Below are 144,179 nucleotides of genomic sequence, written 5' to 3' on the forward strand. Positions count from 1 at the left end.
GAGACAGCAGATCAAGGACTCTCTCTCTCATCATTGATGTTTCTATCTCTCTCCCTCATACTTCCTCTCTCTGAAATCAATAAAATCATTTAAAAAGGAGAATAAATATCAACATATACACACACCTATATAGATCATATTCACATTATCACATATTAAAGATTTTTTTTAAATCCCAAAGCAGCTGAAAATAAAAGACACAGTACATCAAAATGAATAATGTTTAAGTCATAAGATAATGAATTAACACTCCATAATGCTGAAACAATAATAGAATCACTGCCATGCCAAATTCTATGTATGCTGAAAATATATTTCACCAAAAATGTAGAAATAGACTTCTTTTCTGACAAACATAGGCTGAGAGGATCCATTATCAAGAGACCAAACAGAAATGTGAATCTCCAAAAACAACCAATAATAAATGGTTAAAATAAAGGGAATATAAAATAAAAATTAAATATTTTAAGGAAAATTAGTACCAATGTGTTATTGTCTGGAATGTATGAAAAGTAAACTGTTTGACAGCAAATAGCACAAAAGATGCAAAGAGACGTTGGGAAATTGGTGTTGTGAGATTTATATATTAATGTGAAGAAGTGTAATGTTAACTTACAGTTAACATTACAGCTATAATTTGATACATTATAGAAATATATTGTAAACCTTCAATAAAGAAACATAAAGATAAGCATAAAACAACCATAAAAAGAGAAAAAGGGAAAAAGGTGGAATAAATAATATACAACTATAAAGATAGATTTTAATCCTACCACTTTAAAAATTTCATTAAGAGGAATATAATGAACAACATAAACTGATGAAAAAAAAAAAAGATCCAGAGACAGAGAAGCATCGATCAATACAACAAAATAACATACATATCAAATTGCATATATGTATGAGAAGCATCGATCAGACTGTCAAACCTCAGAGGGAAGGTAGGGGAGGGTGGGGATAGGGGGAGAGATCCAAAGGACTTATATGCTAGCATATAGGCCTAACCAATGGACACAGACAACAGGGGGGTGAGGGCATGAGTGGGGGGGATGGGGGGTAATGTGAGGATAAGGACACATATGTAATAACTTAATCAATAAAAGAAATTTTCATTAAGAGTAACTGAGCTCTAATTACTTAAGAAAATATAGATCCTGACTCTATTCTGTCTATAAGAATTACACTTTAAATAAACATAAGTATATTGTTCAAAAACTACATTATTAAATATATATATATATTATTCAACAATAATTAAAAGAAAGCTTTAGTGGCTATATTAAATCAGAAAAGCTAGGCTTGAATAAGGAATATTACAAGTGGAAAAAGTCTACTACCTACAAAGAAAATCCCAGGTCCAGTTAGCTTCCCTCAAATATGTAATTACTCTCAAATATGTAAACATGGCACAATACCAGGTGTACTGGTTAATAATGCAGCTTTTTTTTCAATAGATGGAGTTACACACGTTGATATATATGTGATTTGATATGTATGCTATTTTGTTGTATTGACAGCAAGCTTCAAAACTTCATATGTCAAATTTGCTGAAAGTATTAACATCATAGATATTTTTACACTTAAAAATGTCGAATATTGTGCCAAAAAAAGAGCATTTGTGGGAAGTTTTAATTCATTACTTTATTTTGAAGAAAAGTACTGCTGAAAGTTATCGGATACTTCAGGAAGCTTATGGTGAACACGCTCCATCTCAAGATACTTGTGAATGCTGGTCGATGTGAAAGACAAAGAACATCTAGGTCAACCAAAAAAGTTTGAAGACCAACAATTACAAGCATTATTGGATGAAGTTGCGTGTCAAACTCAAAAACAACTTGCAGAAAGATTAAATGTTGCTCAGCAAACAATTTCCGAACCTTTACAAGCAATGGGAAAAATTTTAAAGGAAGGAAAATAGTTGCCACATCAACTGAACAAAAGACAAATGGAAAACCAAAAAGTCATCAGTAAAATGTTGCTTCAACAGCACAAAAGAACGTCTTTTGGGCATCGAATTATGACTGGTGATGAAAAGTGGATTTCTTTTGAGAATCCCAAATGCACAAAATCCTGGGTTGATCCAGGTCAACCATCAACATCGACTGCAAGGCCAAATAGCTTTGGAAAGAAGACAATGCTCTGCGTTTGGTGGGATCAGGAAGGTGTGGTGTATTATGAGCTTCTAAAACCAGCTGAAACCATTAATACTGATCGCTACAGACAACACATAATCAATTTGAACCACACTTTGATCATAAAAGGACCAGAATGTTCCAGAAGACACGGCAAAATTATTTTGCTTCATGATATCACGCCATCACACACTTGAAAACCAGTTAAAGACACGTTAAAAGATCTTGTCTGGGAAGTATTAATCCACCCACTGTATTCACCAGACCTTGCTTCTTCAGATTACCACTTGTTCTGATCGATGGCACACACACTTTCTCAGCAGCACTTCTAAATGTAAGAGGTGGAAAATTGAGTCTCTGAATGATTTGCCTCAAAACAAGAACAGTTCTATTGGGATGGTATCCAAAAATTACCTGAAAGATGGGGGAAATGTGTAGCTAGCGATGGACATTACTTTGAATAAAGCACTTTTGATGTTTCTCTTGAAATTATCGCGTTTTCTTTGATTACAAAATTCGCATTATTATAAGGTACACCTGGTACTTATTGTTAAAAGAAGTTTCAAAAAGAAGAGAATATTTCCCAACTAGTTAGTGACAATAGTATTCTGACACCAGCCAAAGACCTGTCATTCCTCAGAAAACTCATCATGACAATAATGAAGAAAAATCATATGAATATTGGATAGGAAGAAATAAAAGGACCTCTATTCAGAGATCACATGATTGTCTACATAGAAAATCAAATAACCTATTAAAATGTTACTAAATCTAATAAATAAGTTGAGTATTTTCACAGAATAAGATGTCAATATACAAAACCTATTGTGTTTCTATAAATTCAAGACAAATGTAAATTGGAAGTTTAAAAAAATACCATTTACAATAACATCAAATACTTAGACATAAATCAAAATATATATATATATATATATATGATCTCATGGTAAATACTGCAAAAAGAAAATAATACATTTTGCACAGTGTTCCCCTTATATTTTCAGCACCATACATAGTTATTACAATACTATTGATTGTATTTCTTATATCCCCCTGACTATTTTGGAACTACCAATTTGGTTAATTCTTAATCCTATTGTCTAACCACTATGCATCACACATAAAACTAATACACTCTAATTTTGGAAGAAACTGTATTAAAAAATAAAACAAAAAAATGCAAAAACATTAAGTATATAGTAGGCTTATGAATTGATATTTCACATAAATATATGCATATATATGTGTGTATATATACATATTTGTGTGCATATATTAATTTGGGGTTAGAAATAAACTGGATTTATTAACTTAAAAATAAAGTCAAAAAAACTGCAAAACAATTTTGAAATAAATAAAAGAAACATACACAAGATTTATTATGCATCTTCCTAAAAAGCAAAACCAAAAAACCTTTATGTCTATTTCACACTATACACCAAAAATTGTCTTGAAATTTGGCAGGAATTCTGACAGGTATCAAAATGACATGCAATTTAACATCATTAGAAGTTTCCATCAATACGAGTATTGGAATTTATCCTCAGAAGGCTTCAAAATCCTTCAACCATTTTTCTTCTTTCTGAATATGTCCTAATAGAAAACTGCTTATATGTATGCAATGCAATCTCCTCATTCAAAGAAAATTAGCACCCATTGGGAAGAAAAGTAATGCTTCCTAAGATGAATGAGTTTTCCCCTCTAGCATGTGATCAATTCATTTTAGATCAAAACTCAGTGTACATTAAGCTGAATATGTGCATGATATTTCAAAAATTATATACAAATAATAGAGCATGTATGTGCTTTGTCTACTGCCACTCTAATTCCATTTCTTGCACTATAAAATAGAGTTTCAATGAAAGAAAAAATATGTTTCATTCATATTTAAATGCACAGTAATTATCCAACAGGCTGAAAAGTCATGGCTCTCACAATGCTTTGCATTCACTCAATTTTATAAGTTATATCAAAGGCCTGTTTCCTAGAAAAGATTCTTCTTTTAATTTTGTACACGTTCCATCTATTTTGTTAAATGCTTAACCTGTTTATATTTTTAACTCCCACTGTTCAGAGGTTGATGTTCTCATTTTCCCCATAACTTCAAAATTAGCTATACTATTTTCTTTTTTCCCCTTTTAATTGTTTTCACCTAATTTTGCAGCTCTTTATAACTGTTTTGTGTGCATACTTCTTATGATCTATTGAATCTTTACTACCAATCTATATATTTAAACTATGTATTTTCACTTAATGTTTCTGTAACTTGTATCCTAGCTGATTGCATTGAGAATATCTGCATATTTAATTTGACACTTTGATCCATTTTTTATTCCTTAAAAGTTGCTCAGCTATTTCTTTTTTTTTTTTTAATTCTCATCCAAGTATATATTTTTATTGCTTTTGGAGAGAGAAAGAAAAACATATTTGTGAGAGATATGTCAATGGATTGCCTCTCATATATGACTCCACCAGGAATAGAAGCCACAACTCAAGCCTGTGCCCTGACCAGGAATCAAACCTTCAATCATTTTGGTGGACCATATGACGCTCCCACCAACTGAGCCACCCAATCAGGGCCTGACTATTTCTAACATAAGCTTTGGTTGTGAAAAGAAAATAAGATACTAATGTACTATAAAGCTATAAATAGCCACGATACAACATGAGGAGTGTTAAACTAAATGCTCAAAGTCACATGGAAGCTCTTGAAAAAAGATGCTAATTTGAAGTTAGTAGAATTTTACAATGTATAGCTCTGTGAAAAACTTTTAATCAATGGTAGGATTGTAAAAATCTTACAATTTCAGTAAAAGCCTGAAATTACTTTGCTAAATAGTTGTTTACTTTTAAGCCAAATTAGGTATTGAGTCTTAATTTAAATGTGATTGGGATTATTTTGTAATCTTCTTTAAAATTAAATTTATTGGGGTGACATTGGTTAATAAGATAATATAGGTTTCACGTGTACCTTTCTATGATGCATGATTAGTATATTGCATATATTGCATTATGTGGCCACCATCCAAAATGTGATAACATTATTTTTAATACTTTCCCTACTGTTAAAGTTATGCCACAAACTTTGATTTTTCAAAAATAAAGAACTTGGTTATACTGACAAAGTACACTATAGTGCAAGCTGCTAAAACATGCAAGACCCCTCCCCTTAATCACAAGAAGGCATCTTACATTGGAAGAGATGTGCATTAATTTTTAGAAATAATTTCTCATGTAACTCCAATTGCTAAAAGGTATTTGAAATAAATGTTAAATTATAAAAAATAAACATGTGTTAAAAGATGTTACATAGTATCAAAATATAATACTGTTAATTAGTTTTAAGAAAATATTTTCTCCAGACATAAGAGAAACACATAAGCTGTTAAGTAGGCAGATAGGTCATGTATCACTGGGGAGAAAGGAGAGCAATCTTCAATGTTTAGTATTCCACAAGTTTGGGGTAAATGAAGCTACTAAATGTAACCAGACTTTGCCTTTTCTACTGCCCAGAATATACCTGGGAATTGGGAATTATGCTTGGTAATGAGCTCTTAAGCACATTTGTAGTGTGGGATAAAGTTCTTACTTGGATGAGTGATGTTCATTCAACCAGGGCCGATTTTAAAGGGATAGAATATAGACCAGCAGATTTCTGTGACACATGTATAACCTTTTTGTAAATGTACTGCCTTTATTTTTATATCAAATGAATGCTGGGGTTTCAAAAGGTATTATTCATAAATAAGATATAGTTTCTCAAAGGGGAAAAAAAACCTAGCCCATAACATGCTGAGCCCTGGGAAATAAAACACCAAATCATTTCTTCTTTAACTCCAAAGGAAGCCTATATGTTTTATCAGTCACTTTTGTAGAGAAAGAAGTCACTAGAGTTTCGCCATCTATCTCTGTTTCTATTAGATTGTCAATTTGGTTTGAGTTTTCATCAGAGTTGGATTAACAGCTGGGAGAAAAAGTTGTCTTATCCAAACATTCACCAGGGGGCACTGAGAAAAATCTATTAAATTTGATACAGGACAATGGTACTTATTCAAAAAGACACTTGGAACATTTGTAAAGAAAGGCAACTTTTTGAAAAAGTTTAGATAATTCTCACAAATTTAAGATTCTATTGAATGGAAAAAGCAATCTAATTCAACAAAGGAGAAATAAAGAGCCATATCTGTATGTATTATTAATTAAGGAAGTATTTCAAATTAAGACATTTATTTTGGAGTACAAATACAGTAAGATTTCAAAAACTATCAGTGCCAGAATCTAATGCAAAAGAATAATTCTACATAATAAAAGATATATATTACTTCTAGTTTTGTTGCAGGGAATGAAAAGGATTTAAAGATTGCTCTAGTTACAGTTCAAGTGGCATATGTTTTTAAAAGAAATAGTTGAAGTAAACGTGATAAATATTACTGTTTTCTAATTTGGCTGATGGCATCAAAAGAGTCTAATACATTCATTTCTTGGCTTTTCTATATATTTTAAATATTTGTATCTTTCTTTCATATAAAAAAATTCCTACGAGACAGCAGGTATCTATTTGTTAATAAATTCATGGGAAATAAATTTGATTAAAAAAAGCCATAATATTTATGTGGTGAAATGTAGATTATAAAATATGATCTAAGAAAAACACCCTATCTAATAAAGAGGAAATATGCAAATTGACTGTCACATCATCACAAAGATGGCAGCACCAATAGCCACACGATGGTGGCACCCAGTCCCCTCATCCCTGCTGGAGTTCCCCAGTCCTTTCAGCCCTGCTGGGGGTGTGGCAGGCGCGTGGTGTGGCCAGACCCGCCCTCAGCCTCACAGCTCCCCAGGGCCAGCCTGAGGTGCATGCAAGCCTCGGATGTCAGCTTCCCAGCCACCCAGTGCCGGCTCGAGGCACAGGCAAGCCTCAGATATTGGTGGCCCAGCCACCCAGGGCGGGCCCAAGGCACAGGTAAGCCTTGGATGGTGGCTGCCCATGGCTCAGGTATCCAGGGCTGGCCAAGGCTTGCACTGCCGGCAGTGGCAGCAGCAGAGGTGTGATGAGGGCATTGACTTACCCTGATTGCTGGGTTGCCACCCACTCCTAAGGGCTCCTGGACTGTGAGAGGGGGCATGCCTGGCTGAGGGACAACTCCTCCAGTGCATGAATTTTCATGCACCGGGCCTCTAGTCTATAAAAAAAAATCATAATATGAAAATCAATTGTACCACAGAACGACTGGTTGGCTATGACACGTACTGACCACCAGGGGCCAGACGCTCAACACAGGAGCTACCCCCAGCCCACAGGCTCTGATCACCCAATGGGGAACTGGGAACCGGGGGTGGGTGGCGGTGGACACGCAGCCCTGATCACAGGCCAGGCCTAGGGACCCTACCCGTGCAGGAATTCTAGTAATAAAATAATATACCACCACCAATGAGGAAATAATATATCTAGTTTAGAGTTAGAACAAGGAACTACCCCTATATGAAGAGTTACCAGAAAAAAACAATCTGTTCTATTGATTTTCAATGAGTGTAGCATATTTACAGATTAAAAATCTTAAGTCAAATGGTACAGCAGTTAATGTATTAGTTAGATAAAGCATAATTTTTAAGATTACCTATATTTTATTACAACAGTTCCATGTTGCTTTGGGAAAAAAAGAGTTCCCATGTATGAGTTCTACATTGCTATTGACTTCCCATGGATCCTTGAGCTATAGCGCTCTTTACTCATCATTCATGAATTATTCATTGAATATTAAAGGAAGAATCATTTCATCTCTTATCACACAAGCTATCATGAAATTTAAAACAGCAAGTTATGCAATATACAACTTTCTTCTTTAATAAAGGAGATATTCTTAGGTATGTTTTCTTCTAAGTGCATGCCCTTCACAACCCCTAAGGCAATTTGACCTCCAGACTGCTACTCCAGTTGTAAATATTCCTTCTGTCAATTGGTGTTAGCATCATATCACATGGTAACTAAATACGGTCCTCACTCTCACATCCACCAAGCATTAGGTGTAGAAATCAAATATTTCTGTGGCCCTATTTTAGCAGTTGGAGCTGCACTTCTTGATAGAGATGTCCCCATTACTTTTCCTTTGTGACTATCCCTCAAAATTTAAATTCACTTCCCTACCCTGATGCATCTACAGAGATTTGAAACATGTTCATGAAATATTCTGAACAGTTACACATAATAACCTATCAACTGCTATAATGTTTCCTCTCATAGACCTTTCTCTCAGCAATATTTCATCTTATTGGAAAGATCTTATTCTTTTGCAACCTATACAGTGTCTCAAAAAATATATACATAATTAAATAGCTAATAATTCACTTAATTTTGAATACTAAATGTATGTTAATAAACACTGGCTTTATAATTATTAAAAATCTATATACATTTTTTGGCACAAAGCATACATATACATATCTCTTACAAAAATGTGTCTCAAGCAATGTTTACAATACAGAAATAATAATAACTATTATTACTTGGCATTTTTTTGTGTCTTCATATGTAAACAATATAATCAAAGCACATTGTATTTTCAAAGTAAAATATAGCATTTCAAATTATAAAATATAAAATAATGAATATAATTGGATTACTCAATTATTTTTTTAACATATATGTAGTGTTTTCATTATAGACCTGCAGGAGGAGTAATCAGGGAGGGTGACTATTCCAACTAATGAAAATGGTTGGAGATTAATATTCACAGTACTATTTCACATTCAGGAACATTAGGTCAAGTGTGACTAATTGTAGCCCAACCTTTTGTGAGTTGCTGTTGTTTTGGATGTACATTACTAATATTCGGGCTTCAATCATATGTAATACCAGAAGCCTTGTCCAAATTATATTTTTAATTTTCAGGATTCTGTTAACTTTAATGATCCAAAGACATAATCTAATCTTTTCCTCCATCAATATTTCTGTTATAGATCATAACTTTCCCTGGACCTCCTCCTGCAAATGCATACAAATACACAATATTTAAGGTGAGTCTCATTTTTCTAACAAGGGCCCTTCTTCTTTCTAGCATGGACCCTAACATCATTATGCAAATGAGACTATCTCTTGAATTTATGTGTCTCTAAAATGCTTCTGTCTATGGCAGGGAAGACATACCAGTATCTATGCCAGACATTTCTGCTTGTTTAGTTCAAAATCTAGGGTAAGCTTATTTAGTTTACTAAGATGAATGATCCAACCCAAAACCTTTATGTGAAGAGGCGTTATGATTGATATCCTCAGCTTTATGTCACAGTTTTCTGTACATGTAATTCCTGAACAATATATGCACTGCTAAAATGAGTGGACTTAGGAGCCTCAGAGGACCTTGTAGTTTATAATCAAGATACTTGTAATGACCCACCCAAAAGGTTCATTCCCAAGAAGTTTGCTTTCATCTATTTTTAGGATTTTCTGTCTTATATACCATATATTCAACACTGAAGTCTACTTAGCTGATGATATATTTTTATAATAATCTAAACTGTCTTCTCTCCCTTTACATAAAATATGCTATATTTAAGCAACTCCAAGTTATCTATGACTGTAATTTTTGGTAATATGCCATGTACAAGATAGGATTATAATTATAAACTGTTGATTGCAAGACATTTCTAAATTTCTGATAAGTAAATTTTTGAAAAAAAATATGCAACTTAAGATAAGTGTAATACCCTTTATCTTTAGAAAGGCTAAGTATAAAATATTTTGAGCAACCAATCAGAGAAGCTCCTTGTTGTTGTTTTTTTAATAAAACAACAAAAATGTTTAATCTTGCAGATAGTTTTTCAATTGTTAATTTATTATGAATATGATGTGAAATCTAAGTTATATTTCCACCTGCATAAAGTAATGTATCATTCAGGTGAGACCCAGGGTAAAACCCCATGAGATTGGGTCCTGGCCGCTGCGTGTCGACAGGTAGTCGCAAGTAGTCACGAGCACCGTTGAAACTGCAAACCCCATGAGATCGGGTCCTAACCGCCATGTAGATGGCGAGCACCTTTCAAACTGATCGGGTAAAACCCCCTGAGAACGGCTCCTGACCTCTACGGGCCGTGAGCACCTTTCAAATTGCACGAGTAAAACCCGTGAGACCGGGTCCTGGCCGCTATGTGCCTCCAGGTAGATCACGAGCACCGCTCAAACTGCAAACCCCATGAGACCGGATCGTGGCCTCTACATGCTGCCATGTAGATCTCCGGCGGCCAGAAGCTGCCTCTTTCCTGCCCCCCCTCCCCCCCCCTCCCGCTGGTGATGGGAGAAGTACCTGTATTTTTTTTTCAAAGTACCTGTATTTTTAATAATTTCTTGACATGGTAAAATAATTTTACATTACGATCCAAAGGTGGTGGGGTGAGAAGGAGCAGCATAACAATCCAACAAACAAAAAGGGAAACAGAAATGCATGGTGGAAGGGATTTGAAGGGTGGGTAGGGGCATTGCCCAACTAAAATGCAATTGGTTTGTGACTGAGTTACTGAGTACTATTCATGGGAAGACAGCATCCTGACTCCTACTCTATACAGCATATTTGGAGTAAATATGATGCATCCAGGTGGAAATATGATTAGGGGTTGGAAGATAGACAGGGAAAGAAGTCAGAAATAGACACCGAGAGAGTTACTGGCTGGCTGGCTGTAAATACTGACTCTCCAATAGTGATAGAATAAAAAAGTGGGGGATATCTCTGGAAGATTCAAGACATAGGGGGCAACTCTTCTATGGTTTTGACTTGCCCAGCAGATTTCCACATACAAACATGTACACGCCTATGTTTCCATGCACACACATATACACATAACTGACTGCCCTCCCTGGGAGCACAGAAGAAGAAGAAGCCACCAGAAGAAGAAGCCACCCACCTTTGGTCCAGGTGCCAGCGCCTGCGGCTGGCTGCAGCCCAGGAGACGGACAAGCCACCCGCCCGAGGTCCCAGGCTGCAGCCACCCGGAGAAGCTTCCAGCCCTGTGGTCCAGGGCACCAGTGCCTGTGGCCAGGGAAATAGGTTCCCTCTTCTCCTACTGCAGTCATTACTTCAATATTCCCCTTCTGAATTTCTCTCCTGTGCTGCAACCCAACTCCACTTTTCATAAGAAGGATATGGAACAAAGAGAGCAGTGTTAAAAGCTTACATTTTTAAGCTGGTAAGGTTGGTACTTAAACTTATAAATGGAAAACTAGAGTCCTTAACACATTGTTTGCGGGTAGTTTTTATCGCGCTAACAGGTGGCGCGGGCCATTTTTGCTAATTTTTTGCGCAAATGACAACGTTCAGTAAAATTATGATAACTTTAGTTTACGTATTAATACGTTACCCGCATTCTACCGCTAGTCTATAAAAAACGTATTAATATGTGTCCCGTGCTCTACTACACTGGTAGAACGTATAAATACGTAAAACGTATAAATACGTTTCCCGCATACAACGTGTTAAGGTAACAAAGGCTACAAAGGACAGTGACAGCGCATGACCTATTATATCCAGCAATCCATATGGGGACCGAAAACTTTGCAATGATGACAATTAGTGAAGATATGAATCAACTAAAATAGTTGACAGGGACAATTCTTCCATCTTTGAAAATATCTACATCAAATCTGTTTACATAGATTTTCATCTGCATAATATAACACATTCTGACAAGACCACCACCACCACCAATGTGGTCAGTGTTGTGCCGATAAATATTTAATAACTGAGGGACACCCCCCCCTCCATCCACAAATTTTTGTGCACAGGGCTACTAGTCCTATATTATAAAAGGGTAATATGCAAATCAACCGAACGGTGGAACAACTGAGTGCTGCTCAGCCACAAGCCGGGCTGATGGCTGGTGAGTGCTGTGGCAGTAGTGGGAGCCTCTCCTGCCTCGGCAGCAGTTGGACATCCCCCGAGGTCTCCTGCAAAATGGTGCAGGTCAGGCTGAGCGACAACCCCCCCTGCCCCAGGTGTGTGAATGTCGTGCACTGGGCCTCTAGTCATATGTAATTAACAACTATATAAATTTTTTAAAATGCATGAAATCCAGAATTATGCTGAAGACATTATGGTGCTGTGTAAGGAAATACTGACATTTAAATATTCAAACTTTAGTCAGCTTCCTGAACCTTCTCCTAGACCTGTGTACTTTCTTATAAAATCCAGTTTTAGCAAGAACCCTGCTAAGATATTTTAACTGTAACTCCTCCCATTCTGCCTCAATATCTGATCAACTTCAAAATCTGATCAGGTTCCTCATCCTCCATAATCTCCCAGATGATATCTGATCATTCTGGTATGTCTTGAGCAGTGGTTCTCAACCTTGGCTGCACATTAGAATCACCTGGAATCTTTTTAAAATCCTGACTTCTGGGCCCCATCCTCCAGAAATTCTGTTCCTTTGTTATTACTCTTGTGGCCCCACCCCATAACAAAGAAACAGAATTTCTGGAGGATGAGGCCCAGAAATCAGGATTTTAAAAAGATTCCCAGGTGATTCTAATGTGCAGCCAAGGTTGAGAACTGCTGGTCTAGAACAAAGTGCCAGTTAGATTGGTTTTGCCAGATCCTCCTACCCTTGATGCTTTTCCTCTTAGTAATTTTCCACTGACCTCTACCCTGCTTTTTGGCTATAAATTTTCCCAGTATAAATTCACTGCAGTGGTCTCTATAGCTGTCACAATGGTCCTAAACTAACAAATGTCATGGACTTAATTTTTTTTTTAATAATATCTGCCTCTTTTTTTTCAGAATTGTAGAAAAGATGCATATAAGTACTATAAAAATACCTTGTATAACCCAATAAAGAAAACTAAGCAATTATTTTTACTGCTTAGCAAACTTGATTTAGTTCAACAAGCCCATCTCCAAAGCTTTGAGAAAACCTTGAGAATAAAACTCTGGTTAGATCATGTTGTATTCATCTAGGTGTTTAAAATCTTCCTAATGCTGCGACCCTTTAATACAGTTCCTCATGTTGTGGTGACCCAGAACCATAAAATTATTTTCATTGCTACTTCATAACTGTAATTTTGCTACTGTTATGAATCGTAATGTAAATACCTGATATGCTGTATGTGTTTTCCAATGGTTGCGACCCACAGGTTGAGAAACGCTGAGAGATCTCAGTTACATATACAAAGACTAGAGGCCTGGTGCATGACATTCATGCACTTGTGTGTGTGTGTGGGGGGGGGGGTTCCCTCAGCCCAGCCTGCACCCTTTAGCAGTCTGGGAGCACTTGGGGGATGTCTGACTGCAGCTTAGGCCCACTCTCCCCCCGCCCCCCTCCACCTCCTGGAGCAGGCCTAAGCTGCAGTCAGACTTCCTTACTGCTGCCGCGGAGAGGGAGATGCTCCCGCCACTGCCCTGCACTCACCAGCTGTCAGCCCAGCGTGTGCTGAGCGGCCCTTCCCCTGTGGGAGTGCATTGACCATCAGGGGGCAGCTCTTGCATTGAGCTCATTCATAGCTACTGGTCGATTTGCATATTATCCTTTTATTATATAGGATTCATAACTTAGAAAGTAAAAGGTTTACAGAATTTTATAACCTATAGTTCTTATACCTTAAAAAGCATGTGTTACCGTCTAGTAGACATAACCTCTCCATCTTTCTTAACCTTGAACTACAAATTGAAGCTTTGGGCCTTTCAGAAGAATTGTAAACTGAGCCAAAGTTCAGCCCTATGTGCAAAGCCCACAGTTTACCTTTCAGTTTGTGTGGTCAAGGCACTCTAGCTTCATCCCTGTGCACGTAGACTCTTTGAGAAATAGGAGCCCAAATTCTATTTCATCGTAGACATAAATGCACAGCAGATTCTGGACACATGGTGGATGTTTCAGCCAACAGTTTCACCAATGCATGCAAATTACATAAGTCAAAAGTCACAGTTCATAGCCCTCTCCAATATGAATAGTCATAGAGATCTGTCACATGTTCTCCCTGCTTATTACTGTTATAAAATTGACTGGCAGGATTTCAACCAGTTATTTGGGGTTGTCTTACCAGCAGATAAGCTCCATAAACTGCATACACAGGCCAACTGCAGAGATAAACCAAATGCTCTAGAAAATAGGAACTTGTAAAGGTAGGCTCAGAAAAATTGGTTGAGGCAGTTTTGCAATCTGCCTCAGAAGGTCAGACTGAACAAAAGATAAACATTTGTAAATTGAGCCAAGGTGAGAGAGTAGGTGAGTACCTTGGTAGAGTGACTAACATATTAGAATGCCATTTGGGAATTGAAACCATGGAAAATGCTCTTCCTGGCCATATTTGTCCGTGGCCTCCGCCCCAAAGTTCAAAAGCAATTTTAAATCACTTTAGTGAGCAGAGCTGAGATGCAGAGATTCTGTCCAGACTGAGACAAATGACTGATCACAGTGGAAGCTGCCAGTCAAAAAAATGGGAAAGATTCACAGAGTAAAATTTTATGGCCCTCAATTTAGCATTCCTAAATTGTAAAGTAAAAGATTGTGGGACCATCAGGATCAAGGAAGAAACTGTCAGAAATGAGAAAATGTTTCAATAAAAATGAAATGGCTAATGGGATTTTATTCTTCCTAGACTATAATACTGTAGTAGTCAGAAAAGCCAGCATTGTCATTGACTTTGTAAAGCACCACCAATAGCTCTTTGGGGGTTAGGAGGACTTGGTAGAGTGTCAGGTTGAGTAATCAGAATTCATCTTACACTCACCTCTATTTGTATGTTTAGAACCCAGAGTTCTTTGTTCCTATGTGAAAATGTGTACCAAAGACACTAGGCTAATTAATCTATCATTTGTGGTCCTTCTGTAATTGATTATATTGTCTTTCCAATTACCAGTATTGGGCCCATGTTTCTAAATTCAGAGAGTCAGATAAGGCATATAGAATCAGAGTAAATCCAAATATAATAATGTATTTTTACCAGTTATTTTTCGAGTTATGGGTTATGCATATCCAGAGTGGGAAGGTACATGCATGAAATACTGAAGCCAAATATCATGAAACTAATATATTTCCTTCCCTGTAATAAATCTGTAGCTTTTACATATAAAAACTGAAATTCTTGATTTATTCTCTATGACAAAATAAAACATTTTCACTTGGTATTGTTGTAAGCATAAACAGAAATGTGCTGAAAATGAAGAAAAATGCACTTACTCAGACCCATGTGTGGAAATAGTAACATATCCAAAATAAGGTACTATAATGAAGAAAATACTGAACGGTAAATAAGTAGTATGAGAACAGCATGAATAATTAAACACATTTCACAGAACAATGTTGGATATTCTGAAGAGAAGTTAATGGTAAAGCTTAACAAAGCATCTTTAATTATTTCTTTCTCCTCAGTATAAAACTACTGTACACTATCAATACATTAAGAACAAAAACATTTGATATTAATATGCATGCTTTTGAAACAAAATTTAGGAAGTAAAATCTAAATAAAATCACCTGTTCAGTATTGTTTAGACAGGATTTTAATACTCTTGTTTAAGCATCATGGGTTTCACACTAGAAAAAAAAGTGATGTTTTCGGGCAGACCAGGGTTTGTTGTAAATCTGCGCCATCACTGCATGAGGTTGTGATGAGCTTTGAGACACTCACTGAATCTCAGGACCACAGCAGTGTTGTCTTCAGAATCTAATTGATTTTCTTTGGGTTCCCAAAGAAGGTTCTAAAATTGAACAGAAATGAATTTGCATCTCTATGCACTAGAACAATATGCACATATATTCAGAAGATCCCTGGCTGGGAGTGAGGATTTATATGCAATCTCTTTTTGTATTCATAGCACTCTGTATTTTAGGAGACATTTCATTTTTTATTTCTGAGTGGCATCCTCTTCTTTAAACAACTTTTCCTTTTCCACTCCTTGTTATCACTAAGAATCAATTGTCTAGCTACCCAACCAACTCCAGGGTCAGAGCTCAACAAGACCTTCATACCTTAGAATTTGAACATTGAATAGATACACTTAAATGTAAAGAAGTGGGATCTGAATTATTATGATGGCAACATCCTTCTGATGAGTTTGCTTTCGGCTTTTGAGTTTCCTAGAGCTTTTTGCTCTCTCTGTGATGATTTGGTGGGATCAGGTTTTTCACAGAATAATTTCTTTGATTAACCAAAGGATACACTATAAAACGCCTGTTTTACTTAATGTTATCAACATTTTACTGGTTTTGATTTCCAAGAAAAAGCAAAGGCATGTAGGAAGCTCAAAGACCAGAGTTTCCACAGACACATTACAAATTTGAGCAAAAACAGTATCAACTATGGCAGAACTATGATAAATAAAGGTTTACAACATAAAAGTATACAGTGAAATTTTAAAGAGAAGGCAACTTAAAAAATAAAGGTAAGTGAGTACATGGTATTTTGTGTGTCTGACCCAAACTCTCCCTGGACTTGTAGCGGTATTGGAGAAAACAGCCCCTATACCCAGTGGTCCTCTGGAGGAAGCAGAGTAGACCTTATTTTCAAAGAATCATGTTTGTCTGTTTCTGTTTGTGGGCTGCTATTCACAAGCCCCATGATCACATTTACACAGAAAATCCTAAAGAAATCACAAAGTATTAGAGCTAAATATAGTTTAGCAAAGTAGAGGGTAAAATAGCAACACAAAAATCAGTTGTGTTTCAATGCACTAGCAATGAATTAGCTGGAAAGAAACCAAGAAAGAGCCTGGCCAACACAGCTCAGTGTTTGAGCGTCGACCTATGAAGCAGGAGGTCACAGTTTGATCCCCAGGTCAGGGCACATGCTTGGGTTGTGGGCTCAGTCTCCAGTGGGGGGGGTGCTGAAGGCAGCTGATCAATGATTCTCTCTCATCACTGATGCTTCTCTCTCTTCTCTCTCTCTCTCTCTCTCTCTCTCTCTCTCTCTCTCTCTCTCTCCCTCTCCCTTCCTCTCTGAAATCAATAAAAAAGAAACTAAGAAAGCAATTTTATTTTAAATTACGTCCCCAAAATTAAAATACCTAGAAATAAATTTAACCAAGGAGGTAAAATATTTGTACATTGAAAACTATAAAGCATTGCTGAAAGAGACTAAAAAATATTTTAGTAAGTGGAAAAACAACCCCATATTCATGAATTGGAAGACAATATTGTTAAGAAGACATTACTACCTGAAGTGACTTACAGATTCAATAAAATCCCTATTAGAATTCTAATGACCTTTTGCTGCAATAGAAAAGCCAATCCCTGAATTCCTATGGAATTTCAAGGAGCCCTTTAGGGCTATTTATAGCTAAAAATGCTAAAAAAGAAAAACAAAGTTAGAGGACTCACGGATCCTAATTTCATAACTTATTACAAGGCTGCCATAATCAAAACATTGTGGTACTAGCATGAGGAGAAACAAATATACTAATGGAATAGAATGAGTCCAGAAATAAATGCATATATGTATGACCAATTCATTTCCAAAAGGAATCCAAGATTACTCAATTAGTAAAAAGTAGTCTCATCAATTAATTTTGCTGGATCCACTGCCAATAAGTGAAGTTGGAACATACCTCACACAATTAAATAAAAATTAGCTGAAATGAGTCAAATATCTCAATGTAAGAGCTTTAAACCGTAACATTCTTAGAAGAAAATCACAACCTCAGATCTTAGCAATGGATTCTTAGGTACAATCACATGCTATAGAAGAAAACACAGACAAACTGACCTTGTTAAAATAAAAACAAACAAAAAAAACCCAAACAACTTTTGTGCATTGGAGGGAATTATCGATAAAGTAAAAAAAGCAATCTATAGAATGGAAAAAAAAGATTTGCCAGTCCTATATCTCATTTACAATAAGGGTCTACTATCTAGAATATATAAAGAATGATTGTTTGAGCATCTGCTTTCATGTGCTGACTGGCCATTTGTATCTTTTTGAAAGACTTTCTACCCAAGACCTTTGCCAATTTTTAAATTAGGTTGTCTTTGGTTATTGAGTTGTAAGAGGGAAATTACTAGCATTGTTTTAAAACTTTTCCCAGCAGGTTCCATTTGTCTTCATAAGACAGAAATGTGAGGAAGCCCCAGCTGGGTAGCTCAGTTGGTTAGCGCATCTTCCCAATATGCCAAAGTTGTGAGTTCGATCCCTGGTCAGGGCACATACAAGAATCAACCAATAAATACATACATAAGTGAAACAATAAATTGATGTTGCTCTCTCTCTCTCTCAAATCAATCAATAAATAAAAACAATGATAAAAAAAAGGCAAATGTGAGGGAAGAAATTATGTGTAGAGTGTATACATTATCTAAATTTAATTCATTCTGAGAGAAAATTTTGGTTTGTGTATTTTTAAGCTAAAAGATATTTCTTTCATATCTATCCATATCTACCTATCTATCCACACCAACCCACCACACATTTATCTAATTAACATTAGTATGATGTAATAAAAACTGATAATTTATATTTAAAATCAGATATTGCCTGCAAATGATAATTACATCTTAAAATGTTTCAGACCATTTAGAATGAAATGTAAAGGTTTAATGAACATAGAGAAAATGTCTTGCTGTAGTTGTATTATTGCATTACCTTATAAATGAATAGCAATGTTTCCCTGAGAAGTGAAGAGAAAAGGATACACTATATATACTAGAATTACTGAGGTCAGGGTAGGGAATGTCAATTTCTAGTACTCAGTGTGATTGATGCTACAACTGATAATATTGATTATGAAATACATAGTTGGTGATTGAAACCCAAATTAAATTCATAGGTATTTGAAACATATAGAGTGAAATACATTGATTTAGTATTATCATGCAATACACATGATTAAATGCTATAGGCAATGATGTCAGAATAGTGAAACTAAAATTGCTACCTGATGTATGTTATTTCCTGAAGCTTCCTGTCTTTGCTAAATTTCACAGCAGTGGCCACTGTCCTTATGCCAAATGTTTGGCAGATAATTTGGAATCAACCTTTGCCTGCATATCATAATTTCTGATCTTGGCAATAATTTAATTTTTCCTTTAAAGCAGACAGCATCCACTAACTGCCTTCTTGCTGAGATTGAGACCATAGATTTTGCTGTTTTAACCTGTAGGATGGACTATCATCATGCCCCTCTTAAATGGCCTTTGAGGGGGAAATGCTATGAAAGCTCAACTTTAGCAAAAATGTTGCTGTCAGAATTTTACTCACACTAAATGGCCTCGGCATGTCTCTTGTTTTCTATGGGAACCACAATGGCTCTCTGTCAAATACCAAATTGATTTTAAAATTGCTTGGATGGCTTCTGAGGCACAGCAGTTGGGAGTGGCGTAGTATTTATCTGAGTTGGTGTCAGTACATGAGTCAGGGTCCCTGCCAGCAGGTGTGAAACATGTTTCCACATGTTCCCAGCACAGGAGAGGTTAGAAGCCCCAAGATCAACAACTTCACTTACACATATGTAGATCACAGCCTTGCTTCTGTTCCACATTTTGAATATTTAGTATATGTGCTGCCAAAGTGAGTACATTTGGAATATTTATATTCTCATATAAAGCACATCACAATTTAAAACTTGTTTTTAAAATGTATGACTTTTTATACTTAGATTGTGACATAGAACAATGTTGTATACACAATAAAGGGTTAGAGAAAAGTATGTTTTCAAAGATAGCTAAGCTTATTTGCATTTAGAATTATGAAAATGTGCAAAGGATAAGTCAACAGGATGTGTGAATTCTCTGAAGATCCAGTAAATTGTAGGCCAATTAACCTTTATTTTCTTTGTGCCAATTAACAGTCAGTTATTTAAAACACACCGTACGATCAATTGCACCCAAGGATGCTTCAAGTGTTCAAGTGCACCTGCAAGGTCTATATCAGTGATGGCGAACCTATGACACGCGTGTCAGAGGTGACACGCGAACTCATTTTTTTGGTTGATTTTTCTTTGTTAAATGGCATTTAAATATATAAAATAAATATCAAAAATATAAGTCTTTGTTTTACTATGGTTGCAAATATCAAAAAATTTCTATATGTGACACGGCACCAGAGTTAAGTTAGGGTTTGTCAAAATGCTGACACGCTGAGCTCAAAAGGTTCACCATCACTGGTCTATATGGTTGTTTAGTTTTAGTTTGTACTATGTCCAGTCTTTAAAAAATAAATGTATTGACTTTGGAAGAGAAAAAGGTTAAAAGTTAATTAGGATATGTAAGAACTCGGGAATATAGCAAAAGACAGGAGAAAATCTTAAAAAGTCCAGCCAATTTGCACCACACAAAAATTGTCATCGTTAATATAGTGAACCTCATCCTTTGTAGGAGGTGTAGCAATTGGCACAGATGCGGGGGGGGGGGGGAGAGAGAGAGAGAGAGAGAGAGAGAGAGAGAGAGAGAGAGAGAGAGAAAGAAATGTATATATACAGTTACCTGTCACCTGGAACACCACAGAAAACCAAGCAAGACATCTACTCTACTTGCTATGGTGCATGAAGCATGGGATAGAATGTCGAGGAAAATTAAAAGGTATTTTGGGTTGGGCAATAAGAGATTAGTAATATTCACAGGGAGTAGCTGGGTTCAATAAGAGAAAGAAGAGGGATACAACCCTGGGAAAATGATGAAGAAAAGATAAAGAGAATTTTGCAAATGTGAGAGACAGTGTTTGGGAGAGAAGAGCGGAAGATGTTAGAGGGTCAAAGAGGCATCAGAGATGGGTCCCACTGAAGTACTGTCTAACAATATGGGTATGCAAATTCATCTGATGATGAGGGCCCAGAGGAGCTTAGACTTCTGTCCTGGCTGAGGTAAGGTGATTGGGAAGGCATGCTAGGCTCAGTCAGGAAGATGTTTCCAAGAGATGTGTGGGTGGCATCAATTTTATCTTCATGAGTTTCTCTTGCCCATCCACCAACCCCAGGTTGCATGTCTAGAGAGTTAAAATAGAGAAGCAGATGGTGTATTAATAGAGAGCGCTCTGCTGGACTTCTCTGATGTCTTTCAGTAGGAGGGAGTCAACTAACCCAGTGCCTGAGACCTATAGGCCTTCAGGAGAGATTCTTCTTACCAGAATGTACCCCTCTTATCACCTATAGCAATGATGGTGAACCTTTTGAGCTCTGCGTGTCAGCATTTTGAAAAACCCTAACTTAACTCTGGTGCCGTGTCACATATAGAAATTTTTTGATATTTGCAACCATAGTAAAACAAAGACTTATATTTTTGATATTTATTTTATATATTTAAATACCATTTAAAAAAGAAAAATCAACCAAAAAAATGAGTTCGCGTGTCACCTCTGACACGCGTGTTGTAGGTTCGCCATCACTAACCTATAGTTTACTCTCTTGTGTCCAATATTATCTTAAAGAGTACTTATATTTCTTTACATTTGTTTAATAAAAGAATGTAATAAGGGGTCTGAATCCACTTTTTTGATGTTTGCTGACAGTTTTTAGGCCCCACCCCTCCCTGTTCCTTCTGCTCCACACCTGGACAAGTTGATAGAAAGTCTGGGTTCTCCCTCCTTTGGTGCAGGTGGGAAAATTGAAAAGCAAGTCCCTGTCTGCATTTGGGAACCTTCATCCCCATCCTTCCCCCTAACTCTAATAAAACCCCAGCCAGTGTTCTTTCTTGCTCTCTCACACCATTTTGGACTTGCATTGGTGGCCTGCGCTGTATCTACAACACACCTTTCATGCATTCTTGCTGTGTGTGTGACATCTTCAGTCTTAACCTTAAACCAAACTGTACATAGGGGTTCACCTGCTTTTTCAGGATGAGAATAGCAAGAACGAGGACACAATAAATGCAGTGACTATGGATGGGAAAGAACACATGTATTTTCAACATTTAAAAGAGACATTTTCAAAATTAAAGTGGCTTTAATTCATGTCTTCAATATCTCAAAACAAGATGTTTTGTCATAACTTGTAAAAGTTAATATAATAGGATCTTGAGACTGAATGTTTAGTAATTGGCAAAGGGAACACCTGACTAATTTTAAAAATATATTTTACAATCCTACATCCCAAATTCAGCTGCAAACAGTTGGTGCTAAAATGTCCTCTAAAGGTTATTAACTGGTAGGCCAATAAACTCTGCTACCCTGACCATACCCCAGCTAGATGTTTTTTGCGGAGTCCTTCCCGGGACCCATGTATATATGATCAATTAGTTAGGAGAGGGGAGAGGTTGGATAAATACACAGTGAGAATTCAAAGCATGCATTTTGGAAAGTTGAGAATATTGCAACTATCTCAACCTGTTCAACTGTTGAATAAATGTGGAATATTCCAAAAACCCAGGTTATAATAGAATCACACAGATTTTGAGGTGCTTTTAAAGGAGTATTGTCTACTCATCTCAAGCAAGATGTCTTTTCAGGCGTTGGATCTGATGTCTACTGCACCTTCCCTGGTAGAAGAGACATTGAAGACAGAATGTCATATAGACACCAAAGAATATAATATAATATTTGTATAATATATTTTCTGCTTGATTCTATTCAAATCTTGAAATGGTCAATTCTAAATGAATACAAATGTGCAAGTCTAGACATGATGTAGTGATTCAAGCCATTCAGGATGTTGAATACAATCTTATTAATGAAATAGAGGCCCAGTGCATGAAATTTGTGCAGGGGGGAGGGTGTCCCTCCGCCCAGCTTGCACCCTCTCTTATCTGGGACTCCTTGTGGGATGTCCGACATTGCTCTCACAATCCAGGACTACTGGCTCCCAACCGCTCACCTGTCTGCCTTTCTGATTGCCCCTAACCACTTCGGCCTGCCAGCCTCATCACCCCCTAACCATTCCCCTGCCAGCCTGATCGATGCCTAACTGTTCCCCTAATGGCCTGATCGCCCCCAACTGCCCTCCCCTGCCAGTCTGATCGCTTCCAACTGCCCTCCCCTGCCAGCCCGGTCATCCCCAACTGCCCTCCCCTGCAGGCCTGGTCGCCCCCAACTTTCCTCCCCTGCTGACCTGGTCACCCCTAACTGCCCTTCCCTGCTGGCCTGATCACCCACAACTGCTCTCCCCTGCAGGCCATCTTGTGGTGGCCATCTTGTGGCCACAGGGGGACAGCCATCTTTGACCACATGGTGGTGGCCATCTTCTGTGTTGGAGTGATGGTCAATTTGCATACTGGTTGTGACTAATTAGCATATCAAGGCTAATTAGCATGTCCTTGTTATTGTGTTGGAGGGATGGTCAATTTGCATACTGGTTGTGACTAGTCCAGGGGTGGGCAAACTTTTTGACTCGAGGGCCACAATGGGTTCTTAAATTGGACCGGAGGGCCGGAACAAAAGCATGGATGGAGTGTTTGTGTGGACTAATATAAATTCAAAGTAAACATCATTACATAAAAGGGTACGGTCTTTTTTTTTTTAAATTTTATTCATTTCAAACAGGCCAGATCTGGCCCACGGGCCATAGTTTGCCCACAGCTGGACTAGCCTATCCAGTCATGACTAATTAGCATATCTGGTCATGATTGTGAGAGGGTCCTGACCAATTTGCATATTACTCTTTTATTAGTATAGATCCTTTTCTATGGACTCACTGTGTGAAATGAGAATTCCTACATTTCATATTTAAAAGTCCTTTTAACTTATTATACCCCTCTTTGAATATTTAAGGTAAAGTATATGCTCTTTAGTGCAAACACTGGTATCAGGCATATTTATACTTCAATCCCATACCCCACACCGCATTTTACTAATGAAGCATAGTGGTCCCTCCTTTGGAAAAACTGCTGTTTGAAACTGCTGTTTGAACTACTCTGTTATTCTTAGACAGTCTCTTATTCTGCGGGTCAACTCTATTATTTTTAGACTGTAAAATAACTTTGTTTTTTGCTTGAATAGAAAATATAAACTTAACTGTCTGACCTTGCAAGCTAGCCATCTAACGGGACTGATACACTATATAGTTCACATATTCTGTCAAGTGTTTGTTCATCCAAGGTTACAGGTGTTTGATTAGATATAACTTTGTACTCAAAGTTACAAGTTGTATGTATAGATAGATATTACAGGTGTTGATTAGATACGATATGTATTCAAGGTTACAAGCTGTCTTACACAAAGAACTAGAAGGATATAAAAAGGAAATACTCCCTCTTGTGTTTGTTCAGAATTTGACAGAGGTAATCTGCTCTGAACCTGCGTGCAATAAAGATGACTCCTAAGTAACTGGCTGATTCAGGCATCTTATCCAGATCACTGATTTGCGATACAATACTAAGATGTTAAGTATTTTATTTAAATTATTATTCTTAATGTATTTTGTTAGAAACATTTTATTTAACAAGTTATGTGATGGGATACTTAGACCTACCAAAGTGCTCTAAGCAGGAAAGGCACTGGTATTTATGTTGCTCATTCATATTTATTTTGGAACCTTAATTTCCTATTGTGTAAAATTATGATTTTGTACTAAATCAGAATGATTTGGGGAGATTACATATGGTAGTGTTTAAACCATGGGCTGAAGAGTCAGATTGCTTGGTTTTGAATTGTGACTGTGCCTTTTAATAACTAGATGAATTTGGGTAAGTTATTTAAACTCTCTGTCACATTTATGACTAGGATGCTTGAGTATTAAGTGCTCAATGCTTATGCATAAACTGGGATAAATAAATAAATATATATGCTATAAATGCTAAGTGTCTGACCATTCAACCAGTAGCTATGACACACGATGACCACCAGGGAACAGACACTCAATGCACAGGCATGGAAACATGGAACAGACTGATGAATCTCAGAGATTCATTGCAAGAGGGCGCAGACCAGGCCAAGGGATCCCACCTGTGCATGAATCCATGCACCGGACCTCTAGTCATAAATAATTATTTTAATAATGAGCCCTGACATTTTAGAAGAAATTACCTAGTAGATCACATACCAGGTAAAAATACTTTCCAAATATTTCATGTCAGGAAATACAATGTAGAACTAAACTTATTTATTCAATTATCTGATAAAGTTTCTTTTAAAATAATATAAAGGCACTGAACTTACAAAATTGTTACTAAAAATCTTTGGCTTCTTTATTTTTTCCTTAATAGATGGGTTATATCCTGAAAAACTATCCATTTGGCGAAGTCGATTTCTGTGCATTTTTTAGAAGAATAGACCACATTTCTTCATTTAACAATGTGAGGGAATTAAGGAAGCAGATGAAACATCAAATTGAATTTCAGGAGAGATAAAAGGAACAATTAAAGGAAAATCATTTTGAGGTGGTTTTCTGAGTGAGTCCCTTTAACAGCTTAACAGGAAAATCTTCTTAAGAGAACTATGAAAGAATGTATTGACGAGTCATGGATAAACATGGATACACAATGTGCTAATAATCCAAAACTCCTTAAAAAAGTTTTTTGTTTATGCTTTTCCTAGTGTGAATTTTAATGATATCCCTGCATTACATTTCTCCCCACTGGGGACTGTCAGGACTGCCATTTTTAGTTTATTGGTAAGTATAATACTATATATTTTTATTTCAGTTGCTATGCTGAATACTGCCTTGCATTGTTCACTCTAGGCTAAATGAAACTCTTTATTGTTTTAGTAGCCGTAGTATTCACAGAACATTTTTTTGGATCATAGACAAAATAAAAATGTATGTACATGACCAAGTTTGCATATAGGGATATGGTCCTGTGCTAGAGTTTTATATAATTGATACATGCTGGAGATCAGGCAACCTTCTTATCAAATGCTAACTTCACCCATCAGTCTCAGAATCCAGCTTATGAAACTACTGGTTGACATATAATCATGTATATTTTACTGATTCCTTAAAAATCATTTCATATTGTGGAGATTGTAAACATAAATCATGGTTTTAGGGATCGAGGGACTTACAGTCATGGAATTATAAAACAGTTGCTGCAACCCTGGTTTTATTATGCAAACATAGTCATTTGATAGTATAATTTCACATTCATGGTCAAAAATACAATGATAAAATATAGAATTTGGGGAACAAAAACATCATTCTTCACAAATTTATTTAGGGACTCTGACACATAAAATCATATTTTAGAGTACATGTTTAAAGTGTCAAACTCATAATAAGGTAAATACTAATTTTATGACATGTTTCTAAATAACTCAGAGAATCAGATAATAACTGACTTTCCTTAAACATTATATAATAGAAAAATATTTTAACATTGGACTGAATCCAAAGCATTCCTCTCAAATTAGGTGATAACCAACCAACAGGATTTGGTTGCCTAATGAGAGGCAAAGCAAAATCAGACAAATAAAAGAACAAACAAAAATCAATTGCAAATATTCTTGTTGCCAGCTTTCATTGTTAATTTCATATCATCATTACATTGGCAAGACATTTTTTTCCTATATCCTCATGCTTATATTTTACTCTCCAAGTTATAACTAGAGACAATGCTGAGAAAATCACAATGAGTGAAGATGCATCACTGTATTGCATCCGTTATTGCAAGCACTTCCATTCTCCAATGAATTAAGGAAATAATGCCCTTTCTAAGTGTATCAAATGATCTCCGCATTTAAAGGCAAGCATCTGTTAACAACATAAATAAAATGCAAATAAAACCATAAAATATGTAAGCTTATGGGAACAACTATAAAAGGCATCTCTTTTCATTTTCAATAAATTCTTCATGGCTCAGCTGCAAAGAGAGTATCTACACTGACTCTTGCTGAAAATAAATGCAGTTCATCACATAGCTGCAAAATATTTGAAAATACAATAAACGTAAAGATCTATAAAAATATTTCCATCATTTTATCTGATATAAAATATTTAATTTTAGCTATCATGTGTATGCTGATTGACTCTAGGAAAAAATTGGTGAGCCTGTGTCCGTCTCTATCAATATTTGTCTTGAATTGACTTTATAATCCATAATTCAGTGTCACCACCTTCCCTTTCTACTGTATTTATACAGCAACAATTAGCACATTTAATCTCCAAATAACAAGAAAGATGAGTTCCTTTGAAAGAAACTGAAATTAAAAAATATGATAGTATCGTCCTGTAAAATAATTCTAATGCAGCCAGCTGGCTAAGTTTCTGGGCATCTGCCTCTTTTTTAGGACTAGAGTTAAAAGGACAATGGTTTGTATTCAAAGCCTTATCTGTCCATCTTTCTGGTCCTATTGCCTGTTCTGCTTGATGTTTTGTGGGATTGTATCTCACAATCACTTTTAATTGAAGTTAATGGAAATTTCCACAGTTTTATCAATGTTTCAACATTTCATCAATTTCCAGTGTTCATTCTAGTATGTTAGATGATTTTCTATATTTTCACGAACATTTTCCATGAAGTTTGGAGAGATGGTAGCAGAAACATCTGAGGATTATATTAAGCATTGTCTTGGTTGGGTTCTTCTGGAAAGAGACCTGAAGATGTTGATAAGTAAAAAGTGATTTGTTTTTTTTTTTTTACCTAACTTATGTTTGGTTCTTATTTTAAAGATTAAAGATCTCTATTATATTAAAAAATAAATGTTTTTAGGTTACCACATGAACTAGAGACATAGTGAGTTACCCAACCTATATACTGCCGATAGAGTACACATACATATACAGTGGGGCCTTGACTTATGAGTTTAATTCATTCTGTGACGGAGCTCATAATTCAAATTACTCGTATGTCAAATCTTAAAGTGAACAAGTGAGACACGTGATGCTGGGCTGATGTTGTGGCATACACTGTGAGGTTCGCTGCGTCAACTAGCGGTGGGGTATCTGAAGCTGGCTTGTAACCCGAATTTTAGCTCGCAACTCAAAGCAAAAAATCGGCCGAGAGACGGCTCATATCTCGAAAAACTCGTTAGTCGGGACACTCGTAAGTCAAGGCCCCACTGTATAGATATATACATACACATATACACAAATACAAATATATACACACATACACATAAACATGTACAACTTATAATATTGGATATATAAAAATAGTTACCTAATTAAGCATAGCTTTGTTACTTTAGATATTAATTAACTGGTTACAATTACCTGGTTATCTATATATATAAAACCCTAATATAAAAATAGACCAAACGGCGGAACAACTGAACAGCCAGTCGCTATGACGTGCACTGACCACCAGGGGGCATACGCGGAGCATGGCGAGGATTGGCAGAGCATGGAACATGGTGGGCGTCGGCTGCGGTGGGATGGTGGAGCAGGTGAGCAGGGGCGCCAGACATGGGCGAGGCACCGGGCGCTGTCATTAGGATGAGCCTCTGATGGTTACTGAAAATTTTTTGCTCCCATGCACCGCGGTCCCACCAGGCACTGGCACCTGCTGCCGGCACCGGCCCTGCTTACACCCACTGGAGGTGCTGGAGCTGCTGCTCACACCCACTGCTGGCGCCTGGCACTGGCCCCGATCACTCGGCGCTGTCAGTGGGTGTGATCAGCAGCTTCTGGCCCCAATCGCCCCTGAGGGCACCTCCCCCTGCTCCTGAAGGGCAACTGGAGCAGCAGCCGACACTCGCACCCGCGACACCAGCCCTGCTCGCATCCACTTCTGGTGCAGGCTCCAACTGCTCAGCGCTGTCAGCAGGTGTGAGTGGGGCCAGCGCTGTCAGTGCATAGGAGTGGCAGTGGTGGCAGCAGGGTGCCAGCAGACAGGAGAGTGGGGGCCGCACCGGGGGCATGTGCCTACCACAGCCTCGTGGCCCACAGTTCCTTTCAAGGTGCATGAATTCATGCCATGGGCCCCTAGTTTAGATATAAATGCATATATGTTGTATTGATTTTTATAGCTCAACATATATTTGTTGAGCTCTGATTTATACCTTTCCATACCAAAACTTAGCAAGAATTTTGACCCACCACTCATGAGATAAAATAAGTGGTTCTGATAGGAACAAGTAACCTCCAAGGCATATTTTCAGAAGATAATTATTTCATACTTATTACAGTTGTGGATGCCATCATGATGCACTGTCAAGATTTCTTCTTTAAGACTAAGGCATTTGTTCCTTTGGTGCTAAAAGCAGTGACATCTCAAGGCACTTAGCCAAATCATTCTGTGGGAATTTCTTACTACTTTGTCCACGCTCATGGACAAAGCCTTCTTGAAACAGAGTGCATCTATTGATTAGTCAACATACAGAATACAAAGGCTCATCCACTTTGTGTTTAGGTAGGGGCAATTCTAAAGGTTTTTGCCAGGTCTAGATCTTATGGGATCATCTGAAATCTTGACTGCTACTTCTGGGTTTTTAAAAATTGTTATTTTACTTTCTTCACTTCCCCATACACCATACATGTAGACAATTTTTCATAAACTGTAGTATAACAATTATACCTTATCTTTGCAAGCAGATCTACACTGTTATAATATAGAGCAATGCCACAAAATGTGTTTATTTTCTCTATCAGATTTGTTCTGTCTTCACTGTAGATTTAATTTTAATATTTGAATGGCAGTAACTCTGTTATACTGCAGTAGGTAATCAAAACAGATATGAGCTTTTCAAGAATCTAAAATATTTATGTAGTGGTTCTCAAGGAAAATTATTTAATTCTGTGATATATTTTTATCTATTCTACCACTTGAAATAGCATGATTAATCTCTAACTGCCACTCAATCTTTATAGTAATTATATCCATACTGCCTCCAAACAATAGGCATTATAATTTGACATATTCTATTTTAGAATGTTATCATCCCCATTGAAAACAGGGAGCATCGTTTCACAACAGTATCCCTATTATCACCTATGGCTTACAGAAAGAAGCCACCAGTGACCTGAACAATAAAGTCAGCATGAATTTCATCAGCACAATTTTTATAAGCTCAGAAACAGAGAGCTGTTTGGCTTTTTCAAGGAACAAAGTCATCTTGTAGGTTCTCTTACAACATAGATCCATTCTTGTATGCCCACATTCTGAGTTATTTGATCATATTCTCTGTACTCTGCCAAGGGAGTTCTTAAGTTTTCACTCTATTTTAGATGAGCCATCACAATACCAAGCTTCTAGGATGATCCTAGTAGTGGGTTATGATTAGTTTCTGGTGTTTTAGAGAAAGGAATTTAAATCCTAAATCAAAGAAGAGTCCCCAACACATAACAAATTTTACTTCCTGCTCTCAACTTTTTATTCCTTGTTGTTCTGTAACCCTCATGGTCCTCTCAAATGCATGCTCTTCAAATCTCTAATGATTAATTTAGTGTATTACTATAGTTGCCTTCGTTCACATGCCAATTTTTACACAGCTACATCCATTGTGCCAGCAGAAATTTGACCTCATTTCTGGACTTGTGGCCAGGAGAGGATGTAGGGGTCCAATCTAGAGATGAAAGTATTGTCTTGCAAGCTACACTTCACAGCTTCAGGACAGAAGTGATAGGCTCGTTGAGGAGACCTTGGATAGGAATCAATACTGTTGTGTGTGACCCCACATTTCCCACTGACTCCCACCTATATCACTTTGCAGACATGTGGCCTTTGATCACTTTATAGATCCTCCCGGTCTCAGCTTTTGGATATGAAATGAAATGTGGACATTGTATGTTATGTAATATATATGCGCGAGTATATATTATATACAGAGAGAGAGTTGAAAATTAGTCCATTCTTGGTACTTTAGGTTGCAAATCTGAGTGTTAGACTTCAACATAAATGATGAGCTAACATAGACTATGGCCCAAAGAGTATAAATAGGATTGTAAGGAAAACAAAAGTTCACATATGAAAAATGAATTTGGCTTTTGTAAAGAAAAATTGGGGGGTGGAAGGGATGAGAATTATCTTTAAGGAATTAAAAGGATACTCTCCTAGGAGGAATTGGATGTGTGGTATCTCATCAAACTCCAGATGAGATAATTAAAATTAATGGGTAGAAATTATGGTGAAAAAGATTTTGTATCAACATTATAATAGTCTAAAAATAACTACAGAGAAAATTAACTAAAATTTATCTGGAAAGGGTTTATTCTCATGTCTGTGGATGTGTTTAAGCAAAAGCGGGATAGACACTTGCCCAATGTGTTGCACAAATGTATGCACCTCCAGAAGGCCTGGAATATATGCTCAGCGATTAACTTCTGACCATGAGATCCTAGTATAGTATTTTTACCTAACTGCATTATCCTATCCTATATAATAAAAGGATAATATGCAAATTGACTCTAAGGGCAGACAACCAGTCACTGTGATGTGCACTGACCACCAGGGAGCAGACGCTCAATGCAGGAGCTGCACACTGGTGGTCAGTGCGCTCCCACAGGGGGAGCTCTGCTCAGCCACAAGCCAGGCCGACAGCTGCAGGCACAGAGGCAGTGGCAGGAGCCTCTCCTGCCTCCTCTGCAGCACTAAGAATGTCCGACTGCAGTGTGGGGAGCGGGCCTAAGCCATCAGTCAGACATCCCCTGAGGGCTCCCAGGCTTCCAGAGGGATGTCTGACTGCCAGCATAGGGCCTGATCCCCAGGGAGCGAGCCTAAGCCATCAGCCAGATATCCCCCAAGGGCTCCCGGACTCTGAGAGGGCACAGTAAGGCCTGAGGGACACCCCCTCCCCAGTGCACAAATTTCATGCACCAAGACTCTAGTAAATTGTAATTAATCCATGATTATATTTAATGATATATTCAGGAACAGGAAATATTAATATACTTACTATGCATTTCTTTATTAAAATTATTTGTACCATGATACATATAACACTTTCTTTTAGGAAAAAATAAATAATTACTGACAAATTCAAAACAGCCTAGAAGTACAGATTTATTTATAAAAATAAATGTGAAATGTCACAGTATTTTCTCACATTCAGTACTGCTAAAAGTCATGGTTAAGATATATTGATGTTTTTGTCATTTTACTTTTTATTTATTATAGATTTATTTTTTATGCTGTATTAATCAATGTGAATATAACTGAAATAAACAGCATTTTTTTAAATAAAACTTGCTTTGCTAGGTACAATAGTGATTAAAGTTTTACACAAAGTACCATTTGTGAATTGTCCCTCAAACATGAAGACTTTAAATATTCACTTAAAATTTTCACCCAAGAAGTTTTTATCAACTTTAACATTGTTAATTTGCTGCCATTTGGTAAATATATTAAATTTATATTGGTGAATGTGAACTTCACTGATTTCACAGTATATCTACCTGCATAAGGCCTGGTACATACTAGATACAGAAGTACTAGAAATCTGAAACAATGAACTCTCCTTCTAAACATTTATCTTTCTCTCTTTTTTAGAATTGTTATTAACTTTGCTTTTGAAAATAACATCTTCAATAATTTTCAGAGAAATGGATGAGATTAACAACATTGAAAATGTTACACTATTAGTATATGATGGATAATGTCATGTGTCAACTTTTCTAGGCCATGTTAAACAGCTATGTGGTTAAATATTATTCTAGATATTTCTATTTAGGTATTTTTTCTCTTTTAATATGAGATTAACATTTAAATCAGTAGACTTTATCCTTAAAATCCCCACTATTGCCATTTTAGGGGCATTTCTGAGGTAAGAGAGATAAATCCATATACTCAGCCTAGTGGTTCTATATGAAATGATCATAGAATTTTTAAAAATATATTTTTATTGATTTCAGAGTGGAAGAGAGAAAAAGAGAGAGATAGAAACATCAATGATGAGAGAGAATCATGGATTGGCTGCTTCCTGAACACCCCACACAAGGGATCCAGCCTACAACACAGTCATGTGCCCCCCTGTTGGTTCATAGGTGGATATCCAACCAATGAGCAACACTGGCCAACCTAGCATTTTTCTGTATTTGTATTTTTTTATTATTTTAGAGAGAATAGAAAGTAGAGGGAGGGAGGAAGGGAGAGAGAGAGAAACATCACACTGATTAGCTGTCTCCTGCATGTCCCCAGCCAGGGATCCAGCCCACAATGTAGCCATGTGCCCCCACCAGGAATCGAACTGGTGCCCTCTGAGTACACAGTATGATGCTAAACCAACAGGTCAATCATAGGATTTTGAAGATAACATTTTTATAGTATTGTCTATTTGCCATTTGTCTATATCCTTGAGGTGTTCAATACTAAAAGAGAAAATGTGAAGTGCAATTATGAATGTGGATAGAAAAGTAGAATACTGCTGGAAAGGATATGGTGACATTTCAAATACAACCTACTATGCTTGAAGATGATAATGTAAATTTTAGCTCAATCCAAAAATACTATCAAAGCAAAAAAATCTATACTAATAAAAGAGAAACATACAAATTGGTGTCACTTTGCTACACCCACCAGTCAATCAGAGTGACTATGCAAATTAATCTAACAAAGATGGTGGTTAATATTGCATATGCAGTCCTCGAGTGAAGACTAAAGACAACTGAAGATGGCGGTGGCCACAGAGCTGGAGTAAGCAGGAGGCTTGGATTGCTCATGGCAATGGAGGAAACCAAGCTTCCAGCCTGCCCTGGGCTCCGCTCAAGGAGGGGGTGGGGGCCTGGGTCGCTTCCAGCCCATGCTTGACTCTGCTCGAGGAGCTGGGGGAAAAAACAAGGAGGGGCTGGGAACAGCTGGAGCAGAGAAGCCAAGCATCGCTGCTGTGGCCGGACCAAAGACATGGGTCCCAGGTGCTGGAGGAAAACCAGTGCCGACAGCCAGGGGAAGGGAAGGCCTATTGCGTGAATCTTTGTGCAACGGGCCACTAGTAGCAGAATAAAAGCCCAAAATATTTATGCCGCACCAATTATCTGCTATAGCCAATATGGTCAAAGAAGATTGGTACAGGACTCAAGGACATATATGCACTAAATAAACCTAATTAGAATTGCCTGGTAAGTCTCCAATATATGGACATTGACTTGCCTTGTTTTAAGATAATATTTTAAAGGTGTTTTTTTTCCATACAATCTTTTTTGAAGAGGAGGTATAAAGGTGGAATCTTCAAGAGGCAAAATGTGCCCTTTCAGCAATTAATGTTATAATTTGAAAAGATGTAAGAATGTGTAAGTCCATATACGTTTTATCATTTGGAAGTATTATCTTATTGAATCATGTTAAAATTTGCTTATAAATAATAAACTTCACAACTAAATTTTTTATAATTCGTTACTAATAATATACTTCTCCAGCTTTCCATGTGTTTACTGTGTTTACTGTGTGGGATGCAATCAAGTAGGTGTAGTGAGAAACTAATGTTAGTAATTGCCTGGTAATTTTCATGCAATTAGCAGATTTCTGTTGCTCTGGAGGAGGGAAGATAATATGGTATAAAAGAGAAGGAAATAAATATTGACCTAAGAATCAGGGAAATGAACGTTAGGATTTGGGGTAAAATAAATTAACCAAGTATAGACATAAACACACTATTATATCACCTTCTTACATTATGAGATCATGAATTGAAATATCTGTTCCATGACCTGCAGAAATTGGAAACCCTTATTATTACCACTCAAGGCAAATGGAGCTTCTATTTTTGTCACTGGAATTCAGTATCCAGCTTGAGAAGGAAAGTAAAATTTCATGAAGTTTCCCCTATATGACAGATCAGAAAAGATTAACACGAAAAGAAAAAAACAAACAGAATGAGTTTAATTCGAGGAAGATAAATAGCTCAAATACAAAGCCAGGAGAATGGAGAATGGAGAACTACGGCTTGGAGTAAGAGATGGAGCAGACTCTGGAGTTCTTGAACTTACATTGGACATTGTTGAAATTAAACAAATAGGTCAATCTGGAGAAAAGTTTGGTCCCTTAGATATGTTGAGATCATAACCCTCAAGGTGATGGTATTAGGAGGTGGGGCCTTGTTATTAGTGCTTCTATAAAGGAAGCTCCAGAGGGCTCTTCTGCCCCTTCCACCAAGTGAGGGTATAGTGAAAAGATGGCCTTCTATGAGGGTGTGAGACACTGACTTGGCTGGCACCTTGATTTTGGACTTCCCAGCCTCCAGAACTGTGAGAAATTTCTATCATTTGTAAGCTCACAGTCGATGGTATTTGCTATAGTAGTCTGAATGGACTAAGATACCATCATATATCTTTTCTTTTAATCTTCCTTGAGGATATTTTTCCATTGCTTTTTAGAGATAGTGGAAGGGAGAGGGAAAGACAGAGAGAAATATTGATGTGAGAGAAACACATTGATTGGTTTGCCTCCTGTATGAGCCCTGATTAGGGCCTTGGCCAGGGAGGAGCCTGCAACCGAGGAACATGCCCTTGACTGGAATTGAATCCAGGACCCTTTGGTCCACAGACCAACGCTCTATCCACTGAGCAAACTGGCTAGGGCCCATCATGTATATAACTTTAATTGTTGCAAATTTGAAACCTTAATAGTATTGATCTTTCGAGCCATTAACGAGATGTATATATTTCTTTAAATTATAGAGGTCATCTTTAAATTTTCTCAGCACTATTTGCATTTTTCAGTGTAGAGGTGTTTATTCTTGTCAGAATTTTTTCTGTTCTATTTTTGATAGATAATAAATTATTTTGTTTTATTTTAATTTCTGTTTATTCATTGCTACATAGAGGATATAATTGTTTTTTGCATATTAATCTTGTATTTCTATAGTTTTACTAAACTTATTTAATAGTTCTACCATCTTTTTTTGGTAAATTTCATAATTTTAAATAAACTATTATTCTATTCACAAATCAATTCAGTTTTACTATGACTATCCTCATTTTTACTTTAATATATAATCTATTAAAAAAGAAAACTGGCCGAAACCAGTTTGGCTCAGTGGATAGAGCGTTGGCTTGCGGACTGAAAGGTCCCAGGTTCGATTCCGGTCAAGGGCATGTACCTTGATTGCGGGCACATCCCCAGTGGGAGATGTGCAGGAGGCAGCTGATCGATGTTTCTCTCTCATCTCTATCCCTTCCTCTCTGTAAAAATTCAATAAAATATATTTTTAAAAAAAAAGAAAACTGAAATTTTTCAGAGGACAAGCTTTGTAGAGAGATTAAAATATATATTTAGCAAAATAATATTTTAGAGAAATTAAGAATATTAATATAAATTATTCTAACTCCCACTAAGTATTGCCCTAAAATTAAATATGGCATGTCTTGGGTGTGCTCCCAATAATGGTATACAGCACTTTACTTGATGTAAAGCTCACAGGAAATGCGCAATGAGATCTGACTCAACAGAACTCAAATGATCTTTGCATTCATCTTTGCATCGGAATGAGAAATTTCTTTTTACACCTGTGAGATTAAGCATGTATAATATGTTTAGTTTTACAATACAACTTAGAGAAAGATAATTGTCAATTTTATAGAGTCAGGAAGATGTCTAACACTGGTATGTGAGAATGATTGGAGCTGTTTAATTTGCAGAAAAGAAAAATTGATGTGAAGATAAAGTTTGCACATAATAGCTGATATTTAGCTACATATGTAAAGGACCTAACAAGCAAAAAAAAAAAAAGGACCCATCCCACCTACATGATTTAACGTGCCTTTCAGCAAAGCATATGGCATTGGGTTTTATTAATTCACCAGCCTTCAAAGTTTTAACATGTTGCCATTTGGCCCATTACTACCCTGCTTCTGAAAATTCCTAAATCCAGATTTCACAGGTTGGTCCTGGTGGCAATATCTTGGCTCTATTCTTCACCATTCGAAGAGAAATAATCATTAATATAATTGTTTCTTGAATTTATATTTGGCACAGTTAAAACTTTTCCAACTTTTCAGCATCTTGGCAAAACTCTAAGTTGGCAGTGTGCATACCATGCATTACTTACTAGATTTTATTAGAACTACTTTAATAACACTACCAAAATTTATCATGTTCAGAGAAAAGAGATCTGTGCTTATTTAGACATTATTTTCAAAGCATAACTTAATTAAAATTTTATATAACCTAGATAGTAAATATGATTATTTAAAAAGTTATTCATCATCTTTATTTTGTGATTTTCTACAAGTCTAAGTTCCTAAGAAAGCTTAATATTAAATATGTTATGTAACAGAATGAAATCACTTCAGGATCTAAAAACATACTAGTATTTCATTCCCATGTTTTTCTAGTTCCTTTTTCCCTTATTTATTTGCACACTCTTCACTCTTTTATTTCTTTCTTTTTATTTAATTTATTGTGGTGACATTGATTAATAAGATTATACAGGTTTTAAGCATACATTTCTATGATACATGATCTTCATATTACATCTTTTTAAAATATGTTTGTGTTTATTTCAGAGAGGAAGGGAGAAGGAGAGAGAGAGAAACATCAATGATGCCCCCTACTGGAGGTTGAGCCTGCAACCCAGGCATGTGCCCTGACCAGGAATAGAGCCATGACCTACTGGTTCATAGGTCGATGCTCAACCACTGAACCACACCAGTCGGGCTCATATTGCATATTTACTCAATATTTATTTCTCTAGAAAAGTGATTCTTACTAGTTTTAATGTGGACTTATACATTTTTGGTAAAAATTACAGATGATTAAAGCTGAGTGTTCTTCCAAATTACTAGTCTCTATTAACATGTTGGTTAAATCCATTTAATTGGATATTTGTAAAATAAAATTCATTATTAAATAAATTTGGGATGAATTTTTTCTCTATGTTCAATCAAATAACATGGAAATAAAATAATAATATAGGTGAACTTAAAATAATTCATTTTCAACACCACATCAAAAAACTAACACTCATAAAACATAATTTGCCCCAGGAACTGTTTGAATTGCTTTACATAAACTAAGTCACTAAATGATTGTAGGTTTATTATTAGTGCCATGCTACCTTTGATAAAGCACAGACACAGGGAAGCTAAGAATTGCTCAAGCTGGAACTTTAATTGAGCAGGTTTCACACCCAGGGTATGAAAATATTTTAATTTCCAAATATTTTCTATTATAATAGTTGGTATTAAAATTTAGAAATATGATTGTTGAGTTTGAATTTTATGGAATACATTTTATATAATTAAATTGTGATTATTATTTTTTTAAATATATTTTATTGATTTTTTACAGAGAGGAAGGGAGAGAGATAGAGAGTTAGAAACATCGATGAGAGAGAAACATCGATCAGCTGCCTCCTGCACATCTCCTACTGGGGATATGCCCGCAACCCAGGTACATGCCCTTGACCAGAATCGAACCTGGAACTTTCAGTCCGCAGGCCGACGCTCTATCCACTGAGCCAAACCGGTTTTGGCTAAATTGTGATTCTTATACATAAAGGATTCTCTCTAATGCAGTGATGGCGAACCTTTTGAGCTCGGAGTGTCAACATTTTGAAAAACCTTAACTTATCTCTGGTGCTGAGTCACATATAGAAATTTTTTGATATTTGCAACTATAGTAAAACAAAGACTTATATTTTTGATATTTATTTTATATATTTAAATGCCATTTAACAAAGAAAAATCAACCAAAAAAATGAGTTTGCGTGTTACCTCTGACACGTGTCATAGGTTTGCCATCACTGCTCTAATGTGAGAGATTTATAAAGATCCACTAGAGGCCCAGTGCACAAAAATTTGTGCACTCGGGGGGAAAGAGGGGGTCCCTCAGCCAGGCCTGTGCCCTCTCGCAGTCTGGGACCCCTCCGGAGATAACCCCCTGCTGGCTTAGGCCTGCTCCCGGTTGGCAGAGGCAGGCCCAATCCCTAGGTGCAGCCCCTGGTCGGGCTCAGAGCAGGGCCGATTGGGGAGTTGGGGCGCTGCCCCCTGTCATGCACAGAGCAGGGCGGATTGGGAGGTTGCGATGCCACCCTCAGTCACACTCAGGGTAGGGCCAATTGGGGGGTTGGGGCACAGCCCCCTGTCACACTCAAGGCAGGGTCGATAGGGAGGTTGCGGCGCCACCCCATGTCACACTCAAGGCAGGGTAGATAGGGAGGTTGCAGCGCCACCCCATGTCACGCACAGAGCAGGACCGATCAGGGGGTTGGGGTGCTGCCCCCTGTCACGCACAGAGCAGGGCCAATCAGGGGGTTGAGGTGCCGCACCCTGTCACACACACAGCCGCAGGGCTATCAGGGGGGTTGGGCGCTGCCCCCTGTCACGCTGATCCCGGTGCTGGGAGGCATATTACCCTTTTACTATATAGGATAGAGGCCTGGTGCACGGGTGGGGCTGGCTGGTTTGCCCTGAAGGGTGTCCTGGATCAGGGTGGGGGTCCCCACTAGGGTGCCTGGCCAACCTGGATGAGGGGATGATGGCTGTTTGCAGCTGGTCACACTCCCTTCAGGGTGGGGGTCCCCACTGGGGTGCCTGGCTAGTCTGGGTGAGGGGCTGAGGGCTGTTTTCAGGCTGGCGGGTGACGGAAGCTCCCAACTGCTCCTTTTTTTCTTTTCTTTTTTTTATATTCTGGGCCAGCTTTAGATCTGAGGCTCCAGCTCTTAGGCCTCTTATCTGGTTTGTTTGCATTCTATAATCGAAACAATGTATAAGTCCAGCTCTGAGATCCCTGCTAGCTGAAAGCAGGTTTCTGGGGTTTTGTTTAGCTTCTATATTTGTTACAATGTTTCAAACAGCAGGCTCAGAGGCCAGCAAGGCAGGCCGGGAACGTTGGTTTCCTGCGTCACTGAAGCAAGCAAGCCTCATGTTAGTTTCAAGCTGTCTGGCTGCTGGCCGCCATCTTGGCTGGCAGTTAATTTGCATATCTCGCTGATTAGCCAATGGGAAGGATAGCGGTCGTATGCCAATTACCATGTTTCTCTTTTATTAGATAGGATTGTGCGTTTTAACTGAGGCATTTTTCATTGCACTGCAAATATAGACAACTATTCACTGATGTAAGTAATTTCAATAAATATAGGAGGAATCCTCTAACCCTGCTAAATAATTCAGAATATTTTCATTAAATCAGACCTTTGATTAACTTTGAACTTCAATGAAATGTCCATTTAAATATGAATAGCTAACCATGCTCTTGTACAAACCGAGTACCACTTCTAGAGGGTTTGCAAAGTCAGGCTACTTTCAAAGGCTTTCAGTTATGTCTACAACACTAATACTTAATGAAATATAAAATACCTTTTCAAAAATCAGCACAATAACTTCATATACTTTTTACATTGAAAGGAGCAAACCTAAATTATTGCATTAAAAGGGATAAACTTGTGGTAGTGAAGTTCCTTGATTTATTCACTTACCTAACATTAACTCAGCACCCGTATTTCTGCAAGTTACTTATTTTTTAAAATTTAAGACTAAACTGTAAGACTAATATTTAAGACTAAAATTGAGAGTTTGTATTGGTTTTTTGAGCCTTGATTTCTTCAGCATTCTCAAGGAATTTTAAGGATACTGTCTGACTGTGGTTAGACTGTGCTCCATGTGGAAACATCCCTCAATCTGCCTTATTTTATTTTTAACTCTACTAGTAAGAAGTAGTTGTGTAAGGTGGGGACAACCGAAGAGAAAAGGAAGGCAGTTATTCGTAGTGACAGGCAGATCTATGGGCTTCTGAGGAAGTAATACATTGAAGCTCCTTCATGAGTTATTTTCTTCCTGCAAATTTTCTGTCCTGTGCTATAGGCATGTGTGATTATTGTCATTGTTTTCCTAATTAGGTAACTTTGTGACTTCCTGCAAAAGAAAACTGTCTAGGAAAGGTTCTTTTCAGTGGTTCTCAACCTTCTGGCCCTTTAAATACAGTTCTTCATGTTGTGACCCAACCATAAAATTATTTTCGTTGCTACTTCATAACTGTAATGTTGCTACTGTTATGAATCGTCATGTAAATATCTGATATGCAGGATGGTCTTAGGTGACCCCTATGAAAGGGTTGTTCGACCGCCAAAGGGGTCACACCCACAGGTTGAGAACTGCTGTCCTAGACTTTTGTAAATCAAATCCTATATAATAAAAGGCTAATATGCAAATCGACCAAATTACAGAACAACCGTTTGCTATGAGGTTTGCTATGAGGTGCACGGATAACCAGGGGGCAAATGCTCAATGCAGGAGCTGCCCCCTGGCAGTCAGTGCGCTTCCACAGGGGGAGCACCACTCAGCCAGAAGCTGGGCTTATGGCTGGAGAGCACAGTGGTGGTGGTAGGAGCCTCTCCCGCCTCTGAGGCAGCACTAAGGACCTCTAAGGGGTCCTGGACTGCGAAAGGGCGCAGGCCAGTCTGAGGGACACCCCTTCCTCCACCCCCCAGTTCATGAATGTCATATACCGGGCTTCTAATCTTTCAATAATTTTCATGCATTTAATTCCTTTAATTGCATTATATCTCTTTAACTCAGAGGGACAAAAATCAAAGTTCAATAGCTGCATTACTTGGTCCTGTAAATCATGTTTAGCAATTACAAGATCAAGACATAGAGCAAGAAAATAATACATCTAGATTTAACAACAAACTTGGCAATATTTCTTATATTCTTATGGATACCTATGACTCCTATGAATTCTGTGATAATGTTTTTAAAAAGATATATACATGTTAATGAGAGTTTCTATCTGGAGCTCACTTTAAGATGCAATACTAAAGATCTCTCATAGAAAATGACTGCTGAACCTTAAACTTTCAAAATGTTTGTCCATGACCCCAATTAAAAAGTATGAAAAATGTTATCATATCATCAGATGCAATAAAGCTGAGAGATTGAAAAAATAAATTGTGTACCATTAAAATTTTCCTGTCTTGTGCTTTTAGCCAGTTTATTATTTAAGTTTATTTTGACACTTGTCAAATCAAAAATTTAATTTATGAGAAGTCATGTAGTATAGGATATATTTCACCTGCTTGGCATTTTTCCCATGCTTGAGATAAGACTACATAAAAATAATGTTGGGATATAACACATGATATCATTTGGTCTACAGCCATTCATTAATTCTTACTAACTTGAGATAGAAGGCATCTATGACCCCAAAAGAGCAACCATCTCTTTCAGCCCAGCTTGAACCACTTCTCTTTTGGATAAGTGAATTTTGTGAGGATAATTTATACCTATCCAAAGAACCTAATTTATTATTTAATTGATGACCTATTAAGTACTCAGCTCTGTACAATATCCTATAATTATTAAAGAGATAACTTTTTGGCATGATAAATTGCAATCCATTCAGAAAGTAGTAACTGATATGAATGTAAAAAAATCTAAGCTAACTAGAAATAAAAAGATCAGTAACCACTCTATCTTTCTATGACCTGTAAAGTATTACTATGGGATTTTGCAAATTAAGTGACTTGCACTTAATCCCTTTTCTAAAGGTACTTCTTGAGGCATTTACTAGTTTCTCAAAGAGTGAGTTCAGATGGAGAAAGTGCTCTGAAACTGTTTTAAAATATGCTCTGCTGGGGTTAATTTTGAAATCTAAAAGGCTGATTCACACTGGACTATGTTTCAAAATAAAATTGCCCATAAAAATACTGTAGTTCCAGCCTGATAAATTCATGTTTTAGAAAAGTTTCCATAATTCTTTAGTAAAGCATTAAACCCACTTCACTGTTAAATTATATAGAAAAAAAAATGATCTATAGGCTTTTGTTTTAAAGAAATGACAGGGATGGCCACTACTTAAAGAAGATCTGTATCTTATGAGAAGTACTTATAATGAAAATCACTCTACCAAAAGTGTCCATTCAGAGGAATGGCTGCTTTGGGAGAAATTATGGATGAAATGTGAACTTAGATGCTGAAAATCTAGGTTATTTCAAAGTCATAGAATCCTCTCTGAACCAAGCCAAGTTAAGGCCGAGCCAGCAGACAAAACTATCTATTCCTTTAAGGGGTGAAAATACCAAAGAAAGAGGGATAAAACGTAATGGTTAATCAATTAATCAGTAGACTAAATAGTGTCTTAATTTGTAACTGGACAATTAAGGGATACATGCTGCCTGTCACTGCTTGAGCCAGTTAAGCAGATACAGGGTTGAATCATATGAGCGTTTATTTCAATAATGCCAGTGAAGCGGGATTTTTGGACTGGAACACAGTGTCCCCCTGGGCAGAATGGTTCCCGGGTCATTTGTCCATTGGAGTTGAAGAAGGAATCCATGGAGGGAAGATGGTATAGCAAAGGCAGACATTTATTGAAGAACAAGCCCAGATTCCCATGAGGGGAAAGGAAAGAAATTTCAAAGCACAGACTCCAAGGTGGGGAGGGGGAAAGGGTCCCACCAAGTTCCTGTTCCCACGGTTTATAAAGGCTGTAGATCTTTTTTTGCCTTGATATTCCCTGATGGGTCACTATTCCCTTAGACTGGTTACTATAGTAACTCCTGAGCTCAAAGGTCAAACCTCACATGGGACATGTAAGGTTTCCCTCCCCTCCTTCCGTATTGTTTGCCCATTCCCTTTGGGTTTTCTTCTTCTCCCTTTGAGTGAGGGCTTTCCTTCCCTTTATTTTGTAAATACAGACCTTGGCTGCTTCCAGCTCCCTCATTCTATGGAAACGTACCTGTTGCAGCTTTTCAGCTCCCCTATTCTATGGAGATATACCTTCTGCTGCTCTGTGTTTTTTCCATGGTCCTCTTAATTTCTAAAATTTCCTAAACCTGTCTTTTTCACCCCTAAAAATTCCTGTTTCACCAGCAGTAGGAGAGAGCAGCAGGTTATCCACAAAAATCTGCTCTGTCTCTCCCCATAAGTCAGCTTCTTATATTGGGTAGAAGAACAAAGATTACATGGTGAAGTAGGCAAAGGGGTGTGCCAAATGGGCAGTTAACAGGTGATGTAGGCTAGAGATTTGCAAAGGCCTGCAAGTATGAAAAGGGCTGGAGGTCTTAAAAGGGCTGGTGGCTCTGGTTTCTGCACCCAGATTGTGAATCTTTCCATGATAATAGGCAGCTCCCTGATGGGGAGGATGGGCTGCATTTCCAGGTGAGCTCCCAGATCCCTGGTGCAACTCCCAGTCAGGTTAGAAAGTGCCTTCTTTAATCCAAACAAAACAATCATGATTAACAGGCATGATTAATATTTTTTTATAATTATAGCTGGTCCCCAATATTCTATTTCCTCCCCTATCAAATTCACTTGGATATGTCCAATTAACTTAAATAATATTTACCAGAATATACAAAACAGAATATGTTTATGTGTTATAATTATAAAAATTCTTAATTATCCAGTATTATATCATTTCCAGTAGATTTTCACATAGATTTTCACAATCGACATTTAAAAACAGACCAAATACATAAAGCAGGTGTGTATTCCTACAAAGAACTGTGACGGGCGTAAGAGCGTATTTGTTTTCCTCAACTCCACCTTCCTGGCAGATAGATATTACTATCTTTGATTTTGCACTTGAATTAAGTGAAGTGGGGAATTTGAATCACACATTGATTGAATATAAGCATAATCCAGGCAAACTCCACATCATATTGTTTAACTCTTCAGGACATTTAAAATAAATCATTATTCAAAGCACTAGAGTATTGAAATGTAGCTGTAAGTGTATTGGATTTCCAAAGAACACACTACAACAAGGGCTGGAGAACTATGGCCTGTGGGCAAACTGCCTGGTGTTACAGTGATTTATGGAACAGGAACCTAGTGAACCTTCTACTTAAGGTATCAGCCATGGCTGTTTTATATTATGAAAGCAAACATTGAAAAGTGGCAATGGAAACCAGAGGCAGGGCGCCTAAATATGTCCTGATTCTTTAAGGAAAGATTCGCTGAATTCACAATGGCCATCGACAATTTCAAATTTCAACAAAAAACAGTGAGAAGCTCAATCCCCAATTAGAAGGAACTCAAAACCCAGAGCTTCTCCCAAGGAGAGAAAGGGAGCACCCCCACATGGGCACCCAGATTGTAAAACCTGAACCTGAGAGTTGGACCCCAAAACATTGAACTTCAAAAGCCAAGGGTGCTCTGACCAGGAGACCCCCAGACTGCAGCGAACAGAAACCATTCTAAAAGGCTCCTTGCAGACTCCCTTCCCCCCAGGCTCCCCAGAGAGGATGCCCTTTGAAAAGCTCCCAGAATTTATGTAAAAGCTCTGCTAACCTTAAGCTTCGGCCTGAGGGTCAGGGTCTTGACGGGTTTGCTGCAGGGAGGAAGGCTGGAGGAGTCATCATTTTTCCTTTTTTTCTCCAGCCAGGCCAGCCTTAGCTCCCGTTGGCCCTGCTCCAGCTGCACATGCACTGCAATCATCTTCGGGATCTTCTCACCCCATTGCTCATCTTTGTGGGAGAGACTTCTGGTCCAAGCGACAAAGGGTGGAGAGCTTGGAAGATGTCACCCCATTTCTTAGAAATTAAAAACAAAAACTGTCCAATCTGAAAATCAATGACTGCGTAAACAGGTCTGAGAACTGACAGAGCAGCTCTTAGTTCAGGCCAAACTGCCCCGCTGGCCCCTACAGAGACAGGTGAAGGCAGTGAAGGCTGGATTGCTAACCTGGAGGAAGGATGGGCTTCTAGCGCCTCTTTAACTGGTGATGTGCATGAATGGCTGCAGGCTGTGTGTGCGGCCTAGATTGAGAGGGAGAAACTTCCTGAGGAGTGGGAAAGGAAAAGTAACCATTGTGTAAATGTGCCATAAAGTTCTCTGTGAGTCTCTAGAATAGCATGTCTCCATGGCCCACTTTCCTGTGGAAAAGACCACCCACAGACAGGAACGTATATATGACAGTAACTTCCATTGCACAGCTCTGAGGTGCTTACAATGTGTGTGTCTGTGTCAATGTGTGTACATGTATATCTCTTAGTATGCTAGAAATAAATCATCCTAAAAAATGGAACGTTATAGGGATAACATAGATACTTCAATTAGTAATATTTAATAATATTATTTAAAATGGGTAGTTTGAAGAAAAGAATTGCTGAAGTAACAAAAAAAATCTAAAATTTGCATTTCCACCTCTTGCTACTTTGAGTCATTGAGAGACAGGTTAGGGATATACTGTTTACCAATATGAGATTTAATCTTTTGAAAAGATTAATAATATTTTCCTAAAGAATATCTACTAATGTTTGAGTATCCCAAACCAAGATCCCTTAACTCTTATTTTTAACTAGTGCTGAAATTCAAGGGGCTGGGCCCCCAGCCACCCCGGCTTCATCTGGAAGGTCATCTGGAAGGACGTACAGAGGATGTCTGGTCTAATTAGCATATTACACTTTTATTATTATAGATGCAGAGCAGTAGAGGTATGCTATTTACAAAGTCATTATTATTATGATTTTTTTCATCTGGGGCAATGTCTTAAGGCAGAAGCGAATTGTAAAAGCCACTTATCAGATCATTCCTATCTGAATAAAGGAACTGCCTGAAAGAAGAGACACATTTTTAATTGCTTTATAAAGGTGATGATACTGTTGAGATCCCCAAGTCTCTCAGTGGGGCTGTTGCCCTGTTCAACATATTTAATACATTTAAACATCCTACATTCAGAAAAGCAATTAGAGGTCATAATGAAATAGTCTGGTTTAGTTAATGTTATATACAGTATGAAGATAAATAGAAGTGATTAGGGAAGGGAAATTTGGGGCTGAAATTTGCCTCAGGGAGTAACAAAGTACTGCGTAGAAACTAGCGTTTGGCTTTCAGAATTATAAGGCTTCTAGCAAAACAAGAATCAGCTTGGAAATGAATAGCCCTGTCTCTGTAATGCTCTCTCAGTTCAAATCCCCAGGCTCCACAAGCTTTTGTGCAACAAATTTAATTAGAAAAGAAAACCCATTATAAACTAACAAATGATTTACAAGGACAGAAAACCCTTCTGTAATCTGGAATGTTACACACACTAAGATGATTCACTTTCATTATAGTTATTTCTCTATACATTTCAGTTCTAGTTATATCTCTATACATTTTAATAAATCTCTTAATTTTTACTAACATTGCAAATCAGGAATTTGAAAACTGGACATTATAAGAAATGTAGGATTTTTATGAGATATACATTTCTGGGTCACCTTTACTTTTTCTTGTACATATTCAAATATATTCTCTTCCTCTAAGTTGATAATAGTGAACATTTGCCTTGGCACAAGATGTAGTGGAACCCAGGCTTCCATCTAAGTAAAAATGAGTGGAATGCACCCCCTTGCTGGGGCAGATCATCAAGTTGATGACTGGTCTACCTTTCCTTTGCAGATCAGAGCCAAGGAACCTAATGACCAAAACAAACTAACGAACAAAATAAACTGATGAACAAAATATGTCCAGAGGCCTGGATACATGAAACAAACGGACAGATCTCAAGGGGGAGGCAGGTGGAAGCAACCGGAAGAGATTAACCAAATAATTTATGTGCATATCTGCATAGCCCTGGACACAGACAATAATGTGGTGAAGGCCTGGGAGGGGGAGGGGGGGCGGAGGAGCTGGGTATAAGGGAGGAAAGAGGGGAGGAATGGAGGACATCGTAATAGTGTCTACAATAAAACATTTAAAAAAGAGTTACAGGCATTTTAATGATCTGGTTAGAAATATAGTAAGGATTCAATGCTAATCTATTCTGACTATGTTTTAATATATTTTCTAAAATATTATTATTTTAGTATTTTAGATTTCCTCTGCTTTTCACCAAGTGGAGTAAAAAGAGAAAGAGAATATGGTCACTTAAGAACATTTGCCCTTTGAAAATGTGTTTAGATATGTAGCTAAGAGAGATTTATTCTCTCTTTTGTTTTCACCCTTTCCAGGTTTATTACTAAAAGAAATAGAAATGTGTGAAGGAAGGTTGATTCAGGCCTCGATGAGATGGGACAGGTTAAGAGACTGGTAATCAGATAGGACACTGATTTGTATTTGAAATGTGCTTTGAAGCCCTGGGGACCCATCGTGTTCCAGCAGAATAGCATCAGCCCCGGTGATGATGCTGTGGTTTAATGCTTGTGCTGCTTGTTTGACTGACTCTTCACAACAATCTCGGGTAAAAGGGAGACTGGACCTCATGTCACAGGTTAGAAAGATTGGGCAGTTTTACAAAATTCAGTTTTTCAGATAAAGGTGAATTAATTCAAACTCAGCTCTGTGAGGCTCACGCTTGTGCACATCTATTATTGCTAACTTTTTTTATTTATATAAACAACTAGATATTTTTCTGTCTGAACCAGTAGTAATTTAAGATTCACAACTAATCCTGTGAGTTAACTAAGGGTGGTATTGAAACACTTGGGGATTAATGTGAGGCTGTGCTGTTTTTGTAAATATCTGCATTGATGGAGCCCCTATTAAAATTAAAAATGAGATCTTAATGCCAGGTCTTTAGATTAGAATATAACTGGTATGAAACACAGATGTGACTAGGAAGAGATTGAAATAGTTATTGAGATATTGCCAAGTACAATATCTAGGATATTACAGCTTCTCGAATCAGAAAGAATTTTTAATGCAGTTCAAAAGGATACTTTTTAGACTAGAAAATAGCTATGCAATCAGGTGTGCTCTTACATGTACCCTATGATTGACAATCCCATCATTAACTTAACCAGAACTTATTTTAACACATCTGTTTAATACGCCTGAGCACAAATGTGAAACCTGGTGTGTGTGTGTGTGTGTGTGTGTGTGTGTGTGTGTGTGTGAGAGAGTATTGCACTTTTATAAGGTGTTCATCCAAATTGAGAAGTTTTTATAAGGCTTTCAATGACAGGATCTTCTGCATCACCAGACCATCCTATTTCTATTTTCTAATAATCTCTTTTCCATAGATTGCTTCATCTGTTGTTTATCATTATTTCAAGTTCTTCAACCATCATTACATTGTGTTAATTTTTAAATACAGGGAAGATTTCTGCCTGGAATAACTTAAACAAATTTCCCTAGCTATACTTTTTCAAATTTTATGATAATATGGTAGAAATACAAATATCATCTGTACTCATACATTTTTATTTGCAAGTTTTCACTCTTTAAAATTTTTCTTTTAATATTCTTACTCTCTCCTAAGTACATAATAATATGAATGCATAAGGATTTACTACAGCTTATCTACTTTTTCTTGTCTACTTTCAATGTCTTTCTAAATTGTATTTCAAGTCTGATTTTCTCAGGCTTTTGTAAAGTTGATATCTGTGCACCAACATAACAGTATCTGATTGATGATATTGGTGTGGATGTTTACATGGTGTGGATGTTTACAGCTCAAAGTACAGAGGGGAAATATTGTAGCCATTCAACTACTCTAACTTTAGCTCAAATTATTCAAAATATTTTATTTAAACATATATGCCCGACTTCGTTCAGATCAGTTAAAAGTGAACATATAAACCAATTTTAGAACATTGTTCTCACTACTTTATTTTTGTTTAAACTATGAATTTTTAATTCCACCTTGATTTCAATAGAATAATAAGGATCATTCTTAAAAAGTTGATTAAAATTAAAAGTTTTATTTTATGATTTAATGTTACCATAAAGCTTTATGTGTAGCAGCTTAGCATCTATTCTTCTTAAATTTACAATAAAAATAGCCACTGCACCTAATTCTATATTCCATAATATGCCGGGGTTCATGTCCCAGCATCAAGAAGGTTTCAGGAATCTGGAAAAGGCTGTGCGCAGATGACATAGAAATCCAGAAACTAATAATAAAGAGTACAGAGACAAGTTATAATTTTGAAAGGCATTGGGGGTCAGAGGACCTTCAGCTAAAGGAACTGAAGATTACCTCCTTGTCTAGGACCCTTGCTTTTATTAACACAATTTGTCCTAAGGCAAGGTGGAGATAATACACTTCAATGGGTAAGGTTTCAAAGGGTACAGAGTCCATTGTCAGAATCAGGGAATAGCCCACGGCTGTTCAGGTGTTTGGCCAGTAGGAGGCAATAACATGTAGATTAAGATGCCTTTTAGCTGTCTGTTTCCTATTCAGGTTTGGGGAAATGCCTTTAGCCATTTCCAACAGGTGACTATATGTGTGACTCAACTCTGTTGAGTCCCCAAGTTTCATCAACCTTTTGATGAAACTCTTAAAATTATGACATGCTGGAATTGGTCTTTAGCACCATAATAAAAAAGACATCAAAGAACAAGTTATACTCTAAGTTTTTAATAAAAAGGAAATGTTGATAATTTTATTGCTGTGCATGGTAGGATTCGGTGCAGTTGATCATAATACTTAGAATGAATATTAATTCAAGGTTGAACACAGTTCTTTTATTTGCTTCTCTCATTTTAGTAGCAATAAAAAGTTACTTATATTATTTCACACGTTCCACCATTTTTATAACATTTAAATTTAATGATGAGTAAATGTTGACAAATACTCTGTCATTGCATTGTGACATAATAAAGATGCATTTTGGTTACACAGGAACACAAATTATGAAAAACTTTTAAACAAAGTAAATAAAACTTATATACAAAGCTATAATATCAAATAATACATATATACTATATCTTTGATTAATTACATATACAGATTAGCTGTCAAAATGTGAAATCAGTTTTAAAATGTGGTCTTGACAAAGATTTAAAAATATCAAACTAGAATGAATCATAGCATCCTTTCAATAAACTTGCTTATTTATGTAAATGAAATAGTTTTTCAAGTTTTATACGATTACTCAGATTCTCCTAGGTGTTTAAGTTTATCTGTGTATAGTATCACGAACTTAACACACATGTATACTTTACTCTTACTTGGTAAGATTTAATAAATGCATAAATGAAATAATATTAAGATACTCTAGGTTTAGTGCCTTTCCCACATTAAACATTCAAAAGTGTTGAGAATTTGTATTGGATGGTATGGGGGGGAAATGCTAGGAGAATATGCCAGTGCAGTGCTTAAGGTGCCTTGCACTGGCGTTTTTCTCCATGTCATTATTCAGTGACAATATGTGGCTACCTTGAAATAACCATGAGTATTTGCTCCAAGGAAATCAGAAAACACTATAACTCAGGTCTTATTTTTCTCTCAGAGAAATGAAACCTACAACTCTTTACCAAGAGCCTCCCAGTTTGCCTCAAAACACATTAGCATTCTAAAACTTTTATTTTGATTGAACTTATTGGGGTGACATTGGTGAATAAAACCATTCTGGTTTCAACTGTATAATTGTGTAATACATCATCTGCACACTGTATCATGCGCTTACCACCCAGAGTCAAGACTCTTTCTGCCACCATTTATCCCCCATTCTACCTCACCCACCCTCCTTTTCCCCTGGTAATCATCATACAGTTGTCTCTGTTCCTCCCCTCTTAATGCTTTCACCTTTTACACCCAACCCTCCCCCTGTACCCCCAAGCTCTAATTATTTGACTGCATAGCAGAACCAAACATACATACTCATATTTGAAAGGGAAGTTCCAAATCATGAAAGCAATCAAAATTTTCATTCTCACCAGAGGCTGATGACTCTAAAGAGCTCAGGGATCCAGCTAATGACCCTGTTCCCTCAAAGGCATAGGTCTGGAGGGAGTCAAAAGGATGAGCATAAGTATCAGTGTTAGCTTCTTCTAGCTTTTCTAGGATGAATTCCTTGATTACAGCATCATCTGGGCCAACCTGCCATGACATCCTGCACAAGCTCCTAATCTCTGCAGATCTGGTTTTCCGAGCCCGAGGTTCCCTCATGAAGGTGCTGCATCTCAGCTCTCCAGCGGCAAAGGCCTCCGTATCTTCTCCTGCCCCCCTATCATCATATGTGAATACATTCTCTCTGCAATCTTTACCTTTCTCAGGAAGTAGAGTCTGTTTCCTTCGTTGTTGTAGATGTAGGATCATAAAAATAAACCCTGACAAACAAAGCATACCAAAATATTAACACAATATAGCATAACATAACATGACATATTATGATAAACTTTACAATCTTTGCTTTTGTGACAAGATCAAGACATAAGAATTGATTTTCTTATCTTAAGACAAAAAAGATATATTTGTTGTTGAAGATTTACCAAAGGGGCTTGCAGAAAGACATGGGATGGTTAGCAAACTTCCTGGTTGATGATTTAGAGTAGAAAACCATCATAAAAATATAGTGACATGTTTTTGATGATGATCAATTTAAAACCTCTAAAATTTTATTTTTTTCTTATATATTGGAAATAGAACAAAGCAGAATATGAGAATACTTTCCAATCTATTTGCATTTGTCCATTTAGTAACCAAAGAGTCAGGTTAATAGAAATTAAGCAAAATGGACCAGTTTGATAGTCCCCACTGAGGCAAATGTGGTGGTATAATTATTTTCTAAGTTAATATTTACTGCCTACAAAGTGTGCACTGGGCATTTTTCTAAAAGCTTTTAATCTATTCACTAATTTAATTGTGAGACCCATATGTTATTCTTAATTCCCTATTAAAGTTGAGGAAATGGAAGCCTGGGGATGTTCAATAACACACTCAGTCACACATCAAGGAAACAGAAAGCTGGCACTCAAAATCTAATAGTTAGTTCAGAATCTGCAATTTGTGACACCACATTAATTTTAGAAATTCCAAACTATCAAGTCTTTTAATCATAACGCTGGTATATCCACTATCAATATTTATTAATAAGGTAATTTTAATAACATGTAGAAATGGAACGATTTCAGTACACTCTAGATTTTAAAGAAAATGCGTGTGTGTGTGTGTGTGTGTGTGTGTGTGTGTGTGTGTGTGTAACCAATTCTTACTCAATGTTGGATCTTATGCGGCTGTTCAGAATTTCATAGATAGGACTAGAACAAAAATTGAAGCAATACCATTAACATTGTCACAAAGATAAATACATTAGGTGATATTTATATAAAACTTACTTTTAAAATATTGAAACACTGCTCTTGACAAATAAGGTCATCATGTTTAAATTTAGGTACTGCACTTTAAAACTCACCTGATCCCTGGCCAGGTGGCTCAGTTGGTTGGCACATCATCCTGTACATCACAAGATTTGGGGTTTGGTTCCTGGGCAAGTCATATACCTAGATTGAGAGCCTGACCCCCAGTTCAGGAGCATAGGGGACAACAAATTCAAATTTTGCTCTCACCTCTCTCTCTCTCTCTCTCTCTCTCTCTCTCTCTCTCTCTCTCTCCCTCTCTCTCTTCAAATTAATGAAAAGATATCCTTGGGTGAGAATTAAAAAAACCCTAAACCAACCAACCAACCAAACAAAATCTCACTTGAGATATACTGTTGAAATTGAAAGGAGTCTAGTAAATAATTTCTAAAGTTATGAACTGGAGACAGTCCTTATGAAGCACTCAGAGGAATCTAACATTGGTGGACCCCACTTTCCTTCCTGTAAATATTATGCCTGTGCAGCTGCCCTTGGTTTACCTGCAGAATTTCAAGACTTGGTTTAGGTCTAATAACTCAGTACTTGCCAAAACTACACTGTTTTAACTGCTTCTTGATTCTGATGTCTAGCTATGTAGCTCTAAATTCATTTTTATGATCCAAGATCATTAAACATAACAGGAAACACTGAAGCTATGTATAAGAGAATGTTGGATGGTAAGAGAGGATAGCATGGGTTCTGAAGCCTTGAGAAAGTTGAGGCGAGCAAAGGCAAAGCAAGTCCTGAAACATATTTTATGTCAGTTGAGCCATAAGTTTGGAACAGTGGCTGTTATAATTGCTTTCAAGACTTAGGAAGGTTGTGTTGTTTTAATGTATAGTTATGAGGTATGGAGGAAAAGGGTTTAGATTATAGATACTGATAGATTATGTAAAAGCTTATGCGAAATGAATCATTTGTTGTCTTGAAAGCCTGACTACATAAAACATTTAGGGGCTCATTTGCTTCATCAGTAAAATGAGTATAACTTATCTTCTTTTGAAAACAATAATAACAACAACAACAAGAAATAATGGAGTTATCTGACAGCAATTTCTTTTGTGTTTAGCACATTGATTAAGTAAAAGTCTCTTGTTTACATCCCTCCATGCTAACATTTACTCTCTTTTTAATACTCCAAAGCTGAGAGTGAGTTGCAGTGTAGGATTGAATCGTGGTTGGTTATGGTTATGGAATCTCAAAACATCGATACTTTGAGTTTCACTCTCTGTCTATTCAACACAGGTGATAATAGTTACTACTTCATAAGATTATTCTAAGGATCAAATTGCAATATATATGCAAAGCACTTAAGACACTTCCTGGAGTGTAATAAGCACTCAGCAGAAGCTCATCATTATTGCTACTAATTTTCACATAACTACGTATGTTGCAATGTGTGTGTGTCAAAAACATTCCTAAACAAATGAGCAAATACATACATACTCATATAATTCAAGAATTTTTGATTTTCAGCTTGAAGTGCATATTTATCATTTTTAAAATTTACTTCACTTGATTTAAGAATTATAATACATTCAGAAGAGAAATTAAATATGTGCACACACACAAAGCCACGTTATATTGCTATCATTATAATAAAAATTATCTATTTTCTATATTTATGTTATCTTCAATAAATGAAGATATGTTCAGTTAAGCACTACTTACCAAGTATTATTATCACAGCGCATATCAGAACAGCAGTCATGATCTCTGTCCTGGGTTCCATGAGTAGCATATCTTTACTGTGGCAGATCTGTGTACTGCCACTGTCACCACAGTCACAGACTTGGATGGTAAGGGTGTTTGTACTTGTAAGGGATGGGATACCATTGTCGGCAATTAAGATGGATATGTAGAAGACAGGCTCTTCTTGAAGGCTGAAACCAGTTCTATTAGTCAAAATTACAGCTGTGTTATCTAAAACAAAAATCCACGCGCATAATTTTTTCAACAACACATAAAAAATTCATACCAGGCATATGTACTAGAGGCAATAGGATAGAAATATCTAAATAACTTTTCTTCAGTTCAATTTATTACACCTATATAATATGCATTTTCCTTTCTGTTGTTGTTTTTTGTATTTCTATCTCCCCAAAAAATATTTTCTGTAGCAATCAGACAAACTTTATAAGGTAATCTATAAAACTTAAACAAATGGAAGTCTTTTGAAATGTATGCCTACTTATAATTTTTCTCAAATAATATTTTTAAAACAAATTCTCCATCTTGCTCTTGAAGTCTATAAAACCCTTTTGATTATAGTTACCAGAGAGAAATAATGTGATGTAATTTACACTTTTTCCAATATATAGTTTATTTGTAATCACAAACATTAAACCAAATCAATTATTTTCTTTGTTTCAATATCTATATTTTGCCCCAGTACATTGTTATTATTTCTTATGTTGATATTTGGGCTTTCTATCCTAAGTTCATTTGAGCTCCCTTCACTGGGGAATTTGACCAGGACTAAAAGGAGATAACATGTCTGCATTTATTCTTCTAACAAAAGATCCCCAAGATTAAAGATTAACCTCTGTTTTCTGGAAGAACAGCGGCTGCTATTGGTTATAGATTCTTGAATAATAAAGACTATGGTTCATATCTTTGGGATATAAAGGAGAATTAAAACAGAAATCCATAGGATGATAAAAATGTTTTACTGAAGTTAAAGAAAAAAAAAAACAGAGTGACTCTATAAAGTTAGTCACTTCTATATGGAAGGAAAGGAAATTTTATCTCTCCACATGAAATCTTTTAGAACATTTTGTTCTTAGATTGATATAATCATTTCATTTTGAAGGAAAAAGAATAATATTAAACCTATTTTATATAGTTATAGCCAGAATTAATGACACCAAATATCTTTGAATTAATCGAGCTAACATGAGTACAAGTTAAGTATCTATCACTCTGATCCCCAGGCATAGATTGAAATTTGAGTTACCTGATGACATGAAAGGAACCATTCTGTCAGAACTGCAATTATATTTGCAAAGCTATTCAAACTTTTTAAGGATTTATAGCCACTCATGACTTGAAAAAGTGCTTCTAATTTCAAGAAATCCAGTAGAAAATGGAGATAGTATTTTCAGAACTTGACTTTTGGTTTTCTTTACCATTTTCATTTCCACTTCTTGCTCTATGTCTCAACATTATCAGTATGCAGTTAAAGTATAAAAAGCAATGCTGTAAGTTTGCTTAAAATAAACCACAGTGCTAGGAAAATGGGTCAAAAGCCATCAAAAATGAATGTAATTACCTTGATTATCTATGATTGTAAATTTAGAGTTCTTTGTGTCTTCCACAGATAAATTAAAATAAAAATTTGGACTTTCTATGGAGTCATCTTTATCCACTGCACTGATGGTCTGAATCACCTAGGGGGGAAAAAAGTTTTGTTTTATTGTGTTTTTTATTCAGGAAAAAGATCACTGTCATTGTTGTTATTAGATTTTTTTTGTTAAAATCGCTTTACCAAAATCTTTATGAACATTGCAGAAGATAACTATCAAATGGATAGAGATATTAACATATTTTCTCAGCTTAAAAATATCTTTGCTTGCCCTGATCAAAACAGTGTTTTGCTATCACATAATGAATATATTTTTGTTGATGGGCCAGATGGTTTTCATAAGCTAAGTTTGTTAGAAGATCTCAAAGCACTGCAGCTCTATGTCAAGACTCCCTCCCATTCTCCCAGCCTAGATTTCCCCCTTCCTTCTCTCCTTCTCCCTTCCCCATCTGAATGCCTGCCATTATGATTTGCTGCAATTATACATTCCCTGCTTATACTGAGAGCGTAACTGTGGAGAAGTTATTGTCTTACTAAAGTATTTGCTAACGTAATGAGTTTGTTTAAATTTATTTCAGGAAATAGTGCACTTAAAGCTTAGGGACAATGTGCATGCTTTCCTTTGACCCATAAAGATTATAGGAAAAGTGTTCCACCTCAGATAAGTTCCTCTCTCTTGGATCATAAGAAGTGAAGTAATGCAGCTATGAACCAATCAGATCTCAATTAATTATTTTCTTTAGACAGGGATGTGTCAGTCAAGTGGCTCCTTATTGTCAAAAAAGAAATAAAAAGATATGCTGTCAGGGTCAGATAGTGAGATTGTGATTAATTTTGGAAATCAAAAGTTCATTATATAAATTAACAGTGTGTTTATACTCCTGAACACACAATTTCTGAGTTATTACCTTTTAATATTTTCAGAAATTACTTTTAATTATAATTTACATCTGATATTTACAGCCATATGCTTAATAACTTTGTTGTGTTTGATTTTATGTGTGCAGGTAGGTGTTTAATTATGTCTTCTTTTTTTATGAGTCATTTGAAAAGAATGATACAACCTGTACTCTAAAATTCCTGTCTTATAAGGATTTAGTAAATTTAAATACAATTAGATGAGTACATGGGCAGAATTGGCCTTTGTTAAAAGTAATTTTATTAATATTAGCAGCGATAGTTAAGACTAGTGTTGTGCATTACAAGTGCTTCACATGGGGCCCATTTCCTTCTTAAGAGGTTCTGAATGAGTTATAAGATGTCTGTTATCAGCATTGCAGAGAAACACTGTCAAAGTGTGACACTTTAAAAAAGAAATTTAAGCTATACAGAACCCACAACATAAAAGCATGTGATTAATATGTCAGCAATTTATTATGAGTTCCTACCTGACCAGAGCTTGCATTTTCACAAACATAAATCTTATAAAATTCAGGGAACTCAGGAGCATGATCATTAATATCAAGAACCTCTACATACACAGGGACTTCAGAAGTCTGTTCTTCATTATCTACAACAAACAGAATACAAATAGATAATGCTGTCTTTAGGGGGCAATTTTTTTTAAAAAAAATTAGTATGTTATAATTTCATTTGAATAAAAGCTATCTGAAGACAGGCTGTCTATATCATTCATATATTTATCAATAATACAGAGTGAAAAGAAGGTTATCAACATATTTAACTCAACCAATATTTATCAAGTGCCTTGTACCTGCCATAGATGTAGGAGCTGATGAGAACAAGTAATAGAGAAGATAGTTATATAAACATCTTCCTAAAACCCAGGAAGTTTTTAAAATATTTGTATCAATTCATCTAATCATGATGAATATGTGTTATTATCCTTCCCCCAGCTCTACTGATAAAATCATTGAGAAAATGTTTAATTTTATACATTGTAGATAATTGACTTGCCTAAGCTCATAGCTGAAGTAGAAAAGGCAGGTAAGAAGCCAGCATCCAGTACTCTCAATGAAGAGCATCATTCAGTATAGTTTCAAAAACAAAAACAGGACATGAAATATAATCTAAATACATGGTAAAATAAGATAATTAATATAATATCTAAGTATGCATACATTGAGTTGAGAGGATTTTCTTAAGTGAGCCAAGAAATACAGAAACCATGAAAGACTGGGAAGATATGGTTAAAAAAAATTATTTAATGGCAAAAGAAATGTAAAAAAAGCCAAAACAACAACCAAACAACGGTGATCAGAAAAGGTGTTTGCATCACAAAATGAAATATTAATACCTCACATTTTCAAATCCTGACAAATGATATGAAAAAGACAATTCATTCCCAAACCACAAATTCACAGATGAGAAAATTCAAATGATTCATACCAAGGTTTCTTAACCTCATCACTATTGATATTTTAGACTAGATAATTATTTGTTTTGAGGGGTTATCTGTACATTGTAGGATGCAGAGCTTCATTTTTTAGTTTCTATTAAATGCTAGTCATGATCCCCACATTGGTTGTGATAATTAAAACTATCCTCAGACATTGTCAGATGTCCTAAGAGGAAAAAGAGCCCACAGTTAAGAAATGCTGCTCTCTAATAACAGTATTCACAAAGATTTTTGCTCACCAGAAGTAAGGAGAATGATTATTTGGTCCATGTAATTTATGTTAAATGTGCAAAACAGACCCAGTGATGGGGGAGTAATGAGAAATAATGGGATGTACACATGTTCTAGAATGTAATCTGGCAATAGATAGTGAAAGTTAAATGACACATAATTAGCTTGGGCACTGTCACTGGAAAGGGACTGGGACCAAGGTGGGTCTACCTAAGTTCGATCTGGAATGTGTGGGTCCTTGACTTCATGCAGGACATGAGTGATTTTGAGAGTGCCTTCATTAAAGCTGGGGACTCTGAAATTAAGAAAGGGCTTACGATAGAAGAGGCAAGATCCCAGCAACAGGAGTGAACCTAGGCAGAGCTGCCTTGGCCCTTTGGAAAGGGAGGGAGTCTAGACTAGCCTAGACATGACTGCGTTGGCCCTTTAGAAAGAAAGTCAAAAGGGAAGAAGAAGTGACTCAGCTGGGCTGCATGGATTCAGGAAAAACAAGCTACAGAGGCAAAAGCAGTGCCCTTAGAGACAGCTTCAAGGGGTTAGTCCAGGACAAGCTGCTGCTGCCCACTGCTTCCCTGGTTGCAATTCTCCTGGGAACCTTTACTGCTTAGGAGAAAAAAAAAGCAAAGTTGCCCATCTGAGGAAAGAAGGAGTGGGGGGAGGAAGGCATGGGTATGCTCAAGGGAGAGAGCACGGACTGAGTTCTTTGTCCCAAGAGTTTTTACCTGTTTTTCAAAGGTGGGAATTTTATGGGAGTTCTTAGGGGAGAATCTAAATAAAATATTCATTGACTTTCCAGGTGTGTCTTTTAATATGCTGATTCATCCAGATGAGCATATAGAGGGATCTTGGTCATTCTCTAGTCAGTTTCACCTTCAAAGAATGTCACCAAAGAGGGACCAGATGAGACAGTGTTGCCCCACCAGGGTCTGGAATGTGTAAACCATTTGCTCCTGTGTCCTTGATTAGGGAAGATAAAAGCTTGTGACTTATTATCTGGCTGTAAATTACTCAGCCTCACAGCGGTTCTCAATCTGTGGGTCACGAACAATGAAAATACATCCTGCATATCAGATATTTACATTATGATTCATAACAGTAGCAAAATTACAGTTATGAAGTAGTAACGAAAGTAATTTTATGGTTGGGGGTCACCACAACATGAGGAACTGTATTAAAGGGTCGCGGCATTAGGAACGTTGAGAATCACTGTAAACTATCTGTCTTAGTTTCCCCATTCCACTTGCCAAGGAATTTTTCTAGCTTCTTACTATCCTGCCTCAGCAACAGTACATAAGAATATAAGATTCAATTAATTTATTCCAGAATTGTTTGCATCACACCGAAATAACAAAATAATCTAAATGTATATCAAAAGGGAATTGGCAAAATAAATTATAACCATACTATGAAATTCTGTGTGCTTATTAAAAATGAAAGAGTCATTGTAACAAATGTATTAATATAATGAGCTTTAAAATGGATTTTAATCTTGGTTCTCAACTTGAAAAAAATATTTAAGTACTGTTTATTTCAGTTGATTCTCAGTAAAATGCAAATGATACTAGTAACTACTAACAGAACTTTATTTATTTAATAAGTATTAAATAAATTAATGCATATAAAGCATTTATAAGATCACTTAGCATATAAAGAAGCAATAAATATCAAATATTATGTTATTTATCTACTAACCAGAAGTGATATACATATTTTGTGAAATGCAAGTTGCAGCATAATATGTTCTATATTTGTATAACTTTATTTTAAATCTTTCCTCTTTTTATTTAAAAATGCTGTGGAAAAGGCACATAAACTAAAGAATAGGAGGAGTAAGGTTCCTTTGTTTCTCAATGTTTCTATTTATAACTTACATGCTCATTTGTTCATGGAACAACATTATATTTAAAATTTTAATTTCAATGCATACATTTTTTAATCTTTATTGTTGAGAATATTACAGATGTCTCCCATTTTTCCTCCATTGCCTCCCTCCATCCGGTTCCTGACACACCCCAGGCCTTCACCTCACTCTTGGCTGTGTCCATAGATTATGCATATATGCATATACTTTTTTGGTTAAACTCTGCTCACCCCCTCTCCTCCCTTCCCTTTGAGCTCCATCAGTCTGCTTGTTGTATGCTTCCATGCCTCTGGAACTATTATATTCCTCCGTTTATTTTGTTCTTCAGATTCCACATATGAGTGAGATCATGTGATACTTGTCTTTCTCTGATTGGCTTGTTTTGCTTTGCATAATACTCTTCAGGCCCCTCCATGCTGTCTCAAAGGGTAAGAAATCTTTCTTTTTTTATAACTGCATAGTATTCCGTTGTATAAATGTACCATAGATTTTTTTGAGGAAACTCCATACTATTCTTCCACCAGCAATGTGCCAGGGTTCCCACTTCTCCAAATCCTTGCCAATACTTGTTGATTTATTGATGGTAGACAATGCAAAAGCAACCATCCCTCAAAATGCAAAGGGAACCCACTGTACAGGAGAACATAATTATCAATGAGACATAGGACAAGGTGTTAATTTCCAAAATATATAAAGACCTCATACAACTCAACAAAAGGAAGACAAATAATCTGATTTAAAATGGACAAAGGACATAAATAGACACTTCTCCAAAGAGGATGTACAGATGGCCAATAGTCATATGAAAAAAAAGCTCAAAAGTCACTAATCATCAGAAAGATGCAAAGACAATTTTTTTTAAAGAGACAATTCTCTCTTTTGAAAATAAGGGAAAAGACTGTCCCTCCTTCCTCATAAAACATTTATCCTAGAAAACTTATAATTATAATGTCTCTGCTTCTTTAAAATATATGTAAGCCTTTTAAAAGTTAAAGAGCCATAGCTGGTATGACTCAGTAAATAGAATGTCAGCCTGATTACTTAAGTGCCCCAGGTTCAATTCCAGGCAAGGCCACATACGTGGGTTGCAGGATCCGGGTGCACGCGGAAGGCAACTATCAAGGTGTCTCTCTCACATCAATGTTTCTCTCTCAGTATCTCTCCCCTTCCTTTCAATCTCTCTAAAAATAACGAAAAAAAATATCCTTGGTGAAGATTAAACATACATGCATGTATACATACATATATACAAACATACATAAATAAAAGTTAAAGAAACCTCTTGCCAACTTTCCAATCCAGGTTTGTATTTCTCAAGTATTGGGAGCCAACTCTTTGGAATGTAATCATCAAGCAGGAAGCATTGCTTCCTTCCAGTTTCTGGGAAGGAGGCAAAGTTTAGCAAAGGCCTTGACCCAAGTTGCAAACTACCTCTTGTTATACAGGAATGAGAAGCTTAATTTTCATTTGGATAAAGTAAATTAGCTAACACAGATCGTCACTCTACTTAGAGAATTTTAAATAACTATGTGTGACACCTGATGTGAAGTCCTCCTAATTGTTTATCTTGAGAACTTGCTTGCAATGGGCTATATCTGCCCGGGTGTATAAAGGGTTAGGATTCTTTCTGTCTTGGCAATTAGTGGATTTCCTTTAAGGGACATCACATTCTGGTCAATTATAAGACTGATCAATGACTGTTTTCCCTCTATTCCACTGTTGTAGACCTCTCTTGCTGTGTTAGGATGAGATTATAAAAAACTCATGGCTTTAAGGAAATACATAAACCATTAAGAGTTATTTTAAGGCTCTTGTCTATTGTTTTATAATCATGATAAATGGATAAAATAAAACATTAACATATTTTAAAAGTATTTCTAGAGATTTCAAGATAGAATGATTCAAAATTTAAGGCTCATCTTTTAATGGTTTAAACATATAATATATCACCATAGAATAACTTTTTGCTTAAATAAACTAGAAAAAGTATTGCAGGCACAAATAAATTTAAGAAAAATTAGTAAGGTATTCATTTAAATATTGTATTCTTTGTTTCTGAAAAAAATCTGTTTAAAATTAAGTTCAAATTAAACCTCTGACATGACTATGTAAAACATACATATATCTTCACAGCTTCATTTTAAAGTAATTAGTATTTTTATTCACTTAGCTGGCATGCTGAGAAATAGCTTGTTGCTTCACTTGGGAAGTTTTCCAGGAACCAGACTAAGCACAGTGAACTTCATTTGCTGATAAAAACAAATGTTACAAGGCAACATCTCTTTCCTACAATCAGCAGACCTGTTGTGTTGCAAGCTTCTAGGTAGTGAACACATACAACAGGGTTTTTTATAGCACATTTTATAGGATGCCCTGTTTTCCATGATTCAGGAAGTTTGTTTATATTATTACTGAACTTAAATTGTGAAATGAGTTAAAAGCTATAATAGGAATGAGCAGGCATTGTTAATTGAAAATAATAAAAATATACATGTATGAATTGACATACAAAATATCACTAAACTTTATTCCCAGTAACATTTTAAACTAGTTTTTGTCGCTATGTTCATAAGTTATTGAATGGTTTAAAAAGTATGGTTCTCAAATGAGTACTTACATAGTTCTCTGGCTGTAATGCTGAGGTTGCACCAAGCACTCATCTCTCTGTCAAGAGGGTAAGTTGTGATGATGGTGCCATTGTCATCAATTTGGAACGTGTTGCTTTTGGTAATAGAATACCTGAACCAAATAAAGTGTTCCTCAATTTTATTTACTCTGTATAACAGTGATACATAACATCTCTTTAAAAGCAACAAGACAAATTGTTAAGTGCAAGTCCACATAGATAATTAAATTTAGACCAGTTTCAGAAAGGTGTATTTATATATTTAAGATTCAACTCAGAGGAAATTGGGGGAAAAACACTAAAACACTTAAATTGATGTATGCGCAATCTAAACTCACACGCATTTCTAGGGGAGAATTTTAATATATGAGTGACTTGTTTAAAACAAAATGGCAAATTGCATTTATAAAGATAAAGAAGAGAATGTGAATAAATGGGAATAAAATGGGAATAAAAATTAATTTTTGGCCGAAACCGGTTTGGCTCAGTGGATAGAGCATCGGCCTGCAGACTGGAAGGTTCCAGGTTCGATTCCGGTCAAGGGCATGTACCTGGGTTGCAGGCACATCCCCAGTGGGGGATGTGCAGGAGGCAGCTGATAGATGTTTCTCTCTCATCGATGTTTCTGACTCTCTATCTCTCTCCCTTCCTCTCTGTAAAAAATCAATAAAATATTTTAAAAAAATTAATTTTTGAACCTCTTTTTAAAAAGTTTAAAGCAAGATAAAACATATTCTCAGCCTAGACTGTTCTGAGTCTCTTTCCAACACCACATAATTGCTTGTTAAATCTGAGCATCACATTATAATTACTTGATAGCTGACCTATGGGAAATTGCTTGTTTTTGTTTGCTGAAATAAAACAATTTGATAATATTTAATAAATAAAGCATATATATAGGGATGGGCAAAAGTAGATTGATGGTTGTCCATATGGAAAGTAATACAATACTTAATAAATTATAATAAAAGAATAAACTTTTGCATATTCACAACTGTAAACCAACTTTTAAAATTCATGATATGATGAAAGTGGCATATCAAATGTCTGTGGAAAGTTAAACTAGGTTTTTAATAGTAAATGGTGCTGGTATTATAGGAATAGCCATTAGAAAATGATGAACTTAGATCCATACCTTCAGCCTTCCATTAGAATAAAGTTCAAAGGATACCCAGGAATCCTGCACCCAGATTATAACATTTTTGGACTTGTCTGCCTTCCCTTATGATTAGTGTCAGATTATAGTTTGGCAGGAATACCACACAAGTGAGATAATATTATTTTCTCTCTCTCTCTCTCTCTCTCTCTCTCTCTCTCTCTCTCTCTCTCAATATATATATTGAGATACAGATATACATATATATACATATATACATACATACATACATATATACATATAGATAGGTATAGATATCCCAGGAATAAGGTTAGTAGATCTAATGTGCTATTAGATCATACATGGCAAAAAGACAGATCATAAAATTCTCTCATGCAAAAGCCTGGAAATTGATCTCCAAATCCACAATGAAAGAAATCTTTGAAGTACTCAGCAAAAGTTTACCTGCCTGCAAATGATTAATAATAAAAATTATTATTTTATAATAATAAAAAGAGTAATGACTAGGGTTTGGTGATGGCTTCTCATTGCACAGATATTCCAGATGACTCTGATGAAACATCAATGACGTTTGCCAAAAATCATGTGGCAAAAGATCAGAACATTTTAATCTTGAATTGATAGGTCTCTAAAAATATCAGTAATTTTTAGCTTGGTGTTCCAGGGAGAATTAGAATCGGAATTACAGAGAACTAAGCTTTAGAGGAATTCAGTTTTAACTCTACTCACTTTTAAACCTTTATAATCAATTTACTTACCCACAGTTGGTCACATTTCCTACTTAAGAGATTTTTTGACTAATGAAACATTAGTTTAACAGTTACTATATTGTTTAAACATCTAAAATATCCTTTTCTACAATACACCATTTGAAATAAAATCAATCAAATGTTAGAGATTATTTCCAAATTAAAGTTTTTAAAAATTATGATCCTGAGTCAACATTAACATTTTAAGTAACAATCAATAAACAGATTTAAGAAAGAGCACATGTCTGCAATCCTACCCAATAAAAGAGAAAAATGGTAATTGGCGTACGACGATACCCTTTTCATTGGCTAATCAGGGCTATATGCAAATTAACTGCCAAATATGATTGGCAGTTAACTGCCAACTGTGATTGGCAGTTAATTTGCATATGTAGGCACAATGCAGGGAGGCGAAAGGGAAAGCAGGAAGAAGCCCCCTGCCACTGACAGTGATCGGAAACCCAGGGGGGAGCTAAGAGCTGGGGGGCAGGGCAAAGGCGGCCCTGGGGCCGCCTTTGCCCTGCCCCCCAGCCATGATCAGAGAATCAGGCGCCTTTTTCGCCCTGGCCAGTGATAGCAGGAAGTAGGGGTGGAGCCAGCGATGGGAGCTGGGCACGGTCGAAGCTGGCAGTCCCGGAAGCTAGGGGTCCCTTGCCTGGGCCTAAAGCAGAGCCCACGATCGCGGGGCCGCTGCAGCTGCGGGTCCCCGCTGCCCGGGCCGGACGCCTCAGCCAGAGGCGTTAGGCCTGGGCAGGGGCGGAGCCTGCAACCGCGGGGAGCTGGGGGTCCCCTGCCCAGGCCTGACACCTCTGCCAGAGGCCTCCGGCCTGGTCAAGGGGCTGATCCGGTGATTGGTGATCGGAGGGTGATGAGGGTCAACTCCTCTGGCCGAGGCATCAGGCCTGGGTGGGAGGCGGAGCCGGGGATTGGGGGGATATGATGGTCCCCTTCCCCAGGCCTGAACCCTGGGTCAGAGGCGTCAGGCTTGGGCGGGGGGTGGAGCAAGCAATCAGAGGGAGATGGGGGTCCCCTGCCCAGGCATGATTCCTGGGCCAGAGGCCTCAGGCCTGGGTGGGGGCCAGAGCCAGTTATCAGGGGGAGAAGGGGGTCCCCTGTCCAAGCCTGACACCTCTGGTGGAGGCGTCAGGCCTGGGCAAGGGGCCGATCAGGCGATCGGAGGGTGATGGGGCTCTACGCCTCTGGCCGAGGCATCAGGCCTGGGCAAGGGGCCGATCCTGCGATTGGAGGGTGATGGGGGTCAACGCCTGAGGGTTCCCAGTATGTGAGAGGGGGCAGGCTGGGCTGAGGGACACTCCCCTCCCCACACACACCCAGTGCACGAATTTCGTGCACCGGGCCCCTAGTCTATATATATAAAAGGCTAATATGCAAAGTGTCCCCTCGGGAGTTTGACTGGAAAACCAGAAGTTCAATTGCTCACTATGACGTGTGCTGACCACCAGGGGCTAGCGCGAAATGAAGGAAGGCCCTGGCTGGCAGCCAGAAGGCCCCAATCAGCCCTGATCTCTGGCCAGGCCTAGGGACCCTACCCATGCATGAATCTCGTGCACTGGGCCTCTAGTATATTTCATAAAATGCCTGGGCTAAAAAGCTTAAACAGTAGAGTTTTGATGCTTAGAAAATTAATCTTTGGTTCTCTTCAAATGTCCTTTTATGGACTCTTCATTCTAATATATACAGTGAGATACAACTTAGCCATAAGACAAGATTAAATACTGTCATTTGCAACAGCATGAATGAATCTAGAGAATATCACACTAAGCAAGATAAGTCAGACAGAAAAAAATAAAAACCGCATGACTTAACTCATATATAGGATATAAAACTGAAAGCAACAAATGCACAAACGAGAAAAACAAAGAAAACTCATAGACACAGACAACAGTATGATGATCACCAGAGAGAAGAGGGAATGGGGGAAGCAGAGTAAAGGGGGGTATAATGAGACAGAAGATTGGCTGATGGGCATACAATACAATATGAAGATTATGTATCACAGAAATATACACTTGAAACCTATATAATATTATTAACCAACATCACACCAATAAATTTATTTTTAAAAAGCTGATTAAAATGTGACTGTGCAATGTTTGCTCATTGTTAATGGCTCTTGAAGGAATGATATAAACAAATGATTCTTCCAGGCTTTCTTCTCCAGATGCCTTTATATCTTGTTTTTAATGTTTGTGCGATCACAAAAGTTCTATCCCCACTTCACAGAAGAAACTGAGACATGTGAAAGCCAAGTCTCTAGACATTTAACTTTGTTTTCATGATATATTTTGAACATTTGCTATACCACATAGAAAAAACAACATTTGTGAAAGCAATATATGAAAAGCAATCTTATTTATAAGATACTTATAAATCTTCGTCTAGAAAAGGCATTGAAAGGTATTTTTAATAGGTGCTCACAAACTATTTTTAAAGGTAATTAATTTTGATGTAAAAATAACAATTGTTACCAAATATATATTGTAGAAAATAAGGTAAATAACCACCAGAAGTGATACTATAAAATACATTACCTCTGTTAATATTTGGGTGTGTCTCATATATGCCTAACATTTTCACTAGTAGTAAACACACAACTCTAATAATTTTGTATTATCTTTTAAAATCATGCCATTGTTTTTATTGACATTCATAGGCATTGCAAATCATTCATTGCCTTATTTGCATCACTAAGATTCAAGATTTAAATTGTTTTCAACAAGTTTCTTTAAATTATAACATAATAAAGAGCTTAATAATTAAAGCATTTTAAAAAAATTAGTCTTAAGTATTCTAAGGGAGAACAATAAATAGGTTAATATATCTACTACTTTAAAAATCTAAACAATTGATTTACTGGATTATAATTATATATATATAACATCTATCTACACTAATAAAAGAGAAACATGGTAATTGGCGTACGACCGCTACCCTTTTCATTGGCTAATCAGCGAGATATGCAAATTAACTGTCAGCCAAGATGGTGGCCGGCAGCCAGGCAGCTTGAACCTAATATGAGGCTTGCTTGCCTCAGTGACGGAGGATCATTGGAGGAAACCAACGTTCCCCGCCTGCGGCTGCAGGCCTCTGAGCGGGCAGTTTAAGAAACATTGTAACAAATACCGCTAGACTTCAGCCAGCAGATTTGCAACATTGCATGCAAAGGCCAGAAACCTACTTTCAGCTGGAGGCCTAAGAGCTGGAGCCAAGCCTCAAGGTAATGCTGGCCCAGAATAATAAAAAAAGAAAAAAGAAAAAAAGGAGCGGTTGGGAACTTCAGTCACTCCCAGCCTGAAAACAGCCGTCAGCCCCTCACCCAGACTGGCCAGGCACCCCAGTGGGGACCCCCACCCTGATCCAGGACACCCTTCAGGGCAAACCAGCCAGCCCCACCCATGCACCAGGCCTCTATCCTATATAGTAAAAGGGTAATATGCCTCCCGGCACCGGGATCAGCGTGACAGGGGGCAGCGCCCAAACCCCCTGATCGCCCTGCGGCTCTGTGTGTGACAGGGGGCGGGGCCCCAACCCCCTGAGCAGCCCTGCTCTGTGCCTGATAGGGGGGAGCTCCCCAACCCCCCCCCCACACACACACACACGGGCCCTGCTCTGTGTGTGATGGGGTAGAGCCATAACCTCCCCATCGGCCCTGCCCTGAGTGTGAGAGTGGTGGCACCCCAACCCCCTGATCGGCCCTGCTCTGTGGATGATAGAGGGCGGTGCCCCAACCCCCTGATGGGTCCTGCTCTGTGTGTGACGGGGGCAGTGCCCCAACCCCCTGATTGGCCCTGCTCTGTGCGTGACAGGGGGTGGCGCCGCAACCTCCCCATCGACCCTGCCTTGAGTGTGACAGGGGACGGTGCCCCAACCCCCCAACTGGCCCTAGCCTGAGCGTGACTGAGGGTGGCATCACAACCTCCCAATCTGCCCTGCTCTGTGCATGATGGGGCGGCGCCCCAACTCCCCAATCGGCCCTGCTCTGAGCCCGACCAGGGGCTGCACCTAAGGATTGGGCCTGCCCTCTGCCACCTGGGAGCAGGCCTAAGCCAGACTGCGAGAGGGCACAGGCCGGGCTGAGGGGCCCCCCTCCCCTCCGAGTGCACACATTTTTGTGCACCAGGCCTCCAGTCCTATATAATAAAAGGCTAATATGCAAATTGACCAAACAGTGTAAGGATCTGTCGCTATGATGCACACTGACCACCAGGGGGCAGATGCTCAACTCAGGATCTGCCCCCTGGTGGTCAGTGCACTCCCACAGAGGGAGCATCACTCAGCCAGAAGCCAAGCTCACGACTGGCAAGTGCAACAGCAGTGGCAGCAGCCTCTCCCTCCTCCACAGCAGCACTAAGGATGTTCAACTAACGGCTTAGGCCCGCTCCATGGGGAACGGGCCTAAACCGTCAGTTGGACATCTCCCAAGCTCCCAGACTGCAAGAGGGTGAAGGCCGGGCTGAGGGATCCCCCCAAGTGCACAGATTCTGTGCACCAGGCCTCTAGTCAACACTAATAAAAGAGAAAAATGCTAATTGGCGTACGAGCTACCCTTTTCATTGGCTAATCAGGGCTATATGCAAATTAACTGCCAACTAAGATTGGCAGTTAACTGCCAACAAGATGGCGGTTAATTTGCATATGTAGGCACAATGCAGGGAGGCGAAAGGGAAAGCAGGAAGAAGCCCCCTGCCACTGACAGTGATTGGAAACCCAGGGGGGAGCTAAGAGCTGGGTGGCAGGGCAAAGGCAGCCCTGGGCCGCCTTTGCCCTGCCCCCCAGCCATGATCAGAGAATCAGGCGCCTTTTCCGCCCTGGCCAGTGATAGCAGGAAGTAGGGGTGGAGCCAACGATGGGAGCTGGGCACGGTCGAAGCTGGCAGTCCCAGGATCTAGGGGCCCCTTGCCTGGGCCTAAAGCGAAGCCCACGATTGCGGGGCCGCTGCAACTGTGGGTCCCCGCTGCCTGGGCCGGACGCCTAGGCCAGAGGCGTTAGGTCTGGGCAGGGGCGGAGCCTGCGATTGGAGGGTGATGGGGGTCAATGCCTGAGGGCTCCCAGTATGTGAGAGGGGGCAGGCTGGGCTGAGGGACACTCCACACACACACACACACACACACACACACACACACACCCAGTGCACGAATTTCGTGCACCGGGCCCCTAGTATATATATAAAAGGCTAAGTGACTGGCCGACTGGCCAACCGACCGATAGGTATGATGCACACTGACCAGCAGGGGGCATACACTCAATGCAGGAGCTTCCAAGTGACAACAACAGAGTGCCCTCTTGCACTTCGGGGCCCCTTGGGGGATGTCAGATTGCTGGTTTCGGCCCAAACCCACAGGCCAGGCTGAGGGACCCCACCTGCTGGAGGGACCCCGCTCACTCCACAGATGCTTTTGGAGCCCCAGCGCCACCCCAGGTGCGGCTGGCTGGGGAGGGACCGTGGGAGGTTGGCTCCAGGGTGTGTCTGGCCCTGCTCACCCAGTCAGGCCCAACCGGCCACCTTCTAATTAATTTCTTTTCAATGGGCATGAATCTGTGCACTGGGCCTCTAATAGAAATATTTTTCCTAAAATTACTATAACTAAATAGGAACTATATCTACAAATTAGGAGATGGTTTTTATTAGTAATTACTGTGGAAAACTGTGAGCATTGCTGTCTCACAAATGCAAAGAAGCTCCTTCTCCTCTCTGTAGCCTCCCCCACACTCCAAAACGCACAGCAGAGCCAGCATCGTCATACATACAGGGAAGTTTGTAGAATTTTCTGAATGTGGAAAATAGGTAATTAAGGGAACATGTAACAGATTTTGCTTTTATATCTAACCAGGCCTACAATTTGAACACTGAAAAAACTAAAGAAGAAAATTGAGTACATGAATGTAACAGACTAGTTTAATAGTGGCAAGTACAGTTTAAATGTAACACAGATATTTATTTCTAACCAATTAGACTTAATTTTTATTTCTTTAAGTGGTATCCTATAAAAAGCTTTGTACATTTTTTAAAAAATATATCTTTACTTATTTCAGAGAGGAAGGGAGAGGGAAAGAGAGATAGAAACATCACTGATGAGAGAGAATCATTGATTGGCTGCCTCCTGCATGTCCCCTACTAGGGATCGAGCCCACAACCTAGGCATGTGCCCTTGACCAGAATCGAACTTGGGACCCTTCAGTCCCCAGGCTGATGCTCTATCCACTGAGCCAAACCAGCTAGGGGACTTTCTACATTTTTGAATATTATTTTGTTTAAACAATATTTAAATACACCACATTTGGATCAACTTTGTTTCTTCTTTGATTGGGCACCCTCACCTCCTTACCCCACCTAATGGAGTTGGTTGCATCCAATTTTAGATGGTGACTGCCTATTTCTTGCATGTTTGCAATTGCTTATTTTACTGGTTTTTAACCAATAATGAGGTCACCTATTATAAATTATATAAATTGTTGCTAAATTTGATAAGTACTATGCAGAGAAATATAGACATATCCTTGTTACGTTCACATCTTATATTTAAGCCAATCTGTGTTCATTCATTCATTACTGCAAAGTTGGCCTTCCAGACATACCTGATAGGACTTCTGTTGTCATCTGGATCTATGGCAGAAACCACGCCCACCGATGATCCCTGTGGGCTTCCTTCAAAGATCTCAAATATGTAATACGGAAGGAGGAAGACAGGAGGTTCATCTTCATCTTCTACCCGGACCCTAATAAAAGTGGTGGAAGCCACAGTGTGATACTTCTTGAGCTGCTCATCAACATGGCGGTTTTTAACTTTTGCTCTAATATTATAGTAGGTCTGTTGCTCATAATCCACTTTCTACAAAGAAATACAGTGTACATAAAGAAATGGCTTCAGTAACCCACCACATTACTTAGCAAAAGCAAGTTTTTGTTGTTACATTATCTCAGTTATAGTTAGGTTTTACTTTTTCACTCCCTTAGATTCTTCTTTTTTTTTTTTTACTTCTTTCTTTTTATTAAATTTATTGGGGTGACATTGATTAATAAGATTATGTAGGTGTCTATGATTCATGGTCTGCTTATTGGTTTTACTTTTTATCTACTGGATCCCTCTGATATTATTATTAAGCAGTGGCACAGCAATCTGCTACTTGTACTTTGTTATTTTTATTTATTACAAAATGTTTTGGGATAATAACTATATTTTTTAAATTTAGGTTAAAATTACACTTTTCTGGGCAAAAGTATCTTATAAAATTAAGAATTATTTTCCTATATTTTAAGATCTTTTCAAAAGGTTTGTCTTCTATTTGAAATTTTGAAATATGCTCTACATATAAATAAAAGCTCTGTAATAAGTAAATCTCATCTCTAAATACCTTTTCTTTCTAAATCATAAAGCACAGGTTATCATTTCAATTACTTAATAAAGCAAAACAATCATGTGTTTTTCTGATTTGATTTTGCATTATTCTGCAAAGCAAATAATTTTAATATATCTACCTTTTTCAATATAACAATGCCTTCTTGGGTCTCATTATTAGTAATGATGTCGAATGTTTGTGATTCATCATTTTCAACGCTGTAATCCATTTCTGCATTCTTTCCTATGTCCCTATCATGTGCCATGATTGTTCCTACAGAAGTACCAATGGGTGCAGATTCGGAGACATTCATGCGGTATAAGCCTTCAAAAACAAAATTCAAGATACTTTGTATTAATATAAGACTCTCCCAATTGTAGAAAATCCCATGAACACCTTTCCACCTTTCATTTTTATAATTTGAACATTTCCTTAATAATATAATTGAGTATCTATTATTGTCCCTTAAATATATCTTAGAAAGTTCTATTACCAGTACATATAACTTTCAAATTTCTATTCATATAAATACATTCTCAATATTCATGGATTTATTTTTTATTGTACCCTTCAACCATCCCAAATTAAATTTGATAAAAAGAGCTTTTCAATTTCACTCAAGCATTCTAATACCTAAAGTTACCAATAAATGTAAGCATGAATTAAAGATGGGAGAGACTAAAAGAAAATACTTGAGGTCTAAGTATGATGGTTTAATTTGAAGATGTTGAGCCTAGATTTCATTAAACATAGTGGAAGTGAAAAAGAAAGTTGGATCCTTAAAATTTGGAAAGTGGATATAGTGGAAAATCTGTGTTTAAATTAGATGACCCTACTGCTTTAGCCATAACAAAATAATGACAATTGTACCTGAAATGCAGAGATAATAAATAGAAAAAACTGAGCTCTTTTCCTTATTTGGCAGAAGAATCTTGTATAAAACTGGAAACGAACTAGCAATTCATATATTATTATTTGTAATATGTGCTTAAGTGTAGGAAATAATCATATATGTTAATATTCTAAAGAATTTTAAAAAAATAACCCATGCAATGTAATTTTCTTTAAAGGGACTCTTGATCTTCTTAGAAGCATAAAGCAAGTCACTTCACATGTCACCTTGTAATACGTTCCTTTAATTTTTAAGCGACGGGAATGTTACTTAAAAGTCGCTGATATTTTACTGTGTAAGAAAATAACAGTTTAACTAGACTGCAGTTTTTATTTCGTTGTGGGAAAATGAAAAGAATTGTTTATTTCATTGCACAAATTAAAAATTGCCAACAGATTAATCTGGAGAACAGAGTGACACTGCACTAAACCTGAAAGCATATGCTTTAACAATTTGATAATTCAACACTTTGTGCTGTTTTCCATACTTTCAAAAAATATTTTGGACAAAAAATGTTTATAAGAAGTGCAATGGATGGCAATAAAGAAAAGTAGCTTGAACAAGAGTAAGGAGGCCAGCATGCTTCTTTTTTGTAAGAATAGTCAGTACATACATTTTCAAATGATTATGGTGTGGGACGGGAATAGGAAAATCATTTTGAAGAATGAGGTAACTTTATGGTATTAGAATCATGTCCTCCACACTCACATTCAATTGAAGTTACTAAACTATCATTGTGCATTAGGATTCTGGGTAACTAAGAGGATTTAAAATGAGTATTTTAGTTTTTTAATAACTGATAAATATTGGTTTAAAAAACTAAAAAAGCAGCTGAAGTTTGGAAGACTTCTCCCCATGATTCATTGAGAGCTCTCTTCCTTCTAGTCTTAAACTAGCTTTTTCACCTTTATATGAGTAAAATGTAGACCAGATTTATTCAATGAATTCAGCTACCATTTCTCTATATGTATTATATGCCAATTATTTTATAAAGTTCTCAGCATTTCAGATTTACTTAGACATTATCTTCTTGCCTTTAGGGCATATTCATGTTGTGGAGAGAGTCACAACACAATACAATTCCTAATGAGGAGATGAAGGTCACCAACTGCTACTCCATTGCCTACCTTCCATCTGAAGAGGAGCTTTTTATTGACTCATAAAATGTAGCACAAAGGGTGAAAAGTTGCAATGATGTCGGATGGATAAATTTTAAAAATCTAGAAATGAGCTTTAGAAATGTAGATCATGGTGATTATACTGTATTTGGTAACAGAAATTTTCTAAGAGAGTATATATCTCTCAGTTTCTCTCAACACACACACACACACACACACACACACACACACACACACACACACACATCCACGGTGTGTGGAGATGGACAGGTTAGTTTGACTGCAGTAATGATTTCACTATGTATATATCAAAACATCATGTTGTACACCCCAAATATGTATAATTTCTATTTAAAAGAAAATGCAGTAGCTACATTTTGTAAACAAACACAATTTAAAATTGGATGATAGCACAGAAATAAAAATTCAGAATTTTAATATTTTTCAAAAGTTCAAAAAATCGGTTAACCCTGGACCTGGCACAAATTGGCAACACTGAGTAGTGTCTGCATCATGTAGGAGTGTGTGTGTGTGTGTGTGTGTGTGTGTGTGTGTGTGTGTGTGTGATCTACTTTCTTTGCTTCATGCTTATCAAATTTTCCTTCTATCATGATAATTTCTCATGATTTATGGAAATGCTTGCAAATTTATTTCTGTAGCTAAGAAAGTAGTCCCTGAAAAAGAAACTCCTTAGAAAATAAGTTCCTCCTAGGAATGTCATAAGAATTTCTTTCTGAAGCACACCATGTGATTTAACTTGTACTTACTACTTAATTCTCAGATCAGATGTGACCTTTTTCTTTCTACAAAAATAAAAAAAATAGATATACTCATTTTATTTTTTTATTTTTTTCAAAACCAGTGCAGCTTTATTGGCTCAGGCGATGGACATTATCATTGTCAGGCCTGCCCTGTGCTTCCCACCAAACCGATATACTAATTTTAAATCATTCCTGGTAGTAGGTAGAAGAATGATTCCCAAAGTTATTTGTGTCATAATACCCTCAAGAACATGCAATAGGGAATTAAGGTTTTAGATGGAATTTAGATTGAAATGTGGACATAATCTTGGTTTATCCAAGTGGTCCCAATGTACTCACATGTGTCCTTAAAAGTGGAAGAAGAAATAAAGTGTGGGTCAGAGTGATGGCAGTGAGAGAAGGATATGACACCCTTTGGTGCTTCTGAGATCTGTGGCCATGCACAAAATCCAGAAAGAGGCCTCTAGGAGCTAAGCATGTCCTTCAGTTGACAGCCATTAAAGAAACAGAGACTTTTATCCTACAAACACAATAACTGAATTCTAGGAACACCCAAATGCAGGGAAATAGGTTCTGCCCTGGAGCCACAGAAACAATGGCAGCCCTGCAGACATGATTTTGCATGATCCTACTTGGCCTGCTGACATGCATATTAGACATCTTAAGGTAATAAGTCAGCGTTAAGACATGAAGTCTGTGGTGATTGGTTAGAGAAGCAATTGAAAAATAACACATTACTCATTCATTTGTATTTGACTTCACGCTAATGAAAATAGGCATGTCTTAGAACAATTAAATTTCTTTTACATCATTTTAGTGCTGTAGAAGTGCTTTTAGAAGACACACTAACACCTGCATATATTCAACATACTTATAATTATGGTATAATATAAACTCAAGATGCTTTCTACTTACCTTTTTTAAATGTAGGGATGTTGTCATTAATATCAGAAAGTGTAATTAATACACTCGTTGTTCCAGACAGTGCTCCGGGAAGACCAATCCTGTCTTTGGCTTGAACAATTACCCAATATGAATCTTGCAGCTCTCTATCCGTTTTAGAAGATGTTCTTATAACTCCTTTAAAAGTTTGATAAACTCCAATTATTATTTTATTATTAACCATGATATATTCCTAGTTAATTTCAAGAATTCAACCATATTATCATTCTTTTGACACATTTTGAACTACTACAATGTGCCAGACACTGCTCTAGATAAAATAATAACAATAATAGCAAATTAAACAACAATTCTACCTGGACTTTCATCATGGGCCATCACAATATTAAGGACAGTAGTAGACCCTTAATAAAATCCCATTGTATGATAACCCACAGGTAGAGAAGAAGACTGTATTATTTTTACCTCAATCTATTTTCTGCTATCTTCTCTAACATAATGTTAGTGTGCTACAATTAACTTTTCTCCTTAACTTGTAATAAGTTAGGTTATTGTGGGTAAATGTGTAGATTAAAATACCAAATGTATGCAAAAATATTGTGCACCTGTGATGTCTATTTTGAGTCATGTTGAATAAAGAAAGATTGGTTTCTGACACTATTATTCATAATCTACCAATAGAGATGAACACACGCACAGGTATTTGAACTCAAGATGAACCATGATGAATATGTTTATGCATGTCCACTATCTATGAAGTCATTTAGTGAAAAAAAATCATCACTGAATAAAACATAGAAAAAATGTCAGCAGTTTACAGGACAGGGGAATGCAGTCCTAAAGATTTGGGGAACACGTGAAAAAATACAAGAAAGATAATAGTCAATCCTCAAATGTGTCTGGAAAAAGGAATACATTAAAAAATTGTGATACCAGGTTGTGTGTGTGTGTGTATGTTTTATTTTTATTTTTTTTAAATATATTTTATTGATTTTTTACAGGGAGGAAGGGAGAGAGATAGTTAGGAACATCGATGAGAGAGAAACATCGATCAGCTGCCTCCTGCACATCTCCTACTGGGGATGTGCCCGCAACCCAGGTACATGCCCTTGACCGGAATCAAACCTGGGACCTTTCAGTCTGCAGGCCGACTCTCTATCCACTGAGCCAAACCGGTTTCAGCGTGTGTGTATGTTTTAAAGAAAGATAAAATAGCTGCATTCTGAGAGGATTTAACTGTAGATAGAGTATTTCACAGTTATAATCTATTATGTGAATCAGTATGAAAACCATTTAATATATTAAATAGATGCTGCTAGTATCTACCTATATGTAACTCAAGAGAGAATTATTTTATATCAGCAAAGGAGAACAGTATTTGAGCTTCTGATATATCCAAAGATGTAGAGATCAGTACATCAGTGAGTGAGAGGAACACAGAGGCCTTCACTCCCCATGTGGGGGGCTTCCATGAACTTTGCCTACTTTATTTTCAACTTTTCTTCTCATCTTCAGACTGAAGAAAGGATATATATTCCCAGAGCCTCTTATACACACTGAAATTTACAGTTTCATGTTTTTTGGCTCTCATCTGTCTCTCTGCCCATTCCACCTCTCCTCCTTAAATACAATCCATAGCTTTAACTAACTTGCTCAAGATATTTTTAGAAAACGGTGAGAATTGGGAACAAAGACAGTGCTTAAAATGGTCAAGAAGCCCCAGTATGACCCAGCACATGTCTGTTCCTCAGATACCTCATTTTCTACTCTCCTGCTCTGAGCTTTTCTACACTGGCCTCTGGTCTAAGAGCTTCAACACTCTCCCATCTCAGGAATGTCTCTTAGATTCCATAACCTGGAATGCCCTTCCATGCCCTTCACCTCTGCCACAGGCTCAGCTCTGCATTCTGGTTTCAGGGTATTCTGTCTTGACCATCCAATATAAAGTAGTCCTCACTTTCTTTCTCTTATTGGATCTTGTTTGTTTCAGTTGATAATAATATTCACAAACTGAGTGTATGTATTCATGAGTATTCAACATGTTTAATATATATTGGTAAGTTCCAAGGAAGGAATTCATGTTCTTTTTCTGTCTTTGTTATAATTTTTTAAGGGTGTAATTTTATAAATATCCAGTATATTGCATAAAGCCTGTTAACATAATTCACCCCTCTCAACCAAGATTGTGTGAGGGAATTAAAACCTAAAGTCTTAAGGAATCCACTGCAAGTATTAAAATAGCTGTTGTCCTGTGCATCCCGAATAGAAGCTAGGTACCATCCTTGATAGAATTAAAAATAGAGTCACTCAAGTCATATTTTTCTGAATCTGATTCTCTCAAGAAACTCTAATTGAGAAAGAAAGGCTGAGACATTTAATATTTGCTAATTGAGCGAATTGATAAGAAATGTTTAAAGGTCCAATAGAATGCTCTAATTTGTTTAAGCTTTTCATGTTACCAAGATGAAAATAATAATTTGCCTCTTAAAACAAATATAGAATTTTCCTTCTTTTAAAATTTGCCGCATTCCTGGCAGTTAGCTACAAACTTGTTTGTTTTATTTTTGTTTCTTTGTTTTCCATGTTTAGAGATTATAAGCTCTTAAAGGCAGGATTCATATGGGCTTAATCTTTGTTTTGGACATGGCAATCAATATTTTTAAAATGAATTAGTGTCATAGAACTCTTATGCATTTAATTGACATATTTAAAAGAACAGGAAAATGTCCTACTTATTTTATAAAGTATTCAATTGATTAATGGAAATTAGGCAATTTTTATACTTAAATTTTTAAATCTAAATAAAAATGCATAAAATGTAGAAATACATCTTTGAAAGCAAATGCCTTATATCAGTTCCTATATCCAGCTGTAAATTCATGCTTATTATTAGTCATTCTGGTTGGGTTTTTGGTGTATCTCATTGTGGTTTTCATTTGCATTTCCATAAAGATTAACGAGATGAGCATCTACACTAATAGATAAATATGTAAATTGACCATGCCTCCATGACGCCCCACAGCCAATCAGGAGGGAATATGCAAATTAGCAGGACAAAGATGGCAGCAGCCACGAGCCAGCCGGAGCAGGCAAGAGGTTTGTGTTACCCCAAAAACAGAGGAAGCCAAGCTTCCCGCCCACCTCTGCTGGCTGCCAAAGGAGGGGCCTGTGGACAGTGGCCACAGAGCAGGCCGGAGACAGTGGGAGGCTTGGATCACCACCATCAATGGAGGAAATTTGGCTTCCTCCATCGCCAAGGGCGACCCAAGCTTCCTGCCTGTCCTGGATGGCTGCTGAAGGAGGGGCCTGTGGGCGGTGGCCACAGAGTTGGCCTGAGCCACAGGAGGCTTGGGTTGCCCAGGCCGGCCACAGAGGGAGGGGCCTACAAACTACCCTCAGTCCTTCACCCAGGCTGGCCATGCCCCCATGGGTGTGCAGGTCCCTGCTGGGGGGCATGGCCAGCCTGAAAAAAGCCCTCAGCCCCTTACCCAGGCTGGCCACGCCCCCATTGGTGTGCGGGTCCCCTCTGGGGGGTGTGGCCAGCCTGCAAACAGCCATCAGCCCCTCACACAGGCTGGCCATGCCCCACCAGTGGGGACCCTCACCCCATGGGGGTGTGGCCAGCCTGCAAACTGCCCCAGCCCCTGGCCCAGGCCACCCCGCCCCCCAAGGGAACCCCCACCCTGATCTGGGGCACCCTTCAGGGCAAACCAGCCAGCTCCCACCCATGCACCAGGCATCTATCTACACTAATAGAAGGGTAATATGCTAATTAGACTGGGAGACCTTCTGGACGTTCTTCTGGACAAAGTCATGGTGGCGGGGCCGAGGTAGAGGTGGTTAGAGGCCAAGAGCGGAGGGCAGTTGTGTGTGATCAGGCCACTGGGCGGGGCCATTGGGGGTGATCAGGCCAGTGGGGGGGCAGTTGGGGGTGAGCAGGCTGGCAGCGAGGGCCAGTTGGGGGCAAGTAGGTCAGCAGGGAAGCTAGGTGGGGGTAAGCAGACCAGCAGGCAGAGTGGTTAGGGGCAATCAGGTAGGCAGGCAGGTGAGTGGTTAGGAGCCAGCAGTCCTGGATTGCGAGAGGGATGTCCGACTGCCAGTTTAGGCCTGATCCCTGTGGGGTCGGGCCTAAACCGTCAGACAGACATCCCCCAAGGGGTCCCAGATTTGGGAGGGTGCAGGCTGGGCTGAGGGACACCACCCCATGCACAAATTTCATGTACTGGGCCACTAGTTTTTAATATGATTGTAGTCTTTTTTATAACAATATTTTTGTCAAATGCTCATAAAGTTCTTTTCGTCATATTTTGAATTGGGCTATCTGTCATTTTTTAATCGATTTGCAAGAATCCTTACGTATTTGTTATGCCCCACACACAAACCATTTGTGGTATGGGTGTATGGAGCTCGATCTTTCAGCCTTAGAAAAATCATTTAAAAGACTAGAAAATGATTAAATGTTTAAAATACAACCCCTTTATTTATTTTATTTTATTTTTTGTATAACAACAGGTCTGCAATACAACATGTTTGTAAGCTGAGAATTTTTCCTGTTATGTTTGCCTACTTTGAATTATGTTGAATTGCACTTGGTTTCTTTTAGAAATACCTGTTGTTGGCTCAATGGAGAAATATGGTTGGCCATGTAGTAACTCGTATACAAGACGAGCATTATTATTACATAAAGGATCATCAGCATCACTTGCTGTCACCTGGATGACAAATGTCCCTAAAGAGAAAGTAAAGACAAAAGTTAGTACAATGATGATATACAACACAAGACCAGTCTACATCCTTGTTTTGAATTTCAAAACCATGTATAATTTCTATATAGACAAGAGGCTATAACCTCATACTATGTAGAATTTTAAATATCTATGTCTATTACATAATTAAATGTAACCGTTGAACAATCCATTATAATGTGTGATTCAGGATTCTCAAAGGTGTGTTACTAGCAGAGAAATAAAACAAAATTGGAAACACTTTCCATCAAAAATCATGGTGTGATCAGCACCTCAAAAATTAGAGAATATTGATGTAATTTTAATAAATATTATTTAAGTAAGCTGGAAATAGTATCAATTTGAGGACAGGTATAACTATTTTGACTGTTTAATTTCCTTCTATAAACTCCCTGTTTAAAGAACTTTTGTTTTTAATGCAAAGCAAAATCTACCAGATACTGATAAGTAAGCATTATCATTAAATCCAGTAGTAATTAATAGAAATATGAAAAATAAGTACTTGTACATTTAAAATTAATGGTCAACTTAAATTTCTTGGAATCTAGCATTATGGGATTTTTTGAAAAATTGCATTTATTGATTCATAATGTTCTATGTCAATAAGAATGTTAACACAAATAGCACAAAGTCAAGTTTCCTATGTGATTTTTTTTGCAACTAGCATCCTGTGTTTTTAGTTTTTTTAATTTTATAAACTGAGAAAGTGTAATAGAAAGCCCTTCTATTCTTCAGTAATAAAACTTTTGAAACTTTACCATATTCCTTAATTATAGGTAACTGAAGGCCAAGTGCAAGGGGGAGGGGGGCATAACCTGTGGGAATTGGCCTGCTGTGGGAGCGCTGCTCATCCAGTCAGGCTAGCGGCGCTCCCACTGTGGGAGTGCACTGACCACCAGGGGGTAGCTCCTGTGTTGAGTGTCTGCCCCCTGGTGGTTAGTGTGCATCATAGCGACTGGTTGACCAGTGGCTACATGGTTCAAGTACTCAAAATGTACACACATTTGTTTCAAGTGTTTTATTTTTTTTAAAATATATTTTTATTGATTTCAGAGAGGAAGGGAAAGGGAGAGAGAGAGAAAAACATCAATGATGAGTCATTGATTGTCTGCCTCCTGCATGCTCCCTACTGGGGTTGAGCCCACAACCCAGGCATGCACCCTTGACTAGAATCAAATCCGGAGAACCTTCAGTCTGCAAGCCAATGCTCTACCTACTGAGCGAAACCAGCTAAGGTTGTTTCAAGTGTTTTAAAACTTATTTCTGCCACTTGTGACACTATGGATGGATCTTAAGAGCATTAAAATAAGTTAAGTCAGACAAAGACAGACAAATACCACTTAATATCATATGTGAAATATAAAAAAGCTGAACTCATAAAAACAGAGGGTAGATTGCTGGTTACCAGGGACTGCAGGTGGGGAAATTGGGGAGATATTGATCAAAGGATACAAAATTGCATTTAAAACATAAATTCTGTAGAAATGCACAACATAGTGATTATCATCAAATATATTTTTTTTATAAACTTCAAAGCTGCTGAGAAACTAAATCTTAAAGGTCTCACTACTAAAAGAAATGATAATTATGTGACGTGATGGAGATGTTAGCTAGTGCTACAGTGGTAAGCATAGTGCAATATATAAATGTATCAAATCAATACATCATACATCTTAACTTTACACAATGTAATATTAAAATTATATCTAAATAAGTAAATAATAAATAAATAAATTATTGTAGTGATTATGAAGTTATTTCAGCAACAGCGTTTTTAGGAACCACCAATTCAACCAGTTTTTATTGGGCAAGATGTTCTTTTAAATACTCTTTTTGGACACATCCATTTACTTCCCCTACAGCTTCTCATTGTTTCTATTTCATTTCTTTCCATGGGAGTTTTCTGTCCCTAGGTTGCAGAACTAGACTATCTGTATTTAGCTTCAGAAATAATAGTCAAAATCATGGTATGGTTAGTTGTTGACCAAAAGAAATTCTTTGTATTAAAGCCTTAGATTTTCTAACACATGATTATTTCTCATACCCCATGGAAGAAGCTACAAGTAAAAATGAGATATCTACCAAATTCACTCTAGTTTATTGCAGTGCACCTACTATTAATATTATTTTTAAAAAATTAAGGCAGGTAAACTTTGGGTAGTAAACACACAATGCAATATACAAATGATGTATCATAGAATTATACAAGTGAAACCTATATACTCCTATTAACCAATGTCACCCAAATAAATTTAAATAAAATGGTGAAAAAACACAATAAAAATAAAAAAATTTGGAACAAACGTTTCCAGGAAAATTCCTGAAATAAAATAGGGCGAAGCAGAGCTGTTCTGGGTAAAACTGGACATAGAATTACTCTACTTCAGAACACCTGTGACAATATAAAATGACTCCAGGATTATGTATAAAGGAAAGCGACAATTCCCCAGAATAGATATGTGCATATTAAATTGCCCCATCCTTAACACGCGCTATTCCATCGTAAGACTCCATCCTATGATTAGAATTAAATATTAAAAGTTTAGGCTAGAAAACTGTAGTACATCTACACAATGGAATACTATGCTGCTGTAAATCTACACAATGGAATACTATGGTGCTGTAAAAAAGAAGGGATTCTTACCATTTGCAACAGCATGGATGGAACTGGAGAGCATTATGCTAAGTGAAGTAAGCCAGTCAATGAAATAAAAATACCACATGATCGCACTCATTTATGGATAATAATGACCATTATAAACTGATTAATAAAAATAGATACAGAGGCAGAGCAGCATCAAACAGACTCTAAAACTACAGTGGGAAAGTGGTGGTGGGGGTAATAGATCAACCCAAGGACTTGTATGCATGCATATAAGCATAACCAATGGACACAAGACACTGGGGGGTAGGGGAGGCCAGGGGAAGGTCAAGGGGAGAAAAAAAAGGAGACATATGTAATACTCTTTGTAATACTTTAAGCAATAAAACAAAATTTTTTAAAAAAAGTTTAGGTTGGCTAAATCCTTGAAATCGAGTTAGAAATGAATGCAAACCAGTCTTCTCTTGGGAACTGAGCGTGCCTAGGTTAGCATGAATTTCTGAATGGAGTCACATTCACTTGATCAGCTATATCATTGTAAGAGCAAACAATTGCATTTGCTGTCTAAAGATTTTCTTAAATCCTTTTTTTTTTTAATCTATTCGTTTTAGTGAACAAAGGTTTAAATACAATAATTATTCTCTCAGAATCATACAAATATTCAATAGAATAATTCTGGGTTCTATTATCACTTTGAGAGTTGTTATTGTCTGCCAATATCACCCTTGAGAGACTTTTTCAAAAATGCAAATTTAAAATCAGTTTTACTTTTCCAGCTAGCTTCTGAATCTTCAGAACTATTATTTTTTTGCAAAACAACTTTATGATAATAAATTTAAGAGATATTTGACTTCGCCTATTTTTCATAGACTTTATTGCAAAAATGTATTATTATGTATGTTACCCAAGATGTAAACTTGTACCAGTGCTTGAGAGAAAAATTATTAAGTTTAGTACTCTCAGAATCTTCATTTGCTGACATACTTTTTTATTTGTTATAACACAGATAGAAAAATCATAATGAAGTAATGGTATGTCAATATAAAGTATTTATTATTTGTGAGTAATTACATATAAATTATGCTTTGTGTGATAATGGTAATAAATGCTAAACCTTTTTGAAGATTGCAAGCATTATTGATAGCATCAATTATATTCCCAACACTTTAGACTTATTTATCTTTAAGAGTAAATGTAACTAATGTAAGAATAATGTAACTCTGTCAATGTTGATTTATATGGACTTTAGTATAGACCAGCAGTATAACAAAGGACTAAATGATTCTCACCCAAATGTTGTTGAATATTTGTTAAGAAAACTGTATTAGATAGTGATGTCTCATATTTCACACAGAATGTTTCATCTTCTAGTGATTATGGGAGGCATTCAAACATAAAAATGGAAAAGAGTGATAAATTTTGATATGCAGACTAGTTTAGACATCATGTAAGCAATAGAGAAGTCAGCTATCTGTGGCTAGAAAATTAAGAAGTAAAGTTTGCATTTATAGAATACTAAACAAACAGCACACTATAGTTTAATATGGGGCTTGAATGCCAAGATTTGAACTGTAGATTTCAAAATGGCTCATTTATTTTTATATGCAATGTTTTTGTTTTAAACTCAGTGGTAAAAATAATAACAGCCTTTTCTTAGAATGAAGTTATAAATTGTTTAACAGGAAAGGTGTTTTCACTTGCATTTTTAGTACAGGTACACTTTGATTAATATGAAACAAATTTATTGAGAGGATTTTGACTTGTATAATGGTCAAATTTAAAGTAGCACAAATTAAACAATAGTATTTTGACATACAGTCTGAATCTGTGAGTTTTGGCAATAACAAAAACAGATATAAGATATTAGATGATGTAGTAAAAATGTAATTTTCAGAAATTAAATCCGTGATGGAAATGGTGGTTTAATCCATGCATCTGCTTACTCCTTCATACTGAGAACTTATTTTATCAGTGCAATAATTATTAGTTATTTATTAGTATTAATTGGCCCATCCTTACTGTGAGTATACTTGAGATGCAATTATTTTACAGCTTAAAATCTCCAGATGACACTCAAGAAAGAGATGGCATTTCCCTTTTGTCCATGCACTCATTCATTTATTTAATCATACCAAACCTCATAATGTTTTACTCTTGGCCTATTAGATCTTATATTTTTGTGTGGAAGAAATATACTATTTGCAAACCCAGACTAATGAGTGAGAAAACAGAATGTTTTATCATAGCTCCACCTGATAGTTCTAATTTAAAAGTACTGCATTTCAAAGGTAAATGTAATCAGTACAAACCTCTCATTACTTCTAAATGAATATTACTTGTAAATAAATATTACTTGTTAAATAAGCAATGCATGGTTTATAATTTTCTTGGTTTTCTCTTTTCATTATCCTCAAATGTAGATTCCTTCTAATAGAGTACCAAGTTCTAAGTTTAAAGTACAAGTTCAAATATAATAATTAGTAGCAGACTCTAATACACACTAATCTACTTAAGAAAGACAATAGAGAATAAAATTTTTCACTGGTTGCTTTATAAAAGATAAAATGGGGAATTTGGAAGCAAATTAACACTCAAGTACGGCAATGGATATGGAAAGAAGATAAAGAATTAAAGATATATTCAAATAAAATAAGGTCCACACTATCTATTAGTTAAATATTGAGACTGAGGGAAACAGAAAAAATACATATAATATAACCAGTTCCTTCACATCAAAGTTAATAACTGTAAGCATTTTTCAGAGGGAGACCATCTAAAAAATGATTGACAGAGCAATGGGGGTATTCCACTATTTCCGTATTAGAAAGTATTTCTGGTTGCAGCTGCCCGTCATGCTATTGACCCCTTCCATCACTGGACAGATGAAAAGTGCTCATTGCTTTTGGTATGATTCCATACAAAGCCTGGACCCTGGACTTATTTGTAAAGAAATATTTATTCGTACTTCCACAGGCTACATTAATTTACATAGACTGACTAGGTTAATATGTACTGGGACCTCTAATTGCAAAGTGAAAGTGGCCAAATATCATACAGACCAAACCGATGTTTTGTGATCTCCATCAAATCAACCACAACATGGCTACACGTGGTGCCATGATACAAATACTGTATTGTACACACTGGAATCTCATTGTGGGCTCACTCTCCAACTCTATAAAATGCCCGTTATGTACCTCCTCTCTCTAAAATTCCTCCCCTCTGCTCTCAATTACTGCCTTTGCCTCAGGCGTCACTGATTAAATAGAAATAATCACCTGTTACCTGGTTTGTTAACAATATGTTAACCTACCTGGATCTGTCCCCTCTGTTATTCCTTTAGATTTCATCACTCTTTCTCTTCTCAAAAATAGTTTTCTAGCAGTCACATCCCTTTTATTTTGCTTCAAAAATACTCTTCTTTTGCATCATTTCCTATAGTATACAACTATGATATTAAATATCCCAACTTAATAAATAATTAAACGATATATTTTTTAAAAAATTGCCTTTACATTTCACATCCCTCTCTCTCCTGCCTCACATCTCTATTTTTTCCTTGCATAGCACTTTTAAAGAGGTTAAATTAACTGTCAATCACATTTTCTCCTTCCATTCATGCAATAGAGTAATTTCCAACATAATGTACTGACACAAATTCAACCAAATTACTCTTACTGAAAATACTAGGGGCCTTCAACTTGCTAAAACAAAATCAGGGCTATCTTGATTTTATTCAACCTCACAGCAGCATTCCACATAGTTGAAGGATCTCTTCCATTGCAACATCTCCTCTCATATTTCTCTTCTTCCTATATCACTGGCCAATCCCATTCATACTAATTTACCAGTCAACTTCCATTTGCTTAACAGTCGATTTACCAGGTATGTTTTTCTCATCTCTACCTATATTGTCTACTAAGAGGATCTCATATAGTGCCATGACCTACATGCTCACTATAAGCCAATAACTCTCACATTCATAATGCAATCTTCATCACACTGCTTTTCCTAGAACATGGCATGGCTGTCCTCTGATTCATTCCCTTCAAATTTTACCTACTAACATGTCCCCACTTCCTTCAGTCAATTAATCATCAGCATACTTTTCCCATACTGAACACTTTCATAGCATACAGTATCAAATATTGCCTTGTTTATTTAAAATAGGTATTGTTTGTATTATAACTAAAACATGTTCCATACTCGTGATTACTAGTAACTCTATATATCTCCTTCACAATTGAATCCGCAGTTTCAAAGGAAAGTTCCTAGAACATGTTAAATTTATAATATGTACTTATTAAAGAAGAAGGATGAGGTGAGTAAAGAAGAGAAAGAGAAGGAGTAAAAGAAGGAGGAGGAGGAGGAGGAGGAGGAGGAGGAGGCAGATCGAGGGGGAATAAATAATATTTCATTGCCTAGCTACCAAATGGAATAATACTAATATGTCCTTTAAACCTAATGATAATTGGTTGTAATACATATTACACAATTAAAGTTATTTATGCTTTAATTAAAGACCTATGTTCTGAATACATGTAAAAAGAGGTCTTTAAATTGCTACCTGGAAGGTTAAAAAACAAAGAAATCAGGAAAATGTACCATGTTATATACATTTTTATACTCACTGGCTAATGAATCAAGTGATAAGGTAAAACAGTTTTTGAGCATGGAAGCAAAATTTAAAATGATCATTATTAAATCACATTTAAGTTTATCATGTTAGTAAATTATATACATTTAATTTAATTATATATTGTGTTATCAAAATTATCTTAATGGGGGTGGGGCTGGCCAGGTCTGGGTCTTGTGTAATTTCGAGGTGCACATGGGTGGGCAGGGACTTGATTCTGGTTCCCGTGGTGAGCCCTAGACTCTGACAGGAAGAAGAGTTTCATATATATTTTACTAATTTTCTTTCATCTTTGACACTTTTATTATAGAGAAAGGCAAATAGCAATATTAAAATATTTCCTCCATTTAATCCTTTTTAATGTGCATGAATTTTTGTACCGGATCACTAGTTTCAAATATTTTACTTAACATGCTTGTAAAAGGAAGTACAAATGTAGAACTTTCAAATAATTCATTTCCAATTCATATGCTCAAAATCTCAAACTTGTTTACATTGCTAATATATGTTTGATGTCAATTAATATGTAATACCTTCTGGAGACATCTCTGGTACAACGGCCGCATAAGGTTCATGTAGGAATTTTGGTGCATTGTCGTTGATATCTGTAACTTTGACAACAAAGTCAGATTCAGATTCCACAGCCTTTCCAGTAGTTCTGTCTATTAAATGGGCTTTTAGATTGTAAAAGGCCTGTTTTTCTCTATCCAGCTTCTGTGCCACAGATAAGACACCTGTTGTTTCATCAACGAAAAAAATACTTCTGGCTCCATCTCCTGAAATCCTGTACTCCAAAGACTTGGATCCATTGTGCATATTTGAGCTCAGCTGCAAGTGCAAAGAGTGATCATTTAGTCTCCATACGTGTCGAAATGGGCAAGTCAATTATAGTGGTTTTATTTTCTAGTCTGCTTATTATTCCCCAAGTTAATAATTCCATACAACTCCCATATAATATTTAAAAAGGTATAATATTAACTTTAAGATTAAATTCTATCTCCACATATATTCTATTCAATCCTCAAATATACCTGTTCTCTTTGCGCTCTCATTATTTTTATATTTTAAAAGCAAAGTAAATCTGTTTATCTTTGTGTTAATATAATTTTGAATTTCAGGTATAAAAAAGTGTTATTATGATATAGAGAACATTGGTTGTATTTTTTTATATCTAAATTATTTTTACACAAAGAGGAAAACCTGCCAAAAGCTCCTAATTATTGTGAATCCATGATTTTCTTGTTTCATCACTTATGAATATACCCTTCTTCAAAGCAAGAGCTTCTCTGAAATTTTACAAAGTGAACCAAGAAATAAAATCTTAAATTCATAACTTTCTGATAGCTCAAGATATAAAGTATTATTCCTGACTAATTAATAAATTGTTCTGTGTGCTTGGGGGAGGATATCTGAATATATTTAAAACAACTAATTTTAATAACGCATTGAGTATCACTGCCATACAATAAAAGAAATAAATTGGTACTACTAATAAAAAGCTAAGGAAAAAGTTCTAGCTATCTTAATTTGACAATTCATTATCATAAAATAAAAAGTCTTCATGACCTAATAATAAGAAATTAAGAAAAACAAATGTCCTCTATCATTTTGATGTAGTTTGAAAATTTGATTCAATATTGGAATGAAAATGTCAAGTTTAGCAATGTATACATGCTTTTCAAGTTCATTGATAGACTAATTTTCATAAGTCAGTGCTTGGTTTTTATAAGAACCCAGATTTAAGTTAAAAAAATATTTTCTCAAACATCTGCTTCTTAATGTTGTAAGATGCATCAGTTACACACATTTGAATTTCATGGATTCAGGTATTATTAAATTTCTATATTGCCATTCAAAAATATTTTCTCAATCATGCAGTTATTATCAATTTGGCAAATCAACATGACTTGAAATTTTTACTTAATTGTGCTTTCCAGACTTAATCACTTTTTAAAAATAGGTCAAAAAGAAAGTTATGTTGAGCACCTCAGCTACATTTTATTTTATTTTTTTAAAAAAATATATTTTATTGATTTTTTACAGAGAGGAAGGGAGAGAGATAGAGAGCCAGAAACATCGATGAGAGAGAAACATCGATCAGCTGCCTCCTGCACGCCCCTCACTGGGGATGTGCCTGCAACCAAGGTACATTTCCTTGACCGGAATCGAACCTGGGACCCTTGAGTCCACAGGCCGATGCTCTATCCACTGAGCCAAACCGGTTCTGGCTACTACATTTTATTTTTACCAGCTATTTACTTACAAGCACCTAAACATTCATTATTACTTTCTTTTAAACAAGTTATCTATATACTAGGGGCCCGGTGCACGAAATTCGTGCACTGGGTGTGTGTGTGTGTGTGGGGGAGTGTCCCTCAGCCCAGCCTGCCCCCTCTCACATACTGGGAGCCCTCAGGCGTTGACCCCCATCACCCTCCAATAGCAGGATCAGCCCCTTGCCCAGGCCTGACGCCTCTGACAGAGGCATCAGGCCTGGGCAGGGGACCCTCATTTCCCCCCATCACTGGTTCGGCCCCCAGCCCAGGCCTGATGCCTCGGCCAGAGGCGTAGACCCCCATCACCCTCCGATCGCCTGATCGGCCCCTTGCCCAGGCCTGACGCCTCCGCCAGAGGTGTCAGGCTTGGACAGGGGACTCCCATCTCCCCCCGATCACTGGCTCTGGCCCCCACCCAGGCCTGAGGCCTCTGGCCCAGGAATCATGCCTGGGCAGGGGACCCCCATCTCCCTCTGATCGCTTGCTCCACCCCCCGCCCAAGCCTGATGCCTCTGACCCAGGCTTCAGGCCTGGGCAAGGGGACCATCATATCCCCCCAATCCCCGGCTCCGCCTCCCACCCAGGCCTGATGCCTCGGCCAGAGGAGTTGACCCCCATCACCCTCCGATCACCAATCACCGGATCAGCCCCTTGACCAGGCCTGAGGCCTCTGGCAGAGGTGTCAGGCCTGGGCAGGGGACCCCCAGCTCCTCGTGGTTGCAGGCTCCGCCCCTGCCCAGGCCTAACGCCTCTGGCCTAGGTGTCCGGCCCAGGCAGCGGGGACCCGCAGCTGCAGCGGCCCCGCGATCGTGGGCTCCGCTTTAGGCCCAGGCAAGGGACCCCTAGCTCCCAGGACTGCCAGCTTCGACTGTGCCCAGCTCCCATCTCTGGCTCCACCCCTACTTCCTGCTATCACTGGCCAGGGCGGCAAAGGCACCTGATTCTCTGATCATGGCTGGGGGGCAGGGTAAAGGCGGCCCCAGGGCCGCCTTTGCCCTGCCCCCCAGCTCTTAGCTCCCCCCTGGGTTTCCGATCACTGTCAGTGGCAGGGGGCTTCTTCCTGCTTTCCCTTTCACCTCCCTGCATTGTGCCTACATATGCAAATTAACTGCCATCTTGTTGACAGTTAACTGCCAATCTTAGTTGGCAGTTAATTTGCATATAGCCCTGATTAGCCAATGAAAAGGGTATCGTCGTACGCCAATTACCATTTTTCTCTTTTATTAGATAGGATTATTATTTAAGCCTAATGAAGTTGTTTAGAGATTACTGTATTTTCATAAATATGTTTACAGAATGCAAAAATAGGCAAAGTCAGTTGCTATGTGAAAGAGGTGGGGGGGAAAGAAACGTGTAGGGAGGAGAAAAATAAAAAAACAAACTAGAAAATGTGGCAATGAGCCAGGGAGGTAGTCTGTCTGGACTGCACTGATGCATTTCCCTGTAGAGCCTTACTCACTAAAAGCCACAAGCCCCTGTTGGCCTGTCATTCTTTCAATGAATGGAGAGCATATGGAGTTCTGTGGAGTCCACTGTAAATGTGGTTAGAGAGACTCGGTTAAGTAGCAGACACTTAACTACAGACCTCCTTTATGGTATTCTGCCTGTGATTTACCTGCAGTCATCTTACAAAATGAAAAGGGAGGAGAAATATTACTTTCAGGACATGTGTGCATACAATTTGAATATGTGCCTAAGGCCCTAGTCTAAGCCTTTGGTTGAATGTACTCATATACATTTGGACAATGGAATAGATGAGCTCCTATGGAATCTGGACATCAGGCTAACGCCGCAGTTCTCCTGAAAGGGCTAGAAAAAAGAGTTAATGAATTCTGAGTGCTTCACCCTTTGGGCCCAATTAAATTTTAGTGCCAGTTAATTAGCAGTTAAACTTACTTCAGTTCATTCATCTATAGAAAGAGCTTTACAGAACAGGACTTGATATTGTAATTACCTCTATTTAAAGAAAATCAAAGAATAATAAAAGCCAAAAGTATAAATAGGAAATGTTCTTTCTCATTAAGGAAATTCTCTTACAATATATTCTTATAAGAAAGTGAAAATAATAATTCTTTGTATTTCAACTTCACTAATCAAATGAATATGTAGGCTCTTGAAGCTACTCAACTGTAAAAGAATTTGGTATTAACCTGCTTCATTAAAAATTAATGAGGTGTATATCAACACCTGCTTAGCATAATAGAAAACCAGGCTAAATACTGTTGGTAACTTTATTGTTCTCAGTGTAGTTGCTTTGATCCATTACCAAAAATAACACCATCAAACTTCCAGATGTAGATAATGAGGGCTGTGTCTTTACATGGGAGACTAAAGTGAAATGGGAATACTAGAGCTTTCCCTCTTCTGCAAGCTTTTGTGGTTACTCTAGGTGCTAACAAACCTGAAGCAATTAATTATGCTGGTATTTGAAGTTTTCTAATGGTTCTACGGAGAAAATTTAGAATTCATCTAATACCAAAACTTTCAACTCATTTATTTAGATTTATACAACATTATTTCCTGTAACATTTTCAGAAAATCAGTACCTGGCCAATGCTCTTTCTAGTGATATTCATTTCCTCTTCTACAAAATACTGGTTCCAAATCCAGCCACTCTTCAGTCTCAGATGAGGCCCTTCCGAGTGCTTCGCTTCCTCTGTTTTAGAGTTTTCTGTTGCTGTAAGGCAAGGCCGTAGGAGGGGAACTCCCAACATCAAATGTAGGAATAAGCAACAATTCATTCTGCTCGTTTGATGCCAGCTGATGGATACTCTTTAGAAGAAACTATATGTTGCAAACGAAAATCTTAGGTTCCTTTATGATCTTTTTAAAAATCTGAAGTATCTTTCACATTCCTAAAGAACAAAACACAAAAACAAAATTTACCATTTTAAAAATAACACTCTCTCACATAATTGCTAATGTAAGGATACAACATTTGCATTCATAAAATGCAAATGAGACAAAAATACACATTTAATTCTCCTGTTTTGACTAAGCCCGTTAATTATATTTTGTAGCTCAGCGATAACTTGAATGTCATTAATGGTACATTTCTGCTCAGGCACGGTGCAGCTTAAGCTGCAGTCAAATCTGCCTGAAGGTTGGAAAGTTGCTCTGGAGTCTCCTTGATTGATAGCTGACATTCAGATAGACTTTAAACAAAATTATCAGGATAATATTGATTAATAGGATCATATAGGTTTCAGGAGCAGTTTTCTATGATACACTAGTAAGATTTGTATGTTGCACTGTGTGCTCACCACCTAAAGTCAAATCTTATGTCACCATATTTTAGGCCGCCTTTAGCCCACCACCTTCCCTCTGGCAACCACCACACTGCCTTTTGTGCCCACGAGTTTCAGTTTTATATCCCACACTAGGGGCCCAGTGCCCAAATTTGTGCACCTTGAAAGGAACTGTGGGCTTCGAGGCTGCAGTGGGCACAGGGGTGGGTCTCGGCCCATCCTCCGTGCCCCCACCTGGTCCCTTTCACCACGACCCTCAGTCCCCTGTCTGCCAGCAGGTCCACTCTTACTGCTGCCACTCCCACATGCTGACAGTGCCAGCCATGCTCACACCTGCTGATGGTGCAATTGGGGCCAGTGCCAGCAGCAGGTGCAATTAGGGCCGGTGCCGTCAGCTGATGCAAGCAGTGACTGCTGCCCTGATCGCCCCTTAGGAGTAGGGGGAGGTATAGAAGCCCTCGGGGCAATTGGGGCTCACAGCCACTGCTTGAACCCGCTGATGGCACTGAGCAATCAGGACCAGCACCAGGCACCAGCAGCAGGTGTGAGTGATGGCTCCAATGCCGACTGTGGGTGCAACTGGTGCCCTGCCTTCGTCTGGCACCCTCGCTCACCTGCTCCACCATCCCATCATGGCCAATGCCCGCCATGTTCTGTGCACACCCCCTGGTGGTCAGCACACATCATAGCAACCAGTCGTTCAGTTGTTCGGTTGTTCCGCCATTAAGTCTATTTGCATATTAGGATTTTATATATATATAAGATGTGAAATCATATGGTTCTTAGAATTTTTCTGACTGGCTTATTTTACTTAGAAAAATATTATCAAGTTCCATCCATGTTGTCACAAATTGAAGTATTTCATTTTTTCTTATGGCTGAGTGATATTCTACATCTTCTTTATTCAATCCTCTATTACAGGACACTTTGGTTGTCTCCATGTCTTGGCCACCATGAATAATGCTGCAATAAATATAGGAGTACGTATATGTTTGCAAATACATGTTTTTGAGCTTCTGGGGTATATATACAGGAGAGGGATGGCTGGGTCATATGGTAACTCTATTCTTAATTTTTTGAGAAATCGTCAGACTGTTTTCCATAGTGGCTGGATCAGTCTACATTCCCATCAGCAGTGAATGAGGGTTCCCTTTTCTCCACAACCTCTCAACACTTATTAATACTTGTTAATAAAACCATTCTAAGAGGTGTGAGGCAGTATTTCATTGTAGTTTTCATTTGCATTTCCTTAATTGCTAGTGAGATTGCACATCTTTTCATAGATCTGTTGGCCATTTGTATGTCTTCTTAGAGAGGTGTCTGTCTGGGACTTCTGCACATTTTTTAATTGGGTTGTTTGTTTGGCATTGAGTTTTATGGGTTTTTATACATATTGGATATTAAACCACTGTCGGAACTATTGTTTGCAAATATTATCTCCATATGGTCTGCTGCCTATTTGTTTGGAATGCTGTGCAGAGGCTTTTTAATTTAATATAGTCCCATTCATTTATGTTTACCTTTACCTCCCCTGCCTTTGGGGTCAAATTCATAAAGTGTTCTCTATGACCAATTCCATAAGTTTAGTACCTATGTTTTTTTTTCTATGTAATTTATTGTTTCAGATCTTATATTTGGGTCTTTGATCCATTTTGAATTAATTTTTTACATGTTGGAATTTGCACAAAAAAAGAATAAAAAACCTATGAATAAACTTAAAGAATCTGAAAGACCTATATACTAAAAACTGCAAAACAGTATTAAAAGAGATTGAAAAAGACACAACAAAATGGAAAAATGTCCCGTGTTCTTGCATTAGAAGAATCAACATAGTTAAAATGGCCATATAACTCAAAGAATATTCATATTTAATGCAATACCCATCAAAATCCCAATGTCATTTTTAAAGTAAATAGAACAGAAAAATCATCATATTTGTATGGAACCTCAAAAGACCCCAAATAGCCAAAGCAATCCTGAGGAAAAAAAAAGAATGAAGCAGGAGTATTACACTACCTGACTTCAAATTATACTACAGAGCTACTGTAATCAAAATAGTATGCTTCCAACAGAAAAACAGACACATAGATCATGGAACAGAATTGAGAGCCCAGATGTAAAACTACATGTATATGGGCAGATAATTTTCAACAAAGGAGCCAGAAACAAACAATAGCATAAATAAAGCGCCTTCAATAAATGGTGCTGGGCAAATTGGAAAGCCACATGCAAAAATAAAAAAATGAAACTAGACTTTAAAAAAAAAAAGCCTGCTTACTTCTTCCATTTTATCTAGTAAAAACACTATCCCATTAAAGCAACAGCAAGGAAAAAATATGATATTTCTACTCTTTTTCAATAAAAATATGTTTTCTCATACAATCTTCAAAAACTATGGTTTTATGTAGTATTAAATAAGCAAACTGATAATTCACCTTAAAACCCAGAGGGCTAGCCAGAACTGGTTTGGCTCAGTGGATAGAGTGTTGGCCTACAGACTCAAGGGTCCCAGGTTCGATTCCAGTCAAGGGCATGTACCTTGGTTGCAGGCACATCCCCAGTGGGGGGCGTGTAGGAGGCGCCTGATCAATGTTTCTCTCTCATGGCTGTTTCTAACTCTCTATCCCTCTCCCTTCCTCTCTGTGGAAAATCAATAAAATATATTAAAAAAACAAACAGGGGGCTTAATAATCCCTTATACTGATGTTATAAAACACTCTGAGAATAGAATGTTTGTGCAAGATATTTCCCATTTTATGCTATGAAATAGAGGAAATGGAATGTTTTTTATCTTAACAATAAAGAATGCAGGTTTTTGCCCTAGCTGGTTTGGCTCAGTGGATAGAGTGTCGGCCTGAGAACTGAAGGGTCCCTGGTTTGATTCTGGTTAAGGTACATGCCTGGGTTGCGGGCAAGATTCCAAGTAGGGGGCGTGCAAGAGGCAGCCAACCAATGATTCTCTCTCATCATTGATGTTTCTATCTCTCTCTCTACCTCTCCCTTCCTCTCTGAAATAAATAAAAATATACTTTTAAAAAAGAATGCAGGTTTTAGAAAATAAATACAAAATTATAGTGACTGGGTAAAAATGACTGAATGTTTTTAATATGTAAGACAAAGTTATCTTCTAGTTGTAAATATTAAAACAAAAAAACCCTCAAACTGTGGAGTTTTCTTTCTTTTGTTAAAAAATATATTTTATTGATTTTTTTACAGAGAGGAAGAGAGAGGGATAGAGAGTTAGAAACATCGATGAGAGAGAAACATTGATCAGCTGCCTCTTGCACACACCCTACTGATGATGTGCCCGCAACCAAGGTACATGCCCTTGGCCAGAATCGAACTTGGGACCTTTCAGTCTGAAGGCCAATGCTCTATCCACTGAGCCAAACCGGTTAGGGCTGGAGTTTTCTATTTAAAGTTTTCCATTTACCTGAGATTGATCACACACACACACACACACACACACACACACACACACACACACGCGCGCGCGCGCGCATACACACAGGTGTGTGTGTGCCTGTGTGTGTGTGTGTGTGTATGTGTGTGTGTATGAAAAATCACATTTTCAAAAATGGGGATGGTGTAGTCCCTCTGCAGTTCCTTTAAGCCAATGTATTTGTTATAAGTTTACTTAACAAAAGTCATGAAGAATCCAGCTGAGATGAAAATTAAAGATAAACTCCACCCTTACTATTTGAGATTCAAGTACTGTCTATTGTTTAGAAATTGTTAAATATGTATATTTAATATCTAGTGAATAATTAAAACATTTGGAACATTTAGTTTTCTTTATGATAATGTATTTTGCATAAATTTGGAAAATTATCACTAACAGTAACTTTAAGTATACTTATAATGTTAGATGAATAACATTCTTATTAACTTTATATTAAGATATTTTCATACATCTAGAAATAGAGAAAATAGTACAATGAACACCTAGAGACCATTACTTAGATTCAAAATGATCAAGGCTGGACAATCTTGTTCCATCTATGTACATATCCACTTTCAGATGTTAAAACAAATTTAAAATGTTATAGTATATTAACTATTCATTACACACTTGGGCACAAATGCTACATATATAGGTGCAATTAATCTTTCTAAAAATCAAAATTGAATACTAAAAATTGAGAATAAGTCTTTAATATAATCAAATATTCAACCAGTGTTCAAATTAAAATACTTTTTACTTACGATTCAAAGATGTCTACAGAATGCAGTTTGTTAATGTATTTCTTTGGTCTCATTTAGTCCATACGTTTCATCAGTTTAAATTTAATTTTCCTTTTCACTTATGTGTTGGACAAGCAAGATAGAGTTTCCTAAAATATGACTTAATATGTTTATTTTCTATAAATCAGTAGAGGTTTGATTAGATGCAATTTTAAAGATTTGTCAAAAATACTCAGAGCTGATACTTGGTACTTCCTATTGCATGATGTCTGGAGGCATAAAATACCTAGTTTTTCCCCATTTTGTTTTCAGTGTTAAAGTTGTTCTTGTTTCCAGATTCAATTGTTGGTTGGTTCAGTTATTATGAATTTCCTAGTTGCCATTTGTATCAAAGTCTTACCAATTATTGATTATTGCTTAAATTGACTACGTCAGTGACCAGATGGTGAAACACCACTGAGAAATAGAAATTCAAAAAGCACCAAAAGAAACTCCTACACAAATTAATATTTGGAATAAAAACAAAATTCACAGGATGGTTTTATTAAAAGATGAAACATTACAGAAGATAATACATTGGTTTTGAAGATTGTTTAATAGAAATTATTAAAATTAAAGTACAAAGATAAAGTACAATAGTAAAAGTAATTCTTAAAATTAAAAAAAAATTCTTAACTGAGGAACAATCTTAAGTGGTATTATAAATATGTCATTTGAGTCCTAACAAGGAAGAGAGATATTGGCTTAAGAAATGATAATGGCTAAGTGTAAAGAGCAAATAATAAAATTAGAGCAGAAAAATAAAACGGTAAGAATATCTAATAAATGTTCATCAGAAATAATGTAAGACTGATAGAATGGCATCATAAAGTTATGAGAGAAAAACTTTTAACCCATAATTAGATAACCTTTAAAAAAAAGGGTCATATAAAGCAAAGTAGAAAAATTAATCAATAATATCACTGAACTCTAAAAATACTAAGTACAAATTCTTCAGAATTAAGGACATGTGAATTTACACAACGTAATAAAATATGGAAATATAAAAATAAAGGTAAATATAAAATGTTATTTTGTGTTTTATTAATATTATAAAAATAATTTCACTATTTATTCATTAACAACAAGGTGTTTCAAAATATATAACCTATGTAGAAGTAAAATTCATGATAGTGGCACAAACAACAAGATGTGGAAAATAAAAATATCTGGTAGTCAACTTCCTATGGATAAAAATATCAGTCATTCAAGTAAACTGCTGTGACAAGTGACTAATGTACATCAAAATGAACTACTGATGCACACATCTCAAAATAATTATGCTGAGTGAAAAAAGCTTGACAAAAAAATCCATATTCTATGTTTCCATTAATATGTCATTCCAGAAAATGTTAACCTAGCACAGTGACAGAAAACAGATAGTAGTAGTTCAAAGAGAATGGAGGTGAGGAGGGAACAGAAAGGATGACCAGGATCATGATGGAACATTGTGAGTTAATAGCTATGCTCTTTATCTTGATTGAGATTATGGTCTCACAGGAGGAAAAATATGTTTAACCTATAAACTAACAAATATTTTTTACTCCTTTATACATGAAGAAACTTTCAAACTTGTCCACTGGGAGGCAATGTAGATCCAATTAATTGGGGAAAACTTATTAAAAAAGAAAGTTCAGATTGAGGTACTACATAATACCAATTGTAGAAGTGTGTCACAATTAGAAAATAATACCCTACAAGACAACTGTCATAAATAGATTTTGTAAAATAAGTGTAGGTAAACAAAAATATGACATGCAAAATTTATCATCATAATTACCATGATAGTAGGGAGAGAAATTGGCTTAAAGGCTGGACTTTAGAAATAACTATCATATTTTTCTCCCTCTAAAACAATCTAAATTATATATATCAAACAATAGTATTCATTAAATCTGGGTGATTCCTCTACCATGTGTCATATTTTTATATGATTGAAATATTTCACAATTAAATTTAAGTCAAAATATAATTTTATAATACTAAATCATAATAAAATAAATATGGGTACCCTTTCATTTGAACCTTTTTGTATAAAAGTACAAGAATGAAAAAGTAGCAGAAATGTTGTCTGAATTATGAAATAATGTGGCTTTGTTTATACTCTTCTCAATTCTAAATTTTCTATAATGGTAAGAAAATATACCCTTCTATTTAAAGGAAAGAGAAAACATTTCAAATCATGGTCCACTTGTGATTGAAGACTGTTGGCAGCTGTCAACATGCCAGACTGAGAAATACTCAGGGCTGAGTCCCAGCGAATAAGGAAAAGTGCTATCAATTAGTATTCTGAAATGGTCCCTAGAGAAACAAGCAGTGACATTTTCACCCTACATCTGCAATCCTGGTTACAGTTTCCAATCAGGTGAATAGCTGGATAAAAACTGGCATGTTATTTAAATATGGAAAAAGAAAGTCATGCTAATACGGTCTCTTGTTAGTGTGTGCTTCAATTTAATCTAATTGTCAGAATCTAGGGGTAATTCTTTATATTTATTAAGTAAAATAGAGTATTGTATAATTCAAAATATATGATCTATAATAATGAAATGACATTGATATTAATATAACATTATATAATGAAACAATTTTACTATGTTTAAGTAACACTACTTCATAAATATCAAATATTATGTACAAGTAGAATCATATAATTTCAGAATTGAAAATGCTAGGCTGGCATAGCTCGGTAGTTAAGTATAGACCTATGAATCAGGAGGTCATGGTTCGATTCCCGGCCCAGGCACATGCCCAGGTTGTGGGCTCAATCCCCGGTGTGGGGTGTGCAGGAGTCAGCCAATTAATGATTTCTCTCATCATTGATGTTTCTATCTCTCCCTCTACCTCCCCCTTCCTCTCTGAAATCAATAAAAATATATTTTTAAAAAGAGAAAAATATATTTCATATAATACATTGCATTCACATAGAAAAAATTTATATCTAGAAAATTTAAGGGATCTGCTCAGTACCAAACAGTTATTTAACAGTAAAGGTAGTACTGGAAACCTAATCTTAAGAGCATAGAGTGAACAATATATACTATGCTATCCTGAGTGGAAGAAAGAAAATTTATAGATATCTGGCATCATGCATAACATCTGTCACCTTTAAAAATTGAATACAGATCTATAAATTGCATTATACTGTTTGGACAAGTCTTGAAACTAGACATAAAAAATGTTTTCTATTACCATCTTTTAAGACACCTCCACCTCACTTATTCTAAAGACTCATGAGATTAATAAAAAATGGAAGAATAAGTCAGAATGATGGATTTGGTGGCTGCCGGGGGGAAGATAAAAGTTGAAGCTGGGGAAATGTGGATGGTTTAAATATAGAAACCTAATCCTATTTGTGATCTCTTAAAAATCAAAGGAAACTTGGCAGCCTTATAGAGTGACACTCTCCCTCAAGACTTTTAAATGGCTTTCTCAGAACTGCTAATCGGAAATATGGAAAGATATACGAGTGATAGAGCCTGCATACATAAGTGAGAGGAAAGCAGCATTTCTGGGCTCAAAATTGTCATTGTCCATATGCCAACTCTTTCTCCGCAGAGCTAGAATATCAAAGATTGTTCTTTGTCCCATTTATGAACTCTCATTAAACATACTGTGCGTATTTACTGTCACGAATAAAAGTTGTATGCTACGGATAAAGGAACATAAAGTCAGAAGCCTGTATAAGAATGTCTCTAGCCCTCTTTTACAGTACTGCCTTCTCCATTCACTATTTGTGTGGTGTCCTAAGATATGGACTAACAATGCCATTCTCCTGGGCTGAACATTGACAAGATGAGCCTGGGTGGGAAAAGTATTCTAGAATGAGAAGAGACAAATTCCAGTTGCTGATATACACACTGCAAAATCTCATTAAAAAAAAAATCAGGTATCCCACCCCAACACAGACTCACCCCTACCCTCCACAAGATACCAAAACATGATTTCTCCTTATTATTTCAAGGCTAAATCTTTGTATGCTTCTGTCCCGATGATCTGTCTAAAACTCCTTTTGGACCATATACCTAATTATATGTTGCCAATCCAAGTAATCTGTATAGAATTTGTGTCTTTGCCATTGTGTAATCTGATATTAATTTAGCCATTGCATGTCCATAGGCTATTTCTTACACTTATTTTCCTGTGTGACTGCTGTCAAACCTGGAAAATATTTTCTTTTCAGAAATATCTCCCCTTAATTTTCTTTTAAAAATAAGTAACATGTACAAATAAAGCAATTCTTTATTTCTAATATCTAAAACATTAATGTGACTTTCATTATTAAAGAGGTAAACCCATGTACATTTGTCTCTATTTTGATTGTCATTATATAATTTAAAACCACTGGGAATTCCCTGAAAACTCCAAATCTATTCATTTGGAGAGAATACATAAAATTAGTCTCACAATTGTTTTTATTTACTTGTTGAAAAAAGTGAATAAAAACAAATTTCAAAATTCATAAAGTGTCATTTAGCCATTGAATGTGGTGTTTTAGGTCATTTTATGATATGGGAATATGGGTGTAAGACTTTGTTAGATGGAAAAAAATAAATAATTAAATACATTTAAAATGATTTTATTCAGTTAAGGGAAAAAGGTAGGCAAATGCAGAGAGAGAGTAGAAGATTATGCCTCCAGGTGCAGACAGTAATTACCTCTGAATTGAGGAATTATAAGTTGCTTTAAATTTCCTCATGAGAATTTCTATGTTTCAATAACTATTCAGTTAATACATATATACATCATGTTATAATAAACTATTCTCCCAAATATGCCGAGATGAAATGTTCTGAAGACAGTTGGTGAACTGAAGAGTCCACCTGTGCAGCAAGGATGCCTGAATGGCTAAGACAGTCTGCCACCCACTAGCTGAATGACTTCAGGACAATGGCCCAACCTTTGGGAGCCTTAGTTGTCTCATGTGAAAAGGGGGGATAATAATAACCCCATAGGGTTGTTATCTTGATTAAATGAGTTTAGGCATCCACTGTCTGACACATACTGTTATGTATTTTAAACTAACTATACAAATACCTACTTATAGGTGAGTGGTAAGGATCTGATCATTTCTCTACTTCAAAACTTTGAAATATCCAGCTGCTGCTATTTCCACAAACAATACACACAGATTTCAAACTTTATAGATGACTTTGTAAAAATAGTGTAGGATACATTGTCCCTGATGTATGTGCTCTACATGTATTTTCAAATGATTTAAATGCCATTATATTTTTTCCCAAGCATGGCTAAATGACTATGACAAATAAAAATTGTCATGCTTGAAACAGTATATGATATTGTGTGGGCGTATATAGGCTGAAAATGATCCTGATGAGACGCAGAACAATTATGTTTTCAAAGAAGACTAATTATGACTTAACGGATGAAAATATTATAATCTAGGCACTTATACCATTTGTAACTGGATCTATTTAGAAATTGTCTTTTCTATGACCCCTTCTTGATTACATAAAGATAATTATTCCATCTGTGAAAACTTTACCAAAATACAATGTATTATGGAAGGCTTGTCGAAAGCTGAACTAAGCTCAGCTATACTAGCTTCTCATAGAGAAAAGCATGGCAATTAATATAATGTCTCCATCTTTAGAAAACCACTGAGTAGGCCTGACCAAAAAAAAAAGAAAGAAAGAAAGAAAAGAAATCTCTTAAAATAATAGTTTATAAAACTATCCTTAAAAATAAGAGAAACTGCCTTGGCCAGTTTTGCTCAATGGATAGAGTGTCGGCCCTCAGACTGAAGAGTCCTGGGTTCAATTCTGGTCAGTTACAAAGTCAATCCCCAGGGTGTGTGCAGGAGGCAACCCATTGCTTTGTCTTTCTCACATCAATGTTTCTCTTTCTCTGTCTCTCCCTCTCCCTTCCACTCTCTCTAAAAATCAATGGGAAAAAAAAATATCAAAATATCCACAGGTGAGGATTAACAAAACAAAATAAATTTTAAAAAAGGAAGTTTTATCTTCGTCAATTTAAAGAACTATGTCTAACATACAATGGAGTTGAAGCCAGCAAACAGTGCAAAACACATATTAAACTGTATGTGGCAATATTATAGTAAAAGTAGTTAGAGATTTTTTCTTTCTCTCTTTTAATTTGAGGGATTACTTATGGAAGGGAAAAAACTGAGTCCTTGAAATATCTATTAGCAGTCTCCATTTATCCCATATACACCTTTATAATACCTTACAGAAAAGTAGCATGGAATGTTGGTGGCCAGTTATAGACTAAATTTCAAAGTCTATTTTTTTAATGTTATAGACACTGCCTCAATACTCATTTTGAAGAAGGTACTCTGTATGGTGTGAATCTACTTAAAAATCTTATCTACATAAACACCAAAGCAAGGATATTTTAATGAATGTTAGGTGTTTCGAATAAAATGTTAAGTGTTTAAAGCTGAGATATCTTGGAGAAATCTGTATTATCTATTGTCTCATTTCCCATCCAAATGTCTACCATTTTATCTAATTTCTATTTTTATTTTAATCATTAGTTGCAATACAATGTTAGTTTTCAATTAAATAATTTGAACCTTCTAATCCAAGCATGTCAAACTGGCAGCCCATAATGAATATTTTTGCAGCCCAGCCAATACATCAGTATATAAGAAACATTTTAATAAAAATTTCATAACTTAATTTTTACAATAGTCTGTTATACATAATTATTAATAACGAACTACAATGTTCGCTAATGCCTGATTACTATAATCATGCTGCATTCATTTCCCTTACGTGTCTTACACAAAGGTGCAGCATTTCTCTCCACATGCTCAAAGTCACTCACTAATCAGTGTAGGAGGCTTCCTTTTTCTCCACATTCTTGCCAGCACTTGTCATTTGTTGGTTTGTTGATTATAGTCATTCTGACAGGTGTGAGATGGTATCTCCTTATTGTTTTGATTTGCATATCTCGAATGATTAGTGACTTGGAGCATGTTTTCATATGTCTCTTGTCTAGGCCTTCCTTATGTCCTCCTTTGAAAAGTATCTATTTAGGTCCATTGCCCATTTTTTTGATTGGGTTGTTTATCTTCGTTTTTAAGTTGTATGAGTTCCCTGTAAATGTTGGAGATTAAACCCTTATTGGTGATAACATTGGCAAACATGTTCTCCCATGCAGTGGGCTTTCTTGTTGTTTTGTTGATGGTTTCTTTTGCTGTGCAGAAGCTTTTTATTTTGATGTAGTCCCATTTGTTTATTTTCTCTTTAATTTCCATTGCCCTAGGAGCTGTATTGGTGAAAATATTGCTTTGGCATATGCCTGAGATTTTGCTGCCTGTGGATTCCTCTGGTATTTTTATGGTTTCCCATCTTATGTTTAAGTCCTTTATCCATTTTAAGTTGATTTTTGTGTATGGTGTAATTTGGTGGTCTAGTTTCATTTTTTTGCATGAGTCTGTCCAATTTTTTCAACACCATTTATTGAAGAGACTGTCTTGACTCCATTGTATGTTCTTGCCTCTTTTGTCAAATATGAATTGAGCATAGTGGTTTGGGTCAATTACTGGGTTCTCTATTCTATTCCATTGGTCTATATGTCTGTTCTTGTGCCAGTGCCAGGCAGTTTAAGAACAGTGGCTTTGGGAATGCAGACTGGTATAGCCACTGTGGAGAACAATATGGAGTTTCCTAAAAAAATTAAAAATGGAACTCCCATTTGACCCAGTGATCCCACTTCTAGAAATATATCCCAAGAATCTAGAAACACCAATCAGAAAGGATATATGCACCCTATGTTCATAGCAGCACAATTTACCATAGCTAAGATTTAGAACAGCCTAAGTGCCCATCAGTAGATGAGTGGATTAAAAATCTTTGGTACACCTACGCAATGAAATACTACACTGCAGTAAAAAAGAAGGAATTCTTTCATTTGCAACAGCATGGATGGAACTGGAGAGCATTATGCTAAGCGAAATAAGCCAGTCAGAGAAAGATAAATATCACATGATCTCACTCATTTGTGGAATATAATGAACAAATAAACTGATGAAAAAAAACAGATCCAGGGACAGAGAAGCATTGATCAGACCGTCAAACCTCAGAGGGAAGGTAGGGGAGGGTGGAGGTAAGGGGAAGAGATCAACCAAAGGACTTGTATGCATGCATATAAGCATAGCCAATGGACACAGATACCAGGGGGGTGAGAGTATGAGTGGGGGAGTGGTGGGGCAATGGGGGGATATGGACACATATGTAATACTTTAATCAATAAAGAAAAACAAAAAAACAAAAAAAGGAAAAAAGAGAAAAAAATAAATAGGCAAAGAGAAAACAATGTCTTAGAGAGCTCTTAACAGGAAAGTGTTATTTAAAAGGAGGGTTAATATCCAACTAAAAAGGGATATTATGGAGCATTATTTTTCATCTAACCCTACATGAAAAGGGTTATACTTTGCTCTACTAGTTCATGAGCAATTTCAAGAATTATTTGCTTAATGACAAACAGCATTACCCTTAAAACACAAGCAAAAGATGCATCAATGTTCTTTTCTCTTTATTATTTTTAGTGTTCTACTTATAGTTCATGTTTTTCTCTGAATTGGGTAGTATTATCTCTTTATCAAAGGATGTCATAGAATCTCCACTAGAGATTTTTAAAAAAATTATTGATTATTGTATTACATATGTGCCCTTATCGCCTCATAGCTGCCCCCCCCACAACTCATGCCCTCACCCTCCTGTTGTCTGTGTCCATTGGCTATGCTTATATGCATACATACATGTCCTTTGGTTGATCTCTTATCCCGTCAACCCCACTTTCCTTCATAGGTTGGACAGTCTGTTCGATGCTTCTATGTCTCTGCTTCTATTTTTGTCCATCAGTTTACGTTGTTCATTATATTCCACAAATGAGTGAGATCATGTGATATCTTCCTCTGACTGGCTTATTTCGATTAGCATAATGCTCTCCAGTTCCATCCATGCTGTTGCAAATGGTAAGAATTCTTCTTTTTACTGCAGCGTAGTATTCCATCGTGTAGATGTACCACAACTTTTAATCCACTCATCTACTGATAGGCACTTAGGCTGTTTCCAAATCTCAGCTATGGTAAATTGTGCTGCTATGAACATAGGAGTGCATATATCCTTTCTGATTGGTGTTTCTAGATTCTTGGGATATATTTCTAGAAGTGGGATCACAGGGTCAAATGGGAGTTCCATTTTTAGTTTTTTGAGGAAACTCCATACTGTTTTCCACATTGGCTGCACCAATCTGCATTCCCACCTGCAGTGCACGAGGGTTCCTTTTCCTCCACATCCTCTCCAGCACTTGCCATTTGTTGATGATAGCCATTCTGACAGGTGTGAGATAGTACCACATTGTCGTTTTGATTTGCATCTCTCAGATAATTAGTGACTTTGAGCATCCTATATAATAAAGAGGTAGTATGCAAATTGAACATCACTCCAACACACAAGATGGCTGCCTCCATGAGGTCAAAGATGGCCGCCCCCGTGTGGACACAAGATGGCCGCCACATGATGTCCAGCAGGGAGGGCAGTTGGCGGGGACCAGGCCTGCAGGGGAGGGCAGTTAGAGGCAATTAGGCCGACAGGGGAGCAGTTAGACGTTGATTAGGCTGGCTGGGTAGTGGTTAGGGGGTGATCAGGCTGGCAGGCAGAAGCAGGTAGGGACAGTCAGGTAGGCAGGCAGGTGATCAGCTGGGAACCAGCAGTCCTGGATTGTGAGAGGGATGTCCGACTGCCCGTTCAGGCCCGATCCCACTGGGCAGTCGGACATTCCTTGAGGGGCCCCAGATTGGAGAGGTTGCGGGCTGGGCTGAAGGACACACACACACATCCTGAGCACGAACTTCATGCACGGGGTCTCTGGTGTTTTCATATGTCACTTGGCTTTCTGAATATCCTCTTTTGAAAAGTATCTATTTAGGTCCATTGCCCATTTTTTGATTGGGTTGTTTATCTTCCTTTTGTTAAGTTGTATGAGTTCCCTGTAAATGTTGGAGATTAAGCCCTTATTGGTGATAACATTGGCAAACATGTCCTCCCATGCAGTGGGCTTTCTTGTTGTTTTGTTGATGGTTTCTTTTGCTGTACAGAAGCTTTTTATTTTGTTGTAGTCCCATTTGTTTATTTTCTCTTTAATTTCCATTGCTCTAGGAGCAGTATCGGTGAAGATATTGCTTTGGCATATGTCTGAGATTTTGCTGCCTGTGGATTCCTCTAGTATTTATATGGTTTCCCATCTTATGTTTAGTCCTTTATCCATTTTGAGTTTATTTTTGTGTATGGTGTAAGTTGGTGGTCTAGTTTCATTTTTTGCATGTGTCTATCCAATTTTCCCAACACCGTTTATTGAAGAGACTGTCTTGACTCCATTGTATGTTCTTGCCAATAGTTAACTTACATAAAGAGAGACTAAAAAAAATCCCATTTACCATTGCACCAAAAAAATTAAGATACCTAGGAATAAACTTAACTAAGCAGGTAAAAGGCCTGTACTCAGAAAACTATAGGACACTGAAAAAAGAGATAGAAGAAGACATAAACAGATGGAGGAACATATCGTGTTCATGGATTGGTAGACTCAACATCATTAAAATGTCCATACTACCCAAAGCAATCTATAGATTCAATGTACTCCCCATTAAAATATCAACAGCATATTTCACAGACCTAGAACGAACTCTCCAAAAATTCATCTGGAATAGAAAAAAAGACCTCGAATAGCTGCAGCAATCCTGAGAAAGAAGAACAAAGTAGGTGGGATCTAAATACCAGATATCAAGCTGTATTACAAAGCCACTGTCCTCAAAATAGCCTGGTACTGGCACAAGAACAGACATATTAATTAATGGAATAGATTAGAGAACCCAGAAATCAACCCAAACCACTATGCTCAATTAATATTCCACTAGAGATTTTAAAGAATAAAATAGATGGCAAATTTTTGGAAACAATTTTTCTATAATTCAACTTTAAAGCAGGAAAATAGTGGCATTTTTTTGTCCTATTATTGATGTGTAACTTGCTCATTTTCATAGGAATGACATTTCTAAGTTTTGTGCCTAGAAAAAATTACTTAGGTTATTTTAAACCATAAGTGATGTGCCCAAATTATTTCTACTTTAATGTACTATTTTGCAAATTTTCAATGATCTTTTATCATGTAAGTTCTTAGAATGAAGGCACAGAAAATGTGTATATACTAATCTTACATGTTGATAAGTCACTGTTCTATAATAACATATAACATTTTTATTTTATTAAGGCAACATTGGCTCAAAACTTGATATAATTTTCAGGTGTAGAACATTACAATTCACCATCTTATATACTACAAAGAGTCTAGTTTCCATCCATCACCACACAATTGACCCTCTTTACCCATTTTGTCCTCCCTCAACCCCTTAACCCCTCAGGTAACCGCTCATCTGGTTCCTGCCTCTCTGTTGTTTTGTGTTTGTTTGTTTGCTTAGTGTTTTTGTTTGTTTGGTTGGTTGTTTGTGTGTGTGTGTGTGTGTGTGTGTGTGTGTGTGTGTGTGTGTGTGTGTTTAACTTGGCATGCCAAAGTAGGGTCTCTGAAAATTGTGTTTTGCTTTAATATTAAGACATTCTTTGATGATTGTGAATGTCTTCTATCAAGTAGTTAATGCAACAAATTTCTGAAGTCAACATTTCTGCTTTACTAAAGCTAGAGCTGTTTTGAAAGTCAGATGAGAATTCTCCTACTGAATATATCAGAATCTTTGAGGGCATGTATCATTTCAAAAGGAAATTAACTAGTTAAGTTGTGGAAAGGCAGGTTTTAGAACATGTGCTGGATTCTCTCAAATGAGGGGTGATGTGAGTTGCTAACAAACTCTCTAATAGTGTGGATATTTTTTAAGTGTCAAACATATTTCTGGTCACTTTGATAAAAGTAACTCATTTCTCAAATATGTGAGCTGTAAGCAGCTTTGCCAGAGAGAAGGATTCATACAAGTTTATTAAATTCCATATTTGTTTATGTTCCATCCCCAATCTGATATGCTAAAGCAAAGATACAGGTATTTGAAGATCATGGGAAGTAAAGGAATTCATCATGACAACAAAATAGAAAAATTCCATTTCCTCATACTCATCAGCAGAGTTCTCAAACATGAGGTCAATGGCAATAAAACCCAGTCAACAAAGGTATGTGAAAAGGACACTATGCTCTATTAAACACAAAACACTAATTTACATCACATTACTGTCAATAATATGTTAAATACTACTGTGCAATATCTGAAATATAACATAATATTTAAAGGGTACATATTAAGAGAACGGGTGGCAAACAATTCAGTACCAATTTATGTTATAAAAAATTCCTAAAAGAATAATAACAATTCTTAAGAATGCATAGGAGGCATTTGTACATATACTTTTAAAGCATCCTCAATTTATGATGATTTAATTGAATTTATAAAAAGTCTCCTGGAGATAAGTATTCTGGAAACATTCCAAAGGGAAAAACAAAGCAACAAAAATATACGTTGATACTATGTGCTTTAAGACTTCTACAAATTGTGTGTGTGTGAAGGAGGAAGGGAAATAGGAAGAGAGAGAGAGAGAGAGAGAGAGAGAGAGAGAGAGAGAATAAATATTTCATTGAGACACAAGTAAAGGACTTATTAAAACTGAGGCTGTAAAATGCCAATATAATTTACATAATCTGATACATTTCAGTCATTGTTAAGACTTGGGAAAGTAGAAAATACATATAATAAATAAGATGATTTCTAGGTTTTATAAGCTAGTAGTTTTTAAAAATTTAATGATTCCAGAGTTTTAATTTTGTTATGTTTATTCCTTTTAGGAAATAATTTTATTGGTTAAAATATTTGGTAAGGAGAAATATTCAGATTATATTAAAATTTAAATATTTTTACAATGTATTTTTAAATTATGGTTGACATACAATATTACATTAGTAAGTTACTATGATTTTACTGACTATATTCCCTATATTTTATAATACCTCCCAGTAATTTATTTTATAACTGGAAGTTTGTAATTCTTCGCTCCCTCTAGCTTTTTCAAATAAAAAATTATGAGCATGCATATTTATATAATTGATATACTTAAACATCCAAAGTATTTAGAATTTTAATAGAGTATTATTTGAACATATCTTATAATGTTATTTGATATTGTAAATACACACAAAATATCCATATTACTAAATTTGCAAACATTTTATATAATGTCTGCTATACAAATATAGTAAGTTAATTCATAGAGTTCAAGTTAAATTTATATAATATAAAGAAAACATTTACCATTTTATTTAGATATTTTTTATTATTTACCTCTTCCCGTGTTTGTTGTTGATTTTTAAAATATATATTAGCTACAGATTTATTAAATCCCTTTGACAAAACTTCATTGAATATTTTATCAAAATTAGTAGCCTAATTGAAATTATTTTTAACAAATTAAAATTGAAACAATATTACATGTCAATATTAACATTTTGCATTTTGTTAATTTATACTTTCATTTAATTTGTATTTGATAGATTAGATTTTTATTATATATAATGAATATAATATATTGAAAATTAATATGTATGCATGTTTTAATATGTACATATTTATATTCATTATATACTCAGTAGTTTACTTTTATTAGAATTAGTATTATAATATTCTTAGTTACTTAAGCTTTTGTTTTTCAGAATTGTCTAATGTCAATGCAAAGTTTGATAGAAAAAGAGGAAGAAAAGTAAATATCTGTATGTCAGATTTGATAATAGATTGTCCTTCAAAGAAACATTTAGATTTATTTTGATATGAAGAAAGCACCATACTGAATATCATTTACTAAAAATAAATAATTTTATCATATTAAAATATTCACCCTGTAAATAAATATTTCCTTCATATCTTTAAGGTTGACAACTTTATTGTTCACAACATTTGATAGTATAGAGTAATGCATGATAAATTAAAAACCAAATTCTAGAGAAAGAAAAAGATGCAGTAGTGAGTGAAACATACCTCCCAAGAAACAATGTTTCGAATGTTCTAGATGTGAGCAACTTTTCATTTTCCTCAATCTAAATGGTAAAGATGGCAAAATGCTCTCACACATAGTTGTGTTAGAGAAAGTTCAATATACATGTCACAGGTTTAAAATTTTAGAATTTTTTCTTTCCTTTGTGAAGTGCAAACTAACAAAGAGCTTTTCAAAGTACTTTTTGTACCTATAGTCATTAAAAAAATTTTATATAGTTCAATCTATGCCTGATTAACACATTCTTACCTCTGTCTCTTCAAGTTCAAGGAATTCTGTGGAAATTAACATTCAAAATTCATGTCTACCACATGAGAAATATTAGAAGAGATCGTTCTTACGTTGCTGCTCTGGCTTCTCATCAAAACTGCATGAGCCACATTGCTCTGAGCTTGGGCTTTATGTACTCTCATGTCACTGCTTAATACTGAACGCTATTTTGGTTTTAGTGTGTAAAACCACAGACACTGAGCCCTTTGTGTGAAATATCATAAGGACTCTCTGCTGTCCACTCATAGTCTGGAATTCAAATGCAGGCAGCTCCAGCAAATAGTATTAGCTGATTATATATGTTTTTTCCTTTTTTCTAACAACAAACAAAAAGAAAAAAAAAATAAAGTACTTATTGGTTTGAGGTGATAAAGGGGAGATGCAACTTATGTAAGAATTCTGCAAGCGGAAAGGTCATGCCTCTGCTTGGGGGTTAGCTGATGAAATAAATGACCAATTTAAAGTTAGCAGGAAAGTTACTAAAAAGAGAAGAGCTTTTCCATTGTGTCTGTGTCTTCTGGCTGCTTCTTAATTCAGTCTTTCTGCTCAGAAATCAGTAACACACACAGAGAGAGAAGGCAGTGTCTAAACTGTAATCCTCCTCCTTTGCTGGGCTTATTTACTACCCAAATATACTGATTTCATGAAATGTATAATTAGATTTTGTCATAAATATTATTTATTGTAAAATACATAATATTAAGTGTTATGCTGTTTTCTCAAGCTGTGTTTAGTTACAAGTAATTTGTACCAGAACTTGAACTGTTTCCTAAGGTCAATAGGAGGTAACCACTGAAAATTCCTACATTGTAACCATTCATTGAAGAACAAAGAGTCCCTGCCCCCTCACTCTATCAGCGGCTTGATAACAATACATCCCTGAGCCACATGCATGTTTCAGTCTGAGTGCTCCCAGTTTACAAACTGTCTTTTTGATGTGTGCACAATAAACTTAGATTAATTCCTAAAAACAACAATAGTTTTCAAACCAATTCAGAGAGAGGTTAAAAATATCATTACAGAATTTACCAGGCGACCGGAAAATACACAGGAGTACTGGAGGCACAGGAAAAACACATTTATTTCCAGACATTTCACATGTACCGGTACAGTGACTCAGGGGACACTGTTTCTCTCCAAATCCTGAGCAAGCCAATATGGAGGAAGGTTTCCCTGTATTCTCTTCGGCTTCTTTGTCCCCCAAATATGGGATGGAACTTCGGGACCTTTCCCGGGCTTTGCAAAAAGCCCGGTGTGCTGGGCTGGGGGCTGTAAGACCACATCTAATGGCCTGGCTTGGCGCTAGTGCTGATAACTCTGTCTGGGGGTTGTGCATTGTTCATGGTTTATGGCCTCTCTGAAATGGGAGTAGTTTTTAGCTAAACAGGTCTTGCAGGACCAGATAATTAAAGACGGGACAGTGACTAGACTATAGGCTAACAAGAATGTGCATTAGGTTACTGGCACAGATTCAGATTTGCTAGCCGCCAAAAATGCCTCCTTTTCCCCATCAATATGAACAGTGTCTAAAACTATAAATGTCTATATAACTTAACATTTTAAGGTTTGTATGTATAGTTATTATAAGTAGTGGTTCTCTACCTCCTGGCCCTTTAAATACAGTTCCTCATGTTGTGACCCAACCATAAAATTATTTTCGTTGCTACTTCATAACTGTAATGTTGCTACTGTTATGAATCACAATGTAAATATCTGACATGCAGGATGGTCTTAGGCGACCCCTGTGAAAGGGTCGTTCGACCGCCAAAGGGGTCGCGACCCACAGGTTGAGAACCGCTGTAAGGAGACAGCATCAACTGGAGTCCTACAATATTGGGACTATAAGCATGTGCATTGCTCTTTTATCATAAGAAGGGAAAGATAGTAGCACAAGGGTTACAACTAATGCTGTGAGAATGAAATACAATGCGGTCTGATTTATGCTTGTTTCATTTTTTTGAATTCACAAAAAACACCTATTTTATTAGTTACTGTATGTTAAATAAATGTTCCATACCTCTGTGACATGTGGCAAACCAAACAGAAGTTAGCTTTTTTTTAAAAAAAAAATCATGGTGGGAACACAACATAAAATCTAGCCCCTTAACAAATTTTAAAGTGTACAACACAGTATTGTAAACTATAGGCACAACATTGTACAGCACATCTCTAGAACTTACTCATCTTGCCAAACACTATACCCATCAACCAACCTCCCATTCCCTCGCTGTCAGGCTCTGTCCACCAGCTTCTCCTCTCTGCTTCTGTGAATGTGACTAACTCAAATGTCTCATGTAAGTGGAATCATTCAATATTTGTCCTTCTGAGACTTGTTCATTTACTTAGCATAATTTCCTCAGGGCTTTATCCATGTTCCAGAATATGCAAGATATGTGAGAATCTCACATTTTACAGGATGTGGCTTCTTGCTTAGATACAATTTCCAGCCCCACGTTGGATTGCAATGACACTTTTGAACCTGAGAGGTCACATTTAACATCATGTCCCGAGAGCTTATTTTATGGCATAAGGGAGCAAGTGTGGGCCAGATTGCTACACTGTTTGTTTCAATACCTTACAAAATCCACCAGAATTGTAGAAACTACAGTGAGACAGGATTATGTTTCAATGGACAGTCTGGAACTATATGTTTTATTTAGGACACCATTAATAGCAATTTTTTATTTCTTTAAATGGAAGATGTTTTTTATAAAACACCTGTGTAAAGAAACCAACTAGATTTGATTTTCAGATAGCCTCAAAGTACTTTAAAATTTATATTACTCAGCAAGGATGTTGTCTGCCCTGGAGGACAAAAGGTGATTCATAGCAGACAGACTGGAACCCAGCAAGTCTTTACAACTATGTCACAACCAAGAATGTAGGTGACAGGACTGATGGGAATAGGAATCATACCAGCTGAAGTCTTTTCCAGCTATGGGAGGAGAAAGAAATTTTGAGGAGTGAATGGAACATGACTGTACATAAAAGGAGAGTCTCAGAACGAGTACACCATTACTCAGAGGAGAGTCAAAGCCATTGCACTAAGGGTTTTTGGAGGTCTCCACACCATACAGGGGTCCTCAAACTACGGCCCGCGGGCCACATGCAAATACAAATATTGTATTTGTTCCCATTTTTTTTTTACTTCAAAATAAGATATGTGCAGTGTGCATAGGAATTTGTTCATAGTTTTTTTTTTTTAAAACTATAGTCCGGCCCTCCAACGGTCTGAGGGACAGTGAACTGGCCCCCTGTTTAAAAAGTTTGAGGGCCCCCTGAATAGAATAAGCACATGAGAGGTGGACGGTTCCTGAGATGCTGTTTCATAGCAACAGAGAAACATTCTGGTAAGCAATCCACATTCTCATGCAACCTGGGGAAATTCTACCAACGTCATCCGCCAGCAGGGTGACCAAGAGACCCTGAAGTTTCAGAAGCCTTGAAGCAAGAATTGTATTGAGTAAACCTAAAGGTTTGAATTAAAATATAATAATTCATCAATGCTCTGAATAGTCAGCATTTTTTATAAACCAGATATTTGAGAAATGTAAATCTATTGATTAACTGTAGACTGGACCATCTAATAAATCTCAGAGATAATGTAGGCAGGAGACAAAAGCCAAACATCATTCAGATTCTTGAAGATAAACGTTTTCCTTGAAAATAAATGTTTAAGCAGAAAGCTTAGGTCTACCTGCTTCACAGGCTTGACTATACAGGTACCTTCCATTAAATATTTAGGTTTCATCCAATCACTGTGTGCAGGATGATAGAATCTAAGGTCTACATCATCACCAGTCTTGGACATAGTATTTCTCAAATTAAAATTATACCCAGACATGTTTTTTGGAAAAAAAATGATATATTGCCCTAGGTGGTTTGGCTCAGTGAATAGAGCATCAGCCTGCAGACCAAAGGGTCCTGGGTTTGATTTTGGTCAAGGGCACATACCTTGGTTGCAGGCTCCTCCTGGCCCCAGATCCAGGCAGAAGGCAACCAATTGATGTGTTTCTCTCACATAGATGTTTCTCTCTGTGTTCCCTCTCTCTTCTACTCTCCCTAAAAATCAATGGAAAAATATCCTTGGTTGAGTATTTTAAAAAATTGTGCTATATTAAGATAGAATAATTTGCCCTGATTGTGTTCTCAGTGGTTAGAGCATTGTCCCTCCTCCCCCAACCCTCCCCCCCCACACACACCCTCCAAAGGGTTTTGGATTTGATTTCCAGTTAAGGACACGTACTTGGGTTGCAGATTTGATCCCAGACCCAGACAGGGTGTATGCTGAAGACAACCAATAAATGTGTCTTTCTCACATTGGTGCCTCTCTCCCCACCCCCCCTCCCTTTCACTCTCTCTAAAATAAATCAATTGAGTATAAACAAAATTTTTAAGGAGATAGGATAATTTGAAAATGTATTTGCTGTGTGGTATCACTGTATTCATTAGGATTTTTGAAGCTGCCATATAAAAACTAATATAAAACAAAGTCCCCAAACGACTTAAAGAATGAAGAAATTTGACACATACATAGGAAGATAGACTTAGGATTAGTTGATTCAGTGCCTTCACAATGTAACTAGTTATCCAGGCCCACTTGATCTCTTCTTGTGCTCAAGAGTAAGTAATTTTTTCCAAAATGCCCCCAAAGCTCTCTGTTTGTCTTATTGACCTAATTAATCATTTGTCCATATGTGAGCAAATTATGCCCAAGAGAAAAGCTTAGAGAACCACTAAGCCATTCCTGCACCAGGAAGTAAGAACTACCTGTTGGAGAAACTTGACTCTAGTTATAAACCAACAGCATTCACTATAAGTATTATTAGTGGGGAGAGGTCTACATCCCCACCTGTTGCTTCTGGGGTGGGCTTCTTGTCATATCCCGAGAAAAGGAATTTTCTGAGACTCACATGGGAGGATGAAGAAGTGCAGAAGGCTTTATATCTGTGGAATGACACCCCCTGAGTTTCTAAGGTCCCCTCTCTCACCTACCAACCATGGAAGAAGTGTAGCTGTGACTTCAATAGGGCTAAAAGAAAGGCCAGTGTCCAGAGTTCCCATTCCACATTAAGGCATAGTCAAATCCAACATCAGGCTAGCTAAGTTTGTGTTTCCAACTACAGTCCATCAGTCCATTGACGACATTGCTATGTGACTATGGAGGGAACACAGGAAGGAGCAAAGCCAATTCCGTTTGTTTACCAAAGAGCTGAGAGAGCCATGAGTCAAGAGCCAAGAGAGTGAACTTATTTGTTTAAGGGATTTTGCACCCCCAAATTTTCCCAGGCTTGCACTGGCTTCACCTCTTCTAGCCTATGATTTCTGCTCCCAGGTTTGACAGAGAGACATATTTCTTAGTCATTTCAACCTCCTGCACATGCATTGTCTCCTTTTTGTTGGATCCCTTCCCCCGGTGACCTGCAGGGAATGGGCTGGTGGTTCTCTGGGGAGTGTGAAATTGTAGCTCCCTGGTGAAGCTGCCCAAATGACATGCCTGTAATGTCTGGCTTCCCTTCTGCTCCTTTCCTATTATTATTACTAGCTAATTCCAACGGCACCATAGGCATGTGTAAAATCACCTTTTAAAAAAACTGAAAACAAAAAAAAATAATTTCCTCCATAGATAATCATTAGATGTCATTTTTTCTACTAGTCCAATTTGCTGCATTTTATTTATTAAGGGTGAACATGCATCACAGTGATAAATAGAACATAAAATGCACTGAGAACAAAAACAATAAACAAAACACTAGATAATCAATATACTTCAAACAATGGCAAGTCTTTTTTTTGTCAGACTCAGTAAAACTTGGCTCCTAGTAAAAAAACAAAAAACAAAACAAAACATTCAATTGAATATGGCAACTTGTGCATGGCCTTAGAAGATTTGTCTTTTAAATTCTAGTTGTAGCAGCATTGCCTTGATATAATTAAAATGTATCTGTTCATAAAAATCCACATTTCCTTCTCTTAGTTTTCTTTTATTTTGTTACAGTAAGCAGACCTTCTCTGGAGTTCTGCATCCAAGGAAGACTTGTGTTTGATTAAACGATAACATAACCTCCATGATAAAGGAAACTGGCAATAAATAAGTACATGAGTAACCAAAATGTCCATTCTATAAAAGTCATCCTTCAGCAGTTGGCAATATAAAGAAAAACAATTTAAAATACTAGAATTCAGAAATACAACCCCAGAAATGCAGAATTATTACCCTTGACCCCTGAGTCTCCATCTCTCTATCATCTATCATCTTTACTTTTGCAAGACATTGTGTCAGAGGTTAGAGTTATACAAAGAGACTTTGCCTCTGACCAACCTTTCCTTGAAAATGGAAAAAAAAAAAATTAAGTATCATAAGGAGTAAAAACAAAATGGATATTCAATAGAATCATTTGGGGAAAGAGGAATGTCAACCTCCACTGAACATATGATGAAATGTGAAATGTGCATTATTGATTCAAGAGCTGATCATGGGAGAACTGTAGATCAGAACAGCTTGATTTCAAACGATGTTGTATTGTATAGCTAAATGTCCTGCATATTGCTTAAGTTGCCTGAAATGTGATGGTTCCTCTACAACTTTTCTGCATTTTATAAAAATTTTGTATATACCTGTAAAAAAGAAAAATTCTGCTTAAATTATATATTTTTAAATTAATGAAAAACTGATCATTGAAAATTAGTAATGTTTTAATATGAATTAAATGGCAATCTTTCTTTTATGACCCGCTAACTAAGAAGCCCACATGCTAAATCCACCTGGCTTTCTATTTACATAAATAAGATTCTATTGGAACTCAGCCATTCCATTTGTTTTAGCATAACCCAAATTGTCTGGTGACTTTCATACTATACTGGCAGCCTTGAGTTTTTGCAACAGAGACTCAACCTAAAAAGCTAAACTACTTTCTCTCTAGCCATTTACAGAAAAAGTTTACCAATTCCTACTTTGTATTTATGTGATATAGTGACATTTAGTTAATATTTATAGCATAATTTACTTACAGACACATCAGGGAAAGTCCAATTGAGAAGGAGATAGTAGGTAAAAACATTAATGAGATGAGGGAGTGTGCTCTGAAGTTATCTTGCTAAAGAACAGCTTAGATCATATGAAAACTGTTGGCCTTAAATGTTCAAGAAACATTAAGGAGCCGTAACTGGTTTGGCTCAGTGGATAGAGCGTCGGCCTGCAGACTGAAGGGTCTCAGGTTCGATTCCGGTCAAGGGCATGTACCTTGGTTGCGGGCACATCCTCAGTAGGAGTTGTGTAGGAGGTAGCTGATCGATGTTTCTCTCTCATTGATGTTTCTAACTCTCTATCTCTCTCCCTTCCTCTCTGTAAAAAATCAATAAAATATATTTTTTAAAAAAGAAACAACAAGGAGTCCATTCTGACTGGAGTGTAGAGAAGCAGAGAGTAGGAGATGGAGAGGTGTGTTTGTGAGGATGTGATCACTTGTTACACTGGCTGGGGAGAGGGGGCAGACTTTATAAGGCCTTGCTGTCAAATTTTGGTTGTTTGGCTTTTACAAGTAGTGAGATGGGAAGCTATTGGAAACTTTTGAAACAAAGAGAATATGACCTAACTTATATTTAAAAAGCCCAATGTAGTCTGTGTCATGAGATTAGAATGGCACTGGCCATGTTGGAAAAGGAAGTAAAATATGTTAAGAACTATTGTATATTCAGTATCCAGCTTCTTGGTTTCAGCAAACTTATGAAGCAAGTATCATTGTAGTTATGCTCAAGCAGAGTTTCATGGAAATAAAGGAAGAGCCTTGGCAGGGTTATAACAGATCCAGTGGTGACCATGGTGAGAGTTCATAGTTGTCTCTTTAGGTTTCCAGAAGCTATTTGGCTACTCTCTCTATTCATCTAGTCCTGTCCCACTTAATACCAAAGGTGGGTCATTACCTTCTGTCTGAGAATGGATTTTCTTTCCCTCAGAGTTGTTGCGTATGTATAATTTATCCTTTTTTATGGCTGAATGTTACACCTGTAAGTTCTTAGTCTCAGATTATAAACTTCTACTAATAAATGATTATTCTCTTCCTAGTACAGACCTATCTCAACTAACAAGAAAAAAACCAAGTAAACAACCTAACATTATACTTTAAAGAACTAAAAAGAGAAAAAGCAGCCCAAAATTAGCAGAAGGAAGGAAATAATAAAAATTAGAGCAGAAGTAAATGAAATAGAGAACAAAAAGAGTATACAAAAACTAATGCAACAAAGAGGTGGTTCATTGAAAATATTAATAACATTGAAAAACCTATGGCTTGACTCACTAAAAAAAAAAGATGAGACCAAACAAAATGAGATATGAATGAGGAGAAGTTACCACAGACACCACATGAATACAAAGGATCATACAAGAATACTATAAAGACTATATGCCACTAAATTCAATAACCTAGCCCTGGCCAGCATTGCTCAATGGTTAGAGCATTGGCCCCTGCACAGAAGTGTCTTGGGTTCGATTCCCAGGCAAGGGTGCATACCTGGGTTTCAGGTTTGATTCTATATGGAATCTAAAGAACAAAATAAACTGATGAACAAAAAAATCAATAACCTAGAAGAAATGGATAAGTTATTGGAAATATATAACCTTCCTTGAACGAATCCCAAAGAACTGGAAAATTGGAGTAGACCAAATCAACAGTGAAGAAATTTAAACAACCAAAAAAAAAAAATCCTCAAAAAGTAAAAGTCCCTGACCAGATAGATTCGCTAGTGAATTCTACCAATTGTTCAAAGAAGATTTAATACCTACTCTCAAACTCTTCCCAAAAATTGAAGAGGCAATATTTTTCTGTTAAAACTTTCAAGGGGTAAAAGTATTCCATGTATATTGCAATGGTCCTCTAGTTACTTATCTTTTGGATTCATACCTCTAGTCCAATTTTCTATGGTAATTCTCCAGGGCATCCCTCCAGCAGAAAAACAAAAACAAAAACAAAAAACAAAAAAGAGAGAGAGAGGATGCATAGCCCTTCTAAGTGATACCTAGTTCTCAGACTTTGTGATATATGTTGGATGCTATTATTTTCCTCAGGCATGAGGAAAGTAAAACTCAGAAAATGTCATGCAGTTAGGATGTTTTGCAGCCAGATTTCAAGTTCCTGTCAATCTGATGCCAAAAATCATACAGCTTCCACTCTATCATGCTGTCATATATTTAGGAGTGCCAGTGAATGTACAACATTCATTTATTCAAAGAATGTTGGTTGTTACTCTGTGTGATGCCCTATGCCAGAAGTAGATACAAACAAACAAATCAAAAAGTCCCACTATAGTCTTTCTCTACAAGACTCAAGGCATCTCTTAGTTAAAGGGCTCTGCAGATTTTAGACTCTGGTAAATGCTATGATATATTTATCACAGAATACTATAGGAACGCAGAAGGATGTGGCTTAATCTACTCATGGTTTGCCAGTGGAAGTGTGAAGGCAGTTGGGAAAGTTCCCAAAAGAGATGGTGCTCATATTGAGTTCCATAAACAAGCAGGTCTACTTACATCAAAAAGGTAAGCCTAGTGCAATACCATTAAGAATGGCATCTTCACAGAATGCTTAAAAAAACAGCATACTTGGATTTTAAGGTAGATGTTGAGAAATGTTAGAAGTTAAACATGAAAATATAATCAGAACAAGAACATGAAGGTATAAGATTTAGTTGTGAATACATTAATGTCTTCTGGGAAAGGACAATTTGACTAAACTAAATTTTAAGAAAGTAATTTTGGCAACAGTAAGGAGTGGTGTCTAACAGCAAAGGCAGAATATCCGGTCATGAGTCTATTTTAGTAATTCTCACACAAATCAATAAAACGTAAAGGCATGGGCTAAACAATGTTAAAGGAGATGAAAATTACGTGTAAAGATATTGGTTAGGTAGGCCCTACAAGATTTGCTAATTGTAAGTAAGTAGAAGGGAGAAATAGAATGTTTCTTCCATAGGTTCCTATATTGGCCAATTGTGAGAAAAATGGCAAAAGGAAAAGGTGTAAAGTAAAACAGTTGGGGGTAATCTGTTTTGGGTATGAAGAGAGAAGAAGAAAAAATGGAAGTGATAAGAGATGGGGAGAAAAGGGAATGGTATTTTAAGGACATGTTGCTCTTGAGCTTATAATCAATATGTGCAGGTGGGGGGATGGGTACTGCGTGACACTGTCATAGTAGTGATAGCTCTTCAACCCATAACATCACATTTCCTCCCTCAGAAGGACATAGAGAGAAACTCTGTGTTAACCTCAAGTTATATTTTTAAGTTCCTGCATTATTCATACATAATACGGTTTGGCATCATGAGATCAAAAGAAACCAAAAAACCATAAATCATCCTACATAATAAAAGCCTAATATGCTAAGTGTCCAGTTGTCCAGTCATTGGATTTCAGTACCAGTTAATCAATAAGTAACCAAAGGTAAAACACAAATACATTGATATTACAGGTTCTGTTTTATACTCACAGCATGTCTTTTCCCCTCATATTAAAGCCATGGATGTCTCCCACTGTAAAGAGAACACATACGTATGGATCAGAAACATATTTTGCACCAGTTGACAACATTCATGTTTAGAAATTGCCTTGCAAACAGATGGTCACCTCTTCCATGATTAGTGACTTATCAAAGAATTTACTAACAAATGCTTTCTTTTCTCTGAGGATAGTGTGTCATTTCTATGTATACATGTTACTCTTAGTGGCAACTCCACCTAAACAAACCATGTGAGTCATCCTAGAAGGGGCCCCTTCCCTAACCAAGCCTTCAGATGACACCACAGCTCAATCACAACCTCGTTAGAGATCCTAAAGCGGGGTGCCCAGCCAAATCATATTTGATTCTGACCTGTAGAAATGTGAGATTATAGATGCAGGTTATTTCAAACCACCTATTTTTGGTGTAATATATTCTGTAATAAAGGTAAGTAACAGTCCAGGATCCCTGTGTCTACTGCTTTAGCAAGTGACCACATGAAACATAATTTTTATACACAAAATGAGCTGTACTTATGCTACTTAGAGGTGTATCATCTACAGTTACTAAAGCATATAAGATAAACATAGGAATTAAGTCATTTCAATGTACCCTTATTCTATTGATTAGTCAAACCTTTAGAGAACCTTATAAATGTCAGTGGCCTTATAGCTTATTTTTATTTTTAATTTGGATTATGAGTACATTTTTTAATGTAAATTCCCTTCCAGGGGTACTCTTTCTTTTGAATTATTACCTCGAGATCCCGTTATAGCGCCATGGTTAGGGGGAGTCAGTGAGAACTGAAGGAGTCCCTGTGAAAGGCCATCCATTAAAAGCAGCCAAAAGTGTTCTACAGGCATGATTGTGCTTTAAAAGCAGTTCGTAATGTCAGATTTTTGGAGTGCTTCTTAAAATAATGTTAAGAAGAAAAAAAATACATAGAATGGGATCTGAGTTTCGGTTCTAAAGGAAAATGTTGTAAAGTGCAGCAAAGGTTATTTTAGTTTAAAATTTTGAGTTTAGTTCTAAAATTTAAAATCAGAACTTTCACATGATAATCCTATATAATAAAAGAGAAATATGTTAATCAGCCATTATGCCCTGAGGTGTAATGACCAAGCATGTCACACCAGATCACCGATCAGCAGGAGGGTGGGCCAGTGAGGTACAAGAGAGCTGTGGAGAGAGACAGGAGGGGGCAGGGCAGCAAGCTATGAGGGGGTGAGGGGGAGGGGGTCAGGGAGAGCTACAGGAGGGTGGCAGTGACCTACTGGCTACAAGTGGGAGGCGGAGAGCTACAGGAGGGGGGGCGGGAGCTACAGGGAGGCAGCAGTGACTTACTGGCACACAGATTCATGCGCAGGGCTACTAGTGTGTAATATAAACTTTCAAAGACAACTACTATCCAAGGTAACTTACCAAAGGACCTTTCTATCCTTGGGGCACCAATAAATGATTGACAAATAGTGCCTCTTGTGACAAACACTTCACGGAAATCATTTTTGGTAAATCTGTGAAAGTTGGTAACGGGTTAAATTGTTTCAAGGAACCTTGTTATGACCTCCTATAATCCTCTCCTTTTAATAGTTCTATGTAGGATATTTGGATATTTTCTTCTTTAAAAAATATGCAAGCCATTTATCACAGCCACACTTGTGAAGGAAGAGGGTCAGTAAGTTTTCACACGTAGCCCATTTCCCATCAGGTAGCTAAAGTGGTTAAAAACCTATAGACTATTTTATGCCTTTTTTTCTATGGAGCTCATGAAACCAGCTTTTTGTCTATTTAAAGATAAAGTCAGTGTATGGAACTAAGCTGAAGAGCTGACTAAATGGCAGGTTAATCATTTTCTGAAATGCAGGCGAGGAAAAACACTGGGATACATTTCAACTGTGGCTCTTCCACATTTAAGTTGTGTGACAAAGAGTAACTCACTGTTTTTGTTATCTATAAAATGGATAGTATTGTCATGAATATTCAATTCCATAATATAAATAAACTTGTTATAGGGCACCATGCTAACCCTTAAAAAGTATCACTTTTCCTTCTGCTAAAAGCAAATATTTTGCTTGCTAATACAACTGTGAAAGATTAGATGGTGTTGCAAATTGATTCAAATCAACTAGCTTTAAAACTTTGTAAGGCTACTTTTTAATAAATGTCCTTCAGTGAGAGGATTAAGATAAGAACACTCTTACCCTAGACCAGTGGTTCTCAACCTTCCTAGTGCCGCAACCCTTTACTCATGTTGTAGTGACCACCAATTTCATTGTTACAAATTGAACGTAATGAAAGCATAGTGATTAATCACAAAAACAATATGTAATTATATATGTGTTTTCTGATGGTCTTAGGCGACCCCTGTGAAAGGGTCGTTCGACCCCCAAAGGGGTCGCGACCCACAGGTTGAGAACCGCTGCCCTAGACTCTATGCCTCCATTAACAGGACCGAGGAGAACGCCTGGAACTCTTCGTAATTTGGGTAAATGTCCCTCCCTTCTGTCTCCACAGCTTCACTGTCAGGAGGGAAGACAAGTGCAGATATCTGCATGGCATGGAAGGACCTCATCCCCTCTATTTTCTTTACTAACAGCCTCAGGACGACCATTTGCCTGGACCTAATCCTGATTACTATCTAACCCTATTTATAGCATAAGGATCCCTAGACTCCCAGAGTCCTCCTATTACCTGACATTCAGCACCACAGAGCTGTGCCCATTATTATCCTTCTTGGAATAGTCAATCATCAGCAAAATTCCTCCAAACATTATTTATAAGCATTTTATTCACTTTCTTGCTCCAATCAAACTTAGCTCTCCCTGAGCATACTACTTCCCCAGCAGCCTGCCATGTTTATTTTTCCTCTTCATACTTGTAGAAGTGAGAGCCTCACCTAGAGATGGGCCATAACCTCAGCTATACCATGCACCACTCTTCTTGATACAGTCATTTAAAGAACCTGGATCACTTTTTCTCATAATTTGAATATTTTAACTTATCATATTGCTACTCTCTCCAACAAGATTTTCCAGTTCTCTCCAAGAAGACATTATAATTCTTAACAATTTCTACATAGATGACATTAGTACTTTGAAATCTTCTCCTCCAATAGCCTTCTCTACTTCATGACAACCTTTTGACCCAACCCTAGATTTTGTCTTTACCTACCTAGGATCTTATTTTCAAACTTCGCATTTATTTTTTCATTTCACAACCCTTCTTGCCTAATCTTTGACCACAGAGAGATGTATGATTCATTCAGACACTATTTCCCTTCATCTACTACACTCCTGTCTGCTCACCTCACTCCACCTCAACTCCACCATCCTCTTGCTGTTTATCCCAAAGGCTGGCACTCTTCTTCCTCAGAGTATTCGAATTTGCTGTTTCATCTGCATTGAGTGCTTTTCTGCTTTAAAACCACATAGTCACTAAAAAGAAAGGTTCACAGCCAAGCAAACTCAATTATATTGTAATGAATAAACAGGGAATGCTCCATTAAAATAAGGAAAGATTCCTCCATTAAGTTTTCGGGAGTAGAGGATGGGATTGAAAGGTCTTATAAGCAGGAGTTAGTTATCAGAGGCCATTGACTTTCTGGGCAAAAGAATGAGGCAAGAACCAATGTACCTACATACACCTATCAAAACAAATTTCTTAAATGCCATTCATTTACTTCCATTTTGCCAAGCTGATAAATGACTTTACTCATGCAGATTCTGATAGCTATATTTAAATCAATGTTTGTGGCTACCTCTGGAGTGTGGCTCTTTTTTAGAATGTTTTAGACACTCATTAAGCATGACTACACCACTGATTCCTAAGTGATATTTCAAAAGTTAACTAAAAATCATTGGAGTATTGATTAAAGAGACTAACATACAATTAAGTTACACCATGTATACTGAAGTGTTTGATCACAAATAAATACGTATTTGGATCTATGCTAGCATTATTTGGAATCAACAATAGCCAACAAAGAGTCAAGAAAAGTGTCACTTATCAGATGTTTGTTGAGGATATATATAATGAGCTGGTTTGTATGGAAAGGTGGGATAAGGTGTGCGCTAGTTTATTGGGGGAAGTACTTAGGATTGATGACTGTGGGAAATCAGAAGTAGCCAGGGAGAACTGTCAGACGACAATACAAGCCTGATGCCTATGCAGGGAACTGGAAAGGAATGAGGATTGGTTAGGAGAGATTTAAGGCTGCAGCAACACTATTCTGGTAAGGTTTTGATTTCTCTCATGTGGGCCATTGACTCAAGACAGCCTGTAAAGGGAGTCTCCTAGAAATGGGCCTGTACTAGTAGCTCTGTCATCACCAATCTCTGGTGGCAGCATCCTCAAGGCATCATGATCCTGGCATCAACATGGTGGTGGATCCAGACTCCAGAGGGGTATTAGTAGGGACTACCAGTCACCTATGTTCATCATAGCAGCAATTCATATGGGGGATTCTCATAGTGACCACAATGACCATTTTTAGAGTTTGCAGGAAGGTTTTCTTTTTTAATGTTTTTGCCCTAACAAAAATGTATGCAGACTTACAAATTAAATATTAAATACAAAGTAGTATGTTTGATAGATATTTGTAATATCAAGTCATCTACTTGGTCATTATTTAACATATATGACCAGTATGCACACACACACAAAGAGTAATCAAAACAATCTCATATGTCCACCTGAAAGCTCCTCTAGGACAGTGGGACTTGCACCATTCTTAGCTCTCTGCTGCTGCTAATTATACCTTCCCATCAAAAACTCTGGGGTATCAACAGGGGTATCATGCCTTTTCTGCTGAAACATGAGGGAAATTGGCAGGAATGGCTGTTTCCTAATAAGCCTGCTTTAAGACTAAAATAAAAGAAGCTATGGATGTGTCTACTTAAAGGGAAATTTTACTATGAAAGTAAAATTAAGGAATAATGAACTTAAACAATATAAAAACCTTGAACTTTTTCTTGAACCTTGGAAGATGAGCACTCAGATTCCCTTACATCATTCATCCTACACTTCTTCCACTTCTGACCCAGCTCTTCCGAGTTTTTGCCTATGCTACACCTGTGTACTTATTGTTATTTTGTTTGATAGCAACAATTGTCAAAGCACTCTTTCTACAGGCAGTGGTAATTTTATCAACATAACTTCAGCTTCATACTAAAGGGCACTTCACAAAGGTATGCAAACCTTTTGTGAGAGTAAACGTCTTCTTTCATTAGTTTGAATGTTTGTACTTGAACTCTAAAACTAAATAAGAGGCCCTTGCCTTAGTTGCATGGCACAAGGAATCAAGTTACTCTAATGGCATCCAGAATATTCAATAAAGTATCGAAAATATATAGATTATAAAACATGATGAAAATAGTTCTGTATAACAGGCTATGACAGTAATCTTGATAAGGTAGGCTATATGAGCCATCTCACCAGGAAACAGTGCAGAAAAATACAACATAATGAACTATGAGGCCTTCGGACATTCTGGGTTTGTTTTCAAATATGTTCATGTTAAAATTACATCTTATCTAATAATAGACAAACATGCAAATTGACCATACCTTCGCTAGGCCCAAGCCACACCCACCAGCCAATCAGAGTGGCTATATGCAAATTAACCCAACCAAGACGGTGGCCGGCAGCCACAGAGCTGGAGAGAGCAGGAGGCTTGGTTGCCCCAATGATGGAGGAAGCCAAGCTTCCCGGCCAGTTCTGAGCTCCACTCAAAGCAACAAAGTTTCAATTATAGAAGGTAAATAAACCCCAGATACCTGCTTTCAGCCAGCTGTGGCCACGGATCTGGAGCAAGCAGGAGTGGGTTGCCCCTGGCAATGGGGGAAGCCAAGCTTCCCGGCTGGCTGCTGCCTCCTCTCAAGGCAACAAAGTTTCAATTATAGAAGGTGAAGAAAACCCAAGATACCTGCTTCCAGTCGCCATGGCCATGGAGCTGGAGCGAATAAAAACAAAACATAAAAAGGAAAGGCTGGGAGCTTCGGTTGCCGGGGGGATTGGTCAGTCTGAAAATAGCCATCAGCCCCTCACCCAGGCTGGCCAAACCCCCATGGGGTGAGCGTCCCCCCTAAGGGGGGGGGGGGCTTGACCAGCCTGAAAACGGCCATCAGCCCCTCACCCAGGCTGGCCAGGCATCCCAGTGGGGACCCCCACCATGAAGGAGGTTTGGGAAGCCTGAAAACAGACATCAGTCCCTTACCCAGGCTGGCCAAACCCCCATGGGGACCCCCACCCTGACCCAGGACACCCTTCAGGGCAAATCAGTCGGTCCTCACCTGTGCACCAGGCCTTTATTCTATATAATAAAAGGGTAATATGCAAACCGACCCTAACAGCAGAACAACTGGGAATGACTGGTCACTATGATACACACTGACCACGAGGGGGCAGATGCTCAATGCCGGAGCTGCCCCCTGCTGGACAGTGTGCTCCCACAGGGGGAGCTCTGCTCAGCCACAAGCCAGGCTGATGGCTGCAGCACAGAGGTGGTGGTGGGAGCCTCTCCTGCCTCTTCAGCAGCACTAAGGATGTCTGACTATAGCTTAGGTCTGTTTCCTGCTGGCAAGTGGACATCCCCCAAGGGCTGCCGGGCTGCCAGAGGGATGTCTGACTGCCAGCTTGGGCCCAATCCCTCAGGGAGCGGGCCTAAGTCAGCAGGTGGACATCCTCCGAGGGGTCTCAGACTGCAAGGGGGCATAGGCCAGACTGAGGGACCCCCCCAAGTGCATAAATTTTTGTGCACCGGGACTCTAGTCTAATATAAATAGTTGAGATAAAAAATAAAATTAATCTTCAGAAAATTATTTTAATGGTGTGAAGAAAATAATACTAGAGCACACTTATTATTCATGTTCAAACAAAATTGTTGTTTATACAAAAAAAAATGAAATTTCAGCCATAACCGGTTTGGCTCAGTGGATAGAGTGTCAGCCTGTGGACTGAAGGGTCCCAGTTTCGATTCCGGTCAAGGGCATGTACCTTGGTTGCAGGCACATCCCCAGTAGGGGGTGTGCAGGAGGCAGCTGATCAATGTTTCTCTCTCATCGATGTTTCTAACTCTATCCTTCTCCCTTCCTCTCTATAAAAAATCAATAAAGTATATCTAAAAAAATGAAATTTCAGATATAATTCTATTCATAAGAGTTAATTTATGCAATGCTACTGAATCTCATTCACATGCAACTGTCATGCATATGTAGTAAATGGAAGGACACTTGAAGAGTTTTGAATGCTAAATATCTGGTCAATTCAAATATTATTTGGGCTATTATTTTACTGGAGAAACATGTAGCACCATTTTAATTAAAAAGCTGATTGTCTCTTGTAAACTGAATTTAACTTCACTGCTCAAAACCACTTTGATCTGTCTTAGTAAATTTTTGCTTTCACTAAATATTGTAAATAATAAATTGAGTTTCTAGGAGCAATTTACTTATGGAAACTGATTTATGTACAGGAAATTGGGTTTCTCTATTTCAACACATCTTCTAAAAAAATCCCAATAACATTTTTATGTTAAGGAAATCTGTAGCAAAAGGATTTCTAACCTAAGTCAATGAATAGTAGTTCTTTTCTTCACCAATAAAATAGATAGCTACCATGAAGCTGTTTTTTCTGTCCTGTACTCTATTGGTAGGTATTTTTGCAACAGGCTAACAATTGCTTCACTGAGTGCTTCTCACTGGGAAACACACTTAAATAGAAAATGCATTATCTAGGCTGGTGTCTAAAAACAACATTGTCACTGGGGAAAAAAGTATGCAAAATGTATTACTTCAAAATTTTTTGCACAGTTGTACTGGCATCCAGGGTATCATGGTTGCTTGTTTACACTTAAGTCCATAGTGCACTCTGCTTTGTCTTTTTTTAACACAATTTTCCTATTCCTATGATCATATTTTTCATAATATGGACTATAAAAAATGGATCTTATGTTAACAGTTCCTTCTATAATTAATGATAAATAAAGGGATATGCCTGGATAAAAAATTATTATATTATTACTATTGCTTTAATAATTAATATGGAAAATAATGCTGGGTAGAAATATGCACTCCTCACCACAATCTTGAGTAATTTTTAACAAATGGTTGTATCTATCATGATAGACTAAATCATACTGTAGCTAAAAAAAATAATAAGAAGTTAAACCATAGTGACTGAAAAGAAATGATTCTTTCTCCTAAAGCAACATTTTACAAAGCTTAGCTGGGAATCTTCTTTGTGTACTTTCTTGAGAACTCAAGCTATCAGGGCAGACACTATATTGAAATGATGCCTGTTATCAGCGTGGCATAAAGAAAGACTGAAGGGCTCTGTACTGGTTCATTAATATTACAACTGGACCTGACAAATGTCACTTCTACTCACATTTTATGGGTCTTCAATGATGTAGGGCAGTGAAATCATAGAAGCTTCTCTTAAGGAGAACCAGCAATATTAGAGGGGACATTGATAATTATAACCAAAACCAGGTTCTGCTGCATGCCACCATAAAAGCCAAACTCATGAGAGAGGTGCTGGTAAAACAGGAAAGATGTTTAAGTGTTGGCCATTTGAGAAGTTTGGGAACTCTTGTCACAAAACCCATCTCTCCACCTCAGTACAGGCAGATATTTTTATAAGGATAGAGAGGGAAAATAGAGCAAAAAGATCAAGGGAAGTGGGTTACAAAGTTCTCTACATGCAGACCAGTACAGTCCAATCTAATAAGGATCTTAAATTGGTGACGTGCTTGTCTGGTATCATTGTGGTCTTTGTTATCCTGGTTCTCCTAGTACATCTTCTTGGTTCTATGGTTGAAGGTCAGCAAATTTCCCAGAACCCGGATGACTGAAGGTTAGAGTCTGTATCTTCTGTAGTTAGTTTCTAGGAGTCTTATACACATACTAGAGGCCCAGTGCGCACGAAATTGTGCACGAGTAGCTCGCTTCCGCTTGCCTCAGCTGACCGCCCCACCCACTGCTGCTCATAGCTTGCTACCCTGCCCTCTGCCACTCATAGCTCTCCACCGCTTGTAGCTCTCCACCGCTTGTAGCTCTCCATCGCTAGTAGCTCTCGCCCTGCCCCATCCGCCATGAGAGCTGCTGCTCCATGACAGCATTATGGTGTGACGGCCACGGGCCTTTTATATAAGAGATGCTGTTTATCTACAAGCTGCATTAATCAGAGTCAGCATTTATAGAAACAATGTCAAAAAGAATGGTGGCTGGATTACAATTCCCTTCTGTTACATGATTACACAGGCTGTCTAGCTGTGCTCCAGTTTGTAGGTTCTTCTATTTATTATATGTAGACACACTCACTCACTCCTGAAGGAAACAATGCAAACATCTCATGAAGTCACTGTGTTCCAGGTCAAATTCCAGGAACTTGGAATGATATATGGGTGGTTTTTGTTTGTTTGTTTTTTGCCTTTATCATGTTCAGATATCATTTCCTCTTTGTTTACTAGTAGAGACCTACACATTGGAAGACAAGTTTTCTCAAAACTCAAACAAACACTATGCAATAATAAAGTAGTTACAGAACATACAATAAACTCCTGCATTTGGAAAGACAGAACTCTAAGTGCACAGAGCAGTCACAGATATGCAGCAATTCTGACTTCCCTGCAGGCATGGCCAAGTCCTTGTCCCCCACGGTGGAAAATGCTTCAGGGTCATGCCTTAATTTTGCACATAGGGGGAGTTGCCCAATCAACTTTTCTCTGTAGATGTTGGTGTCATATACTGGCAGTTTCTTTTTATCCATTATTCTCCCCGATCAGGTCTACATTGGATTAGAGACCATACTTTCATGGGGGTTAAGCAGCTTCCTCAGCCCACTACCTGCCTCTAGTCACCTGGATTAAAAGAACATTTTAAGTCTAAACAGACAGAGTTTGTGTTGGTCTGGGAGAAGTGATGGTGGATATTCTGGCATGGCAACTTGCTTAAGAAACAAGTTGGCCTCTGATTTTAGTCAGATCTACATGCCAAGACATACATACATACATTCACATTTTTTCTAAAATCTACTTCCTGAATTGGCATTTTAATTTTTTCACTAGAGGCCCGATGCACGAAATTCGTGTGGGGGGCTTGGCCCTCACAGCCATGGCAGTTGCCTTGGCCCTCGCAGCCATGGCTTCGTCTGGAATAATGTCCAGAAGGTCGTTAGGCTGTCTGGTCTAATTAGCATATTACACTTTCATCATTATAGACTCCCACCCCAACCATGACGAGGTATGTGGTAAGCAGAATTCTAAGAAAAAATTTATTTCAGCAAATGATTAAAATTGAGTGCAGATGAAAATAGTTGCATTTGGTGACATCAAATCATTTTACATAAATGGGCAGTTAAGCATTGACTCAGACTATTGCCATAAACCAATGCAATCGTTTGAAGACATTTTCCAAATGTAGCCAAGAAGATATAAATCCTCACTAACCAGGAAGGCTGAATTATTTATCTCATTTTTGTTAATATTGTCATAATTATTTTTTCAGCCTGTATAAGCAAATAAGTTCCTAGTATGAAATTTTCTTCAGTTAGCTATTTGATCTTTAACCAGTGATGTACAATTTTAAATGCCAGTATTTTATCTTTAACATTATTGCTGCCAAATATAATAAAGATTGGAAAGTTAGAGAAATTTTTACCATGTTTTTCACACAAGAACTATAGCATAACTTTAAATTAAGCCAGAGGCAGAAAAACTATAATTTCATATTACATGAGCATAGACATGATGAAAATATTGATTATACAAAACTTATGTAAATATGTCTTCATCACTTATTTAATTTTAGTATATTATTTTAGGTTTGATTAAATTGTGAGTTTAAGCTTGGCAGTTAATATTATTTTACTGATATCTTTGCATCTAGATGCTTTCTAATAAATAAAAATCACAAATTCATTTCAAAGATTGAGATTGCTCAGTGTCTAAAATAAAAATTCAAATATAATTTTTTAAATGTTAAGAAAATGCCCCCAAAATGCAATTGAATTTAGTAATGAATAGAGAAGTATTCTCTACTTCTTAAAAAATTAGCAAAAAAATGTAGAGTGTTATCTTTTGTATTAATTAATTATCAGAATTTGCCTGCAAAATTATATGGTACTAAAATTTTCATTCTTAGAAGGAGTTGAAGTAAAAAATTAAATTTTTCTATTATAGTACTACTCCAATTATTCATTTTCTTATTTGGTTTTTGTAGTTTGTGTTATTCAAGGATTTGTTCCTTTTTAACTAAGTGTTTAATTTTTTGAAATAGAGTTTCTAAAAATATATCTTTACTGTAAAGGACCAAAATAATATTTACTTCAGAAGACTATGATAAATTCACCAACTAATGGATATCAAATGCATTTATTAAATGTAAATTACTTGCAAACAGTAATTATTGTAGTTATTTGGTATTGTAATGGAAATTGTAAACCATACCACCATTCTTATTTCTGTAAATGCTGAATCTGACTAATATGTAGCCTGTAGATAACTAGCATGTTTGTTAAGAATCGTAGGAAATAACTTCAGAAGATGCAGACTCTGATCTTCAGTCATCCCAGTTCCAGGAGATTTGCTGAATTCAGCTCTAGAACCAGGATGACAAAGACCAGGATGACACACTAGACTAGACCATCACTTGACTACTTTTGAGGTCCTTATTGGAATGGACTGTGCTGGTCTGCACATAGAGAACTTTTCAATCTCCTGCCCTTGATTTATTGGTTCTGCTTTCCCTCTCCATCCTTATTAAAAAAACCTTCTGCCTACACTGAGTTAGAGAGATGGGCTTTGCAATAAGAGCCCCCAATTATCTTAGATAGCCAGCATTTGAATAAACCTTTGTCCTTTTCACCAATATCTGTCTCATGAGTTTGGTGACAGGCAGCCCAAACTAGGTTTTGGTTACAGCATCATATATTTAACTGATGGGAAATTAAGAATTATTCTAAGCCAGGGTTCACAACCTTGGCACTATTGGCATTTGGGACTAGATAATTCTCTGTTGCAGGGCTTATCCTGGGCACTGCCAAATGCTTAGGAGCATCTGTGGCTACCACCTCAGATACCAGTGCCAAACTCTCTCACCCAGTTTTGAAAACCAAGTGTATCTCCAAACATTGCAAATGTATTTGGCAAGGCAAAATCGCATCTGGTTCGGAGCCACTCTTCCAGGTTGAAGGGTGAGATGCAACATCTCATGAAGTAGTGTATACATTATTTTTTATATAGATGAGAAATATATTATTACTCCATGTATGCCAGTTTCTAAAACAAACAAACAAAGTTTAATACAAAGGCAAATTGATCTTTTAAATTCCCTTTTTATAAAGAGATTTACTGATATCTTAGCAGCCCTATGGAAATAATGGGAAATACTTTATTGTTGGTACGGAAAGCCCAAGTGACAAATAGTAGTCACTATGTCTTTTGTCTTTTTCTTACAAAGTAAAGATAGAGATACTCTAGTAAACGGAATAAACATCATTAGCCAATGCTCTTTTCTTTTTTTGTATTTTTCATTTATCAAATTTTAACAGGAGCACAGTTTATGAAGTTCTCATCCAAGTGAAAACTAATTGAGATAACTTATAGATGACTGAGATAAATACATTCATCATGACAGGACACTCACAATCTTGCTCTATATTCTTCCTCTGTTAGAACAGTTTTTCATGATGGCTTATTTTTAGGAGTCTAAAAGGGAAGAATTCAATGTGACCTTCCCTATACCATGTGTTCAGAAAATATGATACGCTCTGGGGAATTAATGACATATCATCACCATTACCCTAGCAAACACATCAGTGCTGTAATTTATGCTGACCATAAACCGGGTGTGGGAAGGATACTGAAATTAAGTTGACATTGAATGAAAGGTAAAATTACAGCCCCCCTCACATATGCCCATGGGGTTTCCTTCATTTTAATAAGGTATTACAAAGGAGCATTCTGACTGATAGGTGTTTGGTATTCATGAACCATATAAATAGAACACTTTTAGAAATAATAAGGTTGCAGAAAACCTTATTAAAAGTGGTCTTACTGCTCTGACCAGATGGCTCAGTTGGTTGGAGTATCATCCTGTACACAGAAAGGTCGTGGGTTTGTGAGGGCACATACCCAGGTTTTGGGTTCATTCCTGGAGTGGGAGGCAACAGATCCATGTTTCACTCTCAAATAGATCTCTGCTTATTTTCTCTCTCCCTACCGCTCTCTCTAAATTCAATAAAAGCATGTCCTCGGGTGAGAATTAAAGAAAAAATAAAAGCGGTCTTACTAACTTTTCCTAACTTGTATTCACTGATGCACATGTAGACCTTTTCCTTGTGGGTAAAACCAAACTGAGAGGATGTTAACTGGATATCATTTGTTTGTAAACTTTGGAATGATATAAATAGGCTGCATGTTCAGTTTTTAATTCCATTGTTACTATTATATAATTTTATATTTTACTTCAAAATTCTATTAAAATATAGGAATGTTGCTAATTCCTCTCTTAGTAAAAATACAGGAAATAATTTAGTCTAATGCCATGGTCAGCAAACTGTGGCTCGCAAGCCACATGCGGCTCTTTGGCCCCTTGAGTGTGGCTCTTCCACAAAATACCACGTGTGGGCGCACACATACAGTGCATTCGAAACTTTGTGGCTCATGCGCAGAAGTCGGTATTTTGTGGAAGAGCCAGTATTCTGTGGAAGAGCCACACTCAAGGGGCCAAAGAGCCACATGTGGCTCGAGAGCTGTGGTTTGCCAAGCCACAGTTTGCCGACCACTGCCACATTACTAATGTGACACTGACTTGTAGCATACTCAAGCTCCTCTGATAACCACTATGGAAACTAGAAAAATACATCAAATACATATAAATATGTAGGAAGGCATCTAGGACTTTAAAGTTCAAAATTCTGGGGAGAAGGCAAGCCGGGCATTCTGTCCACCTCTTTTTCCTCAGGGTATTTTCAAACACTTAGCATAGGTAGAGAGTTTGGAAAATTAGTCAGATCGTGATTTCAAAAAAAAAGCAACAAGCAGAGCTCTTAGCAATCTGACAGGTGTAGAGATAAACCCTGGAGTTCATGGATTGTTAGACAAGTAGGGCTTGAAAGGGCAATAACGTGTAGAAGAGAGAGGTTCAGAAAACTGATCTTGACATTTGACATTCCTGAGGCATTTGAGATTAAGCGGTGTAGGGAGAAGGACTAAGAAGCCAAGCAGAAACGAAATGGAGAATTGTTATTAATGTCACAGTGCTGAAAAAATAAAATATGAATCCAGCACCTTCTACAGAGATGGATGCTAATAATTATTCTAGATTCTCAGTTGATACTCTGAAAGGGCTCTTTGGAGAGAAGGTGAATCAGAGGTATGTTTACATATACAAAAGAGGCATACTAGCCTGGAACAAATGTAAACCCCAAGTCAATTGAGAGTTGTCCCACTCTGGAGTCTGAAGCCAACTCCAACATTTGTGAGTTGAGAGGACTCATTCAAATACCACTACCAAGCAATTCTCGGGAGACTGGGTGTCCTACAATTTAACTCAATCTTGACACTATCTACATGAGAGACAACAACAGATCCAATATAGTGTGGGTTCAGTCCCACAAGGCTACCATCCATTTCAGATGTCAGTCATAAGTCCATGTCATCTGCTGAGCACCTGACCTACTGGATACAAATTGGAAGATCCCATGACCTCCTCGTTGCATTTCAGGGGCCAGTCGAAAGCTTAGGTTGCCACCTGTACTCCTAGCTGACTGTCTATGAAGCAGAGGTTCACAAGACCCTTATTCGGGTTTGATTAATTTTTTTAAAGTGGCTCACAGAAGTCAGGAAAACAGTTTACCATTTTACTATCAGTGATATAACTCAGGAGCAACCAGGTGGAAGAGTGGCATAGGGCAAGGTATCAAGAAAGAGCATGAACCTTTCATGTTCTCTCCATGCACATCACTCTCAGTTTCCACATAGTCACCAACCCTGAAACTCTATGAACCCTGTTCTTTTGGGGTTTTGTAAATGCTTTATTACATAGACATACTTGATTAAATCATTGGCCACTGGTGACTGAACTCAATCTCAAACCAGGAGTGGGGCAGGGGTGGGACTAAAAGTTCTAACCCTCTGAGATCACACAGTTGACACCACTGGCAACCAGCCCCATCCTGAGGTGTTGTCTAAAGGTCACCTCATTAACATAACAAAGGACAACTTTATATCTCTCTTCACTTGGGAAGAAATTTAGTGCTATTCTTATTAATAATCATAATATCACATCCTCACACTAGTTCCCTATCAATCAGATCTACCCTGAAGATAACTACATCCAGAGTTTTTACAAGCTTTTCGTGTAAATCTGAGTTTAATAAAATGTTTCACAAAAACATAATAAAATATTTTTTTCAAAAAAAATAAACTCAGAAGTAACCTGTACATTTATCAGAAATAGATTTTTTAAAGATGTATGAATTGAAAAAAAAATATGCCAAGATGGAGAATTTCACTGAAAACTGGAATACACATTAAGAGAAGAATCAATTAGACATTCTGCAATGGATAAAATACAATAAATAAAATTGAGAACTTAGATGGACAATAAGGGATTCATTAAGGCTAAAGAAAAATTATCAATAAGTGAGAAAATAAACAAGAAAATACAGACTTTCAATCATGGAAGGCAAATGGGATGAAAAACACACACACAAAAAGTAAGTGTGAAATATGTAGGTCAGAATGGAATATGTAGGTCAGAATGAAAAAGTTTGTAAGGAATTTAAATGGACTCTTAGAAAGGAAGAGAAAAGAATAGGTCATCTGTGGTTATCCTCTGGTAAAGGGGCCTGTGTCATGAGGGAGGCTCACTGCTCCTCTAACATGCTCACACTGATGCTTCTGTTTGTTCGTTTTTGTTTTCCTTTATTAGTTTCAAGTAGTCTGCTGTGCACTTGCATTTTGGTTTACAATTCTGTAGGGTCTTTCTTTTCTGAGCATTCTTTTTTATTGAATGATTGTTTTCTCCATCTGTGTTTTGTTTTGTTTTGTTTTGTTTTATTATTTTATGTTATTTTATTTATTTTTACAAAAGACAAGCTGTATTAGGGTTTTCCAGAGAAATAGAACTTGAACTTTATACATACGTTTATATACATACCTATGTAGACAAAGAGATATCAATCCATCATTTATCTACCTACCTATCTATGAATCTATTGATATTTATTAGGAGAAATTGGTTTATGTGTTATGAAGGCTAAGTCCAGGATCTGCCATCTGCGAGCTAGAGACCCAGGAAAGCAGTTGGTGCATTGCCTGTCTGGATCCCAAGGCCTGGGAATCAGGGGAGTCAAGGGTAGAAGTCCTAGTGCAAGGACAGGAGAAGACTCAAAGTCCCACTTCTACAGGCAAATAGAAAGAAAAAAGTGAATTCCTCACTCTGCCTTATGTTCTATTCATACCCTAAATAAATTGGGTGATGCCTGCCACATTGAAGAGAGGGGTCTACTTTACTGAGTCTACACATCCATATGCCAATCTCTTCCTGAAACACCCTCACTAATACACCTAAAAATAATCTTTAATCAGGGCACTCCATGGCACAGACAAGTTAACACAAAGAATTTAACCCTCACACAAGTTTTTACTCTTTTGTTTACATTTTGAGAAAACCTCTTCATTTTTTAAATCTTGATTTCTTAATGGTGGGCTCACTTAACTTATGAGATTCAACTCAACTTTTTGTGTTTCATTGCTTATTTTTTAGTATGCTATCCAATTATATTCTACTGGAGGCCCTATGCACGAAATCCATGTAAGAGTAGGCCTTCACACACCCAGCTGCCTCGGCCCTCACAGCCCTGGCTTCGTCTGGAAGACAGACGGTCTGGAAGCTTGTCTGAAAGGACATTTGGACAGTCATTCCACTCTTCGGCCATTTGGTCAATTTGCATATTATGCTTTTATTATTATAGACTAGAGACCCAGTGCACAAAAATTTGTGCACTTGGGGGGGGTCCCTCAACCCATCCTGTGCCCTCTCCCAGTCTGGGACCCCTTGGGGGATGACCACCTGCTGGCTTAGGCCCATTCCCTGGGGGATTGGGCCTAAGTTGGCAGTCAGACATCCCTTGGGGGAGGTCCCTTGGGGGAGGTCCACTTGCCAGTGGGGAGCAGGCCTAAGCTGCAGTCGGACACCCTTAGCACTGCTGAGGAGGCGGGAGAGGCTCCCACCACCACCACAGTACTGGCAGCCATCAGCCTGGCTTGTGGCTGAGCATAGCTCCCCCTGTGGGAGCACACTGACCACCGGGGGCAGCTTCTGCATTGAGCGTCTGCCCCCTGGTGGTCAATGTGTGTCATAGTGACCAGTCATTCCCAGTTGTTCTGCTGTTAGGGTCAATTTGCATATTACCCTTTTATTATATAGAATAGAGGCCTGGTGCAAGGATGGGGGCCAGCCGGTTTGCCCTGAAGGGTGTCCTGGATCAGTGCGGGGGTCCTGCTGGGGTGCCTGGCCAGCCTGGGTGAGGGGCTGAGGGCCATTTTCAGGCTGGCCATACCCCCTTCAGGAAGGGGGGTCAGGCTGGGGTGCCTAGCCAGTCTGGGTGAGTGGCTGAGGTCCATTTTCAGGCTGTCCACACCCCCTTCAGGGTGGGGGGAGTCCTGCTGGGGTGCCTGGCCAGTCTGGGTGAGGGGCTGATGGCTGTTTTCAGGCTGTCCAAGGCCCCCAGCGGGGACCCTCACCCCATGAGGGTGTGGCCATCCTAGGTGAGGGGCTGATGGCTGTTTGCAGGCTGGCAACAGCCCCCAGCCACCCAAGCTCCCAATGGAGGCTGGCTGGATGCAGGTATCTGGAATTTATTTATCTTCTATAATTGAAACTTTGTTGCCTTGAGTGGAGGACACAGCCGGCCAGGACAGGCAGAAGCTTGGCTTCCTCCATCGCCAGGGCAACCAAGTCTCCTGCTTGCTCCAGCTCCGTGGCTGCCAGCTGCCATCTTGGTTGGGTTAATTTACATACAGTCACTCGGATTGCCTGCTGGGCGTGGCTTGGGGCATAGCAGAGGTGCGGTCAATTTGCATGTTTCTCTTTTATTAGATTAGATGACTTAAAAATAATACTTGTAGCACTAAATGATAAACTTATATGTTCAGTATGAGATGTAGTGAAATTTGGTTTTTATTAAACATTCACTATAGGATAATATGTGCAAAAATACCTAGTGCATATTTCTAAGAATACGATTTGTTAGGCTCCAGTACATGTGAGAACATAGTATATATTTTGTCAAATAAGAAAGAAAACTGCTCTCTGTATCAAATCTCTCTCTCTCTGTCTTAATAACACTCCTTGATACCATCTAGCAGAAAACATTTATCTTGAGATAATTATACTTCCAGTGTCTCATCAATTAAAAATATTAAAAGTTCCCCAAACCTGTCTGTTTAATTAAATGAAATTAAAAATTCTATATAAGAGATTTATATTCTTACTAATTTATTTTTTAAATTGCATTATAAAAATTAAAAAAATAACATTTTAAGATAAGACTAGGCAAGCTATTATGGCATGTTAATAATTTTGACATAGCTGGATGATTTTCAAACTATTTTTATAAATTTTAATTGTTTGGGCTTTGGTTTTAATATATCCATCTCTAGCGGTTCTGAATAGGCCTAAATGTGTCACTTTGGCATGTGAATTCCTTTGAGCTAAAGGCAACAGAGAAACCCTGTCACCTTAGGAGAAACTTCTACCTTTCTCTTAAAAATTTAAATTATGAGCCTTGCTCATAATAAGAGTTATTACCAGAAATAACATTTTATGACTTACTCCAGGGCAGGGTGGACTTCTAATTACTAAACATCTGCTCTTCTTATCATCCTGCAATGACCTGTCTCATCTTTAAGCCCCAAGGGGATTCTTGGCTCAGAATGTCATCTATACCTCCTCTTCCCTTTCGGTCTTTGAACCACTCATATATGCGGGGTTACCACATGTCCATATGTATTAAATTTGGTCATTTTCTCTTACTAATCTGTATCATGTAGATTTAATTATTAGACAAGCCAAAAGAACCTTGAGGGTAGAGAAAAGGTTTTCCCACACACACATCCAAAATAATGTTCTTACTGCCAAATAAGTAAAATTATTGCTTCTGGTTATTTAAAAATACGACTTTTTCAAGCTTAAGCAGATGCAGAAGAAGTATATTTGAGAACTTAAATTTGTATGAAGTTTTCCAAATCTTTAATTTTTTTCATCTAAATTATCAGGCTCCTATATAAATTAAAAATATGCTTACTGTTAATAAGACAAACTCTATTTCATCTAAATTCACAGAGATAAACTTAAAGAATCAAAATAACAACACCTTCTCTAAGATATAACCCATACCCTTCAACTTCTGTCCATCACTAGCATCTATGCTCATAAACAAGTTAATCCAGGAAGGAGATATGGAACACATGAAGATTTATTTCCCAAAGGATGTGAGAATAAAACCATAACAGACAGAAATATATTTCAGTCCCCTCATGTTCTTAAATGGGAAAATATTAATTGGTTTAAGTTCTGTTAACATTAACAGGAAGGTCAAGAATAAAGCTGTCTGGCTAGTGTAGCTCAATTATTGAGTGTTGACCCATGAATCAAGAGGTCGCTGGTTCAACTCTCAGTCATGGGGGTTTCAAGCTCAATCCCCAGTGAGGGTCGTGTTTCTATCTCTCTATCTAAAATCAATAAAAATATATTTAAAACAAATAAATAAAGCTAATGGGCCAGTTAAAGGTTTAGTCCCATAAAATTGTAAAGTCCTATTTTTCTTTAAAAGTATGCATATGGCCCAGCTGGTGTTGCTCAGTGGTTGAGCGGTGACCTATGAACCAGGAGATCACAGTTTGATACCAGGTCAGGGTATGTGCCTGAGTTTCAGGCTTGATCCCCAGTGTGGGGCATGCAGAAAGCAGCCTATCAATGATTCTCTCTTATCATTGGTGTTTCTAACTTTCTCTCCCTCTCCCTTCCTCTCTGAAATTAATAAAAAATATTTTCAAAAAATAAAAAGTATGCATATGAACTATAAAAATTAAGTATTTATATATACACTAGAGGCCTGGTGCATGAAATTCATGAACGGGGTGGGGGGGGGTGGGGGGTGGGGGGGAGGGAGTCCCATAAGCCCAGCCTGTACCATCTCCAATCTGGGACCCCTGGCTCCTAACCTCTCACCTGCTTGCCTTTCTGATCACCCCTAACTGCTCCCCCTCTGCCAGTCTGATCACCCCTAACCGCCTTTGCCTGCAGGCCTGATCAACCCTAACTGGCCCCCTGCTGGCCTGGTTGTACCTTACTGACCCCCCTGCCAGCCTATTAGCCCTTAACATCCCCCCCTGACGGCCTGGTCACCCCTAACTGCCCCTCCTGCTGGCATGGTCACCCCTAACTGCCCCCCCGCCAGCCTGGTTGCCCTCAATTGCCCCCCCCCTGCCGGCCTGGTCACCCCAGGTAGCCTGCTGTTCAGTTGTTTGGTCGTCCCTCACTAACACCCTTGCCGGCCTTGTCGCCCCATGCAGCCTGCTATTTGGTCATCCATCTGGTTGTTTTGGTCATGACAGCCCCTGGTTTTTTATATATTAGGATTTATAGGTGAATGTACTTATATATTATTTGGGGGTGGAACAGTAGTAGTTTTTCTCATCTTGTAAACAATTAAAGTTGGTCCTTTGCTCTGACTGGTTTGACTCAGGGATAGAGTGTTGGCCTGTGGACTGGGGAGTCCCAGGTTCGATTCTGGTCAGGGGCATGTACCTTGGTTGCGGGCACATCTCCAGTGGGGGCTGTGCAGGAGGCAGCTGATCGGTGTTTCTCTCTCATCGATGTTTCTGACTCTCTATTCCTCTCTGTAAAAATATCAATAAAATATATTTTTAAAAAAGTTGATCCTTTATAACTCCTTTAGGCTTCTCCTAAATAAACCATTTTTGGTAATCACCCACTTACCCATCGATCTATTCTATCAGCATGAATTGTAAGTCAGTGAATATTTATATTTTATGTGATGCAAATAGGATAAAGATGAATAAACCACCCAGCCCCCAAAGAATATACAGTGATCACTTAAAGTTATTGATTTTGCGGAAATAAATGTATTACTCCATCCAAGGCAAAAATCATATGAGCACTTTCTCACAATTAAGAGAAGTTATTCATTTCCCACTTTTGTGGTAAAGTAGCCAGGACTCAGGAGCTGAAAGAGGTCAAGGTGTTATCTTTAGCCTGCTGCCATTAGTTAGGTCAGGCTATTGTCTTCTGCTGTCATAGGAGTTAACAATTATCAAGGTGAAAAGTTAGTTCTATGAGGTGTATATAGAGAGAAGGAAAAAAAGATATCTAGAACTTTAGCCACATATCAAATCAAAATCATGAGGACTCTCAGTTTCAAAATATCATCATTGATCTAGACCTACATACCATTCCTAATTATTTTTTTCTAAAATATTCAAGAGTCTTTTCAGAATTTCCTTCCAATTATGCATTTTATATATTTTCAAATTAATATTCTTATACTTAGGACACATCTTAATTGTATTATTAAAAACAAATATATCTTGACAAATCCTTTTGTCAAATCCAGGTAA

General features: G+C 37.3%; 1 protein-coding gene across 3 annotated transcripts; it reads right to left on the reverse strand.

The window, feature by feature from the left end:
• Positions 1 to 50,088: 50,088 nt before the first annotated feature.
• CDH19 (cadherin 19) lies at positions 50,089 to 114,327 on the reverse strand. Of its 3 annotated transcripts, none has more exons than XM_059706328.1 (12): positions 114,254 to 114,327; positions 92,812 to 93,120; positions 88,523 to 88,817; positions 80,616 to 80,735; positions 76,019 to 76,183; positions 72,472 to 72,656; positions 71,571 to 71,824; positions 63,099 to 63,220; positions 57,419 to 57,540; positions 55,998 to 56,115; positions 54,398 to 54,649; positions 50,089 to 51,697 (listed from the first exon to the last, which is right to left on the reverse strand). In XM_059706328.1, the coding sequence occupies exons 2-12, from the start codon at positions 93,004 to 93,006 to the stop codon at positions 51,249 to 51,251; spliced, it is 2,277 nt and encodes a 758-aa protein (XP_059562311.1). In that variant the 5' UTR covers positions 93,007 to 93,120; positions 114,254 to 114,327; the 3' UTR covers positions 50,089 to 51,248. The 3 variants fall into 3 exon arrangements, with proteins under 3 accessions (XP_059562311.1, XP_059562310.1, XP_059562312.1); XM_059706327.1 differs by lacking the exon at positions 114,254 to 114,327 and adding an exon at positions 112,020 to 112,350; XM_059706329.1 differs by lacking the exons at positions 50,089 to 51,697; positions 114,254 to 114,327 and adding an exon at positions 112,020 to 112,350 and having other exon boundaries at positions 54,441 to 54,621.
• Positions 114,328 to 144,179: the final 29,852 nt, after the last annotated feature.

This window comes from Myotis daubentonii, chromosome 8, assembly GCF_963259705.1.
Source record: "Myotis daubentonii chromosome 8, mMyoDau2.1, whole genome shotgun sequence".
Lineage (NCBI taxonomy): Eukaryota > Metazoa > Chordata > Mammalia > Chiroptera > Vespertilionidae > Myotis > Myotis daubentonii.

Bases quoted from the DNA above. Each gene is read 5' to 3' on its own strand.
- CDH19 (XM_059706328.1), bottom strand. From the start codon at position 93,006: ATGAATTGTTGCTTATTCCTACATTTGATGTTGGGAGTTCCCCTCCTA. The intron at 57,541-63,098 runs GTAAGTACTCAT...TGTTTGTTGTAG, and splicing joins CATTACAGCCAGAGAACTAT to ATAATGAAGAACAGACTTCT. The intron at 51,698-54,397 runs GTAAGTAGTGCT...TTTGTTTGTCAG, and splicing joins CGCTGTGATAATAATACTTG to GGTTTATTTTTATGATCCTA.